General features: G+C 36.7%; 2 protein-coding genes, 2 long non-coding RNA genes and 2 pseudogenes across 6 annotated transcripts; 4 read left to right on the plus strand and 2 right to left on the minus strand.

Moving 5' to 3' along the window:
* Positions 1–4,971: 4,971 nt before the first annotated feature.
* On the minus strand, positions 4,972–14,536 carry LOC144237654 (uncharacterized). Its single transcript, XR_013336912.1, has 3 exons — positions 14,444–14,536; positions 14,145–14,219; positions 4,972–5,135 (listed from the first exon to the last, which is right to left on the minus strand). It is a non-coding gene; the product is annotated as an uncharacterized LOC144237654 (long non-coding RNA).
* A 2,627-nt stretch (positions 14,537–17,163) lies between these two features.
* LOC144237662 (uncharacterized) lies at positions 17,164–80,760 on the minus strand. The gene is made up of 4 exons (XR_013336917.1): positions 80,466–80,760; positions 73,504–73,585; positions 22,458–22,532; positions 17,164–17,220 (listed from the first exon to the last, which is right to left on the minus strand). It is a non-coding gene; the product is annotated as an uncharacterized LOC144237662 (long non-coding RNA).
* On the plus strand, positions 24,917–30,215 carry LOC144237568 (solute carrier family 7 member 13-like; annotated as a pseudogene).
* Positions 48,369–62,369, plus strand: LOC144237563 (solute carrier family 7 member 12-like). Its single transcript, XM_077771219.1, has 4 exons — positions 48,369–49,035; positions 53,808–53,939; positions 58,672–59,033; positions 62,094–62,369. Exons 1-4 carry the CDS (start codon positions 48,369–48,371, stop codon positions 62,367–62,369), a joined length of 1,437 nt encoding a protein of 478 aa, XP_077627345.1.
* A 234-nt stretch (positions 80,761–80,994) lies between the features above and the next one.
* LRRCC1 (leucine rich repeat and coiled-coil centrosomal protein 1) lies at positions 80,995–121,658 on the plus strand. Of its 3 annotated transcripts, XM_077771310.1 has the most exons (19): positions 80,995–81,130; positions 83,224–83,429; positions 83,739–83,804; positions 88,382–88,549; positions 90,691–90,866; positions 90,962–91,168; positions 101,141–101,334; positions 101,611–101,758; positions 102,788–102,936; positions 106,545–106,749; positions 107,617–107,756; positions 109,164–109,365; positions 109,760–109,945; positions 110,706–110,880; positions 111,857–112,020; positions 115,364–115,572; positions 115,666–115,803; positions 118,731–118,866; positions 121,129–121,658. In XM_077771310.1, the coding sequence occupies exons 1-19, from the start codon at positions 81,042–81,044 to the stop codon at positions 121,249–121,251; spliced, it is 3,081 nt and encodes a 1,026-aa protein (XP_077627436.1). In that variant the 5' UTR covers positions 80,995–81,041; the 3' UTR covers positions 121,252–121,658. The 3 variants fall into 3 exon arrangements, with proteins under 3 accessions (XP_077627436.1, XP_077627437.1, XP_077627438.1); XM_077771311.1 differs by lacking the exon at positions 118,731–118,866; XM_077771312.1 differs by lacking the exon at positions 90,962–91,168.
* A 4,782-nt stretch (positions 121,659–126,440) lies between these two features.
* Positions 126,441–126,562, plus strand: LOC144237670 (small nucleolar RNA SNORA70; annotated as a pseudogene).
* Positions 126,563–132,856: the final 6,294 nt, after the last annotated feature.

A 132,856-nucleotide genomic window follows, 5' to 3' on the forward strand; every position in this document is an offset into this window, starting at 1 on the left:
TTTGTGGAAAGTAGGCCTTAGGGAAGGGGCTGCTAAACACCATCAGTTAGCAAAGGTGTATGTACTAACTTATCTTCTGCCCTTATCTGTTCCTTTTCTCTAAGTTAGGCTCTTTGTCTCTGGGCAAGACTTGATTTTCCAGTTATATGCTTTATTGCACCGGAGAACCAACCATACCTTTAAAGAGTTTAGCTCATTTCCAATACATAGAATAGCCTCTTCAAGGGCATTTACCTTTGTGTCTAATTTTATGATTTCTTGATAGCTAGGGCATGAGAGAATTTTTGGTTAGTTGATTTACATGTTGAGCTGTATGAACATCCTGGACTAACACGACGGTAGAAACAGAATTGTACATGTAAAGGTCAATCTTTTATGACTAGGGGTCATTAGCCTGTTNGGCTCCCAACAGATGAGCATTGGTTATTGTATGTAAGTGATGAATCACTAAATTGTACTTCTGAAATAGATACTACACCATATGTTAACTAACATGAATTTAAATTAAAAAAAAAAAAAAGCCTTGGATGAATCTTGGACATAGAAAGTTCTGGGTCAAATTCCAGCACCATCACTTTCTTTTTTTTTTTTTAATGTTTTTTATTTATTTCTAGGAGAGAGAGAGAGAGAGACAGCGTGAGCAGAGGAGGGTCAGAGAGAGAGGGAGTCTAAGACTGAAATAGGCTCCAGGCTCCGAGCTGGCAGTCAGCACACAGCCCGACGCGGGTCTCGAACCCACGAACCGCGAGATCATGACCTAAGCGAAAGTAGGACGCTTAACCGACTAAGTCACCCAGGTGCCCCCATCACTTTCTAGCTGCATGAAATTGGGCAAGACTGCAACATCTCTGATTCTTAGATTCCTTTTCTAGAGAATAACAATAGCACCTGATAGGATTGTAATAATGCATGATAAATGCTTAGCAAAGTAGCTGACCACGGCAATTATTAGCTAACAAGATTATCAAAATTAAGAAACCTTAAGCAAGATAGATGGCCACTTTACTGGCTTATTCAAGGATAAGCAAGAAACAATTCCTGCTTTAAAAGAGCTTTACTGAGGATTCCAACGAAGTCTCCATGATCTGACAGTCCATAAAGCAAAGCGGAGGAAAAGAAACCTCTAGAGAAAAATTGCCTCTAGCACAAAAATGCCTAGTTCCAGCTTTGCATTTTATTAACACATTGGGAGAAATTTAAAGTAATCTGGTAACATAGTTCTCAAAATGGGATTTTTCTCACATCAATTTCAATAGTACCTTTTAACACTCAAGTAAACATATTCATTTGGAACCTCATCTACCACAAAGAGCAAATCAGGAGGGAAAATAGTTTCTCCGTGTTGTCAATCCAAGTCATCACTTGAGAATATGTCAGTAATACTCAAAAGGTACCATGAATATAAAAATTATCATTTTAAAGACAGTTATTTGAACAGTTTCATGTTGTTTGTCAGAATCAGAAATTAAGTGATTCTCCCAGAAAACTGGAGAATAAAATAAATGAGCTACCTTCACAGTTGATGACGCGGTATGGGAGAAAAGAGGTGCAGTTTGTTCATTAGACACATTGAATCTTAAAAACTTTGCAAAATATCTTAAATAAATGTCTCAGAGGCATGAAGAGATTTTATTAAAAAGTCATTCTTTAGGCCAAGTACTTGAACTTTCAGTTCTACCTTTTTTATTCTATCAAGTCTTTAGGCTTACAAATTTTAGCCTTTAGTAAATTCATTTCAGTAAAGAAACAACAACCTTAGAGACCAAGTACTACGGTTTTTAATTTAGTTATTGTAAAATGACACAGAAACTAAGTAGCACATTCAGAGCCATGCAGGCTTAGCAAAGTAGGGGAAAGAGTACTTAGCTATGCTAGGCTTGAATACTAATACCTTTCATTATCTGTAACTCTCACTTTCTAAGCTCTTTGAACTTCAATTTCTTTCTGTCAACTGGGTATAGCAGTAAATGCTTGCACGGTTGCTGTGCGAATACACTAATATCAAAAACCAGGCACTTCACAGGCTCTATTCATCATCACATCTACAAAGAAATCTCATATTCTAAATGAAAATTTTCTGCTTAGAATTTGGCTCTCTTTTTTTTTTTATTGTGGACTGCTATAAGCCTTAGCTCTTTTGTGTGTGTGTGTGTGTGTGTGTGTGTGTGTGTGGACTGCTACAAGTGTTTTCCCAGTTCAAGGAATTTTCTGCTTCTGACAGCTTCAGCTGGACATAACTGAATTTTTACCAGCATGGACTGTCTCTGTTAGGAGACTGGACTGCCTGTAAAAGACTCCAGATCAGTTAGAATCATGCAGATGCCCACTGGGTAGAGGGAACTGTCGATGAGAGCTGAAATCAAAAGGCAAGTCTCAGAGTCAGCCAGGTACTCAGAAAGGGCTCTGGTCCACAGGTTCAGAAATGACAGTAGGAGAAAAACCAAAAAAAACAAAAAAAAAACAGGCAAGGGCTCACTATAGGAGAGATGGAAAGAGGAGAAGTGGTTCCTTCTTTATCTGAAGCAGTCCCAAAGCCTTTTATTCTAAAGGTCCTAGGCAGATTTACACGGATCCATACTGTTGCTAGAACTGTCTTCCTTTAGTCGAAAATGCCACCAAATCTTTTAGCCTTTTTGATCAGATGGAAGAATTTAAGTCTTACTAAGGCCCCAACTGATTGTTTAGTTGCCTAAAAGTCCTAAAAGACATCTTCCATCTTCGTTTCTAGCAACAGTTGATGTTTTTATTATATTCTCTCTCCTAGCTCAGGATCAACTCCTCAGTCACCCCTCAATCTAAAGGACATATTTTATTGTCTCGTACTTTCTAAAAGTTCATTCTTTCCTCCCACCCCATCTAATAGCTGCCTTCCTTTCCCTGCAGCTGGTTATAATTAATAAATTATAAATTAGACACATCTCAGCTGCTTCCTTTTAGCAACATCTTAGCAATGACTCGCTGTAAGAGCTTGGCAAAAAGGATCTCTTCATAAACAGTTCCAAGTAAAAATTTAATAGTTACCAAGTAGTAGAAACCAAATTTTCAAATTTGTCATTTTGGATAAAAACTGAGGCTGTGTGGAAGTATGTCCAGGGACTCATGTCAATTTAAAGAGCCAACAGCTAATATCAGATTCTAGGTCTTTAGATTCTTGGTTAATTTCTGCATTGTTCCACATGCTTCTCCTCTTAAAAATTCAGTATAATTTAACGAAATGAAGAATTTTTTTAGTAGTATTGCACAGAAATTTGGGGCAAGTTATGTTGATTCCATCAGCAAGGCTCAGATGAGACAAATAAAGACAGCTAGACCCAGGAGCCATAAAAGCTGGTAAGAGGTGGGAAAAGGATGGGTAATTTGAGTCAATTCATTAAATCATGAAGCTGCATCTTTGATGTACTCCCCCAAGAGAAGACTTGTAAATGAGTCACATAACATCTCCAATCATCAGATCAGAAATCTCTGTGTCAATAGGGGAAACTATTCTCCCACACCTACCTGCAATTATTAATTGCCCAATAATGACATTTACATAATGAGTTGATGAGACAGTGAAACAAAAAATGTCACTTCAGAATGTGCTTAAGCAGGCACACAGCCCTCACAATGATAGTTTTACTCTCGGCATGGCAAACTTGTTTACACACTGCCAAGGAATAATCAATCCCCAGAGGTTTACTAAGTTGAGCTCCATACAATGGGAATTATAGGCGATGAAAGATTAATATTATGCAACATGAGGCTAAAATTCTTATTAGGGCTGCAAAGTTTAACCATATGTAGGATAATTTAAGAACAGCATAAGTACTCTCTAAATTCTAAAGTGTGGATTAGGATATCAAGTACCTGAATCATCTAATGATGGAAATGAAATTATTCTATGTTAAAAAGATTTCTGTCTTGCTATATTTAGTTATTGTATTAGTCAAGGTTCTCAATAAAAAGAATGATAGACATAATGATATATATGGGGGTGTAGTGGGTCTTTATTTTAGGGAATTTGATCATGTATTTGTGGGGGCTAGCAAGCCTGAAATCCATAGACTGGAGAAGCAGGAAATTCAGGTAAGAGTTGATGTTGCAGTTCTGAGTTCAAAGTCAGCTCACAAGTCTTTGCTCGGTCTTTGATCTTTCTGAAAACTGTCTTCACAGCAACATCTAGACTGGTGTTTAACTAAACAGCTGTGCACCATAGCCTATCCAAACTGACACATAAACTTAACCATTATAGCTACAGACAATCCTTATAATAATCAAGGAAATAAGTATTTGTAGGAAAATCACACTCCTCATAGTACTTAACACAGCATGTGGAATTTTTAAAACATGACCCTAAAATTCTTTGATATTCCTCCCACTGAAAGGTTACAGGGAAATCTGTCTCTCTGTGTGGCTTGAGCTTCTCACAACATGATGGCTTCATTCAAAGAGGGAGTGTACTGAGAGGGAACTTCTGAGAAGCATTTCAAGCTGCATTCCAGGAGAAAGCTACGTGACATTTTGTGATAGGCTCAGGCATCACATGGTGTCACTTTTCTATATTCTACTACTTAATGCAGTCACAAGCATTCCCCAACTCAAGAAAAGGGGACATAGATTCCATCCTTCTCTGAGAAAATTGTCAAAGAATTTGGGGCTCATGTTGAAAAACTGCCACAATTAATTAACATTAATTGAGCTGTTACTATGTCCCAGGCTCTTGGATGGGCTTTTTTATGTTTCATTTAATCCTTCATTCTTCCTGAGATGTGGTTATTATCTATAAGTAAACTGAAGCTGAGAAATATAAAACTCCTAACAAATTCACACAGCTAACATTTGGCGGACCCAACATTCCAGGTTGGCATTCTGACTCAAAATCGCCACACATTTTGTATAATACAATCAAAACTTCCATTTAGAAATAGAAATAAAGAAAAAGAAAACCACATTTAGCCATAATTTTTTTTAATTGCCACCAGAAGTGGACATTTTTAGGTCTACTCAGCGCTCATTCATTCTTTTGAATGCAGTGACCTGAGGCACATTAGAAAAAGTTTCCCATCTAAGCAGATGCGTCTCCAATATATCATACCTCGGCAAGCGGGCCTCAGTTAGATCTCAGTTCCCAATCACCAGCTCAGCTGGGCACCATCCTGAAATGAAAAACTATTCATAGAAAACTATACATGTTGACCTTGCCCCAAACCAACCTCCATTTCTCAGAGAGATGAAGGGCACCCACCCATCCCTTTGCTCCAGCTGGAACATGGCCCAGGTTTGCCCAATGAGACTCAATTCCAGGGTTCTTGTTGAAACTGTTAGAAAAGGAAATTATGCTTTTTGCAGATACACCTACCAGTAGGGATAACAAAAGACAAGAGTGGGCAGGAAATGCAAAACCTCAAATAAAACCATCACAGCAGAAAGCAGAATAAAAAGCTAGAGACTGGAACCCTGGCTCCAGCCTTGCCTGAAGCTAGGCTTATCCCTGGACTCTTCAGATAGTTGGGCCAAAAACTGCCTTCCTTTCTTTTTAATTTTAAAAACCAATTTGTGTTGAATTTATGACAAAGTCAAAAGTATTCCAACTAATACATCTCCTTGGTCATGACTTCATTTTCCTTATCTGTAAAAAACCCTAAATAACCTGAAAAATCCTTTCTAGCTCTCTCTCTCTCTGTGTACACACACACACACACACACTGTACTTCAGTTTCCTCATCTTTACAACTAAAATGCAAGACAGAAGAGTCTTTAGGTCGCTTCCAAAGCCAATAGCTATGATTCCGTGATTTTGTATAGATCAGGGCAGAACATGTCCTAGTAAATGATTTCTATCCAGATTACATCAGAGGTTGGGAGCAGCTCTGTAGCACTGCCACCTGGTGGCAATTTGCTTCAGCTTTGCTTTCGCCTTTCAAATCAACAAGTAGAAACAAGTACAGGTTCATGATCTTCTGAAATAATGTTTTAGGTCTGAAACCTAAAACTAAAATAAACCACTACATTTCAACCAACACTGATTGAGCCTAAACTGGGCACAAGTCACTATAAAGAGCATATGAAAGTGTCTGACAGTCTCTCTCATCTCAGAATTTTAATTTCATGAGGACATCATATGGTTCATACCAAAGAAGATAACAAAAGAAAGTAATAGAGGTAAATGATCAGAAGGCCACAAATGATGAAGGATTCAGAAGATATCAGAGGAAGTGTCATGAATTTTAATCATGAATTTTAAACATGAATTTTAAAAGCCAACAATGGGATAGTGTCACTCTAAATGGAAAGAAGCATGGGCACAAGGCAATACCCTGATTTATCATAGAAGATATTTATTTATTTTTTTTAATGTTTTATTTTATTTTTGAGAGAGAGAGAGAGAGAGACAGCGTGAGCAGGGGAGAATCAGAGACAGAGGGAGACACAGAATCTGAAAAAGGCTCCAGGCTCTGAGCTGGCTGTCAGCACAGAGCCCGCCACGGGGCTCAAACCCATGAACTGTGAGATCATGACCTGAGCCAAAGTCGGACAGTTAACCAAATGAGCCACCCAGGCACCCCTCATAGAAGATATTTAAATAATAACTAGAAGATCACTTGGAAAGGAGCATATATGTGTTTCAGGGATGACTAGGAGAAAGTAAGGGTTTAAAAGAGTAGTTGTAGGTCATAGTTTAGGGAAGCCGGAAAGTCAGTCTAAGGAAGCAGAGTGCAGAATGAATTGGTGGGGAAACATGAGAAATGGGAATACAGGCAAGGACAGGAAGTTAAGATGATGTCATGAGGGCCTAACCTGGGGAAGGAGTTCTGGATTTAAAAAAAAAAATTAAAAAAATTAAAAAAACCAAGAGCCATTTCTGACTTAGACTATACATGACTTAGCAACTGGTTAAATTTGTATTAGGAGAAAGGAACCCCTCAGGATGGAGAAATGTAATCTCAAGTTTCTGAGCACAAATGACAAAAAAAACAGATGTACTATTTTAAAATATTTTTTAAACTTTATTTTTATTTATTTTGAGAGACAGAGTGAGCGGGGGAGGGGCAGAGAGAAAGGGAGACAATCCCAAGCAGTCTCTGCAGGCAGCTCAGAGCCTGATGCAGGGCTCAAACTCAAGAACTATGAGATCATGACCTGAGCTGAAATCAAAAGTTGGATGCTTAGTGAATTGAGCCACCCAGGTGCCCCAAATTAAAAGAAACAGAGGACCTAGGAAGAGGAGCTTTTCTGTATGGAGGAAAAAAATATATCCTCGTCCTGTACTTAGACATTGTAAGTTTAGAGCTCAGAAGGATTTTGTTAAAAAATATCCAGGATAGGGGCGCCTGGGCGGCTCAGTAGGTTAAGCATCTGACTTCAGCTCAGGGCATGATCTCGCGGTTCATGGGTTTGAGCCCCGCGGCGGGCTCTGTGCTGACAGCTAGCTCAGAGCCTGGAGCCTGTTTCGGATTCTGTATCTCCCTCTCTCTCTGCCCCTCCCCTATTCATGTTCATTCATTCTGTTTATTTTTTATTCTCAATAAAAAATAAACATCAAAAAAAAATAATTTTTTAAAAATTATCCAGGATAGAGCTAAGAATAAATGATCCAGTTGCAAGGTAGGGTCTGGATAAAAGGATAAAAGGTTTGAAACCATCTTTGAAATAATTGTTAAACTTAAGAAAATACATAAAATGCCAATGAGTAGAACATATACGGAAAAGATTAAATGCAGCACACTGACAAACACCAACTTTTAGGGGATGGAAAGAGAAAAAGAAATCAGTAGAGGCAACAAAAGGAAAGAATGAGAGCTAAAGGGAGTTTTAGGGTGGGGCCCTGTAAAGAAGCCATGACAGAAAAGCATGTCAAGAAAATTAACAAGGGAAAATCAGAGACTCCAAAGGGGCAGAAGGCTAAAAAGCAACAGACTCTTTGTTGAACCACATGGCAATTGTTTAGAGAACTATTAAGAGAATTGTTTCAGTGAAATGCTGAGGCCAAAAGCAAGAGAAGTAATGAAGGAATTCAGACATAGTTCATAGCCTACTCTTGAGAAATCTCTTATAAGAGGGAAGGAGAGAGATAGAATGATAGCATAAGTAAAAAAATGCCAAGTGAAGTTGTTATAGATGAAGGGAGGGAACTTGGTGAAAAGGTAACATTTAAGATGACAAAAAGGAGATGTCAATTGAAAAGTCAGGATACCGAAGACAAAGGGCAATATAGCAGGACACGGCTATAGGGATCATATATGAAAAGGAAAAATAATTTTCCTCATGTGGGAATAAATTACAAGCAGAGGGGAAAAACAAAGTGTAATTTTGTGGCAGAGAGAAGATTAAAGTCCCATGAGCTGTCACTTAGATTGTTACTCTTGATAAATAACACAGGGATACATAAGCCAAGCAACTTATCTCGGTTTAGCCAAGACTTTTCCCATTTTAGCCCTGAAAGTCCATTTCCCTAGAAATCCCTTGGTCCAGGGAAAACAGGGACAGTTGGTAAGTGTAATCACGTATCAATTGTGGATGTCATGTGGGTGTGAGTTAGCATCCCAGTCAGATAAAGAAAGAAATTTTAGAATAATTCTAAGAGAAAACTTGATAGTTCATCAAAGATGGATGAAGAGACAGCTAAGTAAGAGTGATGGGCTATTTTAAATCTTATTAGATGGCAGGAATTTGTAATGTCACTCATAAGGTGTCATCTGCACAGGTTCATGCTCTGTGAGATAGGGAAGCTGAAGGACTCCATAAAACCTGCTTTTTGTTCCTTTTCCTGCTTCTATTCTTGCTAGGACCTGCACCCCCACTTTACATATGTCTCAAAATGCAAATAGTGTATCCCTCTGCAAGGGACAAGCGGTCAATAATTTCTTTAGAATAGGTAACATCAAAGGAAGGACCCGGTAAGAATGACTGAAGGAAACCATCATATTCATCATATTCCAGACCATCAATGTTTGACACCTCTATGCCCAGACCCCCGGCTCCAAGGAATAACACGTGGGCCTTCGTAAAAATGAAACGTAAAAACGTTCTACTCAGTTCCTGGATGCCTGAAAGTACAGGTACACCAGACCACAATCCTCAGTAAAAACTCAGAAACCTTGGGGTGACTGGGTGGCTCAGTTGGTTAAGCATCCGCCTTCAGCTCAGGTCATGATCTCACAGTTTGTGAGTTCGAGCCCCATGTCGGGCTCTGTGCTGACAGCTAGCTCAGAGCCTTGAGCCTGTCTTTGGATTCTGTGTCTCCCTCTCTCTGACTATCCCCTGCTTGTGCTGTCTCTCTCTGTCTCTCAAAAATAAATTAAAAAAAAAAAAAAAACAAAGAAAACAAACAAACTCAGAACCTTGAACTAAGACAAGATTCCCTCCTTCCTGAGCCTCTCAGACATCTGTCTGTACCTGGACTCTCTTTATACCTTCAGTAAACTCTACTTTCACGTCTTGCTGGCTTGTGTTTGATTTCTACCATGCATGCAGCCAGGGACCCTGTTGGCTGGTCCTTCAGGACACCCTTTGAGTCCTGGGACCCAACCTGCCTGCATCAGCAGCACAGCACCATAAATTGAGAAGCAAGAAACGGAAAATGCAGTTAGGGAGTTTGTTTCAGCTAGTAGGAAATGCATGTAGCTTGTTTAGGTCTGTTTTCAAATTTGGGGAAATCACAAGTTTCTTTTGTATATAAGCTGGAAGTGGGACAAATTTTGCTCAGATTAATTTCTGGCTCTGATGATTTCTCATGTGATCCTCCTCACTACCTTACTGCTGGTGTTGGCCACTAAAGGGCATTGTCACATCACAATAAGACTCCTGGCCCTACCAGCTCAACTGGTGCAATGGATTGTAGCATTCTTGGAAGTCATTCAGAAACAGTTAGCAAAAAGGTAACTATCCAGAAGTGACTGTGAACCACATAATATTATTCCACTAAAGTCAAATAAAAGAACCCCCAGCTCATCTTCCCTGACACCAGATCCCAAAATTGCCCGCAACCATTCCAACACCACTCAGCATGAGAAGTGTGATAAAGGTGAGTCAGAATGAAAGGAAACCACTGTTCTAACCAATTTTAGGTAAAATGCCTTACTTTTACAAATTTTACAAAACCATATAACCTTCTAAATACATTGATAAGGTCTCTTCCAGGCCCTTGGAAGGAGTTCATGCAACTGAGGGATGCTGAAGCTTCTTTAATTTATCTACAAATCTGCACCAATACAACAGGTTTATAGCTGATACTTGGGGCTATGCTGCCCTGCATACATGTGCAGAACTTAAGGTCAGGCCATATTAAAAGTCTTCTGGTTCCTAAAAACACTATACTCTTTTATGCCTTTATCCATATTACCGTGTCTCTCTCTGGTGAGTTTTCCAGTGAACAGCTTTCTAGGTGGAAAGAGTGGCAAGTGCAAAAGCCCTGAGGTAGAAATATGCTTGATGTATATGTGTCTGGTATATTTGAGGTTCAAGGAACATCAAAGAAGCCAGTGCTATTGGAGAAGAATGAGAGAGGAGTAGAATAGGACAATATGGAGCCAACGAGATGACCAGGCAGTTCTTGCAGCCCTGTAACATTGAAAAGACCGTGGATTACTCTGAGTTTGGAAGCCACACAGCATTTCAACCAGAGGGTTGAAGTGAACTGACTCACAATTTTAAAGTAGCACTGAGGCTTCTGGGTGGCTTAGTCGGGTAAACATCCAGCTTTAGCTCAGATTACGATTTCTCTGCTCATGAGTTCAAGCTCCTCCTGGGGCTCTGTGCTGACATCTTGGAGCCCGGAACCTGCTTTGGATTCTATGTCTCCCTCTGTCTCTGCCCCTCTCCCGCTCACATTCTATCTCTCTCTCAAAAATAAACATTAAAAAAAATAAAGTATCACTCTGTCGAGAGTAAAATGTGGAGAATTAGCAAAAATTATAGCTTATTTATCTTTGAGTTAAGGGTGGTGAAGGAATCTTATTCTAAAGTTGACAACAGATTTCCTCTTAAAGGAGAAAATGTTTGCTTAGAAAAATAAAGCCCTCAGGACAGTGGCCAAAATGGACTAAGACAGACATAGAACTGAATTGTTCTACCTAATAGAGGCGGAGAAACATCAAGCTCTGGAGTCTGTGTGAAAAAGAGATTAATGGATAGAGAGTGAGCTTTTTGGAGAAGCTGGAGTAGCCCAAGGTGAAAGGATGGGAGATTCGGGAACAAAGTCAGTTTCCTGTAGTGGAGGAAGACAATTATGAAATATTCAGTTTTGGATCATCCAGTACACGATTCCAAGATATAGGAAATCCTTCAGAAAATAAATCTAACACATAAGTGCCTCTGTGAGTAGTATTTCGAGGAAATGAAGGAAAAGGATGGTGAGCATTTGGGGTTGGCTTGAGTGAAGAGAAAAGGTCAGGAATAGAGGACAAGATGCGAGTGGCCAACAACTCAAGAAGCAAAAGAAGACCATAGAAAAATGTTCATGGGAAAGATGCTGAGTATCTCATCCCAGCTGAAAGGATTCAAGACGTTTAAATAGTAAGAGTAACTCCAACACTGAACTGGATGGGAAGCGGGCAATAATCAAAAGTAACCACTGGGGTTCATTCATATTCACAGCGTGCTGTGCATAATAATAAAGTAGAGAATGAATCAATCAATCAATGTCAAGACATGAAATTCATTTAAGAGATGAATTTTTAAATAGCCAGCTATTATTTCTTCCTGGGTAGTACTATTTATATATAATATGTACATTATAAGTTTTGGAGTTTCATTATGTTTTTGCTTTTCAAGTTAACATTTATTTTTAGCTTACTGTGTTCCAAATCCTATGCTAAGTGTTTTATAAGAACTCCATGACCTAGGTATCATTACCACACCACTCTAAATATCAGAATACTAAGTCTCAGATAAAGTAATTTGCTCAAGGATGTACAACCAGTTGGAGGAGAGGGGTGAGACAAAGCCAGGATTTAAATTCAGGCTGAGGATTCCTGAGCCAATACACTTAATTATGTCCATATAATTCTGTTTCACAGGCCACACATGCATCATCATGTCTCATCTCACAATGATGCCATGAATTCAAAACATGGAAGAACTGAATCTATTTGAAGAAAAGTCTATAAGAGACACTAAAATGTATAATTGGAAGACATTCAAATCCTGCTAAAAGTTAAACAATGTTTACATTAGAGGAAAACTAAATATCGCAATACAGAAGAAATGGATGAAGTAACCTCATTACACAGAATTAAAAACAAGAAAAAAAATCAGATAGAATCATTACAGCTTTGAAGAAACACATTTTCTAAACATTTGTTTGGAGCCCCATGTCTTCAATATAGCAATTTTACCAGTTTGATCCAGGCCCTGATGCTATAGTTAAGGTAGTCTGGTACCAGAGAACTAGAGATTGTACAATTTATGGTACAAATAAGAGGAGTTTTAACCACATGCCTTGACCAAGGCCTTTTTTCTTTTTTAATTCTTACAGCTGCTTCCAAGATAAATTCAGAATGATGAGTCAGCCATCCTGAGCTTGTGGAAGACTCACAATCGAAGTATAACATGATTAGATAATAAGGGAAAGGACAGAAATCTCTTTCTGTCAGTAAGAGATTAAGAAAGAAGAGCCCTGAGATGCTGATAAGACTTAAACTTACATTGACTTTTTTTTACTGTAACTAGAAAATGCCACAGCTTATAAAGTAAGTGTGAAGACATAATGAGGTTTTTGCCCTTGAAATACTTTTTTGATGAAAAAAATTAAAGCAGTTCAAGTTTTATGATATAATTGACTCTAGAAAGAAGGAATAAAAGATCATTGGAACTTAATGAGTGCCCAGTATCCTAGGTACTTCTGTCACTGCTTGCCCCCAGGGTGGTCAGCTTTCTTCTAAAAGCAAAGTCATTCTGGGGCGCCTGGGTGGCTTAGTCAGTTAAGCGTCCGACTTTTGCTCAGGTCACGATCTCACGGTTCGTGGGTTCGAGCCCTGTGTCGGGCTCTGTGCTGACTGCCAGCTCAGAGCCTGGAGCCTGTTTCAGAGTCTGTGACTCCCTCTCTCTCTGACCCTCCCCTGCTCACGTTCTCTCTCTCTCTCCTAGAAATAAATAAAACATTTAAAAAAAAAATTTTAAAGCAAAGTCATTCAAAAGTCCTTTTCTTTCAGTACAAGCTCATGTAACACAGCTGCATGCATTGAGCACATGAGCTTGTCAAACACTGAAGACACACTGGAAATTGTTCATCTAACAAATATTGATTAGGCATCTACTAGAAGGCAAGCATTGCCTTAGGATGTTGGATCCAAAATTAGAATGACACAGCTCCTTCCAGTGACTCACTCATAGTCCAGAGAAGAGTCAGACGTGCCAACAATCAGAACTGAAACTCGGCTAGTGTGCACCAAATGACCTTTCCACCTGTTTATAACTGGGTTTCTCCAATTTGTACATACCTATGCCAAAGTGGCTATTAAATATTTTTAACAGCACCCCTGTAAGCACTTACAATGTAATGTGGTGTGTCCTATATTAAAAGCACATATATGATGCCAAAAAAACTGAGGGAAAAGACAATCATCACATCTCAAATAAAAATGAAAATGATAATAAATAACTTCACATCCTCTGTGATACTCTCTCTAAGCATACCAGCCCATGGTGATATTTATGAAGAAATACAGACTTTTGAGTTTGGAAGAGAACCTAGAAATTAGCTTGATCAACCTCCTTACTCTATAGAGAGATGAAATCCCAAAATACTTCACTGACTTCCCACAATCACCCACCTAGTTAAGATCACTGACAGGATAAGAATGCAGGTTTTCTCATATCTAGGCCCAAAGCTCTCTGAATGCTATCCCACAGTTAGTAACACTCACTGTTGTACTTAACTGAGGCCTAGTTGTTTTATGCTCATTTATACCTTCAATGCTTGCCATCCACATTTCTTACCTAATGACTAACTTCTCCAGAGGAATGGCAGCAAAGATGAGAACAAAGAATCTAGGCTTAGAGGTATGAGGGCAAATCCCTGTTCTACCACTTACTTGCTCATAACCTTGGGGAGAAATGACCTGATTCCTTTAGATCTCAATTTCCTCATTCAGAAAATGGGAATATCTGCCTTTTTGTAAGATTTAAAATGGACTATGAATACAAAATTCCTTGAGAGGACTTACCTTTAGACTCTCTCTACTTTAGTCCATTCCTAAAATCATCTTTCTAATACATATCCAATCACGTTACTGCTCTGCCTAAAAGGAGAAAAAACTAAACATCTAAACATGGTATACAAAATTCTTCACAACTTTAACTCAACCCTCTCTGTAATCTCATCTCTAGTCACTCTCCACAATATTCTGCATCCCACTGACATTGAACAATTTACTCATATCCCCCAAATGTGCCATGGTTTCCTACACCTCCACTTTGTTGGCACATTTCTACTCCCTGGTGTATCTCTTCCCTCTAGACCCACCTCCTCCTCATGGACTTGTCTACCTCCCTAAGTCATCCTTAGAGACCTTGCTTCATTGTTTGACATTTTAAAATCTAGAACACATTCACATACTGCTTTTGTAATTAAAAGACTAAATAAATATTCTACTCTAGAGAAAAATGTGTGACCATATTTAAATGTCACCTTTTGTGACTCCCCTTGGTCATGTAATGGGTTTCCATGGTAACTTTATTGTTGTACCCCCTTCTATTATTAATATCATAATAAGTCTAGGTGTCTGCCTCCACTGTGAGTCACTGAAACAGGAAATATGTCTTATATCTACCGCATAAGAAAGTTCAAGAACTAAACTCATAAAGAGTGCACAAAATACACCTATGCGAGACACTACACAACACGGAATCAGGGTTGCATCAGTTAATTCTTGGGCAATCCAGGCTAGGGCACATATTAGAGGTTTTCAATTCCAGGTCAGGAAACAAATGTCAGGAAACCCAGTTTAGATTTCCATGCAGTACCCTAACTGTGATCCTTCTGCTCTAAAAACTGCCTTGTGTCATATCATCTAATATAGTGGAGAAAATCACCAAACTAGACTTGTCCCTAGAAACTGCTTTCTTAATTCCTTAAAACTCTTAACACTAGATGTACTTTGTAAAAAGCAAGGTCTAGGGTGGTTGATTAATTTCAACAAAGCACTCTGCATACTCTTTGAATGCATGGTACTTGTAGAAAAGCAATATTAGAGAAACTGATGACTTGGTTTCTGTTCTCTTCAGGGTGCATAAATAAGATGTGGATAGCATTGTCTACTGAAAAATTTTAAAGAGTATAATTATAAATGTCATGTAAATATTAAATTAGATGTCTCAAAGATATCATTTGACTCATTATCTCTTGAGAAAATCAGTAAGATATCACAACTCTTTTGAATATAGCCCAAAGAGCGTGAGAGGAGATGAAAGATGGATAGATAGAGAGATAGAGAGATAGAGAGATAGAGAGAGAGATAGATAGATAGATAGATAGATAGATAGATAGATAGATAAATACAGAAATGTTGAAATAATAGATTTGCTTAAAACAGGATATTTGGCCAATGCCAATAGGACAATAAAAACTGCATTTCCGTGGGACACAATTTGTCTTTCTTTTTTTTTTTTTTAAGATTTTTTTATTTATTTCCAGGAGAGAGAGAGAGAGAGAGAGCGTGAGCAGGGGAGGGTCAGAGAGAGAGGGAGATACAGACTCTGAAATAGGCTCCAGGCTCTGAGCTGGCAGTCAGCACAGAGCCCGACGCGGGGCTCGAACCCACGAACCGCGAGATCATGACCTAAGCGAAAGTCGGACGCTTAACCGGCTAAGCCACCCGGGCGCCCCTACAATTTGTCTTTCTATAGAAAAGAATCATTTACATCATTATGAATGTTTACTACTTAAAAAGTACTAAAATAGCTTTTGATCTACAATATATAACCTGGAAGTGTGTGTTAGACAATGCCAGTTTTCCACTGAAGACATCCAATAATCTTTTTGTCCATTTCTAAATCTTTTGCAATTTTTTCCTATACCATTCTAACGCATTGATATATTAAAGCATGAATGCATTTTCTATAAAAATATTACTTCTATAAACTGAGCAGCTATTATTTTTCTAGATATTCTACTAAGTATTCTGATTGTTCTTCAACATTGACTTACAATGACATGATCTACAAAGTAGAACAGTGTCTCCCAAATTCCCAAATTATTTTTTCATAATATTTACTTAGGGATAATTTTTAATATTCATATTTACAGGTCCTTCCCTAGAAAGTTTCATTCAGTAGGTGTGGAAAGGTATGGAAAGGGAATAAGTATTTTTTTAATAAGCACCATACATGATTTTTATGATCAAGCAAGTTGGGAAGTGTTTCATTAAAGCAAGGTTGAAAATAATCCAGTAACTAAGTATAGTTTTGAGTACCCTTAAATTAATTAAACAATCATTAATTAAAGTTTCATTTAACTCAGGAGGTTTATCATACTTTTTTTAAAGAAATGTCTAAATTTATGACCACTTACCGCCTTCCAAATAATTTAAGTATTTTACCTGAGTGTAAATATTAATTACATCTGAATTAATTGCATTAATTGCATCTTTTAACTTTCAAAGTTCCCTATACTATCACTATATTTTCCTCATCTTACATTGAGTAGTGTGATAGCATCCTTTGAACTATTTGAACCAAAATTATAGAAAATAATCAACAATCAATAAGCTGAGGTCAGTCACCAGGACTACAGAGACAGTTGATCCACCAAATCCTGAAATATCAGTAGATGTGGGAAGAGACAAAGATGGGATCATGAGCCAGAGTGTTATCTGAATCTGAAGAGTAAATCCACAAGTGCACAAATGGCAGAGTGGAGAGATTTAAGAAACAAATATGGTAGATCCAGAAACATTTCCAGCACAGCAATTTTCAAAGAAACTATTCCCATAACAAGGGCTAACTCTTGGCCAGAACACACCAGTACACTGAAATACTTTATACTACTTATAAATAGCTACTACCCTAAGTTCCTCATCCTTTCCTCTTAGCCAACCCTGGATCCAGTAACAGAAGGATAATATCTGACATGGCAGGGGATGCCCAACCTTCACTCCAGCCCTACTACCAGCTATCATTTTGATTGCTTTACACCACATTCCATCGTGGTTAAATACTGTGATTATTACTCCTACTCACAGTATGCCTCCATGGATATTTCACGGTGCTCTTAACCAAACCCCTAAAAGAAGTCCATTTCTCCTAGGGGAAAAAAAAAAAAAGAATATTTATCCTGTTATTCCATCATTTGAATCTTTATAACCTACTAACGTGAAAATGGCAGTCATGTCCTTGTATTCACATTGTGACTTTAAAATGATACGGTGGGGGCGCCTGGGTGGCTCAGTCGGTTAAGCGTCCGACTTTCGCTTGGGTCATGATCTCGCNCCACAGAGTGCGGGGCTGGAACGCACAAACTGTGAGATCATGATCTGAGCCAAAGTCAAATGTTTAACCGACTGAGTCAGCCAGGTGCCACTCTTTTGCCAATTCTTAACTGAAAAATACTTTGCTACTTCTTTTCTACTAATTCCTGTACAGCTTCCCTCTAAATACTTCTAAAAAGAACTAGAAAAAAATTGGACATCCATTTACCTATAAGGAATTATGGTAAAAGTTATTAAACCTAACCATAGACCTAAACAAAGCAGTACAATTTTAAAAAGAAAACTGTTTTTAGCACACACTGGTATGATTTTTTTTTCTTTCATGAGCTCATTATATAACTCTTAATTCCAGCTTTTTCTGAGAACTCTGTTATTTCAAAACCTGGGTTTTCTCATTAAAATAACTCACACAAATTCATTTACACACCATTTATTTATGTAGGGAATAAAATTAGTGAGTTTCTTACACTAGAAAAATCTAGTGTAGGGAAAAATCTTGTTTCTTTCATTCAGATCTAGAAAAATCCACTTACAACCATTGTCCTCAGTATCCTCCCATGAAAATGAGTATTTTGCAGTAGCAACTTTGCAGTAGCATAAAGCTCTCTTCAAAGAAAATATTGCACAAAACTCAAAAGATAGGGAGAGCTTCTCCAGTTAAAGAGAAAGTGTAGGCAGAACATTGCCAACCTGAACCTTCATCTACTTCCCAGCCAATCCTGACATACCCTAAAAGAAGAAAACAGTGTGAAATCCAAAAAAATATGGTCACTTAGATCCTTTCCAACTCCAGAAATTCTATGAAAATTCTATAACATGTTTCTACTGCTTGAGTTGTTCAATTGGACCGAATGAAGATTCAAACAATAAAGGCGAAATTATAGTACAAAGACACAACAGAGGACAATATTATGTTACTTATAATATAAAGGAAATGACCAAAAGTAGGCAAAGTTATACCATCATAACTCAATATCAATCCCTTCACACCTCATGATATAATCCAAACCAAGTATCAACTGCAGTAAAGTAATAGCAGAAAAAAAAATTATTATTATATAGGTCATGTTGACTGTGACCATTTATTATTACATATTCATATATTATATACTCACACATTCATACATACTCATGCATACAATCATACATATTTCTCTTCCAAAGTCTCTTTTGATTGTTTTATTTTGGGGACTTCCGTGTCCCTAACTAGGTTCTAGGTTAGCTCCTCAAAGCTACTGCTCCTATACAACAATTTCAATTATTTTTGGTGACCATTACTAATCTAATGATTTGAACAACTTGAAAGGGTTGGAAACTTTACGAAATGGAGCCCACATTATATTGCACAGGTAATGAGAATTATCTGTTAAAAATGTAAATTCCATCACATATTAGTGTGCTTAAAGGACTTCATGGCTTCTCACCTCTCCTAGACTCAATATGAAATCAATTGCATTTCTGTGGACCTCAGCAGCCTCATCTTGTCCCCCTCCCCTGCCCACTTCTCCTGAAGTCGGCTTGACCCTCTCTCAGTTCTATGTTCTCTCTCATGTCATTGGAAACTTAATTATGCCATTCTTCTGCCTAGAAAACACATCTTTTCAGCAGCTACCTTACCAGTCTATTGATCCTTCAGACTTCAGCTTGAGCTTCACGTTCTCAGCAAAGCCATCCCTGACTCAGTCTACTTTAGGTAACCTGATATATATTCTAATAGCATCTTGTCTCTTTTCATAAAACTTTACATATTTGAAACTGCTTAATTTATCATTTGCAATTATTTATTTCATTTCTGAGTTTTTGTTGCTGCTAAATCCCCTGTGGACAATAGACCTATTACTTCTCATAGTACCTGGCATTTAGCAGCTATTTGACAAATATTTATTGACAACAAAGGGCACTTAGAAAATTTGCAAATTTCTGGATTCACTCCTTAATAGCTAATAGTGGTTTTAAACTCATTTTCTTATACCTAAAAAATTAATTTTCTTTTGTTATCAAAGATTTTATGATGCCTTCAAATTCTTGAACTAAATGGAATGTTCTGAATATATATGCTTTTATAGAGCCATCTAGTGTCCATTTTGTTTAGTGAAGCTTAAAATTAAATGAAGCCAAAAAAAAAAAAAAAACCAAAACAAAAAACCCAACCCATGATATATATACCTAATAGTGAGAAATGCATAATTTCCATCTGGCAGAGCAATTTAATGCAGCAACTGGCCACTGGAATAATTTTTTTTCCTGAGCTTCCCCTGCCCTTCACCTTATAGACAGTGTATTAGCTGTTCTACAATTTTGGTAATTAAAGCTTTGATGAGAGATCTCTGTTTAAGGTGGTATATTGAACAAATATGCTACTACCTCCATCCTCCTAAAACCCCACTAAAATGAAAGAAGAATAAAATATGTATAAACATATAAGGATAAATAAAATAGGATAGGAAGCAACAGCAAATAAGATATGTAATAAAATTTTGGAACTTAGAAAGGAGAAGAATGGATAGTAACTGACATCGCCATTAGAGAAAGCTAAAAGCCAAGGAAGACCATGGGGGAATCAGAAGAAGATGAACCTCACAACATCTCAAATTGAAAGCACTAATAAAGTTACAGCCCTTTTCAAGAGGTTCCTGTAGGTTATACACTCCAGCAGAGAGTAATAAACCAAGAAAAAAACCATAAAAACATCCTATCCAGGACATAGAATATCAACAAAGGAAAAATGTAAAGGTAATTCCCAGAATCATCAAAAAAGAGAAGTGTCAGGACTCCAGTTATGAAGGAGGATTAACCAGTCTAATTTGGAGCAGAAGGAGGGGGGGAAATATCTAAGAATGTCTAAGAAATATCAAAAGACAGGAAGGAAGGAAGGAAGGAAGGAAGGAGGAAGGGGGGGGCTAAAGAAAAACCCAACGATGCTGTTTAAATATATGGTGAGGATATTGAAACTCTGCCAAAATATTTGGGAATGAATGTCATAGGTGCACAAAAATTTAGGAAAACTTTTAAAATACAAGAGAAAATATGGGTGCAATAAAGCTGAGAATCCTATTGAAAGGGCAATAATGTAAAAACTAAATACTGATTTACTCAATTGTTGCAGAACTATACCGTCAGTACAGCTTCCCATTCTAGATTTCAGCTCAGGTCATGATCTCATAGTTAATGAGATTGGGCTCTGCACAGCCTGCTTGGGATTTTTTCTCTCCCTCTCTCTCTGTCCTTATCTGATTTGCATGCATGGGAGTGTTCTCTCTGTCTCTCAAAAATGAATAAATTTGGATAAATACACACACACACACAGACACACAGAAACACACACACACACACTGGAATATTACTTGGCGATCAAAAAGATGTTGGCCAGAGAAAGGTAAATACCATATGACTTCACTCACATGTGGAATTTAAGAAACAAAACAGAAGAACATGGAGGAAGGAAAGGAAAAATAAGATAAAAACAGAGAGAGCAAACCACAAGAGACTCTTAAATACAGAGAACAAACTGAGGGTTGCTGGAGGGGAAGTGTATGGGGGGAAAGATTAAATGAATGATGGGCGTTAAGGAAGGCACTTGTTGGGATGAGCACTGGAGGTTTTATGTAAGTGATGAATCACTAAATTCTATTCCTGAATCCATTATTACACTATATGTTAACTAACAGTATGATACTGGCACGCAAAGAGACACATAGATCAATGAACAGAATAGAGAGCCCAGAAATAAACTCAAGCATAATTGGTCAATTAGTTTATAGGAAAGGAACAAAGAATATACATTTAGGAAAAGACAGTCCTTCAATAAATGGTGTAGGAACAACTGGAGAGGCGCATGAAAAAGAATGAAATTGAACCATACCAAACAGAAAAATTAATTCAAAATAGATTAAAGACTTGAACATAAGACTCAAGATGATAAAACTCTTAGAAGAGAACATATGTGGTATGCTCCTTGACATTGGTCTTTATGATGATTTTTTGGAATTGGCATTGAAATCAATGGCAATAGAAACAAAAATAAATAATTAGGACTTTCATCAAACTGAAAGCTTCTGAATCGCAAAGAAAAGCATCAACAGAAGGAAAAGGCAATGTACTGAATGGGAGAAAATATTTGCTAATAAGGAGTTGATATCAAAATATGTAAATAACTCATACAATTCAATAACAAAAACAATCCAATTAAAAACTGAGTAGAGGAGGGGCACCTAGGTGGCTCAGTCGGTTGAGTATTAGACTTCAGCTCAGGTCATGTTCTCACAGTACATGGGTTCGAGTCCTACATCAGCCTCTTGCTGACAGCTTGCAGCCTGGAGCCTGACTTGGGTTCTCTGTCTCCCCCTGCCTTTCTCTCTGCCCCTTGCCCTCTCATGCTCTGTCTCTCTGTCTCCAAAATAAATAAACATTAATAAAAAAAAATTTTTAAACCTGGGTAGATGAATTGAATAGGTATCTTTCCAAATAAGACATACAAGCAACCAACAGGAACATGAAAAGATGCTCAGCATCACTAGTCATCAGAGAAAAGTAAATCAAAACCATAGCAAGATATAACCTCACACCTGTTAGAATGGTTATTATCAAAAAGACAATAAATAATAGGTATTGGCAAGGATGTAGAGAAAAAGGAATCTTTGTGCATTCTTGGTAAGAATGTAAATTGGTGCAGCCAATTATGGAAAAAAGAATGGAGGTTCCTCAAAAAATTAAAAATAGAAATATCATATGATCCAGCAATTCTATTTCTGGCTATTAATACAAGGAAATGAAAAAACTAACTTAAAAAGATATTTGCACCCCATGTTCACTGCAGTATTATTTATAATAGCCAAAATATGAAGGCAATCTAAGTATCCATCTATGAATAAATGGATAAAGAAAATGTGGCATATAGAGAGACAGACAGACCAACAGACACACACACACACACACACACACACACACAACATGGATGGACCCTGAGGGCATTATGCTAAGTGAAATAAGTCAGACAGAGAAAAACAAATACCACTTAAATGTGGAATCTAAAAACAAAAAGCTAAAACTTACAGATTGGTGGTTGCCAGAGGTAGGAGGTGGGATGCGCCATACTGGTGAAGGTGGACAAAATGTACAAACTTCTATCTGTGAAATAAATGTCATGGGAGTGTAATGTACATTACATGATCACCATAATTAATAACACTATATTGCATACTTGGAAGTTTCTAAGAGTAATTCTAAAAGTTCGCATCACACACACATACACAAATTTGTAACTATGTGTAGTGATGCATGTTACTTAAACTTATTGTGATGATAATTTCATAATATATACAAATATTGAATCAGTATGTTGTTCACCTGAAACAAATACAATGTTATACCTATTACATCCAATCAAAGACAAACAAGCAAAAAGAACAGAACGTTTTGGCATATTTCAAAATGGTTCCTTTCCTCTCTCCCCCGCTGAAATAGAAGGGAGTTTTTCTCTGATACTCACTATGAGGACCTGGTAGTGCTCCTAGAAGTAAGAGTCAAAAAAGTATGAGGACCCTCATATGACTGAGTCCCCATGAAGTTTTATCTCTCAGACTTGTCCATATGGAGCCTCCAACAACTCATCAACTACATTATAGGCTTACCTCTCCTGGTACTGGTCATTGCAAATTCATTCTCCTCATGAGTTTCCACTTGGATATGTTGTGATTCTCTGTGTCTGCCAATCTGTCTCTCCTATTTGGGGGGCAATAGTTTTCCCTGTGACCTCAGTTCCTGGACAGAGCTAAGAACAGTTGTTTGTTGAGTTTTTTCTTTTTTGTTTTTAAGTTTGTTTTTTTTTTTTTGAGAGAGAGAGTAGGGCAGAGAGAGGGAGAGAGAGAGATCCCAAGAAGGCTCCATCCTGGCAGTTCAACATGGGGCTCAAACTCATGAACTGTGAGATTATGACCTGAGCCAAAATCAAGAGTCACATGCTCAACTGACTGAGTCACCCAGCAGCCCCCAATTGTTGATTTTTAAGTTTGTTTAGCTGTAAAGGCTGTTCTTAGGAAAAAGTGAAGACTTTTAAGCCCTTTACATGCCACACCAGCTTTCAAAACACAAAAAGCCTTGAGGCAATATTTTATTACTTTCCTGAGTTCCTTGGTCTAGGTGTCAATTTATAGTCCAGAGTCTGTTTCTGCTCCACTGAGCTGTTTAAGTGACTCAAAGATCATCTTCCTTTCCCTCCTGATAGCAATGCAATTAGATTTTCTACACAGGTCTATTCCCTGACAGGATGAGGGTGCATAGGAACCCTCAGCCCAAGTTCATTGCTTCCACTTCTCCCCCAAAAATTTTCAGTCTCTGAGGACAGAACATATACCATCTGGATCCAAGTAAACTATTTTTCCTGGTTTTCTTTCTAACCCTACACATACCCCTGTCCTGACTCCTCCAGTCCCTATTTTTCTCATCACCATAGCTGGCCTTGATATCAGCAAGACAGAGAAAATGGAGGCCATCTAGATGTTCTCTTTGAAGAAGTGTCTGTTCGTGTCTTCTGCCCATTTCTTCACTCGATTATTAGTTTTTCGGGCGTGGAGTTTGGTGCGTTCCTTATAGATTTTGGATCTAGCCCTTTATCTGATATGTCATTTGCAACTATCTTTTCCCATTCCATCAGTTGCCTATTAGTTTGTTGATTGTTTCCTTTGCCATGCAGAAGCATGAAACAATGCTCAGCATCACTCCTCATAAGGGAAGTACAAATCAAAACCACACTGAGATACCACCTCACGCCGGTTAGAGTGGCTAAAATAAACAAATCAGGAGACTATAGATACTGGTGAGGATGAGGAAAAACGGGTACCCTCCTACACTGTTGGTGGGAATGTAAACTGGTGCAGCCCCTCTGGAAAACAGTATGGAGGTTCCTCAAAAAATTAACAATAGAATTCCCCTATGACCCAGCAATAGCAGTGCTAGGAATTTACCCAAGTGATACAGGAGTGCTGATGCCTAGGGGCACATGTACCCCAATGTTCATAGCAGCACTCTCAACAATAGCCAAAACATGGAAAGAGCCTAACTAATGGATCAAGAAGGTTTGGTTCATCTATACAATGGAATACTACATGGCAATGAGAAAGAATGAAATCTGGCCATGCGTAGCAACATGGATGGAACTTGAGGGTGTTATGCTGAGCGAAATAAGTCAGGCATAGGACAGATACCATATGTTTGCACGTATAGGTGGATTAGGAGTAACTTAACAGAAGACCATGGGGGAGAGGAAGGGGAAAAAATAGTTGGAGAGAGGGAGGGAGGCAAACGATAAGAGACTCTTGAATGCTGAGAACAAACTAAGGGCTGATGGGGGTGGGGGAGAGGGGAAAGGGGGTGATGGGCATGGAGGAGGGCACTTGTTGGGATGAGCACTGGGTGTTATATGGAAACAACTTGACAATAAACTATTTAAAATCAGAAAATCAGAAAGGAAATTTGAAGGCTAAATAATCAGAGACCAGAATAGAAGGCTAAGGATGCGCTTCTGGCTGCGAGTCAGATTTGAATGCTCTAACCCAGTCCCGTGTAGGGGAGGCACTTCTCAGGGTGGGTAAATATAGAACTCGTGCAAAAATCATCAAGAAAGACACCAAACCAACTCTCATGGTTCATTTGTCATTGAATTGTTTCTTGGCTTTTGTGGCCTTATGGATTTATTTATAAGTAAAATCATACACACACACACACACACACACATACACATATATATAGAGAGAGAGGAATGAATGTCTGGAGAATAAGAATCATTAATTCAACATATTTACTGAGATACACTGTTGTTCCCCAAGCCTGCTCAGATGCCAGGGTTACAGTGGTGAACTGGATCCAGACTGTGTCTTAATCATCTTTGTATGTGCATTGATTAGCATAGTACCTGGCAAAAAAAAAAACAAAAAAAAAAACCCAGATGCTCAAAAGACTGTGCTCAATCAATAAGTAGCTGGAAATATAAAAAAAGTAAATAGTTTTGAAAAGATGAATCATGCCTCTGTAAGAATATTGATGAGGAAATGTAAAACACTAAATACGTGTACTAAGGTGATGCTTTTGTCAAAATTACGTCTGGTTTGCAATGAACTACAAAATGTTTTTAAAGTATCCTAGAAATGCTGAAGCATTCTCTAATAATCCAAGTAGTGATAATTAAATTAACCAGATTATAAAACTAATATGTATGGATCCCTAATGTACACTAATACTTAGGGACTAGGTATCTAGGTACACAAGTAGGTGCTTTTTATTAGTATTAGCTTTATTACCCCATTTAACCTTATTAAAGAAAAGTTAAGATAGGGAATAAGATAGAGATTATCAGTTTCATTTTTAAAGTGGCAAAATAAAAAATCAATAAGTGACATAGATTTGCTACAAGGCGGCAGATGTGTGTGTGACTCAAACACAGATCTGCTAATAAGTGATAAATAATGTGATTCAGATCTTGCACGTTTTTTCATTCTACACACACTTCTTTAAAGAATGATTTGGTTAAGGGTCTAAATTTATGAGGTTATATACCCAGAGAAGTAACTAACTTAGAAATGTTTTTAATCTCATTCCCATTTGGCTGTGTCTAACTTGTTTAATTGTGTATAACTTTTTAAATGCTTAATGTGTAAAGTGCTTTAATATCATGATCTTGGAAACTTTAGTTCAATTAACTCAAAAGGTAACTTTTTTTATGTTAGGTGCTGTAACAAAACATATTTGAGTATGAGAGGAGAAAAGCAAATTGCTTAAGTATAAAAGATTGCCTGAAGCCTTTCAGAAATACAACAGAGGAAAAATTGTGAATTCATGTTAGCGCTTAAAATTAAGTTTCAAGTTTAAGAAAATGAAAACGGGAGAAAGTACTCAGCTTCAAATGAGATATTTCCATGGAACAGTTTTTTATTCAGTATAATAAGTGCAGGAGTTTTTATTCCTTTTATTTATTTTTTTTAAATGTTTTATTTATTTCTAGGAGAGAGAGAGAGAGAGAGAGAGACAGCGTGAGCAGGGGAGGGTCAGAGAGAGAGAGAGGGAGATACAGCCCCTGAAATAGGCTCCAGGCTCTGAGCTGGCAGTCAGCACAGAGCCCGACGCGGGGCTCGAACCCACGAACCGCGAGATCATGACCTAAGCGAAAGTCGGACGCTTAACCGGCTAAGCCACCCGGGCGCCCCTTTATTCCTTTTAGAGGGGTATTATAATACTCCTCACTCAATGCGGGGGGGGTCTCCTTAAGTGTTTGGGCTGCCTGTGCCACAGTGTCTAAGATGGCTGCTCTTAGTTACGCAGAGCTGGGGACCAGTTTCCCTGGAACAGGAGCACAGTATTGTTTCCTCAAGAGATCTCTCAGATCCCTTATTGCTTTCTTCTGTCTCTGGATCAATCTGTTTAGTACCCCAGCAGGAATTGCTGCATGTGGCTTCTTACTATCAGGGTACATTATACAGGCTATACTCCTACACAGGCTGGGAGTTTTATTCCCGAGTTGCCAAAGAAATGTTTAGCTTTGGCCATTTTATGGTGTTTGGGAGTTCTGAATGTTCAAGGAGTGAAAGATGTGACTTGGTTTTAGACTGTCAGTATAGTTGTGAAAATGACAGTCCTCTGCTTGGAATTTCTAACCGGAATGTGTTGTTGGTGGAGGCAGAAAAGACAACTTAGCCAAGTTTGAAAAAGCTTTCGATGCCAAAGTTCCTGATGCCTCATAGATTGCAGAAGACTTGTTACAAGGATTATATGCATATTTAGGCTAGGGAATCCTTGTTAGAATAGCAGGTAAAATTAATTTTTAAATTCTCCAAACCAACACTAGCCTATAAACATATAACCCTCAAGCATCTTAATCTAAGAAAGAAATACTACAGGGATCCCTAGGTGGCTCAGTGGGGTAAACATGCAACTCCTGATTTTGGCTTAGCTCATGATCTCATGCTTCGCGAGTCTGAGCCCTGCATCAGGCCCCGCATTGAGTTTTACCTCAAACCCCACATCAGGCTCCATAGCACTGACAATGCAGAGCCTGCTTGGGATTCTCGATCTCTCTCTCTCTCTCTCTCTCTCTCTGTCCCTCCCACAGGCATTGTCTCAAAATAAATAAATAATCGTAAAAAAATACTGCATTGTTTTCATGTGATGAGTTTCTCTCTTACTTTATCAAATTGGTAAAAACACATTAAACCCTCTACAAATGCAGCTTTCCAATTTTGGAAAACAGAATATTTTCCAGGTGTTTACAATTAAAGCAAGTAAACACAAAACTGCAGCAGCTTAAAGACTTCACAGCAATTGCATAGTTTCTATTGAACAAATGTTTTTTTAAATTTTTTTAATGTTTATATATTTATGAGAATGGGAGACACACACAGAGAGACAGAGAGAGAGAGAGAGAGAGCAGGTGGGGGAGGAGCAGAAAGACAGGGAGATGTGGAATCTGAAGCAGGCTCCAGGCTCTGAGCTGTCAGCACAGAGCCCTACATGGGGCTTAAACCTACAAACTGAAAGATCATAACCTGAGCCGAAGTCAGACACTTAACCGACTGAGCCACCCATGCGTGCTTCTATTGAACAAATATTTTAATAGTCTATATTTCCTAGTTCTAACAGACTTCCATCAGGGAAAATTTTTTAAATACAGAAAATATAAATTAAAATAAAGATTGCTTGTAACCAGTTACCTTGTATGCACACACAGAGAGATCACACTACAGATACATATTAATAACTTTGTTTTATTTAAAGTGCATGGAGAGAATTTACAAGTATTATTAAGCATAAATGGTTTCAATGAACATATATTTTTCTACCATATGAAAATTGATCATTATTTAAACTCTTTCCCATTGTTGGTTCCCAGAGTTGTTTCCAATGTTTCACTTTTAAATTTTACACTTATTGTTGCAATCAGAATCCTTCTGTGTAAATCGCTGTGGATTTCTCATTGCTTTATTAGAAAAAACTTAAAGCACAATACTAGGTGAAACATATAAATATTTAGACATGTGTTCAGAAGTTACCTTCAGGAGGACTCTACAAACCTTTTAGTGTGATTTAAAATGACTACACTTTAGCATCATCACACTTTTTTCATTCATTTGTTCTTTAGTCTGTGGAAATCATATCTCAGCATTATAACTCACTTTTTCTTTGACTACTAATGGGAAGGAAGAATTTTGCAAATGTTCATAACTATTTACAGTACTTCTTTTTAGGAAGACAGGCAAATATTTTTCCCAGTTTATTCTTTGCTTTTAAATTTTGTTTATTCAAGAGGTGCCTGGGTGGCTCAGTCAGTTAAGTGTCTGACTTCAGCTCAGGTCATGCATGATCTCATGGTTTGTGAGTTTGAGCCCTGCATCAGGCTCTGTGCTGACAGCTCAGAACCTGGAGCCTGCTTGGGATTCTGTGTCTCCCTCTCTCTCTGTCCCTCCCCTGCTCATGCTCTGTCTCTCAAAAATAAATAAACATTTAAAAAACTTTTTTAAAATTTTGTTCATTTGATTTTTAAACCATAATTTTAATACTTATGGTATCACACTATCAAGCTCTTACTTTGTCATTGTTTTCATACTTGAATCTTTCCCCATCTCAAGATTTAGATTAGCATGTATCTGTGCTTTTTAAAATCTTTATGGGCTTGCTGTTTTATATTTTACTCTTTATATGAATTATTTTGAGGGAGTTGTGTAATATAACTTAATATTTTCCAAATAGTTAAACACCCGTGTCAGCGTTAGTGTTGGCAATATACATTCAAATTTAATCCAAGTTTTAACTAATCTACAGATGTAATCCAAAGAATGAAAAGAGCAGGAGATGGATCACCTGGGTGGCTCAGTCGACTGAGTGTCCAACTTCAGCTCAGGTCATGATCTTATGGTTTGTGGGTTCAAGCCCCACTTCAGTCTCTGTGCTGACAGAAGCCTGCTTTGGATTCTGTGTCTCCCTGTCTTTCTCTCTGCCCCTCCCCGTATTCACTCTCTGTCTCTCTTGCTCTCAAAAATAAATAAACAGAAATTTTTAAAAAAAGAAAGAAAAGAAAAAAGAGCAGGAGAATCTACCCTTACATCCTAGAATGTTGTGGCCAGACAAACAGATTTGCTATTCCAGCCCTTCAATAACAGGTAGTTACAATTCTACCACATTGACCACAGGCAGGAAAAGTTCACCCAGGTCTCTTGGCCTAGAGTTCAGGGTTTCTGAACTGTTTTGTTCTCATCCAAGAGGCTCATGTTGAGTATCTTAAAGATACAGCACTGAAACCTCAGAATTTAACATGACTCTATTGCTACCAGAATTAATTCATCCAAGACATGGTAAATAAGCATTCAACAAAAAAGAGCTCTTTTGCAGAATCGTTTCATTTTCTTATTATATGTTGTATTGAAACCACTTTCAAACATACAGTCATTTTTAAAAATTTATTTGAGAGAGAGAGAGAGAGAAAGCAAGAGGGGAAGGGGCAGGGAGAGAGGGAGAGAGAGAGAGTCCTGTCAGTGCAGAGCTCAACATGGGGCTTCAAACCCACAAACCTTGAGATCATGACCTGAGCTGAAACCAAGAGTCAGATGCTTAACCAACTGAGCCACCCAGGCACTCCTATATAGTCATTTTTTATGACTGGCTTCTTTTTTTTTTTCGGCAGGAGAGCCGAAAAACCCTAGTAACAATATCCCCAAATGTGTGATTACTGCACTCACCCTTGTGGCACTGATTTACATATTGGTTAACAATTCCTACCTAGTGGTATTGACCCCAAAGGAAATTATTTCCTCAGATATGGTTACATAGAATCAGGGGAAAGACATTCTGTCCCATTCTCCTGAGTAAAGGGAATCTCTAATATACAGTGGATCTTTTTGCATACCCTAAGAGAATTATGATAAATTAGTTCATGTCTGGGCTATTTATTTATTTAAAGATAAAAGTTTAAAAGGTCAAACATTCTTTAATTTTGAGCATTTACTAAAGACTGAAGTCTAGCAGCAGAAATATGGAAAGCATAAAGAATTAGAAAAGGAAAAAAGGCAGAACATAATAGATTAAGATGATTAGAATAGAAAAGAAAATATGGGACCAGTTATCAAAAGTCCTTAGAATATACTCCTTAAGGACATCATGAGTACTCTGGGCTAACATCTGCCCCTAGTAAATATATGTCATATGTTTTGTCCCCAGGTATATCCCCCAAATCTACTGGGGATACAGAGCTTAACTATTTAATTTATCCTATTACTGAATGTATGGAACCTTCTGCAATATATCTCTAAGTACATAATTTCAGTTTACCATGAAAATTATTCATATTTTCAAGATTTATGTTAATCACCACCTCATAGGTAAAGAAACTGAATTTTTCCCCTAAAAATAGGCAAATTGAAGAGCCTCGATTCTCGATTAAGCTTAACATATTAACATAGACAGACACATTAATAAAGTATATATTTTTTAACTTTACAGTTCCACTTATCATCAGGTCCTAAAAATAAAGGATAGTCAGTAATAAGCTGATTATATTCTACACACTGTGCTGCACCTCAATTATTGCAACTCTTTAATGACCTAAGAATGTATTATTTGCCCACTTCACACATTAGTAGTGATAATCAAATGTGAGAACGTATGTGAAGGTACTCAGGAACTCCTAGAGCACACAAATGTTCTGCTATGGAAAGAGAAATGGCTTAATGAAAGCAGTCATTTATTTGAAATAAAATGACCGAATTACAAAAATTGCCTTTTAGACATTGCAGCTTTGTGAATTTTGTAAGGATTTCTGTTTTTATGTCAGTAACACGGAAAGTAAAATTGTTGCTCTCATATTACATAGGCAAGTTAAGAGTAAGAAAAATCAGCTGACAATATTTACAAAATCAAGTTATGGTAGTTATAGTTGTTGAAATACAAGGAACAAAAATACTCTGTCATGATCCTAAATCTCCAGAGGAGAGTAATATTTTTCACGGAAAAGAGCTCTTTCATGTTTGGAAATCAGACTTGTAAGTTCTCAGTGTTCATAGTACAAAAAGATAATAAATAGTTTCACAAAAATTTTAGACATGTTAATATTAGCAGACTCGATTTGAGGCAAAAGGTAAAAATCCACAGAGCTGTCTGCTTGCTGTAGTAAATTAAGTAGGAAATATACAGATAAAGGCTACATTTTTGCTAGCCTGGGTTTGCGGTCCAATTTGGGGCTACTATCAAACCAGTCAATTTTTAATAAGAGTGTCAGAAGGGACCTAGATTAACTCTTTACACATCCCTGGATGACTGCGGAACTGCAGACATTTGCAGGAGAAGACCATGAAAGTCAAGCAGTAAATAAATCCAAGGTGATTTAAACATTGGCTGAAGTTTTAATATACTTCTTGACACACACAGAGATAGATTGTATGAGGGTAGTATAGTGGCCTTAAGGGCTTGAAATGTTTGAGTATAACATCTCGAATTATTAACTGACCATTAATCTATGCAGCTACAGCAGCAATATCTAGGAATCCAAATGTAAAAATCTAAGTTGAGGATTAAAGTACGAGCAGACACATCAGTAGCTTTATACATTGAAGGAAATGGGATTTTTCAATTTAAGTCCATGCAAGTTTAAAGAAGAAGAAGAAGCAGCAGCAGCAGCAGCAGCAGCAGCAGGAGAAGGAGGAGGAGGGGGAGAAGAAGAAGAAGAAGAAGAAGAAGAAGAAGAAGAAGAAGAAGAAGAAGAAGAAGGAGAAGGAGGAGAAGAAGAAGAAGAAAAGAAAACTTGGAAAAAGATGTGAAGAAATAATGGCTTGGAAAAGCCAAAAATTTATGAAAAACATCAATAAATGGAGCCAAGAAACTGAGCAAACCCACAATGACCACAAAGAGAATAAAATTTAGATGTAGCAAAGCAAACTGAAAGCCAAAGCAGAGAAAGAGAAAGCAGCAAGAGAAAAACTATTCATTATGCACAGGAAAACATCAATTAACAATTGACTTATTTAAAAAATGGAAACCAGAAGGCAGTGGAATGACACAGTTAAAGTGTTGAAAGGAAAAAAACCTGTTAACCAAGAATTTGATATTCAGTGAAAACACCCTTCAGAAATGAAGTCAAAATAAAGATATCAGAAAAGTTAAGCAAATTTATTGCTAGCTGACTTGACCTATAAAAAATACTAAAGGAAATTCTTCAAGCTGAAAGAAACTAACTTGAATCAAGAGGAAAGAAGAAAGAGCACTGGAAACAGTAAATATGCAGGACTCTGCGTATATATTTTTACATACATTTCTCTTTTCTTTGAATTAAAAAATAATACCTGCAATTAAAGCACAGACTTTATAAAATATACAGGTGTAATACATGAAAATAACAGCACAAGGAAACAAAGAGGAAGTGAGCTATAGAAATGCAAAGATATTAAGCAAGAATTAATTTGAAACTGATTTTGATGAATTTAAAAGTGGGTGTTGTAATTATCAGCACAACCACTAAGAAAATAACTCAAAAAGTATAGACATAAAAAATCAACAGAGGAATTTATTAAAATTAAATTCCAAACATTAAACATACAATAACAAATATTAAACATATGTATTCAACCTTAAAGAGGTAGAAAAAGAACAGAGTAACAAAAAAGACATTAAAAACAAATAGCAAAATGGCAGTTGTAAATACAATAGTATCAATAATTATATTAAATGAGAATATGCTAGACACTCCAATAAAAAGGCAGACATTGGCTGAATGAATAAAATAATCCATCCAACTATAGGCTGTCTAAATGAGACCCAACTTTGATTCAAAGCCACAATTAAATGGAAAGTAAACAGACAGAATAAGATATATATGCAAACAGTAATCATAACAGAACTAGAATGGTGATATTAATATTTTTTATTTATTTCTGAGAGAGAGAGAGAAACATCATGAACAGGGGAGGGTCAGAGAGAGAGGGAGACACAGAATCGGAAGCAGGCTCCAGGCTCTGAGCTAGCTGTCAGCACAGAGCCCAACACGGGGCTCGAACCCACAAACCATGTAGAATGGTGATATTAAAAAGAAACAAAATAACTTTAAGACAAAAAAAATTACTAGAGACAAAGAAAGGCATTTCACAATGATAAAAATGCCAGTGTATGAAGGAGATATAACAATTATAAGTATATACATACCCAATAACAGATTCCCAAAACACATTAGGCCATACTCATGTAACTGAAAGGAGAAACAAATAATTCAACAATCGTAGTTGGAGATGTCAGTACATCACTCAATAACTAGATAGAAAATCAATAAGGATATAGAAGTTCTGAACAGCAGTATCAATCAAATTTGATCTAATTGACATTTATAGAATACTCCACCAAACAGAAGTCAAATACACATTGATTTCAAGCACATATGAAACATTCTTAGGATAGACTAAACACTAAGATATAAAACAAGTCTCAAAAATTTGAAAAGATTTATATCATGCAAAGTACTTTTTTCAACCATGATGGATGGAATCAAAATAGAAATCAACAAACAGAATGTAAATAGGGAAATTCCACATATTAGAAATGAAACAACACACTTCTAAATAACTCATGAGTCAAAGAAATCATAAGACTTTCAAGAACTGTGATGAGTTTGCAATTTAACCCTAATTGCAAGGTCACAATTGCAACAACACTGAGGCAGTTATCCTCAGACTCAGCCAATACCGGAGACAAAAACAAATTATTATTCATAGCAATAACAGTAGCAAAAATTCCATTTTTGTCCTGGTTCCTCAAACCTCAGCTCCCACAAGACAAAGTAAAGAAGGCCAGGTAATACTTACACATGACAGTAGAGAAACCCCAAGCTTAGGGAATCCAAATCTTTAATAATAAGTAATAGGTCTCCTGTACCTTTACCCTAAAGTAAGACACTGTCTTGATTATATAGTAAACAAACCTTCCTTTTCTTCTAGATGGAAACACTATCTTTATGTCCCTTGCAGTTCACTATACAAACATCTGTGAAAATACAATCTAGGGCAAAGGCAGTCATTGTCTCTGCTCACTAGGTGTACATAAATGCAAGAAACCCCCGGACAGTTGCCTCCCAATAATACCCACCCTTTATTTCTACACTTGGCTTCTAGCGAATTGTCCCATGGGCACACAAGTCCATCAGTTATTCTAATAAACCTGACTAACAGAGGCTGGGACGAAATACATTCATCTGTCTCACGGAGCATTTAATTAAGGCTGCAATTAACAAATATCCCAATGAGGCAGTAGTAACCTCAACTTGGCTCTCCCTTCCCCATCAGGGTCCTAGACCTAACCAATTGAAAAAATCCCAACAAAATGGCTGAGTAACTATTATGGAAATGGAGGCAGAGAAGATATCTGGAGATGTTAAAAGTTGTTTTGCGTAGGAGATACTGAATTGAGGCCATCACTTCCTATTTCAGATAGACCTTGGAACAGCTTCAGAGAGGAGCACCAGAGTGTTATCCTTCAAGAGAAAGTTTCCTGGAATGGCTCTGAAAGACGAAAGGTCATTAATGCCCATCCATCCACATTTTCCAGAATCTAAAATATTCTTTCCTGGAAACCTACAGTGGCCACTGTAAGAAGACTCTACAAACAATGTACTCAACCAAGTGGTCATTATCTTTATAATCTGGGACCATGTCAATCCAACAAGAGAATCCAGGTACATGAACTAGAATTAGTTTTGAATTCTCTAGGCTTCCTTTTGGCCAGGCTGCTACTGCTACCCAGAGGATATACCAACCAGGTGAGCTTGAGATTGCTGTGTAAGGAAAGGAAGAAGCATAATAATCAGCAATGATCAGGGAAGACTCCTGAATTTACAAAATAGCTCTATATAACTCCCTATCCCACTCGTCCTGATTATTATACCCAGGAAGCAGCCAAGAATGGTTTATCACTTTCTAACAATAGTTATAGTCAGTGTCTAAATTACATGACTAAGGTGTGTGGACCAAAAGAAAGTATGGGAGGCATGTCAGAAACAATTTTTGTGTTGGTTTTTGAGAATGCCATCCAAGCATTAAACTTTTCTATTGAGAAATTGCTGTTAGTCTTATGAGGGCTCCCTTATATCTGTTTTCTCTTGCTGCTCTTAAAATTCTTTCTTTGTCTTTGACTTTTGACAATTTAATCATAATGCGTCTTAATGTATCCCTATTCAGGTTCAACGTATTTGGGATCCTTTGGGCCTCACGGACTGGATGTCCATTTCTCTCCCCAGGTTTGGGAAATTTTCAGCTATTATTACTTTAAATATCCCTTTCGTCTCCTTCTCTTTCTCTTCTCCTTCTAAATTTGCATACTGTGAATATTGTTTCTTTTCAGTGTGCCCCACAATTCCCATAAGCATTTTCATTCTTTTTTTCACTTTAATCCGCTGATGGGGTACTTTCCAAAGTCTTATAGTCCAGGTTGCTGATTCTCTCTTCTGCATGATTGAGCCAACTTTTGAAAGTCTCTACTGAATTCCACAGTTCAGTTATTATATTTTTCAAGCAGTATTTCTGCTTTATCATTTCTATTTCCTTGTTGAACTCTTTTTGTTCACACATTTTTGCCCCTAATTTTGCTTAGTTCTCTATGCTTTTTTGTAGTTCACTAAACTTCCTTAAGAAGATTATTCTGAATTCTTTATCTGCCAGTTCATAGATCTCTATTTATTTGGGGTCAGTTACTGAAGCTTTATTACATTCCTTTGGTGATATCATATTTACCTGACATTTTTGTGATCTGTGATTCCTCACATTAGTACTGTACATTTGAATAAGCAGGTTCCTCTTCCAGGCTTTACAGGTTTGCTTTGACAGAGACAGTTTTTTTACCAGTCAGCTTAGTTTGAATTTCTGGGTGTATCTGCTGGTAATGACCATGGGAAGATGGGGCAATTTGGAGGTGAGCCAACTGTTTGGGTTCTGAGGACAGGGACAGGGGCTGTGCCTCTGGAAGAGAAGAGTTGGATAAGACTGCTGGCTTGGTTTCCTACCCAACTAAGGCTGAAGGATGGCTCTGTGGCTGCCTGGATTCTCTGCTCAGGCTTACTAGATGGTTGGGACTGAGTACTATATTCAGTAATAGATGGGACTATGAATTAGTTTCCCTGTCCTGGCAGGGCAGCATTATGGAAGCCAAGGCTGTACAACTCATTGTTTAGGGGCCTAAATCTGTCCATGGCATCCAATGAATTCCCTGGTCAGGTGAGGCCACTGGTTTTGCTAGCAGATGTAGGAAGCCACAGGCTGTGCTCTCTGTTCAAGTGCGACTATATGTAGGGCTGTCAAATGGGCTGTGCAGTTGCCCATGCACTCTGGTTAGGTTCTCCGGTCAGACAGGCTAAAGGCTGTATTCAACAATGAGCAAGGCTGCAAATTAGATTTCCTGCCCAGGCTGAACAGAGAAGTAACTGTAAAGCTGGTAAGGCTTTTGTTGTCTTCACTCAAGCCAACCTACACACCAAGTTTCCTGACCAAACAGGGCCACTGGCTTTGCTCTACAAACTGTCAGGTCCACCTCTACCTCAGCTCAAGTATGCCTGGACTTCACAGCTTCCAGCAATTGTTGCTTGCCCTTCTGGTCAGATGAGGCCAGAAGAAACACTCCATAGTGTGTAGGCCTATGTCTCAGCCCCTTGTTTGGGTGGGAGGAAAAGGGAACATTCCAGGTTACTCTCAATTTCTCAGAGTCTCTCTTTGGGAGGGGCTTAAAACTACCCTTAGCCTTAGCTATGAATTAATTCCCCTGCCTGGGTATAGCTTGGGAAGCCTCAACGCCCACTACCAGCTTTTTTCCGGGGGTGATCAGCTCTGCCCACCCGCCTCTCAGCTTCAGCACCACTATCTGGTCAGATGGTGCTGGAAGGCACTCTCCACAGCAGGTTGGGTTGTGGTTCACACCCTGTCTTGACATGGGCAAACCAGGATCCAGGGCTGGCAAAATTCGTCATGTGAGGATCTGAATCAGGCAGATTTGCACCCCACAGAGTTCCCTGATCAAAATGTGCGATGGACTTGGTTTTGCAGATGAGCAAAACCAGTTGTTGGGATTACTACTTGGGCAGTGCAGTCATGAACTGAGTCTACCAAGATCTGTGTGCTGGTTGTTACAAGCACAATCTCCACTTCTTGGTCACAGTCAGATTGCCAGTGGTTGAATCCCACAGATTCCCCCTGAAATCTCTGTGCTGCAATATCATAGGAAGAGCTCCCACAAAGTGCAGTGCTGGGGGGTTCCTGATTGTCCCCCCTGGGTTCACTTTTCCCACTGGAAAACTGGAGGTTCAGGGGAGACCTCTGCTCATGGTGGTGCACTGGCCTAGAGGAGGGACAATGCAGTCAACATGGAGTCACTTCTCTTATCCTTCTAATGCAGTCTGTCTTGGTCACTGTGGTGAAGGACACTTCACCCTCACCCACCATGTTCTAGGATTCTCAGTGGCATTTTGTTCTCGAATAGATGCTAGCTGTTCTTTTTATTTTTTTTTAGATTAAAAAATGTTTTAATCTTTATTTATTTTTTGAGAGAGAGAGAAAGACAGAGTGTGAGCAAGGGAGGAACAGAGAGAGAGAGAGGGAGGCACAGAATCCAAAGCAGGCTCCAGGCTCTGAGCTGTCAGCACACAGCCCGACACAGGGTTCCAACTCACAAATCGTGAGTTGATGGCCTGAGCCGAAGTCAGATGTTTAACCAACTGAGTCACCCAGGTGCCCCTAGATGCTAGCTGCTCTCATTAGGAGAGTGAGCAAAGTTAGAAATGATCTATATTATGCCATCTTGGTGACACCACTCCTTTGCTATATTTCTAATGACTTAGCCTATTGCAAATAGCCTGTATGTTTGGTCTGTCACTTAGAGAACTACAGACTGGCAGATTAAAGACACCCCTTTTAGGGGCTATAAAGTATGGAAACAAATAATGGCTGCTGACTGAACCAACTGTTGATTGCTTACTCATGTCCACTGAGTTTTCAGTTCCGTAGCTGGTGCTGAGGTTAAACAGCTTCAGCAGCCTAATGGACACCATAGGGTTTCAGCTTAGCCAAACCATCAGCAGACCATGCCCAGACACTTACGGGAACCCTTATAAATAGTTCCACTGAACCAGCAGCTCTGCTTCAATTAATAAATTGGGGTGTAACTGATGCTTTTTCATGCAAAGCCGAAATGCCGCTGGGCCAGACTAGTTACATTCTTAAATATGCCATTTCCATTTGATAGGACAGACTTGCTGGGTTCTTTACACATTGTTAATAGTGAAGTCTGAGTTTATTCACCCCAAAATGAGAATATCCAGCTGGAGGGTCATAAGGCCTCCATGGGTCAGTTGTTCAGTTTGACAATACCCTCGTAGCAAGCTAATAATTGTCTTTCAAAAGGGGTATATCTGGTAGTTGCATTAGAGAAGAAACAAGTCAAAACCTCAGAGGCCACCTCCAGCTGTAAGCTGCCTCTCTTTGCCAGAGGATGGATGCAATAGACAAAAAACATCAATCATGGTGACATCTAGGTCAAAGGAATATTTACGGTCACGGATTCCCAAAGCTAAAGAGTATGCCACAGCTTGCTGGACAGCTTCCAATACAACCTGGTGATTTTTGTTCCCCACTCAAATAATACTGATCTGGGAGTTAGTATTCCCTCAGACTTAATCCTCTTAATAAACTATGTAGGATTCATAAACTAGATTCAACTTGGGCTAATGTTGATAGCTTTACTTAAACTAAGATTCTAGGAGCTCAACCTATCCAGACCTTACAAGGTAAATCACGCTCCAAAAAAAAAAAAAAAAAAAAAAAAATACTCCTTCATCTTTGTAAAGAGTATTTTGTACTTGTAGCAATTATTTTCTCATATCTATATGTAAAATCTTTCTAGCCCTTGTGAGCCCATTTTAGGAATATCTGGTAGAGGGTATGGATTTTTTATTTCTGGTGTGTAAGGTTTTTAAACTGTTTTCAATTTGAAATCTCAGGGGAGAAAAGTACAAGACTGGTCCCTGTTAGAAAAGGCTAAGGACCCATATGATCTTTTTATATTAGACAAATATAACCAGTAACATTTGAGTCAAAAAGGACCATATGAGGAGTGTATAATGGTTGCACTAGATCTCAGTGAAGAAATCAACCAATGTTCAGGACCAATGATTATCTGAGTGCTCTCTTAATGATACTACCATAGCTTACCTCATAGAGGAACTAGACTTGCCAAGTGTTTCTCATACTTCTCAACTCAAATGTCTATCAGTACATAAACCTCCACCTTTAATGGCCAATACAGAAGAGCTACAGTCTAGATATTTGTGAAGGAGTATAATCTAAAACTTATTCATCTTTCAAAAATTTGCTTCATAGGCAAAATATCTATAGAGGATTGATGGAAGGAACAGTATTCTGCTGTTTCCTCAAACTACTAAAATCTCTCTCTACATTTACTACATCTGAAATGTATCATATAAGCCTGTGGAAGAGTGTGTTTTTCTTCTAATTGTGTGCTAGGAGATGGAAGCCCATCCATCTATATTGTTCATGTGATCAAAATACTGTATTGAACCAAACAACCTCCAGCAACTCATCCCAAAAGTTACTGCAAGGAGACTGTTAAATGATACATATTTTACATTATACAAAGTCTCCCTATATGTAGATCTAATGAAGAAAAATTTTTCTAATATTTGTGTCAGGAATGTTTGTGTTTCTAGGCAGATCATTTAGTTTTCTTTACAGATACCTAAACTTTAGTAATATCATGCATTTCTTTTCATATAGGCTGCTAGAAAGCTTAAAGCTAAATCAGTGGTTAGTCACTAAACTGTAAATAGGCTTATAGCAAGCATATATTGCTGTATAACAATTATTATTGTTAGATGTCTAAGGTTTTTTTGAAATGAGGTAGGTCCCAAACAATCTTGGTTTTATCAATATCTCTGTTCTATTTTTAAATTTTTATTTGTTTATTTATTTATTTTATATTTAAGTATAGTTGACAATGTTACATTAGTTTCAGGTATACAACACAGTGATTCAACAACTCTATGTTAACCTACGCTCACCACAAGTATAGCTACCATCTCAATGAACCATATTTTAAAAGTAATCAAGGTGCCCTACTTGGTATACCCTATATATGGCAAAAAGAGGTAGCACCCCAGCTATACACAAAGGCACAGTTTTGACTAGAAGGTTAAAAAAGAGAGAGAGAGAAAAATAGTTTATAGCTAAGGTTTTCAAACTGCAGAGTAAAAAAGAATATCTTTGGAATTTCTAAATGCCTTTCCTAAATTCATATTTCTGGACTTCACCTTTAGAGATTCTAATTCTTAGGGTGAAGACCAGATATTCACATTTCACAATTGAAAAAAAAATGGAGTATAAATGATAATCTTGCATCTGAATCATTTAATGATTCAAACAATAGGTATTAGGGGCACCTGGATGCCTCAGTTGGTTTTGGCTCAGGTCATGATCTCACAGTTCATGAGTTCAAGCCCCACATCAGGTTCTGTGCTGATAGTGTGAAGCTTGCTAGGGATTCTCATGTTCCTTCTCTCTTTCTGCCCCTCCCCTGCTCATGCTCTCTCTCGCTCAAAATAAATAAACAATCTTTAAAACATATATATGTGCTAAGCGTCTAACATGCGGAAGACATGAACATAAACACTTTGAAGATATGTAGATAAGTTGGCCATTAATAATTTCAAAAATAACTCCATAGTCTAGTAGGCAGGGGAAGAGAGTTATACAAAATACAGCAATAGAGTCAATAATCAATAACATTTAATTGAGCATTTATTCCTTGCAAATACTATACATGTATTATTTAATTACATATATAATTACATATGTATATAAATACATAAAAATATATATAGTCTTTGTGCAAACTACTTTAAAAGACAGACATTGTTAAGAAGCATTTTAAGAGAAAGGTGAGGATCAAAGAATCATGTGGGCAGCACCATCTGAAGGCTTGACTGGGGCTAGAAGGTCCTCTTCCAAGATGGCTCACTCACAGCCTTTTGACAAGAGACCTCAGTTCCTCACCAGGTGTGTTTCTGCATAAAATGTCCTCATCACACAGCCAATGGCTCCCCCAAAGGCAGGGAAAAAAGAGAACAGGAAGAGGAGGAGGAGGGAATTGAGGGGCGAGGAGGGGACAGGAAGGGACAGGAAGGGATGGGGAACAGAAGTTCATTGTCTTTTATAACATAATCTTATCATTGACATACTATCTCTTCTGTACCCTTTTATCACACAGACCAACACTAGAGCTAGCACAATACAGGAGGGAACTACAGAAAAGTGGTGAATACCAGGAGGCAAGGATCATTATGGACCACTTCAGAGTTGGCTACCCCAATCAGGACATGAGTTTACAGTGCAGATACAACACCAATTATTATACAACTTTGTAAGCAATAAACTAAAAGACCCTACTTAATCATTCCTCTGTCACTTGCCCTTCACTCACTAACACTCCAGCCACAACATCTATCTTTCAGTGCATAAGAACGCTAAGTTGTTTTTCATTTAAGAGGGTTTGGATATGCTCTTCTTTCTGTCTAGAATTCTCCTCTCTATCAATCTCTGCCACTTAAATATCACTTCCTCTCAAAGGTCCTTCATGATCCAATTATGTCAGCAGTGACCTTTATAATAACAATGGTAAGTGTTAATATTTACTAACCATATCCTATATCCCAGGTACTGTTCCAAGAACTTTTTATATTCCAATACATTTAATCCTCACAACAACCCAATGAGATAGGCACTTTTATAATCCACATTTTACACATGAGCAAACAGACATAAAGAAGTAACCTGCTTGCAGCAAGAAAGCTAGGAACTGGTGGAGGATGTGAGGAATAAAGTGATTGAAATGTCTGAACAAGAGGAGAAGGAAATTAGAAAACACTGGAGAGATAGTCAGGAAACTGATCTTGTAGATTCTCATGAACCATATTATGTTGATTTTTTTTTACTTTTTTAAAATGTTTATTTATTTTTGAAGAAGAGAGAGACAGAGCATGAGTGAGGGAGGCACAGAGAGAGGGAGACACAGAATCTGAAGAAGGCTCCAGGCTCTGAGCTGTCGGTGCAGAGCCTGATCTGGGGCTCAAACTCATGAAGTCAGACGCTTAACTGACTGAGCCACCCAGGCACCCCAATACATTATTCTAAGAGCAATAGGAAACCCCTGGAGAGTTGTAAGCTGAGGCTATAACTGATGATTAAAGTAATAAGTAAACATTTTTTAAATTTAGTGAATAATATAATATCATAAACACTCCAGAAATTAAACATTACAAATATTGTTGAAGAGCCCTATGCATCTCTCCCTTCCCACTTCCCACATACCCCCAGAGGTAACCCTCATGTTGAATGTCATTATAGTTTTTATCACATATGTATACATGCATTCACAATATACACTTTTCATTTTTAATATTTTAACATTATATAGTTATAAGCTATATATTATATATATTGTGAGAGTTGGGGCTTTTTGGTTTAATTTTATGTTTTTTAAAATACAGACACATTAACGCTAATCTCTAGTTCATTCCTATTGACCACTTTGATATACTGCATCATGTGAATATAGCAAAATTATATTTTCATTCTCCTATTGATGGACATTTACATGGCTTTAAAATTTTTACAGTGACAGGGGCACCTGGGTGGCTTAGTCGGTTAAGCGTCCGAGTTTCGCTTGGGTCATGATCTCACAGTTCGTGGGTTCGAGCCCCGCGTCGGGCTCTGTGCTGACTGCCAGCTCAGAGCCTGGAGCCTATTTCAGAGTCTGTGTCTCCCTCTCTCTCTGACCCTCCCCTGCTCACGCTGTCTCTCTCTCTCCTAGAAATAAATAAAAAATATTTTTAAAAAAACATTTAAAATTTTTACAGTGACAAACACCACTGCTATAACCGTTCTTTTACATTTATCTCTATAAGATATAAAAGGATTTAAAAACAATAAAAGGAAAAGGGCAATGCCAGGGTGGCTCGATTGGTTAAAAGCATCCAGCTCTTGATCTTGGCTCAGGTCATTATCTCACATATAATGTGTTTGAGCCCTGTGTTGGGTTCTCCACTGAGGGTGGAGCCTGCCTGAGATTCTTTCTCTCACTCTCTCTCTGCCTCTCCCTTGTGCTTTCTCTTCTCAAAATAAATAAACTTTAAAAAAAGAAAGGAAAAGGAAAAAAAACACCAAAACTGTCATTATTTATGAACTAAATCATTATCAATATATTAGCATCATTAGGCAAATAATTATTAAACAATAAAGCCAAGTTTAAGATCACTTATTAATTATGCACCAACATCAAATAGTAAGAAAATGTTCAAATTGACAAGTGAATGTTTAGAATTCACAAGTGAAAATAAACATGATGTACTTAAGCTTAAATTTAACCAAAAAAAAAAAAAAGACATTAAAAGATTTACTTGTAGACTATTCTCTTTTCCTGAAGAGAATGGGTCAGGAAAAGACAGGGGCTAAAGTAGGAAGATACAAGGTTTTTTTTTTTTGCTGTTACCTAAAAGAAAAATGACAGTGGCTTAGATCAAGATACTTGTAGTAGAATCAGACATATAACCAGAAATAGACATGATTTGGAATTAGAATCAGGACTTGGTGAGGGGTTGGAAATATAAAGAAAGTATCAAAGATATTGGGACATAGTTTTAATCAATTGAGCATGATAATGAAATTTACTGAGGCTTGAGATGAAGAGACTTCTGCTTCCAACTAAGTGGACTAGCTTGGATCAAAACAACACTGCCATCAAAAAGAGTTAAAAGCTGTTTACAATATAAAAATGCCTATTTGAAAAAATTAGAAATAAATCAAAGCAGCAAGTGTTTAAGAAGTCAGAGAACTGGAGAAAAAAGAAACCTAGAAAGGTGACCCTGACATTTAGCACCACTTTTCCCCTAGAAGCACTTGACAAACATATAATTGATGAACCGAAGATACATCAAAATAAAATACCTAGACAGGAAAAGGGAGAGAGACATAAAAGATGGAAAACACAGGAAACAGAATAGATATGTATAATATGGGCAAAGACTAACATACTTTTGAAATATAATTTTATATCCATCAAGTCAGCAAAAAACTAAGTCTGGCAATTCTGTGTTGGCAAAGAAGTAAAATTGGAAACCATCTAATAAAACAGCAGTTCTGTGTCTCCTGGCAATTCCACTCCTTATGAACATCCTAGGGAAACTCAAACATGTATCTAAGAAGAAATTGTAAAGGATGTTCACTGCTGCGCTGGATTTAATTGTAAAAAAAAATGCTCACCAAAAGGCAAACAGATGTATTTGTACAATAGAAAACTATAAAGGCAACTCCATTCTTCCAGCTCCCAGGCCCACACATCTTGATCAGTCATATTCCTGTTCATTTCTCACAACCTCACATCTAACCCATCAGCGGCCATGTGGGGTCTACTTTCAAGATATATCACATATTCAATCACTTCAAACTTCCAATGCTAATATTCTTGTCCGTAAGCTTAAATATTTGCTAGTCTTATACACTTGGACTGGTTCATATCCAGCTCTTTTTCATGATCGGAACTCTAATTAGAAAATTACAAATTATACAAGAAATAATCCAGTCAGCCAGCTACAGCATGCTTAAGAACATCCTTCAATCAGGAATCAGTAAACAGAAACATCAGCAACACACTCATTTACCTCCAACTGCATCAAGTTCAATTAAAGTTAACACTTTTCTCAAGTGTCCCTGTGCTTAGGAAAATGTCATCTAGTAATTATTTACCTTTCGTTCCACACAAACACCATCATTGCCACCACTATTATCATCAGTCATCAGACATCACCATCTGATGTATTATACATACGTGCTGCTTATGTGTTTGCTTCTCTTCCCCCTAAGATACAAAAGTATCTTGACTGTCCTTTCTAGAATACAAAAGGTCTTTGCCAGCTATGAGCTTTGCACATAGTAAGTGCTCAATAAATTTTTGTTGAATAAAGTAAACAATATGCCAAAACAAAAACAAATCATAAATTAATGTCTCTGTACTTTATTCTGCTACAAATAAATAATGGATGAATGAATGTATGAGTTAATGAAAAAATATATATTGGATGTATTAACACATATATTAACACATATATGGTGGCACAAGCTACACATGTGATTCAGTCAGTAGTGGCCTAAATAAATACATTTATTCAGATTGTATTTCCCTTAAAAGTGAGAAGTCATTTGTCTTGTAGCTTTCAATTGGTTTTTTGTTACCTTTGGTGTTTAGAAATTTGATTATGATTTTCTTGGGATGTATTTCTTTGGATTCATCATGTTTAGGATTCATTTGCTGTCATATGTATGTGGATAGATATATATTTTTTACTAAGTTGGGATGTTTTTAGCAGTTATTTCTTGGGATATTTTTCACACTTACCCTCTTTCTCCTCTTCCCTGGAACTTCAATGACACAAATATTAGATCTTGTGTTATATTGCCACAAAAATCACTGAGATCCTATTCTTTTTTTTTTTTTTAGTTTATTTTCTATTGTCAAATTGAAGATTTCTACTGCTCTATTTTCAAGCTCACCAATTCTTCCCTTGTGCTCTCCATTCTGCAGTTGAATGAGTTTTTAATTTATTTTATTTTTCAGCTCTAAAATTTCCATTTGGTTTCTCTTTATATATTCTATTTCTCTCGTGGCTCCTTTCATTTTTTCATTTCTTTCATGCATGTTTGCACAAGCTTGCCGCAGAGTTTTTATGATGGCTACTTTAAAATCTTTGACAGATAATTCAAAAATCTGTGTCATCTCAATATTGGTGTCTGTTGATTGTCTTTCCTCACTCAAGTTGAAGTTGCCCAGGTTCTTGGGCAATTGTATTCTGGACATTTTGGATATTATATTATTAAATTTGAGATCTTATCCTAGACTGGAAGCTCCTAAATAGATTTATTAATAGACTGGTTTATATCTACCCACAGGGACAATATTGATATCTAATTATAATAAAAGAATGAGTGTTTCCACAAAAATAATTTTATTTTCTACAACCTAATCACTGCTAAGATGACCAAAATGATCTCTACCTCCTGGTATTAATGCCTTTAACTCATCCCCTCACCTTGAGTGTGAGCAGGATTTATGAATTCTTATTTCCAATGAATGGACTACAGCAAAAATGAAGAGACGTCACTTCCAAGACTTCTGTCTTGTTATCATTCTCTCTCCCTGATGGAACAAGCAAGATGCCACGCTGAGATCTGCCCTATAAGGAGGCCCACATAGGAAGAATGAGGGAAGGCCTCCAGCCAATAGTTCAAGTGGGACTGAGGTCCTTAGTCTAAAAACCTGCAAAAAACTGAATCAACAACCATATGAGTGAACTTGGAAGTAGATCCTTCTCCAGAGGAGCCTTGAGATGACTTCCGTTCCAGTCAACAGATGATTGAAGCCTTATGAGAGACTTAGAGTCAAAGGACTCAGCTACCAGCATCCAAATTCCTGACCCACAGGAACTGTGCGAGAATGTTTTTCAGGTCACTAACTTTTGGGGCAATTTGTTAGGCATCAGTACCCACAAGTGCAATTAGTAAGCCATGATAGGTCAGTACTCCAATGGATATTTCACATAGGCTATTTATTCAATTCCATGGAAATGACTCTATGATAAAATGAAATATTTTTTAGGTTTATTTATTTATTTTGAGAGACAGAGAGAGAGAGAGAAAGAGAGAGAGAGAGAGAGAGAGAGAGAGAGAGCAAGCAGGGGAGGGGCAGAAAGGGAGAGGGAGAGAAAGAATACCAAGCAGGTTCCAGGCTGTCAGCACAGAGCCCAACGCAGGGTTCTATCTCACAAACTGTGAGATCATTACCTGAGCTGAAATCAAGAGCCACCCAGGCACCCCAAAATGAAATTACTATCCTCATTTTACAGGTAAGGAAATGGGGATTCTAAGAAATAAAACAACTTACTAAAAAATCATGCAGCCACTAAGTGTCAGATGTGGGATTCAGTCCTGAGCCTACTTAAAGTTTACTTTTTTTACACTAAGCTACAGTTTCTTTCTTTGGAATACACTTTCAAAAGTATTAGCTCAGAGTTATATAATATCAAATTTTATACTTCAGAAGGAAAATTCTCTGGCCAAACTTAAATCTTTCCTTCTTAATTAGCTGTGACTAACTTGTTCGGTGGCATAAATGATTTCTTAAAAGGCAGATTTATTGAGATATAATTCATGTGCCATATAGCTCATCCCTTTAAACTGTATACTTGGATGGAGTTTTTTGGCATATTACATTAACTTTTTAAAACTTGGGATAAAATATGTGTAACATAAAATTTGCCATTTGGACCATTTTTTAAGTTTATTTTTATTTTTATTTTTATTCTTTAACATTTATTTATTATTGAGAAACAGAGAGAGACAGAGCATGAGCATGGGAGAGACGGAGAGAGGCAGAGAGAGAAGGGGAGACACAGAATCCGAAGCAGACTCCAGGCAGACAGCACAGAGCCTGATGCGGGGCTCGAACCCACAAGCAGTAAGATCATGACCTGAGCCTAAGTTGGACGTTCAACCAACTGAGCCACCCAGGCACCCCATTTGGACCATTCTTAAGTGTACAATTCTGTGGAATTAATTATAATCACAATGTTGTGCAACTATCACCAAGTATATTTGAATTTTTAAATAATTAACGTGCAAAACATTTTAACTCTGGCACTCTTTAAAAGAATTCACAAAACCTTAAAACTATTCACAAGTTAATTATTTTTAAAACAAAGTTAAGTGCAATAAAATGCTTATGTAAGGATGTTGGTGAAATCAACAAAGCATGCTTCAAAAGATTCATGGGGGAAATGTATAAATGTTAGCAATCCACATGTAAGCTTTAGGTTATTTTCAGGATTAAAAAAAAAAAAAGAAAAATATGCAACTCCTGAGGGCAATAGGATTTTTCCATGGAAATATTTTATTATTTTCTGTCACAACAGGTGTAGGAATCTTTGTGTCTCCTAAAGGGGTACTAAAATATTCTTCACTGAACATAGCTGTCTCCCTGAGTATTTGGGCTGCTTGTGCTCTTCTGACTCTCATCGTCGCTCTCAGTCTTGCAGAGCTGGGGACCACCTTCCCTAGAAGTGGAGCCCCTTACTATTTCCTTAAAAGATCTCTTGGATCCTCTGTTGCTTTCCTCAGTCTTTGGATCAAACTTTTTGTTTATCCCTTAGGAATAGCTACACAAAGCTTGATAATATCTTCCTATATAATTCAGCCTTTCTATACCAGATGCCCAGCTCCAGAGCTACCAAAGAAATGTTTAGCTTTGGCTATTTTGTGGTCACTGGGACTTCTAAATACTCGAGGCATGCTAACAGTGGCTTGGTTTCAAACTATCAGTGTTTTGGTGAAAATCACTGTCCTCTGCTTCATTTCCCTTACTGGGATTGTACTGTTAGGGATTGGGAAAAAGGAGAATGTGGCCAGGTTTGAGAACGCTTTCGACGCTGAACTTCCTGGTGCCTCACAGATTGCAGAAGCCTTACTCCAAGGATTGTTTGCATATTCTGGTACATCAATCCTGATCAACATAGCAGGTAAATCCATCTCTGAAATCCTTTCGTAGCAGGCATAAAGTTTTGTCTACAATTCTATAGAGAAAGATATAGCCGATTTGTTTGGTTTTTAGAATTCAATTTGATTTTCTCTGGACTAGTTGGATTTATCACACTTTGGTCATCGTTATATCTCGTAATGCTAAAGAATACTAAGAATACTAAAATGTGGAATTTAGTATTCTTCAGGTCATGTCCCTTATTCAAACCTTGGGAAGTTATAAAGTTTTCAAAAGAAAAGTAAGATCACTCTTATGCTTTACTACGTTTTATTCTATCATTTTTCAAGACATTTTGAATTATATATCAGTTACGTAAAAAATACATTAATACATACTTGGCAACCAAAAAGAATGAAGTCTTTCCATTTGCAACTACATGGATGGAACTAGAAGTTATTATGTTAAGTGAAATTAGTAAGTCAGAGAAAGATAAATATCATATGATTACACTCATATGAGGACTTTAATATACAAAACAGATAAACATAAAAGAAGGGAAGGGAAGCAAAAATAATACAAAAACAGGGAGAGGGGACAAAAACATAAGAGACTCTTAAATATGGAGAACAAACAGAGGGTTACTGGAGGGGTTGTGGGGGGGGGATGAGCTAAATGGGTGAGGGGCATTAAGGAATCTATTATTGAAATCATTGTTTCACTATATGCTAACTAACTTGAATGTAAATTTTAAAAATAAATTAAATAAAAATTTAAAAATAAATGAATAAATGAAAAAGAAATACATTAATACAATCCATTTGTNAAATGCCACATCCTAATTTTGATTCCATGCTATGTCTCAGAGATCTTTCTGTATTAGTTCTTAGTGATCTAACACATTTTTTAACTGCTGCACATAACATTCTTCAGGATGGCTTTACCACACTTTCACATTAGTGGGTATTTAAAATTCTTCTAATTTTTCACAAATACGAGGAGTGTTGTAATGACCATGCTTCCCTGTGCACATGCACTATAAGGCCATGTTGCCCCTGCAATGCTATGATACCAAGAGAATTTAGTAATAGCTGCATAGCACCCTAGAGTAAACAAAAGAATTAAATAGAAAACAATTCATGATATTTCATTTGCATTATAAAATTATAAGAATATAAAATATTAAAGAATATATTAAATAGTGAAGTTGTATAAAACTTCCAAACAAAATCTTTGCAACAATTTCAATAAGCAACCTGAACTTGGGGCACCTGGGTGGCTCAGTCTATTACGTGTCTGGTCATGATCTTGCCATTGCAGAGTTCAAGCCCCACATCAGGCTCTGTGCTGACAGCTCAGAGCATGGAGCCTGTTTCAGACTCTGTGACTCCCTCCTTCTCTGCCCCTCCTCTGCTCACATTCTGTCTATGTCTCTCTCTCTCATGAAAATAAATAAACATTAAAAAATTTTTTTGAACTTGAGCTAGCTCCCCTACATGTAACACTACTAATATAGATTTTATGCTTAAAATATCTTTTATATTTTGTCAAAACTTTCAATGATGATTTCTTAGAAGCCCTGATTCTCAAATTATTGAAATCTGTGATATTCCTTGATTCTTAAGGCACTTGTTCTCTCATGTAGATTATTAAAACTTCAGATAATTTTAAAGGATTTAATCATTTTTCTCTTTTAGTAATTGACAAAGGTAATGTTTACATTTCCAGCAGTAAAAGTAGTGAACTTTTAAATCAATATCAAGGTTTTCCAAATAGTGATAAGGCTTTAATTTATCTAGCACAAATGAATTGTTACAGCAATCATCTTGCAGCTAGCTTGGACATTTAAAAAGCACATGAGTCAAAAATGAAAATACTGAACATATGTGAAGGCAGAGTTTCATGGGTCATCGGCTGGATCTACATCCTTCAGGGGCCACCAAGTCACCCCACTCCCTCAGTCATGTTGGGCTATGAGCCATGGTCCCTGGACAACTGAAACCAATTTCCTCCAGCAGTTTTTAAAATGCTCTTTTCTACAGTGGGCAGTTATGGGTTTTATAAAAGTAAATACCCAGATATTAGTGTCTGTCTAAGGTAGAGCATCTCACTGGAGCAAGCAGAAAGGTTCTTGATAGTAATCATCACCTGAAGATACAGCATAATGCAGCTTTAGACCCAATTTAGGATCTGTTTGGCCCACTCATCCTCCCTGATTTGATTTGTTATCAAAACAAACTAAGCCTTGAATTAAGGATGAGCATCCCATACCTAGCACTGGCAATGAAATGTGAGTGACTTCAGATCGATATGGTGTTTGAAAGGTCTAGTGAAATTTTCTGGCTGGCTACCATTATTCACTTTGTTAACTTTACTTGTAAGTCTACAACACCAAATTTATACATCTGGTGTCTTGTGTACCAAAATGGGGTGATCCTTGTGATAAGAAAGGAACCCTCATGCATTGTTGGTGGGAATGTAAGCTGGTGCAGCCACTGTGGAAGACGGATTGGAGGTTCCTCAAAAAATAAAAAAAGAACTACCCTATGATCTAGTAATTCCACTTTCCACTACTGGGTATTTATCCAAAGAATTTGAAAACACTAATTCAAAAAGATATATGCATCCCTATGTCTCTTGCAGAATTATTTGCAATAGCCAAATTATGGAAGCGGTTCAAGTGTCCACCAATAGATGAATAGATAAAGAATATGTGGTATATATACACAATCGAATATTACTCTGCCTTAAATTGAATGAAACCTTGCTGTTTGCAACAACATGAGTGAATCTAGGGGGTATAATGCTAAATGAAATAAGTCAGAGAAACAAATACCACATGATTTCACTCCAATGTGGAATATAAGAAACAAAACAAATGAACAAATAAAAAAAAGAGACAAATCAAAAAAATAGACTCTTAACTATAGAGAACAAATTGATGGTTACCAAAGTGGAAGTGGGTAGCTGGACAGGTAAAATAGGTGAAAGGGAAGAAGAGTACACTTATCTTGATCAGCACTGGGTAATGTATAAAACCATTGAATCTGCACACCCAAAACTAATATAACACTGCATGTTAACTATACTGGAGTTAAAATTTAAAAATAAAAAAAAATCTTAAATAAGTAAACAAGGATTTTCAAATAGAAGAATGGTGTAATCCTGGCTAGAAAGAACTGCTTCTCTCAAGTTTGGTCCTCACATCTTCTGATCTGTCATATTCCTGACCAAGTATAAACAGAATAGACAGCTTGTATCCAGATGCTTATGCTAGCGCCTCCTAAAGGGACAACACTGAACCCCAAGCACCACAGTACATCCTTTACATTTACTTCTGAAATAAGGAATTACATTGTATCTCAAAACCATTAGTGCATCCATCTCAGTAGCAGGTCTGACAAAATTAAAATGAGTCTTGAGTGACATAGACAAATGTCAGGAACTGAGTTCTGACACTCAACAGCAAAAGAGTAAAAGTCCTCTGCTTCCATAACATGATTTGTGTGACTCTTGCAAGGCAGCATCGGGGAAGATAGCCTGGCGTGCTGTCTAGAAAATCAGGGTCACTTGAAACATTAATCTTCACAGCAATTTAAAGAAACCCTCTGATTTCATAATCTTCCCAAAATTCCCACTGCACTAAGGAAATTTAGGAGATAAATGCAGTGTTGGCTGACCCTCAGAGGAAGTTGCATTAATAATGGCACCACCAGCTTAGTTTGCATCCACCCCTCAGCCAAAGATCTGAAGAGCAAATCTAGGATAACTTTTAAAAAGGCCAGTTCCCCAGATCTCTGAGGAAGGTTTCAGAGAACAAGCGGTAACTTTGGGCCTGAGCTAGAAATGTACATGGGGGTTGGGGGGTTGGCCCATTGGACAAAATGTTCCCCTCACTCTATGGGGACCCTAAGCAGGAGAGTCTAAGCAGGCAGGGCACCCCACAGGCTGCTCTTGTCCTGTGATTGCAGATCAGAGGATGTGGCCTTAGTCTGTACTTAAGACAGAAATACGATAGAACACACAAACTAAGAGTCCACTGCTTCCATGGACACATTGAAAACTTGGTAATACTCCCTGGTCTTAAGAATGTGACCAAAGTTGGGACATGATAGGGACAAAAGAAAATTTCCACATTAAAATCAAACAAGTTGTAAGAGACAGTATTCCCAAAGGAATCTTTTACTGTCCATTTGAACAGTGGTGGGAAAAGAGTAAGATGAGAAAGCATTAATTTGGTACAAGTTAAAACTTTTTTATCTTTTACTCTCTCTTTCTATGGGAAAATAAAATATTAGTGTTAATGTGAAATTTTATAGTTTCCCAAAGTGACAGTTAAAATTATTAGTCACTTTATGGGCACCTGGCTGGCTCAGTCGATGAAATGTCCGACTTGGCTTCAGGTCACAATCTCAGAGTTCATGGGTTCAAGCCTCGAGTTGGGCTCTGTGTTGACCACTGGGATCCTAGAGCCTGCTTCGGATTCTCTGTCTCCCTCTCTCTCTGCCCCTCCTCGGCTCGTGCTCTGTCTCTCTCTGTCTCTCAAAAATCAATTAACGTTAAAAATTTTTTTAAAAATATTAGTCTATTTATGGCATAAATTCAGAATAACAATTTTTTACAAAATAGTACAAAATGGTGAGAAATCTAAGCTTTTAGGTGAAATTTGTGCAGAACCAATGTAGAATCAGTCCACGCAGATAAGGAAGCAACAGATCCATGAACAATACTTTCTCTTCCTTTTTATTACAAAGAACTCTTCAAAAGTCCCACAATACTACTTTCTTTTCTGATAACTTTATTTGTATTTTTTAGGAGAGATAAAAAATCCCAGTGAGAATATTCCCAAAGCTCTGATTACCGTTCTTCCCGTGGTGGCTGTTGTTTACATATTCGTGAATATATCCTACCTGGCAGTTTTGACCCCTCAGGAAATCATCTCTGCAGGTATGAATGTGTCTAGACAAAGAGAAACCAGTAACTACCAGGACTATTGAGAGCCCTACTCTCAATAAACCCAGGTTCCTGTATACTGTAGAAATGTTTAGTACACCCCTAAGAATATAAACACGATGTATTCATGCTTTGGCTTTTATGAGGAAAGGAAAAATAATCATCTAAATGATCTATAAAGAAGGGGCATGTGCTAAGAAAAAGATCTAAGGATAGTAGAATATGAAAAGCAAGAATTAGAAAAAGAAAGAGAAGGAGGAGAGGGCCACAGAAGAGAAAGGGTAGAGATAAAGAAAAACAAGAGCAAGCACAGCAAGAAAGCAAAGAAGAGATACTTTGTTAGAAGAATTTTCACCCTTTAGGGTACACCCAGATACATATCCTCAAAATAACTGTTTGGAATAGGCAGTACTGCCTTCATTTTGTAGACAGGGAAACTAGCTCTGGGAACTTAAGAAATGGACCAAGTTAAGATCCAAAACTGTGTCTCGGTCATGCTCTTCTCGTGACGAAAGAACGTGTCTGGTCCAGGTTACTGAAGGTAATGGGGTGTAAATGCGGACAGCAAGTTGCAAGATCTGACCATCAAAAAAATACTCTTCCCAATTCCTCTAAGTATGGTGCTCACAGTTACATTCCTGGTAACTGACAGACTCAAACCCAGGTGGGCCAACTCCAAATCCCACACTAAAATGCCTCAATTTACAGACAAACCAAATCAAAGCCCTGCATCACTAGCATGGCTTATTATCAATGCAAGTAATAGTAGGTAGATACATTCATATATATCAGATAATAAGTTATATTAAAACAAATAATTATATAAGAGACACCCATAGATGTGACTAAACAGAGATAGAACAAAAGGTTAGTAGTAAATGGTGTTATCTGAATGATAAAAATTACAGTTTTTACTTCTTTTTTTATATTGTTCATATTTTCCATGATTAGCATATTGTGCTTGAGATCTACAAAACATCATTTTTCAAATGCCAAGTCATATTTCCATGGAATCAAGTGGCAAGCTTTTATGAAAACACCAAGCCTTTAAGAAAATGCTAAATTACATTCAATTTACTTTAAAATGGCAGAGTAGTATTTGAAATATATTAGAAAAATTCCCAAACTTCAATTAAAAACCAATAGTTACTCCTGAAAGAAGTTATCTAGAAAGTTCATTTACTGAAACAACTCACTCTTTAAATATTCTAGATAAAGTCCAAGTAATACACCAATAAAAACATAAACTACAAAAATACTGTATAGACATACAGGCACAGAGGTATCTGATCGTGTACAAATAGAGTGTGTGTGGTTTGGGAGGAGTTTGATGAGAGCCAACACACTGGGACACTCGGGTAACTAGAATTCCCCTGCGGTGGAGGAATTTGCAAAGCAGAAGTCACAAAGAGGACTGGTCTGATGTGCAAAGCCTTTACAAAATAAGAAGATTTGAAAAATAAGAAGATTTGAAATTTATTTTGAAAAAAAAACCTATACAAGTTTCAAAAAGTCAAAAGGTGGCTTTATGCATCTTCTCTGACACTAGTACAAAAATGTTATGTTGCTTCTAAAAGGAGAATATAGGGGCATCTGGGTGGCTCAGTCGGTTAAGCATCTGACTCCTGATTTTGGCTCAGGTCATGATCTCATGGTTCATGAGTTCAAGCCCCCCATCAGACTCTGCTGACAGCGGTTAGAGCCTGCTTGGGGTTCTCTCGCTCTCCCTCTGTCTGCCCCTCCTCTCATTCTCTCTCTCTCTCTCTCAATCAAAATAAAAAAAAAAATAAACATTAAAAAAATAAGTAAAAATAAAATACAATTTTTTAAATGCTACATTAAAAGCAAATGAAAGGAAAATATAAAATTTTAAATGTTTATTTATTTTGAGAGGAAGAGACAGAGAGAGAGTGGGGAGGATGGGCAAAGAGAGAGGGATAGCTAGAGAATCCCAAGCAGGCTCCACGCTGTCAGTGTAAAGCCTTATGCAGGGCTTGAACTCACTCACTATGAGATGATGACCTGAGCCAAGTCAGATGCTTACCTGACTGAGCCACCCAGATGCCCCAAGAAAATATAAACTTTTTAAAGTTTATTTATTTTTTTAACAGTGACAGCACACACACACAGAGCGAGGGAGAGAGAGAGAATCCCAAGCAGACTCCGCACTGTCAGCACAGATCCCGATGCAGGGCTTTAATCCACAAACTGTGAGATCATTTCCTGAGATGATGATCAACCATCTAAGCCACCCAGGCATCCCTAAATTTTAATAAGTTAATAATAACATGTTATTATTACACCCTCTCACAATTTGGTCTTACAGGAATACAGCAGTAACACTAAAGGAGATTTTTTTTAACTATTAAAATGAGGTACAGAACTGTAATTTGACTTACACCAACTTCCAAACTAGTCAGCAAGTCCTGTAAACTCTACCCCATTAAAAGCTCATTGGGTATTTTCCCCCTCTGCGTGCCCACTCAGACCCTCACTTTTATCATCTGAGCTACAGCAACATCCTCTTAAATTTATACACTCACTTCTAATCTCCTTCTAATCCAGCATCCACTCAGTCTCTAAAGATAATATTATAAAACATAAATCTAATCATGTTACTCTCCTGCTTAAACACTCTTCTGTCTTGTGTCCTGCTGCAACCATCCCATCACCACCAAATACACCAAATACCAACTTCTAAACTGACCACTGAAGGTTCTCCAGGATCTGAGTCAAGCCTAACTTTCTGTTAGGTGTGTACACACACCCTCACCACATATCATCCTTTCTTTTTTTTTAATTTTTTAAAATGTTTTATTTATTTCTGAGAGAGACATAGAGACAGCATGAGGAGGGGAGGGTCAGAGAGAGAGAGAGGGATACACAGAATCTGAAACAGGCTCCAGGCTCTGAGCTAGCTGTCAGCACAAAGCCCGCCACAGGGCTTGAACTCACAAACCCGTGAGATCATGACCTGAGCTGAAGTCAGACGCTTAACCGACTGAGCCACCTAGGCACCCATCGTCCTTTCTAAACAACTTACCATTTCCAGGTTAGACACTACTATCACTGCCTCCCTCACAATGCCACCTCACCAGCCTGACTTAGATACCTACCTTCTGACTGATGTCACACTCATAAGATTGATTCTAAACTCAATATCCTTTGAGCCCTCACAAGTTCCTCCTAAGTCTCAAGCTTACCTTAGAAACTTTGAAATGTAATTTAAAATCATGAAATGAAGTATAGTGAATAAACTTAGAATATAATTGCAATCATCTCTCTAAATTTTAGGATTGTTAACATTATTAATGTTAAATTAATTAACGTTTCATTAATTTAATTAATTAAAATTTAGACAATTTTAGGATAGAAATACCTATAGAAACAAAGCTTAATGCTTTCAATTTTCCAAAGAAATTATTAGAGGCAAAACTGTAGACGTCAAAGCACTTGCAGTTGAAAAAAGGAAAAGATCTAAACCATCAATTCATCAAATTATCAATGAAAGAGACCAGTACATCACTGGTAGTAAAGATAATGCAATCGTGTCATATAATTTTGAGCTCCACTTTAATTGTAATCAATGGCCAATAATTTTGGAGAAATTTTGCAGCATAATTGATACTGTCACAACATAATTTCTTATGTTTCTAGTATCAGTTATTTGTCTTAGCTAAGTGCCTATATTTACCCCCATTGAAAATCTTTTCTATTCTTATTTTTATTTTGTGACTATTTGTGACTATCACTTATCTACTGTTGCCAAACAAGCCTCCCCCAAATGTATCGGTTTACAACCACCACGTATTTGGTTCACAATTCTACAAGTTGGCAATTTATGCTGAGTTCAGCTCGGCAGTTCTGGTTCTCTGTTGGAGACATACATGTGTCTGCAGTCCTCTGCAGTTTGGGTAAGCAGCTTTATTGAGGTTGGCCATGATTCCCTATTTCTTTGGGGACTCAGCTTGTAGGTTAGTTTGAGTCCCTGGAGAAGCAAATGCCAAGAAAGAATTAAATGTGCAAGGAATTTAGTAAGAGAAATGCTTGTGTTAGAGAAACCAAGAAGGAAGTCAAGTAAGGCTGGGAGAGCCATAGGACCACAATGCGAGTGTGAACCAGAGTGAAGAAGAAAAAGAGGGAAAGATAGGTAAAAACATCCTAGACTGAAATGCAGTACAGGAAAGGTTTGGCACATCTGCCAGGGAGCCCTTTAGCCAAAGTTGGCCATCAGATAAATGAGTCCTTCTTAGTGTCTCTACCTCACAGATATTAGCTGGGAACAACCTGTGGGTGCATGGCTTTCATAGAAATGCCACAATGGATTTCATTGTGTGGTAGCCGGGGCCCTATGTCAACTATGCTCCCTGTATTTGGAAGTCTATAAGATGCATTTTCAGGCTCCAGAATTACTATGGTTTGTCTCTGACAGACTAGGTTGAGCTTGTTCACATGGTAGCTAAGAAAGGTTCCAAGACAGCAAGCAATAGTCTGTGATACTTCTCAAGTTATAGGCTCAGAGCTGGCAAACTACTACTTCTAATGCATTCTCCTGGCCACAGTAGACCACAAGGCCAGACCATATTCAAGAATTGATAAAGAAACTCCCTTTCAGAATGAGGGGTCAAGTCAGATTACAAAGAGGACAGTTGCAAGAAGAAGTGAAGAATTTTTGCCATATTTGCAAACAAGCAAAAATGACTGACTTTTTTGAATTTTTTTTCAGATGCTGTTGCTGTCACCTGGATGGACAAAGTCATCCCTTCCATGCAATGGGTCATTTCCTTTGGGATTTCAACTTCGATAGTTAGCAACATATGTAGCACAGTGCTTTCAGCATCGAGGCTATTCTACACAGCAAGCCAAGAAGGACAACTGCCCTTGATCTTCTCCATGCTTAATAACTACTTCAGTCCAACTGTTGCTATCACCCAGATAATCATTTTAGCTTCTTGTCTTATTATATCCTCAGATTTAATCCATTTAATAAAATATTCAGCATTAGCAACCTGGGTTTTAAGAGGGCTATATATGATAGGTTTACTTAAACTAAGGTACCAGGACCCCAATCTACCTAGACCTTATAAGGTAAATCAAGATAAAAATATTAATATTAGCTTTCTACTCTCTTTCTAGAAATATATTTCTTTAACCTTTAGGGGATGCTTCTAATCAATAATGAGTCCAATTTATGAAACATCTGATCTGGATCTCTATGTTCCAGTTTACTGATGTATAATTGTCTATATGAACTACTGTTGGCTTGATTTTTATTGAATAAAAGGTCAAAATTGATCCTCCATAAGGAAGATAGTTACCAGTTTTGTTATCTTCCAGGAATGAGACAGTAATGTTTTGGGGTTTTTTGGTGGTGGTGGGGGGAATATTGGCCCAATTCAAAATCGTCTCTTCAATGCACAACCCACCATAGGTGATATGGCATTCCATTCTTAATTATATCCTTGATAGAGTCTTCATTTTCTACAATAAGATCAATAAGATGTTAATCTAAGCCTCAGTTTAGATTATTACAAATATTGTGAACCTGAACTTGCAAGATAAAATCACTACCTCCTAGGTAATGTCCATAAGGCTCCTAGAGTATCTTTATGCAAAATATACAAAAACATCCCTTCCACTAGGCAGACATAGCTCCATGCCCAGGCACAGCCTAGTGAAAAAAGCACAAGCTAGATATCAGCCCCACACTGCTTCCTCAGATGGGAGCACTTGTGTACATAGTGACTACTCAAACAATCATATGCATAAGAAATAAAATTAGACTCATTTGAAAAGACTATTCTGACAATAGTGTAGAAAGTGAATTAGAAGGAAGCATGAGTAGAGGCACCTGAGTGGATCAGTTGGTTAAGCATCCAAGTCTTGATCTTGGGGTTGTGAGGTCAAGCCCCAGGTTAAAAAATGAATTAATTAATTAAAAAGGAGGCATGAGTAGATTATTGCCAAAAAGCCTCCAGAGGTTCACTTAGTCACCCTGTTTATCTAAAGAGAATTCTAAAACTTAAAGATTAAGTAAATTACTCTGGCTAAAAGAAGGAGGGCTGGAATTTAAACTAGACAGTCTGATTCCAGAGCCCATATTTTTGTTACATTTATTAAAAGAAGGCTGGTGAATATTTTATTCTGTAAAGGACCTACTAAGGAAATTTTTTCTGATCTTAGCATCAAGAATACTTGGGCCTCTCCTATATAAATGATTTGCTTATACCGTATGATGGCCTGCTTTCAAAATCTATATAGGGCTTTCTGGCATGCATTTTGTGAAAGAAATTCATTATTTATCTATATTTCCTTCTTTCTAATTTTCATTTATTTTGCTTTGGTGTAATGTAAGATGTACCTTGCTATAATGTAAACCCTAAGAGGTTTCAAATAGTGTTTGTTTCATTCTTTAATAGTATCATAAATATAATCAAAATGACCCCTTTAAGATACTTTCTGGCTGTAGAGATTGTGTAGAAAGTAAAATGGGAGTCCCATATTTCATGACAGTGACCATCATAACCAATTGAATGTGCTTTTTAAAATTTGAATTCCCAGACTCCTCCTTGGGAATTCTAATTCAGTCAGTGTCAATTGGGACCTATGAGTCTATGTTTTTATCAATTATCTTGGGGGTTCTTATGCAGAGAAGTCCATCAACTGACCATATTTTAAGATACTCTAGTCTAGACAATCTTCAATTTCTTCCCATCAAATGGCTCCCTCTTTAGCCATTCCTCCTGTTGAAAAAAGTGAATGAAAATATCTTCGATTTGAGGCAACAAATATGCAGTAACTATCTGTTATGTTTCAGGTACTCTTCTAGGAAGTTCAGAGAAATAAAAATGAATCTTTCAATCAAGAAACTTATTAGCCTCTCCTATAGAAGTGTAAGAAATGTATACAAATCACTGTTCTAAAACTAATTAAGAAATGCCATTTTGTTGGGGCATCTGGCTGGCTCAGTTGGTTGAGCATATTACTCTTGATCTCAGGGTTATAAGTTTGAGCCCCTATTGGATGTAAAGATTACTTAAAAATAAAATCTTAAAAAAAAATTTTTTTTCTTAAGAAATGCCATTTTGTTGATCATGTTCTACTGAAGTGCTTTGTATACAATTCTCACAAAGACTTCAGCATTAGATAAAAGACCAGCATTAGATAAAACCTCATTTTGCAGGTGGGTTGGAGAAGACCCTTTTTTTCCCCCAACATTCAGACTTTATATTTAATGGCAACAACACACATATTTCAGGGATATTTTATTACAAAGCTCTGAACACATTTATCTTGTAGCACCTGCCAGCCCACCATATAGCTTCCTTCAGTTGAGACAGGCTGTAGGACCCCAAGGGTCTCACCGTTTAGTGACAGCAACCCTGGACTGCAGGACTGGCAGTTAGGGGGCTCCTTCTGCAAATAGGTCTGAGGACCAGATCAATTAAGTAGCCCAAAGTAATATAGCTGAACAGTGGCACTAAGCTCCCTGGAGAGGAATCTTCTTTATCTGTCCTAAATACCTCTGCGTCCCTAGCATGGCAAATGGCACATAGGAATTCAGTAGATAGTTCTTGAAGGAATGAACAATTAAGACAGCAGAACTTGCATTTCCAACCAGACTTTTCTGATTCCAACATTTCTGCTGTTTTTATGATGTAATAGTGCTGCTCTAAGAAAAATCGGTACATGCCCAAAGTATTATAACCAAATATTACAGTTATGCCAAATTCCCAAAACTAAAAATGTTCCAGTGACTAATACTAGAATGGCATAGTTAATTTTTTATTTTTGACAGTGATTTCTTATAATGTCTCTTTTTTCCTATGCTTAAAAATAAAGCATTTATTTTAGTAAATAAATTGACAATATCTGGTGAATAGAGTAGGCATTCATAAAAACTATAGAATAAATATAAATACTGTTCCACTTTTTACACTCATTTAGTCTGCCATTGATGTACTATCTATGATACTGAAACTGTCTCTTTAAATATATTTGAAAATATATTTGCAGTTTTCTCCCTGACAGTTTCAAACCTTTGTTCCAAACAGAATGAGAATGTTCTTATATTGTTTATAGAAATTTTGAACTTTTGAGGAAAAAGTCATCATTAATCTTAATTTTTTTTTTTTTTTTTACTTTCAGGTGCGTTTGCCATTTATATTTGGATCAATAGCTATATCTTTGTTTCTACTTTTGACACCAATGATTCAGTCTCCTAAAGTAGAGTATATCTATGGGTTTATCTTTATTTTCAGTGGACTTTTGTGTTACTGGCTTCATGTTCACCTTAATCAATGTTCTGGTTTTTTTGACAAAATCACTTGTTATTTACAATTATTATTTACTGTTTCACCACCTGAAGACAAAGATGAAGAGGTTTCAACAGGAAAAAAACATCTTGAAGAAATATTTTTGTAAATAAGCACCCCTAAATCTGTAAATGGTTAATGAAGGAGCACATTTAATCTTTGCTTTAAAATGTATATACTTGGGGCTCCTGGGTGGTTCAGTTGGTTAAGCATCTGACTCGATTTCTGCTTAGGTCATGATCTCATGGTTTGTGACATTGAGGCCCATGTCAGACTCTGTGCTGACAGCAGGGAGCCTGCTTTTTTTTTTTTTTTTTTATGTTTTATTTATTTCTGAGAGAGAGAGAAACAGCGTGAACAGTGGAGGGTCAGAGAGAGAGGGAGACACAGAATCTGAAACATGTGCTGACAGCAGGGAGCCTGCTTTTAATCTATGAATTATATTAGATTTAATGTTTATTTATTCTTGAGAGAGAGACAGAGCGTGAGTAGGGGAGGGGGAGAGAGATAGGGAGACAGAATTGGAAGCAGGCCCCAGGTTTCTAGCTGCTAACATAGAACTCGACAAGGAGCTCCAGCTCACAAACCGTGAGATCATGACCTAAGTCGAAGTCCAACACTTAACCAACTGAGCCACCAAAGCACCCTCAAATTGTTTAGAATTCTAATTCTTTTGCTTGTAATTGAAGCTTTAGTTCCCTAGTGCCCAACGTGTTTTTCACCACTTTCCTCCAACAACCATCAAAGAAACAAACAAACAAAAGAGTTATTGTCAGGAAGACAAGTACATGGGTAAATAGTAGTTAACAGATATTTAGTCAACATTTATTGAATAAATGTAAGATGCATCCACAAAAAAAAAAGACAATATTGTAAGTCTGGATTTTATATTAATAAAAACTATATATTGCTTCCTAGTCACTGGTCTAAACTCTTCACAGTGATACCAATCAAAAGAATTTGTTTTACTTTCAAACCCTTGTGTTCACCTCTATAAAGTGTGATAGGCTAAATAACGATGCTCAAAAATACGTTCAGGTCCAGATGGTAACTATACTTATCATGGTGAGCATTGCATAATGTACAGAATTGTTGAATCACTATATTGTACACCTAAAACTAATATAATATTGTATATAAAGCTATACTTCCATTAGAAAAATGTCTAGGTCTTATTACTAGGACTTTTGTAACTAACATTATATGGAAAAAGAGTCTTTACAAATGTGATTAAAAATCTTGAGATGAGGGACATCTTACTAGATTATCTGGGTAGGCCCTAAATGCAATTACATATATCTTTCTAAAAGAGAAGTAGAGGGATATTAGACAAGACAAGACTGAAGAGAAGGCAATGTAAGTCTCTCTGGAGGCAGAGACTGGAATAATGAGGCCACAAGCCAAGGAATACCAACAGCCACCAGAAGCTACAAGAAGCAAGAAATGGATTTTTCCCTAGAATCTGAAGGGGGTGCGGCCCTGCCAAAACTTTGATTTCAGTCCAGTGAAACCGATTTTGGACTCTAGCCTCCAGTATTGTGAGAGAATAAACTTTTGTTGGTGTAAACCACCAGGTTTGTGGCAATTTGTTACAGCCCCAGGAAACTTATGTATAAAGTATTTGTCAAAAATATGCATGCAATTTCAGTAATGATATGAGAAACATGAAATGAAGGGGTTTTTTTTTAACTCACGTACTAAATATTTTTTCATGTGTAGTACACAGATGTACGACTCCACTGAAATTGTCTGCTATATAGAGAAAACTAAAAATATAAGCTCCCAACTGAGAGAGGATATTTTTACTGCTACCTCTCCCTAAAATCATGCCAAAATATAAAGGTATATTAGCTAACCTCCAAGATAGCCCACGTTCTTCTCACCCCTTGACATTCATGCCCTGAGGCAGTTCTCTCCCATATTGAGTCAGGGTTACTCTTGAGCACCAAAATAGGAAGAAAGTAATGGTGTGTGACCTTCAAGGCTAGGTCATAAGTGGTGTTGCTGCTGAGGCCTTCTCTTGGATTGCTTGCTCTGGTCAAAACCAAAGGCCTTTGTTGAAAGAACAATCAAGGGGCGCCTGGGTGGCTCAGTTGTTAAGCGTCCGACTTCAGCTCCGGTCATGATTTCACGATTTGTGGGTTCGAGCCCCACATCGGGCTCTGTGCTGACAGCTAGCTCAGATCTTGGAGCCTGCTTCAGATTCTGTGTCTCCCTCTCTCTGACCCTCCCCTGCTCATGCTGTCTCTCTCTCTCTCTTTCAGAAATAAATTAAAAAACATTAAAAAAAAAAGTATAATCAAGTTATCCCACAGAGAGGACACAATGGAGAAAAACCAATTTGCCAGCATCAACATGATAGTCATTTCAGGAAGCTACCTTCAAACTGGATCCTACAACACCAGGGAAACTTTCTTCTAACAGTAGCCCAGCCAACACCTGACTGCAACTTCATGAGAGACTCCAAGCCAGTTTATCCAACCATGTTTCTAAGTTTCTTATTCTTCTGAATTCCTTTTTCTTTTATTTTTTTAAACTTTATTGTGATAAGAACACTTTATATAAGATCTACTCTGTTAGCACAGTTTTAAGTATTAATACAGTATAAGTATAGGCACTTAGTTGTACAATTGACCTCTAAAATGAATTATAAAGTTTTACATCCATTAGTTAGCAATTTCCTGTTGCCCCCTACCCCAGGCCCTGCAACCACACTTCTATTCTTTGCTTTCATGAATTTGGCTATTTTAGATGCCTCATTCATATATATGGAATCATGCAGTATTGTTCTTCTGTGACTGGCTTATTTCACTTAGCATAATGTTCTCCAGGTTCATTCATATTGTTGAATATGGCAGGGTTTCCTTCTATTTAAAGACTGAATAATAGTCCATTCTCTGTACATATCACTTTTTTTATCCATTTATATATCAATGGGCATTTGGGTTTCTTCCACATTTTATACAATGAATATGAGAGTACCAATACTCTCTGATTTCAATTCTTTCCAATAAATCTTTAAAATATTTTTAATTGATTTTTGTATATAATGTGAGATAAGGATTCAATTTCATTATTTTACATGTGCATCTCCATCTTTCCCATCACCATTTGTTGAAGAGACCATCCTTTTCCCAAAGTGTATTCTTGGCATTATTACCAAAGATCAGTTTACCATATATGTGTGAATTTACCTCTAGAGTCTCTGTTCTATTTCATTGGTCTATGTGTCTGTCTTTATATGAATATCATACTGTTTTAATAACCATCTATTTGTGTAATATATTTTGAAATCAGGAGTACGATATCTTTTTCAGAATTGTTTTGGCTATTTGAGGTCTTTTCTGGTTTCATATGAATTAGAGAATTGTTCTTTTTAGTTCTGTAAAAGAATATTCTATAGGATTTTGATAGGGGTTACAATTGAATCTATGGATAGCTTTAGACAGTATGGATATTTAATAATATTAAGTCTTCTAATACATGAGCATGAGATACCTCTCCATTTATTTGTTTTCTTTCATTTTTTTCATCAATGTTTTATAATTTTCAGTGTGCAAGTCCTTCATGTCCTTGGTTAAATTTATTCCTAAGTATTTTACTGTTTTTGATACTATTGGAATTCAGATTGTTTCCTAATTTCCTTTGCAATTTATTGGTTATAAGTATACAGTTGTATCCTGTAACTTTTCTGAATAATTGAATCTGAATTCAATTATTAGTTCTAACAGTTTTTGGTAAAGCTTTTAGGGTTTTGTACCTATATGATGATGTCACATGCAAAGAGAAGCAATTTTACTTCTTCCTTTCCATCCGGATCCTCTTTTTTTTTTTTCTTGGCTAACTGCTCTGGCTAGGATTTCCAGTAATATGTGAAAGAAGTGGTAAGATTGTCTTCTTGGTCTTAGTGGAAAAGCTTTTGGTTTTTAATCCCTGAGTGTAAAGTTACCTGTGAGTTTGTCACATATAGCCTTCATGATGTTAAGGTAATCTCCCTTGAGTCCTAGTTTTTATCATAATGTTGAATTTTATCAATTAGTTTTGTTTTTGTTTTTATTTTTGCACTTATTGAGATCATCATGCAATTTTTAGCCTTCACTCTGTTTATCTGGTGTATGTATCACATTAATTGATTTGTATCTGTTTAATCATCTCTGCATTCCAGGAATAAATCCCACTTGGTTGAAGTGGATGATCCTTTTAATGTGCTGTTGAATTCAGTTTACTAGCATTTTGTTAAGAATATTTGTATCTATATTCATCAGGGGTATTGGCCTATAGTTTCTTTTTGTTATAGTTTCTTGTCTGGTTTTTATATCAGGTAAATGTTCTCACAAAATGAGTCTGCAAGTATTCCCTCCACTTTGACTTTTTTTGAACACTATTAGTTGGCATTAATTCTTTAAATGTTTGGTAGAATGTGTTACTGAAGCCATCTAGTCCTGGGCTTTTCTTTGTTGGGTAGTTTTTGATTACTGATTTTTTTATTTTGATTTTCTATTTCCCCATGATTCAGTCTTGGTAGGTTATATATTTCTAGGTTACCCATTTCTTCTGGGCTATCCAGTTTCATTGTGTATAATTGTTTACACTAGTCTCTTTGGGTTCTTTGTGTTTCTGTGGTATCAATTATAATGTCTCTTCTTTCATTTCTGAGTTTATTTAAGTTTTCTATCTCTTTCATAATCAAGATAAAAGGTTTTAGTTTTGTTTTCAAAAATCCAACTCTTTGTTTCATTTATTTCTTCTATTGGTTTTCTAATCTCTATTTCCCTCTTGGACTACAAAGTTTCTGCTGGGAAACTGATGGGGACTGCTTTGTGTGAGAGAATTTTTTTTACCTTCTTGTTATTAAAATTATCTCTTTGTCTTTAATGATAGACAGTTTTATTATGTGTCTTAGATAAGATCATTTTGGATTGAAATTCTGGGGTACATGCTACCTATGTGGACTTGGATGCTGAAATATCTCCCCAGATTTAAGAAGTTCTCAGGCATTACTTCTTTATATATTCTTTCTGCCCCCCTTCTCTATCTCTTGTACCTACATTCTAAGAATCCATAGATTATTTCTCTAATGGTATCCTATAGTTCACATAGGTTTTCTTTGCTCCTGTTAATTTTTTTTCTCTTTGTTCTCTTCTAAGAGGATAATTTCAAAAGAACTATCTTCTACTACACAGACTCTTCTGATTCATCTATTATGCTGGTAATACTCTATTGCATTTTTCATTTCATTCATTGTATTCTTCAGCAATAGAATTTGTTTTGCTCTCTTAATGATTTTTATCTATATGTGAAACCTTTCATTTTATTCATTTATTGTTTTCCTGATTTTGCTGAACTTTCTATTACGGCTAATTAAGCTTCCTTAAAACTGCTATTTTGAATTCTGTATCAGGTAAACCACAGATCTCCAAGCTCTAGATTACTGAAACATGATTGTATTCCCTTGGTGGTGTCATTTTTCCTTCTTTTTTCATGTTCTTTGAAGCCTTGAATTTCTGTCTTTGCATTTAAAGTAGTCACCGCTCTGTCTTTATTGCTTGGTTTTGGGAGAGAAATACCTTATCAGCCCTACTAGAGATTTTGAGGTTTTCTCAGCCCCTTTCTATGGGTACACCTGATCCACACTTCTCACTCTCTCTCATAGCAGAATTCTTAAGCTTGATACATTTTCTTGAACCTGAAAAGCCAGGCTGTATGCTAACAGTCTCCCCTTTGCTTTCCCTAACACGATGCTGAGTGCTCAAGCTTGGAGTTTCTCCCCGGCCCACATACTTGAGCCAGCTTTCTGCAAATGCTTGCTAGCTGTCTGAAAAGGTTCATTCTCTTCACTCTCAAGAGCATGGTCAGGGAGCCAGCCAAGGAGCGGGACTGGGTATACGTGAGGTACACAAAGCACTAGGGATACCTGTTAGTGAGTTGTGACATTCCCAGCAGCTCATGGCAGGCCTCCTGATGGATCTGTTATGTGTTTAGCAGGATCTGCATCCCTTTGATATGTTCCATTCTGGGCCCTGGCTGTGGTTCTCCCAGCCACTCCCCACTCCCTATCACTCTGCCCACTACTCAGCACCTGGATGTGCCAAGAGAGAGGTGGGACTCTTTGGCAGTATCTTGAAGCTAGACATTTACTCATACTTTCATTTTCCCTGTGGGAGAAATCACAGGTCAAGAAGGCCTGAGCTGTGCTGTACTGGGGAAGGGATGATGTGGGCAAACTCAGACTGTTCACCTTACTTTCTTCAATGTGTCCAATATTGAAATTTTTTGCTCCAACACTGTGCTAGAACTTCACTATTGGACTACTGGACTTCCACAAAGGCTCTGTCTGTGGATGATTGCAACATTGGTGTTCTCTAAGGGGAAGATGGTAGAGAAATCCCGTTCCACCATTTTGATGACAACACTCTTCTTTCAGTTAGTCACAATTCTAACATGTTGGCCACAAGGTCAGAGTTTAGCTCCAGCTCCAGCTCCTTTCAGATAGCCCAGCCTTCAGTATTTCTGAGCTGTTATATTCTCATCTAAGAGGTTCATATTAGGACCAGGGATATAGCACTGAGACACCAAAACAAAATGTAATTCCATTGCTTCCTGAATAATTACATTCATCCAGGACATGATAAGCATTCAACAAAAATGTTCAAATATGCTCATGATGTTTGCAAGGTCACTTTCCTCTTTATTATATGTTATAGTGAAGCCACTTTCAAAGGTTATATAAGAAGTTATTTTTTATAAATGGTCTTGGGGCACCCGAGTGGGTCAGTTGGTTAAGCTCCAGCTTCAGGTCATGATCTCAGTTTATGGGTTTGAGCCCCATGTCGGGCTCTGTGCTTAGAGCCTAGAGCCTACTTCAGATTCTCTGTCTCCCTCTCTCTCTGCCCCTCCCCTGCTTACACTTTGTCTCTCTCTGTCTCTCAAAAATAAATAAATGTTAAAAAAAAATACTATAAATGGTCTGATTTTTTAACAGGAGAGCTGAAATACCTAAGGAAACTATCCCCAAATGTAGGATTATTGCACTTACCCTTAAGGCTAATTTACTTCACTGATTTACTTATTGGTTAACATTTCCTACTTAGCAGTCCTGACTCCAAAGGAAATCATGTCCTCAGGTATGGCTATGTAGAACCAGGGGGAAGACACTGTCCCATTCTCATAAAGAAAATAGGTCTCTAATATACAGTATGTCTCTTTGCATACCTTAAGAGAAACATGCTGCATTGGTTCATATCTGGGTTATCTATTTATTTAAAGATAAACATTTAAAAGTTCCAAGCAATCTTTAACTTTGAGTATATACTAATGGGTAAAGTCTAGCAGCAAAAATAGTAATAGAAAAAAGAATACAATAAATTAAACTGAATAGAATTGAGTAGAAAATATAAATCAAGAGGGGAGTTACATAAAACATAGTAACACAAGCAATACTAGAAAATATTTAATTTAGTGCCTTCAGGTAATTTTTATATGTTGCCTTTAATTGTCAAAACAACTTTTGGTAGACAGGCATTCCCAACCACCATTTTTTTTCATGTTTATTTTGAGAGAGAGAGAGAGAGAAAGCACGTGTGCATGTGTGGCAGAGAGGCAGAGAGAGGAGACAAAAAATCTCAAGTAGGCTCTGCATTGTCAGCAAAGAGCCTGGCGTGGGGCTTGATCTCACGAACCCTGAGATCATAACCTGAGCTGAAATCAATAGTTGAACAATTAACCAACTGAGCCACCCAGGCACCCCACTACCCACCATTTTAAAGGTAAAGAAACAGGATCAGAGAAAGTCCAATCATTTGAATGAGCTCACAGAAGAATTAAGTGATAAAATCTGTATTAAAAACCAGTTTGTCTGAATCAAAACCCTACAACTTTTTTACATCGAATTGTTATGCCCAGATCGCGATCTCCCCAAAATCCCAAGACCACCAAGGAGTCTGAGTCATGTATGCAAAAGCAAAGGGCGTTTATTCAGGCTTAAGCTCGGGCTCCCAGACCTCATGAACGCAGTGGATCCGTTCTGAGAGCCCCAAGCAAAGGCAGAGTAGGGTTTTTATGGGATTTGTGACGGGGGAGTTACAGAAGTTGTGGCATGGGAACAGTGATCCAATCATAATTATTCAACNGAGCAAAGGCAGAGTAGGGTTTTTATGGGATTTGTGACGGGGGAGGTACAGAAGTTGTGGCATGGGAACAGTGATCCAATCATAATTATTCAACATTATTGACAGCGGGTTTAACCATACACATTGTCTAGAGTATTCGTTACTTTTGGCGGGATCCAATTACAACATTTAGAGTACCTTTAAATTCAACCAATCACAGAGCGAGCCTAGGGTCTTGTTTGGTGACTAACGGGTTAACTTTAACATTAGGTAACAGGGTTCTATCTATAGTTTCTATCTATAGGCCTCTCCCTCAGTAATGTGGAGGGTGGTCGCTGGCCTTCCCTGATTGGGTGTTGCAAGGGTGGTTTCTCCTGCCTTGGGCAATGTGTAACTGCCTGATAGTTTCGGGGAAGCTGAAACTTAGGCCTTCTAGTTTAGAGGGGAAACTTAAAGACTGTCATGGAGTCAGTTTGGTTTAGACGTTTAGACTTGTGTCCTTACAGAATATGTGTAAAAATAGATTTGCAGATTATTTTATTTCCAAACCAAAATACATAGCATTAGGACAATTGCCTTAGTCACATGGATGAAATAAAATTGGATTCCTAACTCATCACGTACCATTAAAAAAACAAACAAATAAACAGAAGCTAGGTGCAAGGCCTAAATGTGAAAAGTATACATTTTAAATTTAGATATACTTAAGAGAATAAGTTTAATACATTAAAATAGGGATCAGCTAATTAAACCTAAAAAGCACAAGTCATAAAAAAGTTATAGAATGTACATTTAAATTTTAAAATTTTCAAAAAGAATACATATTATAAGCATAGTAAAAATACAAGCCACAAGCTAGAAAATGTGATTAAAACCAAAACAGATTGTGTAATGGCAGCAAAATGGCAAAATAGTCAGCTCCTAGCTCTCATTGTCTTACAGAAATATCAAAAAACAAGCAGAAACTATCAGAACCGACAAGACAGTCATATTTGTTCCCAAAGAATAAAATCCTTTAGTTGATATTGCAAAAAGACCAACTGAAGGTGAAATTCTCATATGTCCCTGTGGTTGGGAAATATTTATCTGCCAACTATTAACCATTTCCTTCCATACAAACATCACCACCATCTCTACTACTCTACCTCAGTAAACATCCTTCATTCATCACCACCTGACATACTATACATGCATGTGTATTTGTTTATTTATCTCTCCTCTGAGTAGAATACTTTGTCCTGACTAGAATATAAAAGGTCTTTATCTGTTTTGATCCTTCATATAGTAGGTGCTAGATAGATATTTGTTGCATTTTAGGGGGTTCCAGAGATTCTGAGGCTGATCAAGAAAAAAGATAAGATCAGGAGGTCATGGTAGCACACATGAGCTTTATTTGAGCAACACTTTAGTTGGTTTACATGTGGAGGAAATCACTCACAGCACGAGACTTCCCAGAGGCCATGGCAAGCCACCATCCATAAGGGGAAGCAGATAAGGGAATCCCTGGGGAAAAAGAGACTCCAGGATGAATGGTTTGCATATTTAGGTGTTGTCACTCAGCAGCAAATAGGCAGGCTCTGAGGCAGAAAGCCCCCAAAGGCAGCAGTAGCTTGGGGTATTTATTGCCCTGGGCTTACCTTACCTAGGCTTAACACAGGTTAAATGCAGTTTTGCGGGCAGGGGAGGTATACAAAGTAAGCAAGCTCTAAATGGCTAATAATATGTTTATTTGGACTAGTTTAAAACAATCTAATGTGTAAAAGTTTGAAGTAATGGGTCTCAGTCTGCTCCAAAGAAGTAAACAACCTAGGGTCCAATATAAAAAGGCCATCTTCAGCTTATTATATAATATGCATGAAATGAACAAAACATCAGAATAAACAAAACACAAGTTAATCTCTCCACATCTGATCTTGCTACAAAAGTAATGAACGAATAATTGTTTGAATTAATGAATATGTATTGGGTGGACTAATCCCTATAGATTAAGTTAAATTAAAGGAAGAGCAGTAGCCTATATACACTTAATACTAGATGGGTTTGCATATATCTCCATGGACAATATAGATATATAAATTAATCCTAATAGACGTTTCACATATATACTCTCATTCAANTAGCTTATTATATAATATGCATGAAATGAACAAAACATCAGAACAAATAAACAAAACACAAGTTAATCTCTCCACATCTGATCTTGCTACAAAAGTAATGAACGAATAATTGTTTGAATTAATGAATACGTATTGGGTGGACTAATCCCTATAGATTAAATTAAATTAAAGGAAGAGCAGTAGCCTATAATCACTTAATACTAGATGGGTTTGCATATATCTCCATGGACAATATAGATATATAAATTAATCCTAATAGACGTTTCACATATATACTCTCATTCAACACTACATCACTGATCCTATAATATGAAATTATTATCCTCATTTTATAAATGAGGAAATGTGGATTCCAAAAAAATAACAGAACTTACTATAAACCATGCCACGAGTAAGTGACAGAGCGGGATTCAAACCTTTGCCCACTTGAATGCAAAGTTTACATTCTTTCTATTAAACTACAATTTCTTCTTTTGGTACTCATCTACCAATTATTCTTTCAGAGTTAAATAATATCAGTGTTACACCCCCAGAGGAGGCTTTTCTTCCCAGAATTTTTGAAACCTTCCTTTCTTAATGAGCTGTGACTAACTTGTTCACTGGCATATGTGATTTTTTAAAAAATAATTAACATGTGAAACACTTTAACTCTGGCCTTAAAGGAATCACAAAATCAGAGAACAATTCACAAGTTAATCAGTCATTTATAAACCAAATTAGATTCAATAATAATATGCTTGTGGAAGGATGGAATGGCTAAATAAAAGGAAAGCTTCTAGAAACATGAAGGGAAAATGTAAAAAAAGAAAAGAAAGAAAGAAATGGCAATCCATGCTAAGTTTCAAAATTACTTTTCAGGATTTAAAAAATGGAAAAAGGCAAAAAAAAAAAAAATCATTCAACTCCCAAGACCAATAGAACTCTCCAGTGGAAATATTGTAATATTTAGTGACACAGCAGGGGCAGGTATCTTTGTGTCTTATGTCAGTGGTATTAAAACATTCTTCACTGAACTTACCCGTCTCCCTGAGTATTTCAGCTCTGTGCCACAGTGATTATTCTTGCCATTCTTCATCACGCAGGGCCAGGGACGATCTTCCCTAAAAGCAGAGCACCAATTTATTTTTTCAAAAGATTTCTTGGAGCCTCTGTTTCTCTCCTCAATCTTTGGATCAAACTTTTTGCTTATCCTTTAAGAACGGCTGCTCATCACACTTTACTACTATCTGGCTGTATATATCAGTTTTCTATGCAGGGTTCTAGGTGTTTATGGAGCACAGCTGGGGCAGTAGAGAGGCTGGAATACTAAATGATAGAAGTACACATAGAGGACTGTGAAAAAAAAATTTTGTAAATTTATTTTATTGTTTGCTTGTGTAAGTAAAGTTTCTCATTGATAGTGACCATGAAGAACTTGAAGACATCATCATTAAAATCGTTAAATCAAAATGTATAGTCATTTAAATGTAAAATCTCTTTTCACCTTCAAATTTAATTTTTGAAATCATACACATATGAGAATAATTGTGTCAAGTTCCATAAAAGAGTCAGTCAGGATTCTTATTGTGATAAAATTTTATTTGAAGTATACATGGGGAGAACTGACATCTTCACAATAACGATTATAGCTTTCTTTAAATTAAACATTTTTTGGGAAGGAGAGGAGTCTTTCTATAAGCTTTAGTGTTCTCCATAAAATTTTGCACATTTCCTGGTACATTCTCTCCATAATCACTTATAATTTTTGTTGCAATGTCAACTTAGAAAATCCAAGAGACTATATGAAGAAAATCATGTTCTCTGCAAATAAAAGCAGTTTATTTCTTCTTTTTAAAGTCTTAAAACATATTTTTCTTTCCTACAGCATTGATTCATCTTAAAAGAGCAGGAATCCTCATCTTGCTCATCACTCTAATGAGCATACTTCCAATGTTTTATATTAATGACGATGTTTGCTGTAGGTGGTTAGGAGATGCCTTTTACTTAATTAAGGCATCATCATCTACTCTCAACTTGCCAAGATTTTAATTATGACAGACTATTGAATCTACCAAATGACTTTTTGCTTCTTTTAAGATGATTATATTTTCTTTCATCAACTAATTCGGGGCATATTTTTTATCTTTTCTGGCTTATTTTTTCTCTCTTTTTTTCCTGTTAATCTAGATAACAGTTGATTGATTTTATTCTTTCAAAAAACCACCTCTTTGTTTTGTTGGGTTTTTTTTCTATTGCTTTTCCAGTCTCTTTGTCTTTTTCTTCAGCAGCGCATAATTTGTTCCCTCTGGTGTCTGACTGCTGGACCAGGAGCCAGGCTATGGAAGGATACTCCACTGTTCTTTCTTTCCTGTAAAGCAGTCTTTCTTCTCCCTATCTAGCAGAGCTGTATTGGGCATGCAGCAAGCCATTCTTCTCTGTTCCTTTGTTCTTAGCTGCCCTCACCAAACTATACCAGTTCCATAGGTAAGTTTGAAGGTAACACAGAAACCAGCCTCTCAGACAGCTCCCAGAAAAGCCAGGACCTAAATGGGCCAAAGGCTCTACTCTTGCCTCGAAGAGAGGCAAGGTGATCTCTTTTGGTACTGAGCTGAACTGGCTTTGGGAGGGGCTGAAGCAGATAAAGTGGAATTGTTCTTCTAAGCCTTTTCAATGTGACTGTTCTTGGTTTGTACTAGTCTGAAGTATTGTAACTACTTAACTGGATTCTGGGCTCTTCCTAAAGGTACTTTGGGCACATATTGAAATGAGGGCTGGAACTTCCTTTTCCACCATCTTGCTGATGTCATTCTCCTCTCTAGCTTATTGAATTAAAAGTTTGATTTTCAGTCTTCTGTTGTTTTGCTGTTATGTAATAACTCATTCAAATTTCTAGTTTTCTCCTGAAAATTTTTGCCCAGATCCCACAGATCTTGATATGGATTGCTTCAGTCATCATACAGCTATAAACTGTGATTTACATTTATTAAGGAGTATGATTTTCAAATGTCAACATACATAGACTCTTTTTTTGATGAGTATTTCTTTACTTTGTTCAAGTATACTATTGTGGTCAATGAATGTATCCTGATGGGAGGAAAAAGTTTCCTATACCCTTCAAAGATTCTACCCACTGGTCTAAGAATTAAATTGACACGAGACAGATTAACAGAAGAAAATCAAATTTAATTTTGTATATATGGGAACTTCACAAACATTAGAGATTCAAAGACAGGAAGGTAAAATGAGGTATAATGCAATCCTGAAGCTAAGGAATGGAATAGGGGTCTGGGGCTTCATAGGAGAGAAGGTCAACACATAAGGCAATAAGAAAAAGAGCAGATGTTTGGTAACTGGATGTTTGCCCTGCCATACAGATGGGCCAATCAGATAAAATGTATCTCCAGTCATAACTCTTATTCAGGAAAAGTACTCTCCCTCCCTCCCAATTTAGATTCTTCTAGGTAGTTAATAAAGTGGCACATTTTGGGGAGACTTATTCTAAATTCCTTCAGTTTCATTTTTGAAAATTGAAGAAATATTACAATCCAGAAGCCAAGCTGATAGATTACTCCATAGCTCAATGAATCAGCCTCAGTCTTGAGAATACGTCAGTTCAGTTAAACAGTTATGCCTCATTTCAGGAGGCAATCTTGCAGATGGGCTTCTAGAGTTAGGTCTATATTGTGCAAGCAATCAGGTAATTAACATAAAGCATCTCCATAGAATTAAAAGGAAAACAGAGGTTAATGGTATAAACCCAGGGTCTGAGTGCTGAGTGCTGCCAGTGAGAAGATTTCTAGATGTCAACCTTGAAGCATCTTCAGATAGAAAGTGATGGCAGACAGTGGCAATCTAATAAATTTTCCTGGTTTGCCATTTGAATTTCTCTTGTGATCTTTCTGAGTGGCCCATAGAGCAACAATCACAAAGACTGTCTAAACATGGCCAGTTGGATGACTTCTCTGACATCAATATCATGTCATCTTCATCTAGCTTTCATTTACAGGACTTCAGGAAAAAGAGCAGCTTTAGTTCTCTATGATTCCAAGTCAAAAGAAGGGAGGAAATTCCAAATTTTAGTTTGGAGAGTCTTAGCCAGATACTTGAGGAAACCAAAATTCAGGATTCAGTCCAGTTTATAGGCAAAAATAAGCCATCAAAAACAATAGAACTTAGAATCTAATATCCACAAAGGTGTGCTATTGAATTTAGTTTTTCTCTCTAAAATCACCCTAATTTCCACTAAAGATAGCCAAATTAAGACTAATTTGTTTGGGGCGCCTGGGTGCCTCAGTTGGTTAAGCATCTGACTTCAGCTCAGGTCATGATCTCACAGTCCATGGGTTTGAGCCCCGCATCAGGCTCTGTGCTGACAGCTCAGAGCCTGGAGCCTGCTTCAGATTCTGCGTCTGCCCCTCTCCCACTCATTCTCTGTCTCTCTCTCTCAAAACAAAATAAAGACATAAAAAAATTTTTTTAAAAGACTAATTTGTTTGAAAAATAAGTCTAGTTTCAAAAACTCTTGGCCTTATTATTTACATAAGTGCAGCAAGAATAGTGATTGATCATATGAGCTCTTTTTTTAAGTTTATTTATTTTGAGAGAGAGACACAACACAAGGTGGGGCAGAAAAAGTGGGAGAGAAAGAGAATCTCAAGCAGGCTCTGCACTATCAGCGTGGAGCCTGATGTGGGGCTCTGTCTCACAAATAGCGAGATCATGATCTGAGCTGAAGCAAGAGAGTTGGACGCTTAACCAACTGAGCCACACAGGTGCCCTGGGCTCTTTAAAATCTGTTTTGCTAGAACTTTTCATAAGGAATCTTTCAGAATGAACTTTTAACAGTCTCTGAGACAAAGAAGACAAGTCAAACACTTGCCATCAGACTTGCCTGTAATATCTATATATGTGAGTAAATTCCTCTCTTCTCAAGGTCCCCAAAATATCCTAAGGCTACTGCAGCTGCAAGAAGTGACCTTCCTTTCTCACCTGGTAAGAACTCTAGAAGCAAGCTACCAGGCTGATTTTTCCAAGGGGCTTCATTGGCTCTTTAAAGTCAAGTTTAGTTCCTTACAGTTGTCTGGTCATATCTGAGTCTATGTATCTCTCTCAAAAATGATATCTAGGTAAGTCTTCGCAATATAACCAATGCTTCCAATTATATCCTATTACAAAGTGAGCACATTCTTATTGAACTTATGCAAATAACTATACTGCCATGAAGATGAGAAAACTCACTGAGAGTGTCCAAATTCTGGAGGGATCAAGTAGGGAGAAAAAGATAAAAGCTTCATATTTGTTTACAAAAGTATATTTTACCAAACTGTTATGTCATAGACAGCTTAAGAGAAAAAGTTTCCTTAAATCTGAAAAAGCAAACATTAGAGAACCAGCAATGTTTCAAATAAGAAGTCATAAAATTATAATCTTCTTTAGTTCATTCAGTTCCATGTTATTAACTCTTGTTCTGCTTGAATCTGGTTTTCCCACCAGTCTGGAAATTCTTACACAGTTTAGGTATATGACCTTAAGTTTATCAGAAACCAGTATTTGTCAAAAGTCCTTTCCATGAATCTCCTTGAAGATGAAGCATTTTTGCAGGGAACCTTCTATAAAAGCATCAGTGTAAAATAATAACTGTCTGTAAATAACCAAAGCCTTTTTTAAAAATGTTCGTCATTAGAGAAGTGATGAGAGCTCATTATAATGGACTTGACGAGGAAATGTGGTGATTTCCTGGACACACAGCACTTCAATAAGTAGAAGTACAAGTGATAACATTCATTATACCAGGACATGTCAAAATTTTAAGAAGTTTCATATACATTCTAGAATGGTTATATTACTAGTATTCACCCATATAATCTAACCTAAGAAAGTTTATCATCATTTATTTGACAGTTTCCCATGTAATTTAACATACAAAATAAGTCTAACTAGTTTAATATCGCTCATTATAAAACACAAATCTAGTCCTGTCACCCTCCTGCTATCTTGTGTTCTTGCATCTCCTCCAAACCTCCCTCTGACAGTTGCTACAACCACCACATCAATCTGTCACTACCCCCTTTACCAAATACCAACTTCTAAACTGACTGTTGCAGGTTCTCCAAGATCTGACTCAAGCCTAATGTTCTATTCTCCCCTCTTGCTTTCTCATGTGCACACACCTTCACCACACATCAGCCTTTCTAAGTATTTCCAGAACAGACACTTCTTTTCTGCCTTCCTCACAATGCTACCTTGCTGCCCAGTCTGACTGCCTATGCCATCTTGATCCCACACTCATAGGACTGATTCCAAATATACTGCCCTTTTTGCACCCATGAATACTTTATAGATAGCATGTAAAGCAACTCCAAAACAAATTGAAGTGCCATTTAAAAATATGAAACTACAGTAATTGAAAAGTGTTAATTACATATTATTTAGAGTATTAATGATAGACTTTTTGAAATTTAGAACTTAGGTCTCCTATAGAAACTTATTGAACAAATTTTGTTTTACAAATAATTTTGAAGCAAAACCGCAGTTTCTAAGCATTTGTATTTAAAAAAAACCATCAGACAAACAATAGAAGAATTAGTTCATTGAACTATCATTTTAAAAAGTCAATTCTTTTTTAGGGAGAGAGCACATGTGCAGAAGCCCTTGTGTGGGGTGGGCCAGAGGGAGAAAGAAATAGAGAATCTTAAGGAGTCTCCATGCCCAGAGCAGAGCCAGGGCAGGGCTTGCTCTCATGACCCTGAGATCACAACCTGAGCTGAAATCAAGCTGGAGGCTTAACTGACAGCCACTGAGGTGCCCTTAAAAAGTCAATTCTTAAGTACTAAGATTTTTTGAACTCCAGTGACTCTATATAATATTTTAATTAATTATAATGTACATGATTTTGGAGGAAAGATCCAGTACATTTAGTATCATTACAACATAATTTGTTTCTTTTTAAAAAATTTTTAAAATGTTTATTCATTTTTGAGAGACAGATGGTGAGTGGGGGAGGGGCAGAGAGAGTGGGAGACACAGGATCAGAAACAGGCTCCAGGCTCTGAGCTGTCAGCACAGAGCCCCTCCCTGGGCTCAAACCCACAACCATGAGCTCCACAGCTGTGAGATCATGAGCTGAGCCAAAGTTGGACACTTAACCCACTGAGCACCCAGGCGCCCATAATTTGTTTCTTACATCAGTTATTTGTATTAGGTAAAACTATAATACTTATTCCCACTGAAAAATCTGTATTTTAATGGATATTCAATCAGAGATTAGTGACTTACCATCTAAAACTACATAACACACTTCCAGAATTTACTGGCTTAATACAAACCACTTCATTTAACTACCATTTCTGTTACTTTGTAGTTTGGGATGGGTTCAGCTAAGCACTTCTGGGCTCATGCATGTATCTGTGTGCTGCGTGTCTTTAGCTAGAGTAACTTGTTTCTGCCCAGCACTAGAATTAAATGTATTGTCCCCCTCCAAAAAACGTCAAAAGCGAGCCCAGAATCGAGGACCACTAAAGAGATTCTACCTCCATCTCTTGTTGGAAAGAGCTGCAGACATCTGACAAAGCACGTGATTACAGGAAATAGTGAATGGTGGCTACAAATTTTAGAATGTAATAGGTATAGCTAAGAAGTAGGAGACCAATTAACATTTAAGTCTGGAAATATCTTCAGTATTAGATTAGAAAGCTGGCCTTCATTTGATTGCTAATGAGAAACCACCAAAGATTTTAGTTCAAGATAGTGACAGGTTCAGAGTTGACACCCCTTTGTCTCTATTTTTAAATACTCTCATGAGTTAGAGAGCAATCCTACCAAGAGGCTTCTTCCACCTTCTACCGGTGTTGTTTTGCTACCTGAAATGTCATTCAGTTTCAGAATTCCCCTTGACCTAGCAAGATTCTGCTCAGTCATCAATAACTGTTAAGCAAACTTTCCCACTTACCCACACCTCTATATATTTGGCATAAATGCTCCAGTGCTATTCCTAGCACTCACCCTGTTGTACGCCAATTCTCTTTCCTCCATTGAACTGTGATGGCTTCCAGGAACGAGAATGGGTTTCAACCTATTCCTCATGGCACAGGGAAGTGCCTAGCATATGTAAGGCATCCCATAAATGTTTACTGAACCAACAGTAGGCGCGACGGCCGGTGGGGGAACATCTAACAGGTACGCAGGAGCACAGTTCTGTAAACAAACTGCTATCAAATCGGCTTCAGAAGTCAGTCCAAAATCAAACCCAAAATCAAACGGAACAGCTTCATAGGAAAAACTCATTCTTTCCCCAACGGCTACCACACGGAATCACGTTTCCCTTTACGGTAAGTCCCGAGAGTTGCGTCCTAGATACCGTAAAAGGGAGGGAAGCCCTTGGGGGAAGAAAATCAGGCTTCCCGCTTTGCGGCACCATCAGGGCGGGAAAGTGCCGTGCGGTCGGTTGGAAGCGGGGGCGGGCGGGGGTCCTTGCCCCGCCCCCTCGGGCTGGACTTCCGCTCACCCCGGAGGCGTGTTCCGGGCTCTCCCACCCAGCTCTGGGCGCCGGTTAAGACCACGGTTCCCGTCGGCGGTGCCATGGAGGCGCCGGTGGAGGCGGAAGTTGAAAATGAGGACGGCGACAGCAGCTACGGGGATTTGTGCTTCATGGACAAAGGCCTGAGAAGGTAGAGGGTGCTGCTCAGCCAGCAGCCGCCCGCGCGGGGTCTGGGTAGGTGGCTGCCTCGGTGGAGCAGAGGCAGCGCAGCTTCACCCGGATCACGGACAAACGCTGTCTGGCTTTCTCCCGCCTTACTGCTGCACAAGTGCTCTGAACTACCACGTCCAGCGTATTGTCCCTATTCCTTTCCACCCTGACGACTATCCTCCCTCCTTTACTGGTTCTCCTTGTTTTTCTAATCTTTTATTTGCTCTGTAATTGTTGGCATTCTCGCGTTCTGTCCTGTCTCTTCTGCTCCTTCTCTTACTTTGACACAAAGTGGCACCGTGGCCGCTCTAGCAACCGTGGAGCGAAGTTTTACTGCTTGCTCTTCGTTTTGCCTCAATTCTCTATACCTACATTCTAATTTGTCTTTTGTAGAGCACTATGATACATATATCCATATACGTTTTGAAAGTACTAAACATCATATTTAGCTAACTATTTCCCTCGTGCATGCAGCCCAAATTTATGCATGACATACCAGGTTCTTTGTTCTGCTTTACTGACTGGTCCGTGCTTACCTGTTCCGCCTCACCTCTTAACCATTTCTTCACGACTGCTTAGCCATACTGAGCTACTGGCAGTTCCATCGTAGGCTTCTCTGTGCTTTTGCACATGCTGTTCCTTTGCGCGTCCCCTGCCGTAGGCAGAACCTTGCTGCTGATAATTAAACCATCTTGTTCTGGATCGTGATCTACAATTTGCCACAAGACCCCAAGGAGATGTTTTTTAACATCTGTCTGATTTCAGGGTCTGCATTTTCTGCTGTACCGCGTTGTCTGCAAAGTACTAATTTCCAAAAACTGAAATGTGTCAGAAAATAAATGGCTGTCATTATGAGCATGTGTTAATAGCATAAGGCCTGGCTCTAAATGATGCCTCAGTAAATGACAGTAGATAGATAATTGGAAAATATTTCAAACAGTCACTTTTAGAGATTGGTAATTTGAAATTTACAAATGACTTTGTAAATTTTCTGCCTGGAGTTATTAGGTGTTTCAATCTGAAGTCTAAGGAGTGAATGATCTTATGGCATACTTAAAGTGTTTTTGTATTTTAATTTGAAATTTGAAATTCTTGATTCTAATTTGGAAGCACACCAGAATCCCTTGTTTTCATTTTACTCCCTGAGTACTAAACTTGCACTTTTGCCGGAGTTAAGTTTCCTCTATAGTAGTTGCTACCGTACCTAGAACAGATGCCCATGACATTGTGAGTTCCTATTCCCGACTGTTCCTCCATCCAGCATCTCTGAACTATGTGCACTGTAGTTTTTATTCCTCAAAGTATCATCTTCAGGAAGGGTTGTGGTAATACATGGCAGTAATTGAGAGAATTAAGAGATGAGTTCTGTTTAGGGAAGATGCATTCCAAATTTATAGGAGGGAGAATGGACTTAGTTAGAAATAGCACTAGAAATATACTTTCACTAGAGATAGCAATAACTAACGGTTTCTTTTGAAATCAACTACATTCTCGGTTAAATAGCTGTTGCAAATGGTGAAGAATGTAAAATTATAAGCTCCAGTGCCAGATCTGGATTTATACTGCCTCAGGTAATAACTACAAGAATTTGGACAACTTATTTAATTTCTGCAAACTTCAGTAGCCTTATGATACCAATTGCTGAGAATTGTTGTGAGGATTAAATGAAATGAGGAAACTGAGGGTTAGAGAGGTTAACTCACTTAACTCAAGTAATTTAGCAAAAGAAGATGGTAGAATGCAGATTTGAACTGGGGTATTATGATTCCAGGGCCTTTACAATTACAGCCTTCATTATATGCTGATATATGTAGAACCTAGAAGCGCCTAGGGTCACTTGCCTCTGTTGAGTGGGTTTCTTGTTTATCTCTATGACCTAAAATACTGATGAGTGGTAAGAAGCACTGTACTTTATGAGTTATTGAAAGGTTACCACAAGTAGGAAGGATTTCATTATAGAATGAGTAGAGCACATACTTAATCTACATGGTATTTGGTTGATTTTAATTATTTGGTCATGATTTTGAAATCTGTTTCTTAATTATTTTTGATAATACATATTTTCTCTTGTAGCATATCAGAGTTATCTTTAGATTCAACCCTTCATGCCATCAATCTTCATTGCAATAACATCTCAAAAATCGAATCCATTGACCATGTTTGGAATTTACAACACTTAGATCTGTCATCTAATCAAATAACTCGAATTGAAGGGCTAAATACACTGACAAAACTATGCACTTTAAATTTGTCCTGCAATATGATCACAAGAATAGAAGGTTTGTAAGTGATTTTCATGTGATACTTTGCATGAGGAAAATGATTTAAGTCTGTTTTTCTTCTTCCCAGAAGAATGGAATAAGTTATAAACTTGTGAAAACTGAACCTAAAGTATACTACATAAAAAGTTTTCTTCTAGAAAAGTTACCAGTTTTTTAAGTATTTAAGTATCAAAATACCAATAAAATTGATTTCACTGTTATCTAACTGTGGATTTGCTTCAAAACTGTCTGAAATAGTAATACTGTATAGCTATAAGTAATTATTTGAATTCTGTAAAGACTTTATTTTACTTTATTTTATTTTAGGACTTGAAACACTAATTAATCTGACTAGATTGAATTTGTCTTATAACCACATCAATGATCTTAGTGGTAAGTACATAATCTTATGTTTTCGGTAATGCTGAATGTTTGCCACATGTGATGAATTAGGCTGAGCTCGGCATGCTGAAAACTGAATAATTCCATTTTTGACCAAAAATATCATCTAGAGAGTATACTTCAGTCATAATTCTTTTTGGTTGGTGCCAAAGCTACAGCTAAATTAAAAAATAGGAATATAAACTAGTGTGTTCAGCAACAGAAAAACTTGGATAGAAAGACTTACTTCGGGAGAATAATAATGTTTTAATCATAATTAATCAATATACTATTACATAAAGAAGAATAGTTCCAATAGAACTTTTTACAGTGATGAAAATATTATATGTCTGTCCTGTGTGGTATGGCAACTAATAGCCAGATGTGTCCTTTGAGCACTTAAAATGTGGCTAGTGTAGTGAGGAACTACATTGGTAATTTAATTTTAACTTAAATTTCAAAAGCCTTATGTGGCTAGTGCTAGCATATTAGACCATATGGGTATACAGCATTCCTAAGGCTATTGTGAATTGAAGATCAAATAAGTTTTTTTCTTTTTGATTTTTAGCATGTCTACAAAAGTTAAACATGTCAGGTATTTCATATACAGAAAATTAAAAAGAACTAGTCCCTACCATTAAGCTAGAACAGCAAGAATATTTTAATTTTTTAATGTTTATTTTTGAGAGAGACTGTGTACAAGTGGGGGAGGGCGAGAGAGAGAAGGAAACACAAAATCTAAAGCAGGCTCCAGGCTCTGAGCTTTCAACACAGAGCCCGATGCAGGGCTCGAACCCATGAACTGTGAATTCATGACCTGACCTGAAGTTGGATGCTTAACCCACTGAGCTACTCAGGCGCCTCAGGAATACTTTAATTTTTTTTAAAACCTCTTCCCTGGGGTGCCTGAGTGGCTCAGTCAGCTGAATATCCCACTCTTGATTTTAGCACAGGTCCTGATCCCAGGGTCTTGGGATAGAGCCCTGCATTGAGCATGGAGCCTACTTGAGATTCTCTCTTTCTCTCCCTCTGCCCCTCTCCCCTGCTTGCACGTTCTCTCTCTCTCCAAAAAATAAAAATAAAAAAATAAACTTTTTTCCCCAAAGATGTGAAAGTATTAGAATTGAGTGAACCCTAGCTCCATCACTGCTATGTGATATTGAACAAAGTATATTATTACTGTTTGGATGCAGTTTCCTTGTCTGAAAAGTGTGACTCTTGGGTAAGAATTGCTCATTCATTTACTCAAAATACATTTATTGAAGATCACTGTATCACATACTGTTCTATAGTGATAAACAACATCAACAAATAGGTAAGGTTCTTGTCATAGGGCTTACGTTGTATTGGAGAAGAAAAACAAAAAATAAGTTATGTCACCCCCTCAAAAATAAGCAAAAGATTTGAGCAGACCATTCCCCAAGAGGATATCCAAATGACAAATAAGCACATGAAAAAACATATATATTTAGCATCCTTAGTGATTAAGGAAATGCAAATTAACAACCGTAATCAGATCTACTTCATACCTGCTAGAAGAGATAGTTTTAAAAGCTTACAGTACAAAATACTGGTGAGATTGTAGAGAGCTAGAACTTGCATACACTGTGAGGAGAACTGAAATGATACAACTATTTTGGAAAACAGTTTGAAGTTTAATATTTCATATAATATTAAACATACACTCACCATATAATCATGTGATCCATCTCCTAGGTATTTAAGAGAAATGAAAACATGTCTATTCAAAAACCTATACATGAATGTTTATATGATTATATAGCTTTTTATATAATCATATTTATATGATTCTTTATAATCTCCCAAAGCTGGAAACCATCTGTTTGTTTACCACTTAGTAAACAAATTAACAAATTGTGATTCATCCACATGATGGAATATGCTTGACAGTAAAAGGAGATTAACTATTAACACATGCAGCAACATAGGTAAATCTAAAAAGAATTAGGGTAAGTGCAGGGAGTAAGACACAAAAGGTTGCACTATATAATTTCATTTGTATGGCATTCTGACAAAGGCAAGTTACACTGGCAGAAATCAGCATTAGTTGTCAAGGGTTGAAAATGGGAACAGGGACACATTGATTGGCGTGATGGAAATGTTCTGCATTTTAGTTACGGTAGTGGTTACACAACTGTATATGCTTGTTAAAGTACATTGATCTCTACCCGTATAAAGGGTGCCTTTTAGTGACTTTATATTCAATTGTAATAAGGAATTTTTTTTTTAATTTTTTTAATGTTTTATTTATTTCCGAGAGAGAGAGAGAGAGCGTGCATGAGCAGGGGAGGGTCAGAGAGAGAGGGAGATACAGAATCTGAAACAGGCTCCAGGCTCTGAGCTGGTGTCAGCACAGAGCCCTATGCAGGGCTTGAACCCACGAACCGTGAGATCATGACCTGAGCTGAAGTCAGATGCTTAACCGACTGAGCCACCCAAGCGCCCCTAAGGAATTTTAAGAAAATACAGGCAACCCTGTAAGTTCTAATAGATAATTCTTAGAATGATAATATTTTATGTGTTCAATAAATAAAGGCAGTTTATATAAGAGCATGCAAAATTAGTAAGGCACATCACCTTCCAGCTTGTCCTGATAAAGGAACAGAAAGAAGGGTAATGGGGCTAGCACATAGCACATGAGGGGTTAATATGCTAAGAAAAGAGATGAGAAAGTAGGCAAAGGCCAAACCACAGTTTCATACTCAGGGTAAAAGTTTGCATATTTTTCTAGGTGCAGTAGGAAGGTGTAGGAGTGCTTTAAACAAGTAAGTGTTCTTAAAGGATCACTGGTTGCTGAGTGAGCAAGAATGAGTATTAGGAGGATAGGAGTGGAAGTCAAGTGACCAGTTAGGAAAGGTATTCCAGCGGTCTAGATTGGAGGTGATGGAGACTTGGACTAGGAGGGGAGTAGTGTAGAGGAGCAAATGGATATATTTTGCAGGTAAAGTTCATAGGATTTGCTTATGGATTGAGATAAGGAAATGAAGAAAAAAGGAATCAAAGATAATCAGCTGTGAGTTTTTTCTGTAGTAACAGGTGGATGATGGTACTGGTTCCTGATGTGGGAGAGATTAGGGGGAAACGGGTTTAGAGTTGAGGGGACGAGAAGTAAGGATCTGTCTTAATTTGATAATCCTATTAGACATGTATGTATGTATTTTGTATAATGTGCAGGTTAGGCGTTGGGAATCATGGTTGGAGTTGTAGATTTGGCACATCAATGGTATTTGTAACCATGAAACTGCAGGACATTCTGGATAGCATATGAATAGAGGTGGGAGACCAGGAATGAGCCTTTAAAATTGAAGAGGAACATAAAGTTAAAGCCTGAGAGGAAGAACCAGTAACCTGGAACAAGGCTTAGAAATGTCACAGGAAATTACGACATGCTGAGTACTTATACGAATGCATGATAGAAAGCCTGACCTTACAGAGAGTTGATCTTATAGAGAGTTGTCAGTGAAGACTTTACTGAGGACATGAGGGATGAGTTGATGTTCGTGATGAGGACTGTGAACAAAAGAAGAGGCAATCCTGTAAGAAAGAGAAGTAGACATTAGCCCAGTAAAGATGAAGAGAAGAGTACACCAGTCAGGTTGTAGAAATTAAAGAGGTAAAAAAAGGTGGGTAAAGTTGAATTTGTGTTTATGGAGAGTACTAAACCAAGCAAAATTGTATAGAAGACGTTCGGGGGAACAATATAGAGTATATCTCTGAATGGTCCTTCCAAAAGAAGGGAGACTAGCATTCATCCACTGACAGTCCCACTTCTGTTGAGAATATCCCTGGAAATTTTAACTCTCTTACATTCAAAAGCTCCATTTTGAAGAGAGCTCTGAGGTAAGAAAAGAGAAACATGAAGTGCTCCAGGGAGACCTGCTGGCAGTATACATGGCCCCATCCACCACAGCTGCAGCTAAAGTCAAAGGCTGGTCACTGGTACCAGGCAGCGGTCACCTCTGCTGCAACCTAGTCCCTAACGTTACCGTGCTCTAGGTTCACTCATGTTAAGGATTATTATCAGGGAGTGAGAGGGAGTGAAATTAAATGAATGCTATTTGTATTTTATTTTATTTTATTTTTTTTACAAATAGTTTATTGTCAAATTAGTTTCCACATAACACCCAATGCTCATTCCCACAAGTGCCCTCCTCCATGCCCATCTCCCCTCCCCCCATTTGTATTTTATAATCAAACCAACAAAATTGAAGGATATTGCAGTGTTGGCTTATGTCTGCTAATCAAAAAGATGTGTTAATTGAGAACCTGAAGTCATTGTTTTATGCTTCTCATCTAAGTACATAACATTGGCCTTGGGAGGTCCATATGTTCTGTTTGAAGAGAACCAGAGACCAGGAACCTCTGGGCTAGGGCCTCAAAGAGATGCTAAACCTGTGTTTATTCAAACTTTACTGATACCTTAATTATTTGATGTAGCTATTTGTAGAGACTTATTAATGCTGCTCCTTTGTCTCAAAATCTAACCCATATAAAAATTATTTTTTAATTAGTTCTTAGGAAAATGATTTTGATGGTATCAAAAAAGTTTTTTTTTTTCCTTACTGCAGGTTTGATTCCCCTTCAAGGAATTAGACATAAACTCAGATATATTGACCTACATAGTAATTGTGTCGATAGTATCCATCACTTACTTCAGTGTATGGTAGGATTGCACTTCTTGACTAATCTCATTTTGGAGAAAAATGGAGAGGATAACCCTGTCTGTCGCGTACCAGGTATGAGCAATTAATTTAATACTTTTTGTAACAGTTCATATTCAAAGGTCCTTTATTTCCTGCAGCAGGTGCTTATGACCTCCTTTTATATGTCATAAACTTTGCAACTTTTTATTACATATTTGGAAAAACAAAATGGCAAATAATTTTTAAGACAAATTGCTATTAAGAACACAGGATGAACAGATAAGTAATTCTATGTAGACAGTATTTGATAAGTGAATGCCTCAAATTAAATCATGTTATTATGATATATTCTTACAGTATAATACTGTGCAGCCATAAAAATAATATATAGAATCTTCAGCTACTGGTATGCACTTATTTCCAAGATAATATTATTAAGAGAAAGAAAAGCAAGCAGATTACAAAACATTGCGTATAATAGGTATTTGCTGAGTATATATGTAAAATATCTAAAGGCTACACCAAAACTTGGTAACAATGGCTAACTCCAGTATTAAGTAGCCAGAGGTCAGGAAATGCCAAAATGGTGGCAAAGGGTAGCTGCAACTAAGGAAATGTTAGGAAAACTTTTTCCTATGTACTTTTTAACTTTTGTTTGTGAATGTATTAGATTATTAATAAATAAATGATTTTTGAAAGAAAGCTTAAACTTAATATGATATATAGAAGGTGCTGCTGAAATGCCATTTTATCTAATTCAGAATCACTGAAAGTTGGCAAATACAAAGCGGACCAGACTAATTTCTAAAACTCGCTAATCTCAAATTGCTTAACCAAGCAATAAGATGACAGATGTAGAACATATTCTAAAGATCTGCTTGGGTAGAAGTTGGCTATAGAGTTGGCTCCATTCTGTCATTAATATGCAGCTGTATGAAGCCTTTTCCAAGAATGAGAGCTTGTTTTGAAAATTTTATTTCAGACAAGAATATAATAGATTTGAGATGAACTGTTTTCCTAAACCCATGTAATATAGTCTCCCTAAGAATCAGGACAGACTTCAGTTTTCTGGGGAAATCCTTTTCTTGAAAGAAAACCTTATTGCTAAAACAACTTTATTTTTCTTTTCTCTACTTACCCAAGTTGGATTTTTTCTTAACAATTTGTCTTAAGAATCTCTAGTTCCTACAGTTTTAAACTTTGTTTTTCACTTTCTTTATTTGATGAGGTATTTTAACATGATTGCCATCCTCCTAGAATGGAAGGGATACTTATTACTAAAATTACTTTCCTTCCTTCAAAATTTTAGTATTAATTTGCCAGACTTCTTAATTTTGGAGTTCTTCCAACCATTTCATTGCCTTTATTTAGAAATACTTGGTTTTAAAATTATAGTTGAGTAAAATTAAAGTGTTTCTTTAGCCAACTAAAACAATTTTGCAATTAATGCAAAATTAATGTTGATTTATCAGATTTCTCATATTTAGGGGCGCCTGGGTGGCTCAGTAGGTTAAGCGACTGACTTTGGTCATGATCTCATGGTTTGTGGGTTCGAGCCCCATGTCGGGCTCTGCTGACAACTAGTTCAGAGCCTGGAGCCTGCTTCAGATTCCGACCCTCCCCTGCTCACGCTGTCTCTCTTTCTGTCTCTCAGAGATAAATGAAAAAAAAAAAAAAAAAGATTTCTCATATTTAATTGTACTTAGGGAAAATAAACATTTCTTGAAAAGTTGATAGATTGCCTATCTTAATCTTAGTTATATGTAATGTAAGGGGACAGTGGGGATGTTCAAGTTTACTAATGCTTGAGGCTTCATTAATAAAATTCTGGATTTCTAGTTGTTACTCACTACCTGATTGATATTTATACTAATCATATTACAAATAAAAGACACATTTGGCTCTCTGTTCAGAATAAATGGTTACTGGTATCCTGTAAATATAACTTTAAAGCAATTTTATAAAAGATAAATCGAGCAATGATGATTTTTAACTTCCTGATCTTCACCAGGAGGATTTTGTGGGAGAGGTGGTGGGGAATTTTGTTTGTTTTGTATTTAATGATTACATAGTAGAGAATGACTAAGGAGCTTTTATTACAAGTTTATTAGTTGCATTCCAGAACTGATTTTAACATTTAGGTGGTATATCTGGTAGCTGATAAATTTACTCTATTTTAGAAATAATCAACTTTTTAATGCCTCAGTTTTCATTTTGAATGCTTTGTTTCCAAGGGTACAGAGCAATTATGCTCCAGACGTTGCCACAACTCAGAATCCTAGACTGCAGGAACATATTTGGTGAGCCAGTAAATTTGTCAGAAATAGATTCATCACACCTACAGTGCTTTGAAGGTCTTTTGGATAACTTAGTTTCTTCGGATTCTCCCCTAAATATAAGTGAAGATGAGGTATGGTATTGTTTTTCTTTCTAATATAAAAGATACCTTCAAATTTTAACTAATAATATAAACTTAAAAGATTTTGGTTTGTTTCTGTGTCATAGATAATTGATAGTATGCCAGTGGTAACACCACCCATCGATGAGATAGTTCCCTTGGATCAGTTTGCATCACCAACAGATACTCGTTTGACATCCTTTATATCTATGTGCCCGTCTTCTGAGCCGGAGAAAGTTAATATTGAAAACAATTTTAATAATGACATGAAACTTCAGAAATTAGATGATCAAATTTTACAGCTTCTCACTGACGTAACTATTTTTCCTATATTTCTAAACTGTGTTTGTTGGGAAAAAAGATAGTTAAGCATATGTAAAATAAAAATACCATACAAGCTAACCAACTGGAAATAAGTTATAGTTAAAGTATTGGTATGTATGTATCTTTTTCCTTTACAGAAATAGGATTTCTAATAGTGGTTTTATAATAGTGGTAATCGAAAAAGGTAACATAATTTTTTCACTTATTTTCCTTGTTGTCCTTCAAATGTTTATTCTCGAATTCCTTTGTTGCTCTGCTCTGCTTCACAATATTTCCACCCACCCACCCACCTTTTATTTCATCCTTAAGTAATCTCAGAACTCTTTGGACTCAATGTTTATTATCATACAGGATATGTGAGTTACTTTTGGCCCCTATTATCTTCAGTTGTTTCTAGAACTTAGAGGTGAATGACAAGTGAATTTATGTAGCTCCTGCTTCATTCTGTGTACAGCAGACCCTCACCAAATTAATCTCTACTTCCTGAGATATTCTTTTTTTTTTTTTTTTACCCCTTTTACTAGTACCCTGGCTTTTAGAATATTTGAACTATGTGGATGAACTACAGTTCCTAGATTTTATTGCTGTTCAGGTCTCCAGCCCTTGCTCTAGCATTTTTGGCTTTGATCTGCAACAGCAGCTGTTTTCTTAAATATCACACCTCCCAGAATGCAACGGATTATTACTTACCCCCTACCTGGATGTAGGGTAGAAACACTGTGGTACAGGCCAAAGAGGCTGTTAGTCAAACGTCCATTTGACCTAGATATTTGTAATTAAATTCTAATAATCAAAAGTTTTTCCTCCAAATGAAGTGGGGGTGGGGAGTGGAAAATGTTAATGGAATTATGGTTCAAAAGATTTTTTAATAATCCTGAACTATTATCATAATTACAACACTAACAATGCTATATAAGAGGAGATCTACCTTAGGTCAATGAATGAATAAGGCTGTAAGGATTTTGTGTGCCAGAAATCTCAAGACATTTCATTTGGGCCACAGAGGTAGGTAGTAATAGAACTGGGACAACAGTGCCAGCCTGTACATTCTTTGACATCACTGATGACATGTCACTGAGCTTTTAGACTTTTCCATTTCCTCAGATTTCATCTTTCATCTTTTCTAATGGCTGATTCTTCTAATATCCAAGTTAGATTTCAGTTGAGTAACTTAAATTTGAAATGAACGTTTGCAGCCCTTCTTACGCCATCCTCATTTCATTCTCACAACAACCCAATCAAGTAGATAGAGGTTAATAGATCATTCTTATTTTATAGAAAAGAAACTCAAGACTTTTAAGCATCCTTATTAGTAAAAAGAATTGAACTTTAGAACCAAACCTGTGATACCCTGTCTAGTACTCTTTCCACCATCATGCTTTTTACTCAGTTAAGGTGGCAGTTCTCCTTACTTTGTAACCAAAAATAGGAAATAATAATAGCTAACAGGGGGAAAAACGTGACTCATTGCTCTGCATATTAAAAAAAAATAGGTGAATAACTTCTTGTCTGCTTACTTACTTGGTGTGGAAGGTAAACATAGAATTTTGATTTCAGTTGATATAAATACTCTTTTTTCAAAAGAAGCAATTTATAAATAAAATCATAATATTACTGAAAATGTATTATACTACAGTATTTTTCTTAACTTTGGGACTTCTAATTATTACACTGATATTGAGAGTTCTCTGTGAAGACTTTTGTCTTTTAGTGTTTCCCTACCATTTTATGATGAAATTTCCAAAATTAGAGCAAACTTGAAAGAATTTATCAATGAATACCAGTATTCCCACCAACTGGATACCACCATCAACATTTTACTTTACTTATTTCATCATATATTTATTCATTTATCAGTTTTGGTAGTTCGTCAGTTTTTTCCAGATTGCACAGTTTGTTGGCATATAATTTTTCATAGAGTTCTCTTAACAATTGTATTTCTGTAATGTTGGTTGTGATCTCTTTCATTTGTGATTTTCTCTATTTGGATCCTTTCTTCTTTTTGAGAAGTCTGGCTAGGGGCTTATCAGTGTCATTAATTTTTTCAAAGAACCAGCTCTTAGTTTCGTTGATCTGCTCTATGGTTTGTTTTTTTGTTTCTATATAATTTATTTCTCCTCTAATATTTATTATTTCCCTTCTGCAGGCTTTAGGCTTTGTTTGCTGTTCCTTTTCTAACTCTAGGTTTATTAAGGTTAGGTTGTGTATTTGGGACCTTTCTTGCTTCCTGAGGTGGCCTGAATTGCAATGTACTTCCCTCTTAGGACTGCCTTTGCTGCATCCCAAAGGTTTTGGACTGTCTTTTTTTTTTTTTTAATTTGCTTCCATGTATTTCTTTAATTTCCTGGCTAACCCGTTCATTCTTTAGTAGGATGTTCTTTAACATCCGTGTATTTGACGGCTTTCAAATTCTTTCTTGTGGTCGACTTCAAGTTTCATAGCATTATAATCCAGAAATATGCATGGTATGATCTTGATCTTTTTGTACTTGTTGAGGGCTGATTTGTGACTCAGTATGTGGTCTATTCTGGATAATATTCCATGTGCACTGAAAGGAATGTGTATTCTGCTGCTTTAGGATGAACCATTCTAAATATATATCTGTTAAGTCCATCCTGTCCAGTGTGTCATTCAAAGCCATTATTTCCTTATTGATTTTCTGCCTAAGTGACCTGTTCATTGCTGTAGGTGGGGTGTTAAAGTATTTACTATTATTGTATTACTATCAATGAGTTTCTTTATGTTATTCATTGACTTATATATTTCGGTGCTATCATTGGGGGCATAAATGTTTATGATTATTAGACCTTCTCAATGGATAGACCCCTTAACTATGCTATAATGCCATTCTTCATCTCTTTTTACAAATCTAGTTTGTCTAAGTAGGGCTATTTCCACTTTATTTTGACATTCATTAGCATGCTAGATAGTTCTCCATCCCCTCACTTTCAATCTGCAGGTGTCTTTAAGTCTAAAATGAGTCTCTTGTAGGTAGCATATAGATAGATCTTGTTTTGTTTATCCATTCTGATACCCTTTGTCTTTTGATTGGAGCATTTAGTCCATATACATCCAGAGTAATTATTGAAAGATAAGAATTTAGTGCCATTTTGTTACTTGTAGAGTTAGTATTTCTGGTGATGCTCTCTGGTCTTTTCTAATCTTTGTTGCTTTTGGTCTTTTTTTTTTTTTTTTCTCTACTCAAAGAATTCTTCTTAAAATTTCTTATAGAGTTGGTTTAGTGGTCACAAACTCCTTTAGTTCTTGTTCGTTTGGGAAACAATTTTGTATTTAGAATGACAGCCTTGCGGGATACAGTATTCTTGGCTGAATATTTTTTCCATTCAGCACATTGAATATATCTTGCCACTCCTTTATGGTCTGCCAAGTTTCTGTGGACAGTTCTGCTGCAAATCTGATCTGTCTTCCCTTGTAGGGTAAAGACTTTTTTTCCCATTCTGTTTGCAGGATTCTTTCCTTATCTGAATTATGTAAATTTGACTACATGTGTTGGCAGTGCCTGGCTTTTGTTGAATTTAATGAAGGTTCTCTGTGCTTTTTGGACTTTATTGTCTTCTTCCCCAGATGAGTGAAGTTTTCAGCTATAATTTGCTCACATAAACCTTCTGCCACTTTTTCTCTCCTTTCATCTTCTGGGACTCCTGTGATACAGATGTTGTTACATTTTAATAAATGGCTACTCTGAGTCTGCCTTTGTGATCCTTTATCTTTGTTTCCCTCTTCTTGTCAGCTTTCTTGTTTTCCATAATTTTATCTTCTGTATCACTAATTCACCCCTCTGCCTCGTTTCAGCCGCATTTTTATGGCCTCCATGGTTTGCGTCTCGGTTGTAGCATTTATAATTTTGGCCTGACTAGAATTTAGATCTTTTATCTCTGCAGTAAGGGATTCTCTGATGTCATCTATGCTTTTTTCAAACCCAACTAGTATTCTTATAGCTGTTTTAAATTCTAGTTCAGACATCTTATGTCTACATTGGTTAAATCCCTGGGTGGCATTTCTTCCTGTTCTTTCTTTTGAGGTGAATTCCTCTGTCTAATCATTTTAGAGGAAGAAAAACAATAATAATAATAATAGAATGACATAAAAATTTAAAATTACATTTTAATCAGATAAAGGAAGGTAGAGCCAAAGTGTGTTTGTTCTGCTTAAGAGAAGCTTGATAGAAAAAAGAGAAGAGAAAAAGAAATTAAAAATTAAAAAAAATAATAAGTTTTGCTCATTCTATATCCAAGAAACAAGAGAAAGAAAAACAGAAGCAACAACAACAAAATGAGCAAAAAAAAATCCCTAAATGAACCTAGATCAACTAGAGCTGAAATTTTGCAGCAGTCTATGGTCAGTAGACTGAGCTTTATGGACGGGTATTCTGGGGGAGTGGACTGTTGCTCTGGCCACTCAAAAGGACTTAACCCTAGTTGAGATGTGCCAGGAAGGCACAGGTGGGTGGGGTTTGGTGTACCAGTTCTGTTCTCCACTTGGCGGCGCTGTTTAGCTGACTGGGATCGATAAGTATTGATGGGTTACTGGTAAGAATGGCTTCATTCTGCTCTCTAGTCTCCAGAGTGGGAAGTTTGTGCCCACACAGACGTGCCATCAGCCCCCCCTCCTGTATCCTCAGCTCCCTGCCTTTCCTGTCTGTGTCCTAGCTGTCTGCCCCCAGGAAGTGCCTCTCCAGAGTTTTATCTAAGGCAAAGCTGTGTTTTAGAACCCCCACACTTCAGAGACCCCTGCAGTTTGAACCCACAGTGATCTGAGGGAGTGTCTCACTGTGCTGTGGCCAGGGCCACCTTGTCCCCAGAAACAGTTGGTCGCATCACCTTGCAGTGGCAGTGGCTCAGTTTATGGTAAATCACAACACACAGCTGGCACCAGAATTTGCTGCCCTCAGCTGGCATCTTTGTTCCTATACGGGTGAATGTGGTAGCTTGACGGCACCCACTGGGTCTTTTGCCTGGGAGAGGGCTTATCACCTCTACCAAATACACTCCAGGCAGGGGAACTGCTTCTCCCCAGTTGACCCAGGGGATCCTCGGACACCGCCGCCTGCTCCTGGGGCTCTGCCCTGCTTCTTTGCCAGAGCGCCATACGGGCTGATCTCTGAAACTTCCGACTCTACCGCTGTTCATCAAAAACTGGTAGTATTGATAACCTTCTCCTTTGTGCTTTGTCGTTGCTGTTGGACAACAGTCTTCTTGTGCAGGCCCCTGGGCATGTTTTCACTCTCTCTAGATGCTTTCAGGGGGAGTGCTTTCTTGCACAAACTCAATGCACTCCTCTCTCTCACCTTGTGTCTTTCTCCTCTCTGTGAAAACGGCTACCTCCCCTCTGCTGCACCTCAGCTCTTCTCTCCCTCATTTCACTTCTCTGCTGTACGCACCTGCCACGTTCTCTCCCTCAAATTATGTAGATTGTTCTGTTAATCCTTAGATCAATTTCCTAGATGTTCAGAATGGTTTAATGTTGATGTAGCTGTGTTTGAAGGACAAGTCCAGAGTCCCTTTACTGCTCCACTATCTTAACTCCCTGTTTTTTAGATTCTTAATGTAAGTTCTTAGATTACTGATTTTACACCAGTCTTCTAATTAAATTAATTAAACATCTAAAGCAATATAAATTTTTGAGCATTGCATTAGTTACATTTCACTAATTTTTAGGTATCTGTTTTCATCGTTTAGCTAGAAATATTTTCTAATTTCTCTTGTGATTTCATTAGTCAAGGATTATTTAGAACTCTCTTGTTTATTTTTCAAATATTTGTGGTTCCTAGACATGTTATTGTTACTAACTTCTAATTTCCTTCCATTTTGTCAGAGAACATTCTGGATAATTTTACTCTTTTTAAATTTACTGAGACTTATTTTATAGCGCAGCATATGGTCTATGTTGTTGGATATTCTTTGTGCACTTAAACAAAATGTGTATTATAAACTTGTTAAGTCAGAATGGCTAATAGTATTTTCAGATGACTCATATCATTACTGATTTTTTTTTTGTCTAGTTCTATAAGTTGCTGATAGTTATTTTCTAAAAATTTATTTCTTGTCTGGTCTATCACTTTTATGCAAGATGTTAAGATCTCCATCTAAGAGTGTGGATTGGTCTGTTTCTTTAATTCTCTTCAATATTTGCTTATATTTGAAGCTCTGATATTAAGCACATACATGTTTTACAAGTCCTTTGTCTTCCTGATGAAATGTTCCTCTTTGTCTCTTGAAGTATTCTTAAGTCTGTTTTCTGTGATATTAATATAACCATTTCAGCCTTCTTATGCTTGTAATTTATGTGATAAAACGTTTTCTATTAGTTTTTAATAGGGAATTTATTGAGTTATAATTCACTTACTGTGCAATTCAATTGTTTGTACACATTAACAGTCACTACCATTTCCCTCCTGCCCTAGGTAGCCACTAGTAAATTTTATTTTTCTCTGGATTTGCCTTTTTTGGAAATTTTATGTAAATAGAGTCATACAATATGTGGCCTTTTGTGACTGTATTTTTTTTACTTAGTGTAATGTTTTCAGGTTTTATCCATTTTGTAGCATGTATCAGTACTTCATTTTTTTTATTGTCAGCTAATCTATTGTGTGAATATACCACATTTTATCCATTCTTTTGGTTATTTTGGGTAATTTCCACTTTTTGACTATTATGACTAATGCTTCTGTGAACATTCACATTTAAACTTTTGGGTGGACATACATTTTCATTTCTTTTTGCTGTATATCTAATAGTGGAATTGTAGGTCACATAGTAACTATGTGTATAACCTTTGACCTCACCAAGTTATTATCTGTGGTTTTGCTTATAGCCATCTTACCTGATGTGATGGTATCTTTATATTGAAGTGAGTCTTCTATATAGGTGGATCTTCTTTTTTAATTCAGCCTGGCTATCACTTTTTTTGAAGAGTCCATAGTCCATTAAAATTCAGTGTAATCACTGAAGTTGGATTTAGGTACACCATTCCATTGTTTGCTTTCTGCTCACTTCTTTTTTATTAATTTTTCTACCTTTTCTACTTTCTGGGGTTTTTTTTAAGTTTGTTTATTTATTTTGAGAGACACAGAGACCAGGGGCAGGGGAGGGCAGAGAGAGGGGGCAGGGAAAGAGAGAGTCCCAAGCAGGCTCTGCACTGTCAGCATGGAGCCCGATGGTGGGGCTCGAGCTCAAGCTACGAGATCACGACCTGAGCCGAAATCAAGAGTTGGATGCTTAACTGACTGAGCCATCCAGGTGCCCTTGCTATGTATTTTTTATAATTCAATCTTAATTTGTATTTGGTTCTTTAGTCATACTTTAGTCACACATAGTGTGTGTGGCGGCTCTAAAAATAGACTTTTCAAAGTATACTTAGAATTAATACTGTATAATTTTGTGTAAAATGTAGAACTCTTGCATCTATGACACTTTGTTAGAATTGCCATTTGTATTTCATTTGGATGCATTATAAACTCTAGAAGACAACATTTTAGTTTTTGCTTTAAAGGAATTAAGAGTAAAAAATATTTAAATGTTTCTTGTATTTATCTGTATATGAGTCATAGCATACTCTATTTCTTTCTGAAGATTTTCGTTTCCTTGTAGTATTATTTTCTTTCAGCCAGAACTCTCGGCCTGAACTTCCTGTAACAAATCTTGTAGTGGACATCTGAGAACAACAAATTCTCTTCATTTTGCCTCTTTGAAGGACATTTTTTGCTGAATATAGAATTCTAAGTTGACAGCTCTTTTCTTCCTGGCCTCCACAGTTTTTAATGCAAAGTTAGCATTAATTCGGATCCTTGATTTCCTGTATGTAATGTGTCCTTTCATTTTGGATGGTTTCAAGAATTTCCCTTTAGTTTAGGTTGTCACCAGTTTGGCTACAGTGTGCTTAAGGCTACTTTTCTTCATGTTTATCGTGCTTAAGGTTTCTCTGAGTGTTTTAAATCTGTAAATTAGTCTTCACCCAATTTGGGAAATTTTTGGACATCATTTCGAATATTTTTCTGTCCCATTTTCCCTTTTCTCAGATTCCACTTAGACTTTTTGATACTGTCCCACAGCTTCAGAAGACTTTACCGTCTTTTCAGCTTTTTTTCTCTATATTCATATTAAATAATTTTCACTCCACTATCCTTAAGGTCATTTATTCTTTCATCACCTCATTCTCTTCTTAAGCCCAGCCAATTTTTAGTTCAGATGTATATTTAGTTCAGCTGTAGAATTTCCATATTTTTGTAATTTCTGTCTCTCTGCTGAATTTTCTTTTTCTTTTTTTTATAGTTTTTATTATTTTTGAGACAGAGACAGAGCATGAGCGGGGGAGAGGCAGAGAGAGAGAGGGAGACACAATCTGAAACTGGCTCCAAGCTCTGAGCTCCAGCACAGAACCTGATGCGGAGCTCGAACTCACAAACCATGAGCTCAAGACCTGAGCCGAGGTCGGACACTTAACTGAGCCACCCAGGTGTCCCTGAATTTTCTCTTCATTCATGAAAAGCATATTTTATATCACTGAGCTCAATTATAATCACCTTTTTTTATTGAGGTATAGTTGGCACACAGTGTTGCATAGTTTCAGGTGTACAACATAGCGATTCAACAACTCTGTATATTATGCTCACCACAGTTGTAGCTACCATCTGTCATCATACCATGCTACTACAGTACCATCGACTGTATTCCCTATGCTGATTTATTAATTCCACAACTAGAAACCTTTACCTTCCAATCTCTTTCACTCATTTCTCCTGTCCCTCAATCCCCTCCACTATGGAAACCACCAGTTTGTTCTCTGTATTTATGGGTCACTTTATGATTTTTTTATATGTTTGTTTGTTTTGGTTTTTAGATTTGCATATGGGTGAAATCATATGGTGTTGTCTTTCTCTGACTAATTTCATTTAGCGAAATACCCTAGGTCCATCCATATTGTCACAAATGGCAATATTCCATTCTTTTTTATGGCCAAGTAATAGTCTGTTGTTTTCTGCTCATTTGAATATTTGAGTCCTCTCAAGTTAGGTCTTCATTGATTGTGTTTTCCTTGAGAATAGGTCATATTTTGTTGGTTCTTCTTAGGGTGAATAATTTTGGATTTTTTCCTGGACATTGTGAATGTTATATTGTGGAGTCCTCAGATGCTATGATAGCCCTCCAAAGAATGATACTTTAGATGCAGAAACATTTAACTTGCTTTCACTTGAACTATAAATTTGTCTCTTGGGTAGCAGTTTATTTTTTCTTATGCTGTACTGGCTTCGTGCAGTCTGTACTGGCCTGTGATTCTTTTTTATTTTTTTAATTTTTTTTTAATGTTTTCTTTATTTTTGAGAGATAGAGACAGTGTGAGCAGGGGAGGGTCAGAGAGAGAGGGAGTTACAGAATCCGAAGACAGGCTCCAAGCTCTGAGCTAGCTGTCAGCAGAAAGCCCGACGCAGGTCTCAGACCCACTAACCGTGAGATCATGACCTGAGCCGAAGTCGGACATTTAACCCACTGAGCCACCCAGGCGCCCCTGGCCTGTGATTCTCTAGGCTTAAAGGTTTATGATTTTTCTACCTGAGATTTCAGATTCCTACATACTGCTGATTATGTTAAGCTCTCAAGTGAAAAAAAACATAAAAACAGAAACACCCTATTCTGGTCATTTTTCTAAGTGTCAACTCTGCTCTAGAATAAACCAGCTTTTGTTCCTTTCCAGGGCATCCAACTAGTTTTTGTTTGCTGTTTGGTTATATTTTTCCTAGAGTTTGATTGCTGTCTTGAGAATCAACCTTGTAGGAACTTACTTGTCCATACCAGAAGCTGAATTTCCTGTCTTTAATTCTAAACATACCTAGTTTATAAATCCTTAATCTTGTAAAAAGTCATAATGTTTCAGGAAATAATCACATTTAAGTGTTTTTAACTGAGTTGAACTTTTAACCAACTTTGTTGGTTCTTTTATTCTAGACTTCTGAGTCTTTAAGAGATAATGTACCCGAGAAAGATCTCAGACCAAAAAGAGATACAGATATGACTTCTGAAAGCGAATATGGAAACAGAAAAGAATTTAATAGAAGAATTCCTCGAAGATCAAAAATCCCATACTATTCTAGAACTATTCAGACTATTAAGCACCACAACAAAAACAACACTTTTATGAGGTAATTGTTTTAGTATTAGAAATTTGAAGAAGGCACACAGATAGAACTTAATGCTGTTGGCTTGTTCCTTTAAAGCTGTCTTAGAGTGATATTTCTTACTTTTCTAATGTCAGAGATTTGACTTTTCAGTCTTGCCTCAGATTTGGTCAGTACATGTATATAAATGTATACAAAAGGATCCCTTTCTCTGATAGGTTATCATTACCTAAGTTGTGAAAATTAGTATAGATACCATACATTTCTTTGAGTTATTACCTATGCTTTTTTTCTTTGCAGTTGTAATCGTAAAATGAAACAACCTTTCTTTAAAGACTTATATGTAAGATCATCTTTAGCAAACTGTAATATATTAGAAGAATCAGAAGAACAGAAGAAGGAACTCATTAAAGTAGACAATAGTTGCTTAGAAGACAACACTTACCGGGTATGGTGTAAGAAATTAAGAAAAAATGAATCCTAGTTTTAAATGTAAAATTAGTCCTAGTAAAATAATGCGTGTCTTTATGAGCAAAAAAACATTGCATATAATTATATTGAGGTGATGGTTTTGGTTATTTTTCCCTTCCTGATTTGCAGATTTTGTATAATATTTTTGTAAGTTGTAAAGGAATGAAAATCACACATTCATCTGAAGTCAGAGTTTAGTGAAATCATTTGTTATATGCTGGTGGAGGAAAAAAACATCAAAATTTTCAAATTCTTATTTCTTAAAACAATGGTTCCTAACTTTTCGGTCTCAGACCCTTTTAAATTTCTAAGGAAATTTATGGGTCTTCTCAGAGAACTCTAATTTTATACACACTCCAGAAGTGTGTATAATTTCAAGGTTTTCATGCATACTGCTGAAACCCAGTTTGGGATGCATGGATCCCAGATTAAGAGACCTTTAAGCAGGGCATCTGGTAGAGTGTGCAACTATTGATCTCGGGGTCGTGAGTTTAAGCCCCTTGTTGGGCAGGGAGCTTAACTTAAAAAGAAAAAGAGGCCTTCAGGAATTTAAATATTCTACAGTATTTGCCTTCGTTTTTCTCATGTTATTAAAAATTTTTAGAACACATTGATTTATATTTTTAACCAACTTGATCTTCCTTTACTTGTGAAATGCTAATTATACTTTCAGTTGTAATGTGCACTGTTGCTCCAGTACAATAATTGCTTTTTAAACTGCATCACACCTTTCATGCCATTGGTTTCCTCCCCCTGAATTCTCAAGTATAGAGGCTTTAATGTTGGAAAATAATAATCACTAGGACAATAATAATAGCAGCTAACATTTATTAAGCGGCACTGTGTGCACTGTTCTATATAGTACTTCCATTAGTTTGTTTAATTCTTACCACAGCCCTTTGAATTAGATAACTATTATTTCTATATTACAAATGATAAAATTGAGGCAGTGAAAGATTAGTAGGTAACTTTTCCAGGTTCATATAACTCTATTATTTTCTTTCAGACACTTCTTCAACAACTCGACCAAGAGAGAGAGAAGAGATGGAAAGCTGAACAAGCTGAAAAGAAACTTAGGAATTATATTGATGAATTGCACAAACATGTAAAGGAGAAAAAAGGTTTCCATACCCTGGCTCTGCTCACCACAGATAGGTAAGGGAAACAACTGTAACCCTAACTTGGAACTGGAGTGCCTCAGTTTACACCAGCTGTAGTGTAAACTGCAGTTTATTTAAAGCATTAAATTTATTTAAAGATTTAATGTTTTATAAGTTTTTTATGTAAATGAAGGATTCAGGGTACACTTCCTTGTACCATCAAGCTGCTCCCCTCAAGCTGGGAAGTGTTAGATAAGTAAATATAAGTGAAGAAGAGCAAGAACAGGGATTGGCAATTTTTTTCTGTACCGTGTTGGTTTCTGTGAAGGATAGGGACTGGCGAACTTTCTTTCAGCTTTCTAGGTCATATTTGGTCTCTGCATATTCTCTTCTGGTGGGATTTGATACCAGATAGCTGAGGTTTCTTAATTCTGGCATTTCTGGGTTTTTATCTTATCCATTTCCCATTTTATCTGTTTTTTTTTTCCTGTACGTATTCTTTAATGCAGGTTTGTCTTAATTCCATTCTGTAAGGATACCAGTTTTCTGAAATTACAGTAACTTTTATCTTCTCTTTCCTGTAGGTAATTATTTGTAACGTTATACTTTTCCTCAAACGGTTACAAGACTTTTTTCCATAGAGTTCTTGTTGATTTTCATGTCTTATCCTTGAATGAGCACACTGTTTAGAGATTTAGTATTTGCCAACAAATAGCATTTGGGAAGTTGTTCTCTGTTCCATTTCCTATCTGTACAGTGGATAAATTCCCTTCTGTGATCTTAATAGATCAGTTAAGTTGATGTACACAGCTCCTAGCCTAATTCCCAGGTTCTTTTATGCATTTAACTAGTAAAATTTTATGATACTTGTGTGTTATTTCCTATTCGCCACGACCTATTTCTCTCATACTTTGTACCCATGGATTATAAGGAAAATTATAATACCGATCATGAGTTCTCTGAGAACCCCTCAGTTATTTACATATGATGCATTATACTATTACTAGTCCTTCTACCACCAGCCACCAACTCCCTGTCTTATTTGTTTTGGGAAATGCTATCTTTGATATAAGAAGATGCTGGATAGGGGTAAAGGAACAGAATGGATAAATTAACAATCTATGACTACCTCAGAAAAACAGCACTCTTGTTTGCATTAGGTATATACATACTTAGCTAACAGAGTGCAATGGTAGATTTATAGAGTCCCTAGGACCCTGAGTCATGGAAGAGAGGATATATCTTCTTCCCCCCACCTCCCAGAAAGTTATAGTTTTATGAGGCACAGCCCGAGAGTTTGGTGATTTTTATTTTAATTTAATTTTGTTTTTTTTATAATTAAAATTTCTCCCAGATTTTGACATTATGTTTTCTCTTGTTTTTAGTTGTATGTGTATGAATGTTTGCTTTATTCTGTATTGTAGGTATTATTTAGTGGGATATTTGAGGAAGCAGTGTCTGGGGCTGCTAGCCAGCTTCCATTTAAATGGAAAGCCTTTGGGCACACTTCATCTTTATCCTTGCTTAACCTCTCCATTGTTGTTCATGTTTACCATGTTATGTATTCATTGTTTTCTTAAACATTCAGCTATCATCATTTCTAATTTGACTTTTATTTATACCTCAAATATTAATTTGGCATTAGATCCTCACACATTTTCATAACCCCTTAAAGGACTTGGTAAGAATTCTGCATTCCTCATCCCTAATAGAGTCTAGCATCTAGGTGCCATGCTATGAGTATACATTATTTCAAAAACTGAATCTTCTCTAGTATGCTTTTAATACCTAAGCTATAAATTCCCAAATCTTTATATGCCCTCCAGATCTCCTTGATGAACAACAGATCTGAGCATCTATTTATCTATAAGAAATACCTTGTGTACATTCCTCATAAGTGTCTTAAATCAGCATCTCCATAAGCAGACTTATTCTGCTCCCTTCTTTTATATTCTCTCTTCTAATAAATGGTGTCCCACCCAGTCAGCCACCAAAGCTAGCAATTTAGGAATCTTTTTTTTTTTTCTTTTTTCCTTCTTTCTTGTTCTCATATCCCACAACCAGTTGGTATTGATATCTTATTTATTCTACTTGTTAAAAGATGTTGAACTATCTCTTCTTTATTCTCAAACTGTCACCTTAGTTCAGGTCCTTATCTCTTACTTAGATAATTGTTCTGATTGTACTGATCTGTAGCTGCTCTGCCCTATTCACCAAATATGGTAGTCTACAGAATAAAGGCCAATAGTCTTTCAGATAGTATACCAAACTGGAGTTGAGAGTCCAGTTTGGAGACTACTCTCAAAGGTAAGAGGAGAGATGATAAGGATAAGAATTGGAGAAATTACTAGTATAGAACCTGATGGATATATGTACTTTTTTCAATTACGGCTGAAAATTATAGTAGCTACATATAGGAGTGGCTGCCTAACTCAGTAATTTCTTCATGAGGCTGTGTCTTTGCTGTTTGTTGTCCCATTTTCTTTTTAAAAAAGAACTTTAAGTTTGTTTATTTTGAGAGAGACCGCGCAAGTCAGGGAAGGGCAGAAAGAGAGTGGAGTCTGGGGAGAGAGAATCCCAAGCAGACTCCACACTGTCAGCACAGAGCCTGATGAGGGGCTTGAACTCACAAAAACGTGAGATCATGACTGGAGCTAAAACCAAGAATCAGAGGACACTCAACCAACTGAGCCACCCAGATGCCTCAGTTGTCCCATTTTCAAACATCAGACTTGTATCCTTTCATCATTCGCCTCTCTGCCTGTAATACTGGTCAGGAGATGAACATCTGACCCCAGCTGAGTGAACGTAATGCCTTAGTCCATGGCCACAGTGATTGGTGCATACAATGGGCATATGAACCAAATTGGACTAATCAGACCTTTCCTAGAACTCTTCTAAGTTGAACTAGAAAAAGATAATCTTTTCTATTTGGTCCTCATAGCTGTTGGGATGTGAGCGCATCTCCTTCTCTCCTTCATACTTTACAAGGAAGCCTACATTAGGAAAGCAGAAACCAGCCTGTAGAGAATCACAAATAGAGAGCCCTTGTGGTCTTCAAGGCCTTGGTTTCAGTGGTCCCTCAGAATAGTGCACTCCATCCTCTGAATGGTTATATAGGTCAACAGATCCTTCCTTTTAACTTCGAGTAGTTAAGAATTTTCAATCACAGTCAAAGGGCTCTAACTGTTACAAACCTGGGATCAGTACTTTGTGTCTGGGGAAGATACAGGGAAGTCAAAGTTGACTTCCAGGTATCTGTATATCATTTCTCTCTGACAGCTTTGTAACCATGTCCATGTCTCCTTCCTCTTCTAGATGTTGAACTCTTTGAAGGCACAGGCTGTATCTTAATCCATCTAGCTTGCTTTTAAGCCCATAACTAGCATAATGTCTAAAACCAATTAGGTGGTTAGTAAAGTTTTGCTGTTGAATGGTAAAGTTCATGCACGACTAAGTTCCATTAATTTATGTAGAATGTTTTCCCTTTTGGCACAGTGTTTGTTTCCAGGATGGAAGAGAGGTTTTTAAGCCATTTTTACCTAATGAGAATTTGAAACCTATTTCAAGTCTTCCTCTGTACTGTAACCTTTAATATTAACTGCAATTTTTAACCTTTTATATGCATAATATACTTAAAGCCACATTCGATTTCTGCTTTAGGTTAAAGGAAATTATTTATAAAGAGAAAAATTCCAAAGCACAACTCGAAATTATGGTTCACCAACTTCAAAATGAAATAAAAAATCTAAGTATTGAATTAATTAAAGCAAAAGATCAGCAAGAGGATCATATTAGACACTTAAGAACCCTGGAAAAAGCATTAGAAAAAATGGAGAGGCAGAAAGGGCAACAACAAGCAGCACAGGTATTTCTCTTTTAATCTGTCAGTCATATGAATTAACACAAATTCATAGCTTTCATCTTGAAGCAAGTGATATTGTTATAGAGTAAACTTAAAAGATGTTAGGCTGTATGTAAAAATTAATTTAAATATAACAATTCCTGTGGAGTTCTTTCTTTTTTTTTTTTTTAAGATTTTATTTTTGGGCACGTAGGTGGCTCAGTCGGTTAAGTGTTGGACTCTTGATTTTGTCTCAGGTCATGATCTCACGGTTTATGGGTACAAGCCCCACATCAGGCTCTGACAGTGCAGAGCCTGCTAGGGATTCTCTCTCCCTCGCTCTCTCTGCCCCTCCACCCTGCATCTCTCTCATGCTCAAAATAAATAAATAGAACTTAAAAAAAGATTTTATTTTTTAAGTAATCTCTGTACCCACTGTGGGGTTTGACTTAGCAACCCCATGATCAAGAGTCAGATGCTCTACTTACTGAGCCAGCCAGGAGCCCCCTTCACCCGTGGAGTTATTTCTGACTAGCACTCGCAATGCAGTATTAAGAATAGTTGGGGGAAATATTGTAGGTTATTAGGCTTATATTCTGGGAGCCAGGTTTTAAAAGTCTCTTTGAGGATCCTGAAGATATTTCATTTTCATGCCTTCTGAGTAGAAATTATTGAGATTTGTGATTTAATTAAGCAATAGTTAATACTAGTCTGTTTGATGCTTCTAAGATTATATTTTCTGTGATCATAGCATCATTAATAAATATTGAAAAAAATCAACTTAGTCGCCAGATTCTATTATTTAGAAGGCGGTTTTCTTTGGGGGAACTGACATTAAATAGAAGCAGAGCGAGTATTATCTAAGCACTGTAATTGTATATATTTACTCAGATACGACTTATCCAAGAGGTGGAGCTCAAGGCTGCTGCTGCTGATAGAGAAATAAGTTTACTTAGAACTTCTCTTCATCAAGAAAAGGAACAAGTACAACAACTTCATGAACTTCTGGCATTGAAAGAACAAGAACACAGGTAAATGAAAAATACATCAGGAAAATAATGACATTTAAAAATAGAGAAAGGAAGCTTCTTGGTTTCTCCCTACCTGCTCCCTTACCTGAAGCTAGACTGATTGGTCAGTGGCAAAGCCTGACAGAATTAGCTCATGGAAAATAACATGTTTATCTATGCATTAAAATCAGTCTTAAAGTGAGAACTGATAGCTTAAAAACAAATAGGTGGCTCTACTGAGGTAAGAACTTCTAACAATTAAGCTTGTTTTGCATTTTTCCAAGCCCAACCAAAAGTCAGTCATTGTAATAGAGAAGATATTTTAATTGACCTCCAAGTATCTACCTGTTAAATCAATCAATAGCCTTTATTCCTCTGTAGTGCAGGAGTCAACAAACTTTTCCTTTGAAGGGCCAGATAGAAAATATTTTAGCCATACCTAATTATATTTCTATAGTAAGAAAGTAGCCATAGACAGTATGTAAATGAATGGGCATTGCTATGATCCAAGGAAGGCTTATTTCCAATAAAAAGAGTCTTGGTCCAAGAGAATTGGTCTGTCACGTGTAGTTTGCCAACCTTCTCTGTGGAGTGCAAGTCCACAATAACCTGAATACTTGCAGCTAGCTATCTACTGGTTGAATTGTTTATTTGCGATGTATATTCAGCGTACCGGTTTAATTGTATATTTGCCATGAGTTAATTGTGTTTGTTTGCAAACCTGTTTTTGTTTTGCCCTTACTTAAATGAAATTTTTAATGTATAAATTAAATGTTAATGCTCTGGGGAAAATTAACATCATATGCAGAGGCAGAATGACTATAAAAGATTAGGGGGAAATCAGTATAAAAATCTAAAATTTTGTACTTAGTTTCCTTCACAAATATCTCTTCTTGTTCTAAAGAAACCAGAACTAGAAATAATGGATTTTGTATCACGGGTTTGACTTATTCAGGAAAAATAGTGGAGAACACTAAAGAATTAACTCACATTTAAATTAAAAACTTGCCCTATATGTCAAAAAATCAGTGAATAATTTCACACTTTAACTGATTTTTTTCTCTTAACCAATCCCAGTACCAGTCAGACTGTATTAGTTACATGTCAAAGTTGTATATCAAAGAATATACAGTGCAATAGAACTTCTACAAATGCACCTGAAGAATTTTAGAAAGCATAAAATAATTCTGAACTATCTCAGTGCAGTTAAGATACAGATAGACTTTTATTCCTATCACCACTGAATATACAGTCAAATAAAATTTTTGTTTTCGTCTAACTACCATCCTGTGCCAGGTTGTTTCTGTAAGTGAGAACCTGATTTTAAGTTAACAACAGAGAATACAGAATACTTATTAACCATTTAAACTCTTTAAAGTTTTTCTTTCCAGATGAATAATGTCCTGTGATTTTTATTTGTTATTCCAGGAAAGAACTTGAAACAAGGGAGTTTCTCAGTGATGCTGAGTTCCAGGAAGCCTTAGCTAAAGAAGTAGCTAAAGAAGAAAGAAAGCATGAACAAGATATAAAAGAATATCAAGAAAAAATCGATACATTAAACCAACATTATATGGATTTAGAAAATGAATTCCGTATTGCTTTAACTGTTGAAGCCAGAAGATATAAAGATGTAAGGATTATATCTAGCTTTTTATTGAAAACAGAATCAGCAAGATATGGTTGGATGAGAGGACTACATTTTAGAATTCTAGCTCTATTTACATATTGCCTCTATGATTTTAAGCAAATTACTTAATTCTTAGAATCTTGGTTTCTTCACAAAAATATAGCTACTCTTCAGTGCTGTTGCAAAAACTAAGTGAGATTATACACGGTCAAGGAAAGACAGCACTGAAATAAGAATTGAGAAGCCTGAATTCTCCTGTTTCTATAGAGCAGGGATTGACAAACTAAAGACCCTAGGCTTGTTTTTGTAAATAAAGTTTTATTAGAACACAGCCACAGAAACAAATAGTTTCTAAATATTAGAGAACTGCTATTTATAATGCAATTTTGAAATATAGGTTAAAGATGGTTTTGAAAATGTTGCAACTGAGTTAGCAAAGAGCAAGCATGCTCTTGTTTGGGCTCAACGAAAAGAAAATGAATCTTCCTCTTTAATTAAAGATCTGACCTGTATGGTGAAGGAGCAAAAAACAAAACTTGCAGAAGTTTCAAAATTGAAACAGGAAACAGCAGCAAATTTACAGGTAAAACATTGAAACTTTATATTTCCCTTTTAATTTTTTCCTTCATAGTCTAGTGTATATTGTGATGATTTTAGGAAGTAACAGTATTACAAACTTTTAAATAATGCTAATTATATGATGTGTATGAGAAAAGTAATATAACTAGGAGATTAAACCATGATTTCACAGATTGTATTGCTTACACTGAAATAATATTTAAATAAAATAAGTAAATTTAAGAATTGTACTTAAGTAAGTAGGTTCAAGTTGTCCAGTGATACAGCAGAAATTGTGATGGTGATACTCATATGGTTGAAGTTCGGGAAATAGCACACAAATTGCTGATAATTTTGTGGTGGTCATGGTAGTCTTTACATATACCTAGCTATAGTAATTTTTAAATTAACCTTTCTAGTGCTGTTGCCTCAGGTTTAAACATTTGCGGTATTTTACCCAAGAGAACTTAATTCCTGAAAGTGACCTTTAGGTTATTGACATAAACGCTGAGTGAGAAATTTTGAGTATTACATGTGTTTTTGCTCTTTCAAGATACTGATATTAGAATAAAATTCAGAGTTCTTAAAGGAACAGTCCCTTAAAATTTGACTTTTTATTTTATGACGTACACTTATCTTAAAATGAAAACCTTCTGTAATGTCAACTGTAGGAGGATTTACTTTGGTTAAATAACATTTTTCTCATAAAATGCAAAAAGTAAAAAAATGAAGCACTTAAATATAATACTTTGCTTTTTTTTTCGATGTTTTTTGGGGATATACAGAATCAAATCAACACCCTGGAAATCTTGATTGAAGATGACAAGCAGAAGAGTATTCAAATAGAACTTCTCAAGCATGAAAAAATCCAGCTTGTTTCTGAGCTAGCTGCCAAGGAGTCACTAATTTATGGTTTAAGGACAGAAAGAAAAGTATGGGGGCATGAGCTGGCACAACAGGGTAAGTTTTTCACGTTTTCAAAGGGAAAATAGCTCATTCTTCTAAGACACACCAAAAAAGAAGGTGATGCTTTATATATAAGGACAAGTAGACATTTGCCAGCCAAACAGCCAAATGAAATGCCTGAGATGTAAAATAGTTTATTACAGTAGTTACGGAGTTACAGCTTTCGTTTTGTCTTCTGTTTTTTTGTTTTTGTTTTCTTCCAAATATAATTTGGCTACTTTTCTGATCAGGTATACTTTTACAGTGCTTCAACTGACTAAGTCATTGAAATAATTCTTACACAGTGATTTTAAATTTTTTGAATAGTATTCAGGTTTTTTCCCAAAAATTTGGTAACACTTTTGTTATGCATGGAGAAATGTGCAAATAGTATATGAATGAAAACCACTTTAGGTGTAGGTAAATCTACTTAGTCTCTTTTCTTTTCCAATCAATCACTAAAGCAAGAGATAGATATTGTTTTATGTTCTTCAGAGATTACAAATTATGAATATTTAGATGTTGATCTTAGCAGAGAATTGCTCATTTGTCCCTTCCATATAAGAATCTTTAGGGGCGCCTGGGTGGCTTAGTCGGTTAAGCGTCCGACTTTCACTCCGGTCATGATCTCGCGGTTCGTGGGTTCGAGCCTCGCGTCGGGCTCTGTGCTGACTGCCAGCTCAGAGCCTGGAGCCTGTTTCAGAGTCTGTATCTTCCTCTCTCTCTGACCCTCCCCTGCTCACGCTGTCTCTCTCTCTCTCTCTCTCCTAGAAATAAATAAAAATATTAAAAAAAATAATAAAATAAAATAAAATAAAAGGCCTTTTTGTTCTCTTCCCCTTTCCTTTCATGCTATGCTTTATATATTTAGGTTTTTTTATTCAGCTTTTCTTTTTATTTACTATATTATACATTGTTATATTAGATATTCATAGGATACAAATCCTCCAAGGTCTTTTAAAATTTGTTATTCATGATGTTTATTTCTCAGGATCATCTCTGGCTTTAAACCGTGGGAAATTAGAGGCTCAAATTGAAAGTTTATGTAAAGAGAATGAGTCTCTGAGAAAGGCAAATGAACGTGATAATGATGCATTAAAAATTAAGTGCAAAATCATAGAAGACCAAACCGAAACCATTGGAAAATTAAAAGTTGTAAGTTTGATACTTTATTTTGGGCAAAGAGCATGTGGCACATTTGTAAATCTGTGGATCAAAATATCCAATAAATATCTGTCTCAGTGAATCCCGACTGTTGTGGAATTTGGGACAGAGTATCCTGTGTTTCCTTATATTATCTATGCCCTTTGCCTTTTAAGAGGACTGCATGGCTTTTATTTATTAACTTTAAATTACTTTTACCTCAAAATTTTATGGGATGTTATTCTGGTCCTGTGAAATAACTGAAAATAATGTCATTAAAGGGTTAGGAATCTTAAGAAAATTAATGTTTTATATGTTTAAAATATCCTTTTAGAGCACTGTTTAGGATCTTCTAATATTGCTAAATTCTCAAAATTGTGACAAAACCCAACTCTTCTATATTTAAAAGTATAAATAGTTTTTAAAACTATGCTTGTTCCTGGGGGAAACCATTTGTATCCTCTTCTCCAATATGGATATCTTCATAAGAATACTGATAGGATTATTTGTTTCAAAGTATGTTATGTGAAAATTTGAAAGTTATCTTGATCACTGAATCAATTTTGATCTTACAAATTTTCTTCTAGAGATTGTCTCTTAACGTAAAAACTGAGGGGGTGCCTGGGTGGCTTAATGGGTTAAATGTCCCAACTCTTGATTTCAGCTCAGGTCAGGATCTCTGCGTTGGTGAGATTGAACCTTGTGTTGAGCTCCACACTAACAGTGCAGAGCCTACTTAGAATTCTCTCTCTCCCCCCTCTCTCTTTCTGCCCCTCCTCCACTCACACACGAGCGCTCTCTCTCTCAAAATAAATACTTTTTTTAAGTGTAAAAACTGAGAAAAATGTATTTAAAAAACTTCTAAACGAGATTATCACCCATTAAAATTAACAACTCATTCTTCAGAGTAGCGATAACTGCCGAAGATTTAATTTTCTTTTTCTTAGTCATCTTTAAGAAACTCCTTGAGAACTTAACTTTATCTCGTACAGAAAATAAATATATGTCATCATATTGCTATATCCTTAGCTAGTTTTAGGCCATGAATGCCTGAACTGTATCACCCTAAACAATTACATTATTGTTCACTCCATGTAAATTTGGTTTCAGTATATCCAAAATTTGAAATCTATCGGGTCATACTTGCCAAGGTGCAGTGAACATTATTGAAATTTTTTAGCATTAAGCCTTTTTTCTTGTTTTAAAAATCTTGCCAAGCATATTTTCCTTTGAGTTAAGCTAACTATGAAACAGAAAGACTTGTGTTGCTTTCTAAATTTCACCAAGTCAAAGCAGAGAATATAATACCTTGGCATAATACGTTGATTTGACAAAGCTACTTCCACGGAAGACTACTGCCTTCTTGTCAGTCTCTGAGCAGGAAGGAAATGACTAGTAATGAATGATACAGTGGAGCCAAAATTCAGATGAGTTTTAGTTTTAAATTTTTGGTTTTAAAAATTCAGATTTTTCAGCCCATCGTTTTTCCCCCACAGCTTATTACATTTACTTTAAAGACCATTGTATGAGCCTCAAATATATGATTATTATGGTGCTTTCCCACTAATCATGAAACAGAGAGAGATAGTTAGGTATAATTTCTTTCAGCAGTAAATTCATCTAAAACAGATAATGACCCTTATCCATTGTTAACTTAGATGTTCATAAAGTAGAAATCTTCAAGGTCTTTTAAAGTTTGTCACTGATCATGTTTTCTTGGGGTTTTCTCTAGCCCCAAATCATGAGAAATTAGGGGCTCATATTGAAAGTTCATATCGAGAAAACAAATCTCTGCAAAAGGCAAATGAACCTGATAATGATGTTTGATGTTTTGGAGTTTGATATTTTCAATTAAATGGATTTTATAGTTAGCTTCTAACTATGGAAATCAGAAGCAGAAATTTTTTCAAATTCTGTTTCCTCCCCATATATAATTTTGATACTTTTCAGTGTATATGGGTCATAGTACTCTCTGATGCTACAGTGTTTATCATTCTTTCTTATTAATAGGGTTATTTCATAAGAATCTTTTATAGCTTTTGTGAACTCCCATAACATATGTCAAGTCTGCTCACTCTTAAGTGCTTCAGAGTCATGGGGACAAAATAAACAATTCATGACTTTTATACAAATGTTCAAGACTGGTCAAGACTAGGAGACTACCCAACATCTTTGCTTAGAATTTCTCGATATGTAACACACTGAGGAGTTGAACTGCATCCTTTATAATTCTTATGAGTACATACTTAAATTGGCCTTTTCCAGTATTTGTTTGCCTCCATCTTCTTCCCAAAATGAAAAAAGGCAAGGTGGGCGGGGCAGAGTAAAGAGGGTAAAAATAAGAACTACCAAGTTCATCTTTTCTCACTCGCAGAGACTGATGTCAGTGGTTGGTGTATAGCAGACTGTTCAGACATGCAGGCATGCCCCCACAAAGCAAAGAAATAGTCATTGGAATAAATCACCTACCTGAAGTCTAATGCCTGCAGACATTTAGCACTGCCTAAGGTGGTTTTGATCTTTCTTTATCCTCTGATTTGTAGTATGCAGACAGGATAAAGTCTGGCTCATGGTCTAGAAGATAGAATAAAAAGTTTGGGGAGATATAAACCCTGTCTTTATGTGACATTTTAATAGTGATAAAATCATGCTTTGTTTTGAAGTAAAGCATTTATTTGGTCATCCTGATGCAGAAAGCACTTCTGTTGAGTATAGTAGAAATAGCAACTTAATTTGTGCCACACATGCCCTGTGCATGTCAATCTTTGCTGTATTTGTCATCCAATTAGAATTTTCTTTGTTTCTATCATTAAAATATTTTTTCAAATGTAATTGAAATTTTTTATTGTGCTGCTTTTCCTTCTCCCTTTATGATTGCTAATTGCTAACTTCCTTAAATAAAAAGTGTAAAGGGGATAAGAATTTTATTTCTTTTTTTTACAAATTTTTTAATGTTTTTTTATTTTTGAGAGAGAGTGCAAGTGAAGGGGGGGGGAGGGTGGAAAGAGGGAGACATAGAATCTGAAGCAGGCTCCAGGTTCCGAGCTGTCAGCACAGGGCCTGACGTGGGGCTCGAACCCATAAACCACCTGAGCTGAAGTCATACACTTAAGCAACTTAACCACCCAGGTGCCCCTAGAATTTTATCTTTCTTAATAGCACTGAAAACAAAGTAGTAGTGATGTTTCTTACTGATTTTTATTAAAAAATGTCCTGTAAATCTTTTCAAAAGCACTCAGTAAACAGTTTATGCTTTAATCTGTAGTTTTTAGAATATTTTAAACCAAATTAAATCCAATTAGGAAATGAGGCATTTGGGTTAATAAAAATAAAGTGCTGATTTTTTTTCTTGAAGTGTTTGCAAGAAAAAGAAGAACAAATCAAAATATTACAAGAAAAGATCATTGAAATACAAAAATGTAGTCAAGAACAACTTGATGAAAAATCTTCACAACTGGATGACATAATTGAAAAACTGGAAAGACACAATGAAAGAAAAGAAAAACTAAAACAGCAGTTGAAAATAAAGGAATTAGAACTTGAAGAAATTAGAAAAGCTTATAGGTATTATATAGTGTTTCCTGTTGAGAAATAAAATGTGTCTTAATGATTTCATATAACCAATTTTGTTTTTTAAATTATTTCTTTTTGTATTAGTACCCTTAATCAGAAATGGCATGATAAAGGAGAGCTTCTAAGTCATCTGGAAATGCAAGTAAAAGAAGTAAAAGAAAAATTTGAAGACAAGGAAAGGAAACTTAAAGCAGAAAGAGACAAAAGTATGGAACTACAAAAGTAAGTGCTAAAATATGTGGGAGATCTTTTGGCATAAACAGTGAATTGGGATGGGTAAGATATGTAAAAAGCAGGAAAGAAAAAAAGGACTAAAAATATGTTCGACATAGTTATTCAGCAAGTGCTTTATTTTCATTCTGTCTATAAAATGAAGATAATCATAGTTCCTATCTTAAATGCTTGATGTGAGGTTTAAATTTTGTGTGTGTAATTATGTATATATATGGCTTATATGAGTTATTTAGTACTAAGTGCCTGACACATAGTAGTAATTACTCTGTGAATATTTTGTTTTTATTACTGTGATTATTTTCAAACTGAAGGAAATATCTAGTGATATTTTTGGCTATTATATGTGAAGTTTAGAAGAGGAAGTCCCCTAACTACGAGAGGCAGTGAGCTGGAGAAACTGGAGCAGATTTCAGTAGTTGGCCTGCGCAAACTGAGGATGCAAGCTAATTGGAAAGAAGGGGAAGAAAATGTATATCTGGGTGCCATCACTGTTAGACTTTATAAAATACCATAGAGGAAATGAAGATTTTACCTTGTAAACTATGTAACTAGACTTCTTAAAAGAATTTATAAAGTTGGCTGCCTTGAAAAATAGGTAACAGTTTAATGATCAGTTGTCTTCTCAAGATTAAAGAGTGTTATGGATAACAGCAAAATCTCATGTAGAGGTCAGTTCCCATTATATCAAGTCTAATAGAACTTGGAATTCGATTTCTTAAGTCAGTATAAGTGGAAAACGTTTTGATTGATAGTACAGTGTCTTGTTTGTCTTCTAATGGACCCTGTTCCACTTTGATTTCAACCAGCACTAATACAGGGATGTTGGCTGGTAACCTGTTCTTTCCTGCCTGTTAAAATTGAGAGTCTTTAATATCCTAAAAGAAATAATCATTTCCTATAAATAGCAGTTCCTAAACTTAGTATAAATCATAAAGCCTGACGTTTTCAAAATCTCTTATATCGCATTGTTTGTCATCTTGTTAATAGCAAAACAGTAAAGGCCTGATTTTATACATTAATGCTTTTGTGCATTATAGACTAAGATTAGCATATAAGAAAGAAGACTTTTAACTTAATAGAATTTTAATAAAAACATTCTATTTATACAGTCTTTTATAATACATAAATTGATTGGGGTGCCTGGCTGGCTCAGTCAGAAGAACAGGTGACTCGTGATCTTGGGATCATGGGTTCAAGCCCCATATTGGATGTAGAGATCACTGAAAGAAATAAACTTTTTAAAAAATACATAATTGGGTTTTTTTCATATATTTTGAAACCAGTAATAAATCTGTGAGGTTGGCAGAACAGGTAGGATTATCCTATTTCTACAGTTGAAAAACTTAAAAGCTGGGGCGCCTGGGTGGCTCAGTCGGTTAAGTATCTGACTGGCTCAGGTCATGATCTCGCGGTTCATGGGTTCGAGCCCCGCATCAGGTTCTATGCAGACAGCTAAGAGCCTTGAGCCTGTTTCAGATTCTGTGTCTCCCTCTCTTTCTGCCCCTCCCCCACTCATGCTCTGTCTCTCTCTGNGGCTGGGGCGCCCGGGTGGCTCAGTCGGTTAAGTATCTGACCGGCTCAGGTCATGATCTCGCGGTTCATGGGTTCGAGCCCCGCATCAGGTTCTGTGCAGACAGCTAAGAGCCTTGAGCCTGTTTCAGATTCTGTGTCTCCCTCTTTTTCTGCCCCTCCCCCACTCATGCTCTGTCTCTCTCTGTCTCAAAAATAAATAAACAATAAAAAAAAAAAAACCTTAAAAGCAGAGTGTGTGACTTGCCCTTAAGTTATATGGCTACTAAGGGTTGCTTGCATCAGGCATCGTAAGAAAGACTTGATTCCTGGACCCAGTGTTCAGTCCACTATTACTATGGGCTATGCCAAAAGCAGAAAACATGTTCATTATGGACTTAAGTTTTTTAATAAAACTTATTCATATTTAATATAAAGGAATGGGTTTTTTTGCCTCTAAGTAACTTTTAGCACTAAAATTTTGTGAATTCAGTACTGTTTAATGTGTTTCCTAACATAGAGCGTTATCTGTTAAACATTAGCATAGAGAAGTCAGATCTACATGTTCATAAACCTAAATCTGCCTATAATGTACACTTCTCAAATTATTGTCACACTACAAACACATGGAGGAAAAAAACTGATAGTTGTTATCTATGAATGTGGTTATAAATCATAAGCTGAAACTCAGACTAAATGAGAACCAAAGTACTTTTACAGGATGAAAGTGTAACAAATTTTCATTGATGTTTTCCTACCCTGTTCTGTTACTAATAGATTCCACTGGATGAACTACTTACATCTTTTATTACCCAGGATATCTTCTTTTTTTGTTTGTTTGTTTGTTTATTTTTGAGAGAGAGCGAGAGACAGAGTACAAGCAGGGAAGGAACAGAGAGAGAGAGAGAGAGGGAAACAGAGAATCTGAAGCAGGCTTCAGGCTCTGAGCTGTCAGCACAGAGCCTGATGCGGGGCTTGAACCCACGAACTGCAAGTTCATAACGTGAGACAAAGTCGAAGGCTTTTCTGACTGCGCCACCCAGGCACCCATATCCAGGATACCTTCTATATAATGCAGTTATACTTCCATTAAAATGTGAATGTAAGGTGGGGCGCCTAGGTGGCTCAGTTGATTAAGCGTCCACTCTTGATCTCTGATCTCTGCTCACATCATAATCTCAAGGTTTGTGTGATCAAGCCCCATGTTGGGCTCTGCGTGGAGCCTGCTTGAGATTCTGTCTCTCCCTCTCTCTGCCCCTCTCCCATGCACATAGTCGTGTGCTCGCTCTCTTTCTCTCTCAAAATAAGTAAACATTTTTTAAAAAATGAAAGAGTTGCCATCTAAGAAGAAAATAAATCCTAATATTTATAAACAAAGATAATGGTTTTTGTGCTTTTTTTTTAAGGGATGCGGTGGAAAAGCTTCATAGTATGGATGATGCCTTTAAAAAACAAGTTGATGCAATTGTTGAAGCTCATCAAGCTGAAATAAAACAACTAGCAAATGAAAAGCAGAAATATATTGATTCTGCAAATTTAAAGGTACTATAAATAAAATTCACTTTGATAATCAGTATTAAATTGATATAGCTAAATACATTATATCTTTGAGAATTATAAAGAGAAAAGGCAGTATGATTTAATGACCAAATAGATATGAAGAAAGTTGCCAAAACTATCATGCAGCCAGGCCAAAATGCTAGTAATACTTAGACAAGTTGTAGAATTCTAAGGAAACCAAAATTATAACTTTGATTCCGATGTGCACCTGCTCCCTGATCTCTGTATAAAAATTGACATTCCCTAATTAGTCTCATATGGAAGTACCTTAGGTTATGTATAGACAGGGTAATTATGTGAATAAATTAAATACAATCCATCACTATTTTTAGAAAAGTCTCTCAAAAAGTATTTTGTTAATTAAGGTTTAAGACCATCATTGATAGTCTTGAGTGATATTTAATATCATTGACAAAGGAATTTTGGGTGTTATGAAATCAGAGGCAACATCAGAAGCACCCTATAGAGGTTTTTGTTTATTTTTTTAACTTATTTATTTTGAGAGTGAGCACTTGCTAGTTGAGATGGGGCAGAAAGAGAGGGAGAGAGAGAATCCCAAGCAGTCTCCATGCCTAGCACAGAGCCTGATGCAGGCCACAGGATCACCACTTGAGCTGATATCAAGAGTGGAACACAGAGGCACCTAGGTGGCTCAGTCCGTTAAGTGGCCGACTCTTGATTACGGCTCAGGTCATGATCTCACAGTTTTGAGCTTGAGCCCCACATTGGGCTCCATGCTGACAGTACAGAGCCTGCTTGGGATTCTCTCTCTCTCTCTCTCTGTTTCTCTCTCTCTCTCCTTCTCAAAAATAAATAAACTTAAAACAAATGTTTTTAAAGAGTAGAACATTAAACTGACTGAGCCACCCAGATGCCCCTAGAACTTTTTAGTCATACATATGCATGAGCTCCCCCCTCAGAGACTTTCATTTCCTAAGTGCCTCATATTTTAGTTAGATCCAGGTATTTTTAAAACTCAACAGGTAACCTCTGTTTGGTTTGATATGTCCACTCTTTGAGACATACTAGATTAGTAGAACGGTTTTAAATTTCCATTTTTCCTTGATTTTGAAGTGGCAGTAAGAAAGTGAGATACCTGTACAACTGGAGATTCAGAAACCAGTAACTGGGAAAGAGTGATTCCATATAATTATTACAGTCGTGTGATTAGGTGGCATTACCCTCAGGAGTCTATGTGCAAAGAAAGAAGCAACAAGGTCTTTTGAAATAATGAATAAGGAGGTATAACTTGTTCAAAATGTAGTTCTTTTATTTCAGGTCAACAGATGTTTCAGAAATTTTCTTTAAAATCTACCAAGTTTAACAAGGGTGCATCAGGTAATACGAAATAAAGTATAAGATCAGGCCCTTAGTTGAAGGGAAAATAATGAGTTTGATATTGGACCTCTAGTGCCAGTAAGACTTAATAATACCAAAGGGATGTATCTGTTTGAGAGTTAGAGAAATGGCACCAGAGCTTAAATGTTATAATCATGGAAAAAATGGTAAATTATGACATAAAAAAGATCATTTAAATTAGGAGAAATACTAATTTCTAAGGGAAAACATTAGGAAATCTATATTAGAGATTAGGAAGTGAAAGGTAAACAGAAAGGAACGGTCATATGGCTAGTACTCTCAGGAATGTTGCATCATAGGAGAGAGAATTTCAAGCAGAAATTAATAGTAGCAAATACAGAGAATCCTAGGAGAATATAGGTTAGGAAGAAATGATAAAATTCTCTTTCAAAAAGATGGTAATTTATAACCAACAGTAATTTTAGAAATGAGGTAGACTAGATTATAGCATTTCTTTAGGAAGGGAGGTTATTACAGTTTTAAAAGTCCGTAAGGAACTGATGTTTTAGTTGAACTCAGGACTCCTCATTCATATGTTCTACAGGACAGTGGAAAGATTAAGTCAAAAGACTAGGTTTCTGTCCATATATGCTACTGAGAAGCTGTATAACTTCTACAACTTTTCTAAGCTCAAAAATAGAGTTAAAATAAATTCCCATGTGCTTATCGCAAGAACCCATGACATATAGACAATATCCATGTAAGTACTTTGTATTACAGTATAAACATTGATTTCCCTATTAGTATTTGAACAAGTTACATTATACTAACCTCTTTGCCTTAAATGAATACCACAATTTAAAAGTAAAGTTTTGACTTTTTCTTTCAGAATACATTTTTAAAATATATGTTCTTTAAAAAAGGTAAATTTATATGTTGATTTAGGTTCATCAAGTTGAAGAAGAAATGCGTGACCTTCTGCAGGAAACATGCAAGAACAAAAAAGCAATAGAAGAAAAAATTAAGCAACTTGCTTTTGCTCTAACTGAAATTCAGCAAGAAATGTGATGGTTCTAAGAATGAATTTAATTGGAATGAAACAGCAGACCTATTGTAAAAATGATTAAATATTGTAATAGTAGTAACTGCTATGACTTTGAAATGTCTCTTTCTACACATTTTATTCTGATTATATTTTAAAAGACTTTTTGATCAAGTATTTTTTAATTGTATCTGTAGGTTTTTATAATAAATTGATCATTATGTGTATTAGAAAAGCCTATCAAAATAACTAGATTTATGACACTTTCTTGTTTCTGTGCTATATACATTGTTTGGTAATTACACATTTGCCTACAAATATGTAAATGGAAATTAACATTAGTATTTGGACTATATAAGGTAAAGTATTTTCATCTTTGTTGTTACCTTATTGTGTTGATGAAAAACTAATTATATTTATTGGTCATGCTTTAGTTGATGTAGTTCCATTTTTTAAAAATGCTCATAAGCGTAGCTGAAAAGATTTGAAGTCTGTATGATAAAGATGTGGCATTCTTAACAAAGCACATGTAGCCATCTCCACATCACTCATAATGACCGCTTTTTAATAAGGCATATGACTTTTTCATTAAAGGTTACACTTAAGGTTTTATAAACATTGTCTGTTCCTCAAGAGGAACACTACTGTTTCACTCCCATTTTCCCTTCTAATCTAATAAGAATATAAAAGAATTCTTATTTTTACTCTTGTCATCTCTTATGCTCCTATGCATGCAGAAAAACCTAAATACTATTTCTAAAAGAAAGACTATTTGGATCTAATAGCCACTGAACTAAGTTTTAAAAATTATATGCAATCAGGAAACAAAAAAAGCTGTAAATACTTCTAAAAGAGAGGGATGGCTCCATTTCATTAGAGGCAAGAGTCCTACTGAAATCTGTGGGACAGCATCAACCATGCCAACATGCATAATGGAGTCGGGAGGAAAAATAACTGCTGACAGTTTCCACTATAGTCAAACTCTTGGGAAATTCTTGAAAGCAGCAAGAAAATATGATTCATGTAGAGTTTCTTGACTGTCAGAGACGAGGGCAGTCCGTGACATAGTTGAGGTATGGGAATAAAAGGAACTGTCAACCAAGAATTCTACATCCAGTAAAACTGTCAAGATTGACACAAAATAATGGCATTCCCAGGCAATTGATAGAATTTATTGCTAGCCAACCTACCTTAAAAGAAGTGTTCAAATTCTCAAGTCTGAAAGGAATGATACCAGACATTAACTTAAACCCACTGGAAGAAATGAAGACTATTGGGAACGATAAACATGTAGGTAAGTTTCTTTTTATTCATTTTGAGAGACAGAGATAGAGAGCAAGCAGGGAGAGGGACAGAGAGAATAAAAAGCAGGCTCTGTGCTGTCAGCATCAAGCCCAATGCAGAGTTTGAACCCATGAATCGTGAGATCATGACCTCAGCCAACATCAAGAGTTAGACACTTAACCAGCTGAGCCACTCAGGCATCCTGTGGGTAAGTTTTCCTAAGACTATAAATACATTTTTTCTTCTGTTAATTAAAAGACATTATATATGTCAGTTATTCTAACACTGTATTGAATTACAGCATATATAGGTGAGATGTGTGTGACAACACAAAGTCGGAGGGGAAGCAATACAGCTATAGTTGAGTTTGTTTTGCCAAATTAATCTAAAGATGACTGATAAATTAAAATGCATATTGTAATTCCTGTAATAGTCACTAAGGAAATAACCCAAAAATTATTCCTAAAAAATCAGAGTAGGTTCCACTTCTGGAATGGCAATGCAAGGAACTCTGTGGACCTGGTTTACCACCACAGCTGGTGAGAAGTATTTTTAAACACCATTTAAAGTCTGAAAATTGTCCTAAGAGCATGTAGCAAATGAAACACTTCACGAAAATTTATCAAATCTCCTTAAGAACAGCAAGAGCTTACAATAGATTCCTTAAAATGCCAAGTTTTCATTGAAAAATAAATGAGACATGCAAAGAAATAGAAAGTGGAACCCATATACAGAATAAAAAAAGCAGGCAAAGAAAAGTACTTGTAAGGGGCCCCAGATGTTAGTTGTAAAAAAGACTTCAAAGCAACCACCATATATTCAAAGGACTAAAGGAAACCATGCTTTAAAAGTAAAGGAAGCGATGTTAACAATGCTCACCAATAGTGGAAAAAGAGAAATATTTTTAAATAATTTTACTATAGGGTCTCTACAGTGCATTTGGACTAGAGGAAGTATCTGAACTTTGAGGTTGATGAAGATTATACAGCTGGAAAAAAAGAATAAAACCTGAAGAAAAATCAGAACCTCAGAAACGTGGATTGCATGAAGTGCACCAACATACAGTGAAGTACCAAAGGAGAGGGGAGAGAAATGCATGAGCTATATAAATTATAAATAAAGTATATATAAAATATAACTAACTTGTATATTAGCAGAAAGAATGGCTTGTCAAAACTTTTGACAATCATGAATTGATACTCCCAAGAAGCTAATTTCAAGTAGGAAAATTAGCTTCTTGGTAAGAGAGTCATACCCACATGGTAAAAATATTAAAATTGAAAGAAATGTGAAAAGTACACAAATACAAGTTAAACAGCAACTTCTAAACCTATGAGTCAAATAATAAATCACAAAGGTGTGATAAGGAAATGGGCTCCATATTAACCCATGCTCCTGTATGTGGAGGCTTAGGGCCGGGTGGGGAGGGGAGGTTTCCATAGGTAAGATTCAAAGGTCAGAGGTTTAAAAAATCATTTGGCTTTCTGAGATGTGGAGCCCAAGAAGGGCTGCCTACACTGTTACCGGTTTCTGGATCCAAAATCTTTTTTTCCCCTTATTTTATAGAGATTAATTGACATGTAACATTCTGTAAATTTAAGGTATACAACATTATGATAGGATGTATGTATATATTGTGAAATGATTACAATCAATTTAGTAATATCCATCACCACACTTTTTTCTTGTGATGGAAACTTTTTTTTTAAGTTTTATTTATTTATTTATTATTTATTTATTTATTTATTATTTATTTTTATTTATTTAATCTCTACACCCAACATGAGGCTTGAATTCACAACCCCGATATCAAGAGTCATATGCTCCTTCAACTGAGCCAACCAGGCACCCTCTTGTGATGAGAACTTTTGTGATATACTCTGAGCAACTTCAAATATACACTACAAAACTGTTAACTATAATCATGTACTCTACATCCCTAGAATTTATGTGTCTTATAACTGAAAACTTACACCTTTTGACCACCTTAATCCAATTTCCCCACTCCTGGATCCAAAATCTTGATCTGAAAGTACCTTAAATTAAACTCACTAATTTAGCCTATCTTAGTACAAACAACACACCAAATTCCTAAAGCGAAGATATGCTGAGCTGCAAAGTTGGGATGTTAGGTATAGAAGTTCCAGTTTAGTATTCTCGAGGGTAATTGGAAAAGATATTCTACCTGCCCTCATCCATTGGAATCCCAAAATGCTCACTCACGTGGCCAGACCCTGAGTGTCTGGGGGGATAGCAGTTTATCTCCTCTTTTTTGTTATTAGAAAATAAAACAGCAGTTGCTACCTTCTTCATTAAACCCTACTAATATTTAAATATAATGAATGTAGTGGATGATGCAGTAATGTCTTAGGTTGATCTCATCATTGCAAGTTCCAGTAAGTAAATCTGTAACAGTTAATGGATGAATCCACATTTTATGGAGTAGGAGAGTAACACTACCAAAGTTGTGACTATTCACTGGGAAATTTTTCATAAAGAGGTTTTGATATCCCATCTGATTTTTGATTTATGGGCTAGCAATACCACCACTAATGGTGGTCCGTAATTATCTTGTCTATTCTTTACTTTCTTTGGAGATACAAGATTGCTGCTCATGCCTAATTTAAGGCTTAAATCAGTGATCAAGGGAGACACAAGCTGCTGAACGTATTAGTATAATTGACTCATTAATAGATTAAGTGGATTTGTGATCACCTTTTTTGTCCAAGTGCCTGCTCTAGAATACATAACTGAGTTCTTTCAGAGTGCCTGGAGTCCATCTGTATTCTTTCATTATGTCTCTGTCATACTGGTGTTTCCAACATTTATTACCACATCCTGGGGTATAAATCACAGTCTGAACTAATTGCTTCTCATAGGATAGCTTATACCTTGTCCTTCCTAAAGTCCCCTGCCCAATCTCACCCCACTGTCACTCCCTAAAAGAGGTGTTGAATCAGGCACACCGCCACCTACAATCAAAACAATAGCGAGCATGCTTTCTTCGGTTTGATATACCTAGTGAGAGTGAATGTTGAGATGATTAATCCATGGGGTCTTCTCTGAGTCTCATCAAACCAGAACATTCTTTTCTGAACATTCTTTTCCAAGAGGCTACCGTGCAGGTTTCCAGCATGACTTCTACCAAGCTTTGGAAATGCTAGATTTAAAAGTAGTTACATCTGTTAGTTGGTTGATAATCATAACATCTATAATTACACTGAATTTTGCATTATCTTCAACAAGTGTACAAATTGCTGTCTTCTCACACACACATAGCAGTACTTTATAAATGAAGTTGGATGTTTTTTTTATTCCATAAAGCTCTTGGAATATCCTTTTATTTAAACCTAAAGAGATGACTGTTTCTACAATCTTGAGAATTTAAGGCCTAAATATCATAAGAATCTTTGAAATCTTTCCAGGATTTTATTACTGTTGGGTAATATTGCCCATAGTAGATAATTATTTAACACTTCATAGGTGTTAGAATCCTGTTCCCCAGCCCACCTTGCTATAGGTTGCCCTTGTAGCTACCACAGATTATTTTATTTTTGTTAGCCAGTTTTTCGCTTTCATATACTGCTGTATTTGCTAGTAATGTAACTGTCTCACTCTTAGATTCTGTTTTGTTAGTATATGGCTCATGGTGGGAGACTGGGATCTGTCTGTGCCAGCCAGATCATTTTTAAATCTTTGAAGTGGAGAGGCTTCCTGATTGGCAGATATTTTCTTCTGAACAGTAGTGAAAACAACATTGGTTTGCACTTTTACAATCCTGGGATGCCCTTTCTGCTCTCAGTGTTTACAATACTGGCATGCATCACCTACTATTTTGTAAACACTGTTGAACTTATGAAATCTGTGTTCTTGCTCTCTTTACTGATATAACCACATAAAGATTCTGAACTTTGAGAGCAAATTCTCTGTGATGCATAACTGGCTAAAGACTAGAAGAATATCCAGTGTGCAATGGCTGCAAATAATAGCCTCTTTGGTAGTGTATGCAGCCTGTTGACTGCATGGGTTCCCCAAGGGACTTTGGAGACAGGCTTTTCCAGTGGCTATTGATGTCTGACCTCATGCTATCTAGACTCCAGACAGGTATGCAGGATACTTTGGAAAGCTCTAGGGCAGTGGCCAGAGTCCACATTGGCCAAGTCATCATGTCCATCAATACCATCCTGCAGAACAAGGAGCATGTGATTGAGGCCCTATGCCCACTTCCGAGGAGTGAGGCTTTATTAAGTTTAATGTGCACTAATTTGAAGATCTGGTGGCTGAAAAGCAGCTCATCCCAGATGGATGGGGGTCGAATACATCCCTAATTGTGGCCCTTTGGGACAAATGTTGGGCTCTGCATTCATGAGAACTCAGCACTTCTCCCTTCCTTACTCATGTCCATCAATAAATCCTACTTCCTATCCAAAAAAAAAAAAAAAAGACTAGAAGAGTAAAATGGTTTTCTTTAGGTTGGCTAAAAATAAATGTTTACTAATTAATTTAGTGAACTAATTATGTTCACTAAATAAACTGATACACTTAAAAACCAGTATCACATCCTAAGTTTCAACTTCATGATTTTCATCACATTTTCACACCACCCAAATTACTAGTTTCTTATTTATATTTTTAAAACTGACTTTTAAAAATTAAATACCTTTTTAAGCCACAATTTAAATAATATAAGTTAAATCACTAGTTTGATGTTCTGGTTATGTTTATTTAAGATTTTTCCTAATCCACATTAGTCATACAAGTATTATAATGAAAATGTTCTTGACCATGTATCAGCTAAAATCACTCTGTGTGATGCCAGGAGTATGTGTGCCACACACTAAAAAAGGTAATTTATTAGATGGTCCACTGACTGATGAAAGATTCCCAAAGGTAATATTTTGGCTTTTCCATTTTTCCCATTTTGTAAGGCATTTTTTTTCCTCAAAGATTCTAAAAGAACATATTATTTGATTTGGTAGTGTTTATGGCTAACAAGACTTAGTTGGAAAATATCTGCTGATGAGTCAGAACTTAATTTTTGCTGAATGAATTATTTTTTAAATGGCATACATACAAATATATGTGTGTATTTTTATAAATAAAACAGCTTAATTGCAGTAGAACAAGATAGTATGGTATGCATTTTAAGGTTAGATAATTCTTGGACACCTCTTGTCATTATCTTGAAGGATTTATTTATTTGTTTGTCTGTTTAGAGTCCTTTACTTTTCATTCTAGGGAATAGACTTCCTGACACTGGACAAGGAATTGAATGATGTGGGGATCATTAGTGGTGAGAGATTATCTTTTTTGACAGCAACACTTTTGACTTGGAAAAGTCCCTCTTGCTGATAAATCCAAAAATTCTCAACACTCATTTGGCGTGAGGTTTTAGTTGCCAAAGGGTTTGTGTCTGAGGGCACTATGTGTAAGTTTTTGTCTTAATTGGGGCAATGTATTATAAGCAGGAAGTCTTTAGTGATGGCTCATTATTTGGACAAGCTGTCATCTTAAGCTTTGGTAGTTTAGTGATAAGCATTCCTATCTTACTAAAATTTCAAAGGAATGGTGTTATTGACCATGTTTCCAAGGAAGAGAGAGTTGCTAAGCAACTTGATTTTTCAGGAAGTCTAAATGACATTTAGTTTCAGTAACTGTTTGACCCTATTTGCCTTCCCTTTTTATCTACAAGAGCAGTTAGAGGACTGTTAATGTATAATAGAAGTTTGCAGTGTATAATAGTTGAATTATATTTTGTTATAACAAAACATGGATCTCTTATTCTTATTTTTGAATATGTATGGTTGAAATTTTGACCCTACATATTGGATCATAAGCATTCACTTAATGAAAATGAGAGTTAGAATTCTTTTTTTTTTTTTTTGGCTTAAAAATTTTTTTTAGTGCTTATTGATTTTTGAGAAAGAGAGAGACAGACAGACAGAGCATGAGCAGGGGAACAGAGAGAGGGAGACACGGAATCTGAGGCAGGCTCCAGGCTCTGAGCTGTCAGCACAGAACTCACGTGGGCCTTGAACCNGCTTTAGAGGCAATTCTTTTTGTTTCCTTTAATGTCATCCCATATTTTTGATACATGTGCTCTTTCTGTAAACTGCCTTGATAGGGCAGTACAGTAGAATACAAGTCACCATACAAAATTTAAATTCTCTCAAATCTGTGTGAATTATATTCCTAAATATGTTTTAAATGTAATTTGCATTTCCCATTTCTATTTCTAGGACACAAACTTGTGAAGACAAGGTCTTTACATATTCTATTTTGTACCAGGCAGGTTTTAGATGGACAAAGAATAATGTTATCATAATGAGAGGATTAATAATCCTTGAACCATATTTTTTAACTAAATTTGTTGTTTTTTGGTAGTAGTGTTTTGTTTGTTTGCTTATTTTACCTAGAATGTACAGAAGATAGATGTTTGTGTGTTGCAATGTTTGGAAAAGAAAAATAAAAAGCCCAATTTTATTCTTACTAACTTGGAACAGATTAAGCAAGGGAGAAATAAAGCTGATGAAGGCAGCCTTTCAATGGAAGTTTGTTAGCTTCAAGGAGACCTGAGAGTTGGAAGGTACAACAAATCATGACCACTAAATAGACTCACGCATTTAAAAATCAGTATGTCATCATCAGTAACCAGAATAAAATTTAGTTGAGGTTTCTGGTCGGCTCAGTTGGTAGGGTATGTGACCCCCCCGGTCTTGGGGTTGGGAGTTTGACCCCGCAATGGGTGTAAAGATTACTTAAAAATAAAAAACCCTTGGGGCACCTGGATGGCTCAGGCAGGTAGGCCTCCAACTTGGGCTCGGGTCATGATCTTACAGTTTGTGAGTTCAAGACCATCGTTGGGCTCTGTACTGACAGCTCAGAGCCTGGAGCCTGCTTCGGATTCTGTCTCTGTCTCTTTCTGCCCCTCCCTTGCTCATGCTCTGTCTCTCTCTCTCTCTTAAGAATAAATAAAAATTTTTTAAGATAGAAAATCTTAATTTTTTTTTAAACTTGATTGGATTTTCTTAAATATTTAACTGCCACATTATGACACAATCCTGCACATTCTGTGCTTTTTATTCTCTTTTTAAAAAATATTTTATTTAGGGGTGCCTGGGTGGCTTAGTCGGTTAGCGTCCGACTTTCGCTTAGNAATATTTTATTTTTAAAAAATAAAATATTTTATTTTTTTAAGTAATCTCTATACCCAACAGGGGGCTCAAACTCATAACCCCGAGTTGTATACTCTATTGACTGAGCCAATCAGACACTCTTCTAATGATTATTTGTATTTTGATTTTTTAAGTTCATGTTTCTTAAACAGTTTCATTAGCAAAAATTTCAAAAAAGATTCAACAATATTAAGAGGACTTTTGTATTATTAGCCTTTGATTTTTACCTTTTTTCAGGGAAAAGGATGATTTCATTATTTTTTATGCTGTTATTCTTATTTCACAAAGAATAACCATGTGTATGAGAATTACCTGAAACTGAAAACTGCAGATCTCCAAGTCAAATTCTCAAATCAAATAATGATTTCATCCCTGAGGTCTCGATCCAACAATCTGCATTTTTAACAAACACCATAGATGATTTTTCTCGGTAAAGTCTGGGAACCAGTGGTGTAAGTGATTTTTAGCTTCTCTAACAGACCTAAGATTTCGAAGACTAATTGATATAATGGCTGATTTGTGAACATTTTCTAGTTGAACCCCAGCTAATTTAAACATTCATTTCTTTCACAAATGAAAGATTTATTGTGAAAAATGACAAAACCACTGCAAAATAAATTTCAAGTTGTTGCAGGATTTTTTTTTTAACCTCAGTACCCGGGTTTCGCTGTCTCGCTACTTCAGAGAATGAAGAGGTGGACACAACCTGAGCAGCAGGCAAAGGTTTATTGGAGTATACGATCAGAAAGAAGACTAGCAGGAAAGCTCTCTTTACAGAGAGGGGACATTCAAAGTGATGCCGTGGGACTACAGGCAAGGGTCCTTGCTGTATACGGTTCTGGTCTCTCCCCTCCCCTTCCCACTCGTTCCTTCTTAGGTCCTACGCTTATTGGCCAGACAGCTCTAGGCGCTGGGTTGTCCATTCCTGATTGGCTCGTTTCCACTGTATGAGAGCTGGTCTATGGCCGTACCATTCCTCGTGGGTCATATGTTTTATGGTCTACTACTTATTTTTTTTAGTCAGGTTTTTTGTCAGATTCCGAGGGTAACCTGAGGGGTGGTAGGTGGGGTCTGTTACATTCTGAAGAAGGACATTAAGCCTGAGGGATTTGCTGTGGTCAGACACTCCCAGCATTGCTCCAAAATGGGTGTTTTCCCCACCAAGGGACCTCAGGTCCAAATTATTTCTCTCTCTGCCTGTTTTATCCTATTTTTTTTCCCTATCATAAAGTGACCTATTAGCATTAAAAGCTTTTTTAAAAACCTTTAAAAACTGATATTAAAAAAAAAAACTATTTCCAAAATTACCAAAATAGCTTTTATAAAGTAACACTACATGCTATGGAATGAATTGTGTCTCCCCCAAATTCATATGTTAAAGCCTTAACTCCCAGTGTATTTGAGGAGGTAGCCTTTGGAAGGAATTCCGTTTAGATGAGGTCATGTTAGTAGGGCCCTCTGGTTGGGATTAGGGTTCTTGTAAGAGACACCAGAGACCTTGCTTGCTCTTTCTGTCTCTGCCTTGTGAGGACATGGGTCTGTAAGCCAGTAAGAGAGCTCTCACTAGAACCTGACCATGTTGTCACCCTCATCTTGGACTTCCCAGCCTTCAGGGCCTGAGAATTACTACAGTACTTTTGTTACGGCAGCCTTAGCTAAGGCACGACATAAATGTAAGGGTTTTTTTTTAAATAACAATAATTTTATTTCTTATCCATTCCCATCCCAGCATCTATGGAATCGATGGCAGAACGTTGTCTTCAGGTTAAAACTAAAACCTTCTTAGTAATAGTTTTTAATAAAATTAATTTGCAAAACTTGTCATTGATTTTGCTAATGTCAAATCACACAGGAAAAGCCGTTTACAGATAAATTGTTCAGCTTTTTTAGTTGAAGTTTTTCATGTCTTCAGATTGTTAATTTCAAATTTCGCTTTTATTTGCTTATAGATTTCTTGGATTTTTGGTTTAAAATGAAGACTATCTATTATTAATAAAGTTCTGTACCTATGAATAGGAAACATAATTTTTTATTATAAGTGGTCTGTATAGTTTTACTTGTTAATCTCTTTGTCTGAATATTTCATTTCATTTTAGTGAGCCGTTTTTGCTAGCTTACTCTTATTTTAAATTAAATAAAATCTTGCATGAAGCTTTCTTAATTATTGGCATATAGAATTTCCATTAACCTAATATGTATTGAGCATATATTCCAAGTGTTATGAAAAAAACTCATTTAAAATTTAGACCTGATTCCCAAAAGTGTGAAATCGAATGACAAAGATTTTTTTTTTAACTCAGAATTGTGTGTCATATCATTTACCATAAATGATTTGGGCTATCACCGAAGCACAAAAACCAATGAGCTGTATTCATTGCAATGAATACATACAATGTACTATATTCTAAGTAACAGAGTACAATTTGATTCCGATAAACACTGTTCTTAATGCAGGAGACATGGGATCCAGTTTTGAGTCTGGCAATTCACTCGCTCTGTCACTACCCTTCAGTTTCTCTACCTACCAAGTTAAGGCCTGGGGACTGATTGCTGATGAGGACAAAACCCTAACTCCAGGATTTTGCGTTTCCTGCATTACAAATCTAAAAGATGATCCACTGAATAAATAGATCTATCGATCTATTGAATAAAACCCTGCACTTGGGCCGAGTCACTGAAATGTTTGCAAAGGATTTTAAAGCTCGGCAAGAGCGCTCAGCAGAGAATACCCAAAGACGAAGAGCGACCCGAAGCTGAAGTCCCGCGGAGCCAACCAACTTCACCGCTCGGAGGCTAACGGCCACTGGGCACAGCGATTTTCTGCCGCAGCGAAGTCCTCGCGTCCTCCCGAGGCGGCTGCGGGAGGTCGTCCCTCCTCCGGGGAGCTCACGATCCGCAGCGAGGCGAGAGGGAGCCGCGGTCACAGACGCTCCCCCTCCTCCCGGCGCGCTCCTCCTTCCCACAGAAAAATGCGTTTCCAGGCAACCGCGGGCCGCGGCGTCACTTCCTGCCATTTAAACTCGGGTCCCCACCCCTCGCTGCCCCTTCTCTGCGCTTCCACTCCCCCTCCCCTCGGTCGTGGGCTTCATTCACGCTTGCCGGGACTTGGGGAGGGGGCGGCGGCCCCGCGCGCCCAGCCGCCCCGAGTCCGGTGGGCGTCGCGCGCGCACCT

The sequence above is a fragment of the Crocuta crocuta genome, unplaced genomic scaffold, assembly GCF_008692635.1.
Source record: "Crocuta crocuta isolate KB4526 unplaced genomic scaffold, BGI_CrCroc_1.0 scaffold235, whole genome shotgun sequence".
Classification (NCBI taxonomy): Eukaryota; Metazoa; Chordata; class Mammalia; order Carnivora; family Hyaenidae; genus Crocuta; species Crocuta crocuta.

Bases quoted from the DNA above. Each gene is read 5' to 3' on its own strand.
- LOC144237563 (XM_077771219.1), top strand. From the start codon at position 48,369: ATGCAACTCCTGAGGGCAATAGGATTTTTCCATGGAAATATTTTATTA. The intron at 49,036-53,807 runs GTAAATCCATCT...TGTATTTTTTAG, and splicing joins AATCCTGATCAACATAGCAG to GAGAGATAAAAAATCCCAGT. The intron at 59,034-62,093 runs GTAAATCAAGAT...TTTTACTTTCAG, and splicing joins ATCTACCTAGACCTTATAAG to GTGCGTTTGCCATTTATATT.
- LRRCC1 (XM_077771310.1), top strand. From the start codon at position 81,042: ATGGAGGCGCCGGTGGAGGCGGAAGTTGAAAATGAGGACGGCGACAGC. The intron at 90,867-90,961 runs GTATGGTATTGT...TCTGTGTCATAG, and splicing joins TAAATATAAGTGAAGATGAG to ATAATTGATAGTATGCCAGT. The intron at 112,021-115,363 runs GTAAGTTTGATA...TTTTTCTTGAAG, and splicing joins CCATTGGAAAATTAAAAGTT to TGTTTGCAAGAAAAAGAAGA.